A 104660-nucleotide genomic window follows, 5' to 3' on the forward strand; every position below is an offset into this window, starting at 1 on the left:
CAACTACTGAAAGAGCTGCTGCCCTCTTTCAGGAATCATTCCTTAGTCTGGCTCTCAACAGATACCTTTCCAAAATGGTTGCACCTTCGGTCCAGCTACTCTGTATCCCTGAGCACTCAAGCCCCCTCACCAATGGCAAGGTCTCATGATTCATAGAGGAGGGGGTCAACATTTAGTGTAATATATGATACTGAGTTGGAAAAATGTGTTGTCTTTAGTTTAAATATTATCGGTTTGCCAATTTTCATTGGATATATAAATGATTGAGTTAGTCAACATTCAGTGTAATCGTTGATACTGAGATGGAAATGTGTGTTGTCATTGAATTACAGTTATCAGTATACCCATTTTTATTGGATATAGAAATGAATGAAGTTGTCTGCATTCAGTGTAATCTTTGAAACTTAGATCGAATTGTAAATTGTCTTTAGTTTACATGTTGTTGGTTTTCCAACTTTCTAGTGGATATAAAAATGACTAAGGTGGTCAACATTCAGCGTAATCTTTGATACCAAAATGGATATGCGTGTTGTCTTCAGTTTACAAGTTATCGGTTTTCCAATTTTCACTGGACATATAATTGATTTAGGTCGTCAACATTTGTTGTTATCTTTGATACTGAGGTGGAAATGTATGTTATCATTGGTTTGTTTGTTATAAATTTTGATACTGTGATTTGATATAGAAATCTTTGAAGGTGGTCAACATTAGCTGTAATCTTTGATAGGGTTACAGAAATGTATGTTGTCATTGATTTGTTTGTTATCAGCTATCATATTGTGATTTGACATAGAAATCATTGAGGGTGGTCAACATTAGCTGTAATCTTTGATAGGGATTAAGAAATATATGTTGCTATTGGTTAAAATGTTATGTGCATTCGTATTGGTACTTGGTTTAGTAATCATTGAGGGTGGTCAACATTAAGTGCAATTTTTAATACTGATAAGGAAATGTAAATTTTTTTTGTTTTTTTTTTTATTAGCTTTCATATTGTGATTTGATATAGATATGATTGAGGTGTTCGACATTACGTGTAATCTTTGATACTGAAATGGAAATGTGGGCTGTCATTTGTTTTCATGTAATCGGTTTCCAATTTTCATTGGATATATTATTGATTGAGGTGGTCAATATTCAGTGTAATCTTTGATACTGAGATGGAATTGTGTATTGCCATTAGTTTACATGTTATCAGTATTCCAATTTTTTTGATATAGAAATGATTGAGGTGGTCAACATTAAGTGTGATCATTGATACTGAGATGGAAACGTGTGTTGTCATTGAATTACAGTTATCAGTATTTCCATTTTTAATGGATATAGAAATGCTTGAGGTGGTCAACTTTAAGTGTTGTCTTTGAAACTGAGATCGAAATATTTGTTGCCATTAGTTTACATGTTATGAGTATTCCCATTTTTATTTGATATAGTAATGATTGAGGTGGTCAACATTTAGTGTAATCTTTGATACTGAGATGGAAAAGTGTGTTGTCTTTAGTTTAAATATTATCGTTTTGCCAATTTTCATTGGATACATAAATTATTGAGTTGGTCAACATTCATTGTAATCTCTGATACTGAGATGGAAATTTGTGTTGTCTTTAGTTTACATGTTATCGGTTTTTCAATTTTCTTTTGATATATAAATGATCGCATGAAAATAAACAAGAACAAAACAAAAGTAATGAAATGTAGTAGAAATAACAAAGATGGACCACTGAATGTGAAAATAGGAGGAGAAAAGATTATGGAGGTAGAAGAATTTTGTTATTTGGTAAGTAAAATTACTAAAGATGGATGAAGCAGGAGCGATATAAAATGCTGAATAGCACAAGCTAAACGAGTCTTCAGTAAGAAATATAATTTGTTTACATCAAAAATTAATTTAAATGTCAGGAAAAGATTTTTGAAAGTGTATGTTTGGAGTGTCACTTTATATGGAAGTGAAACTTGGACGATCGGAGTATCTGAGAAGAAAAGATTAGAAGCTTTTGAAATGCGGTGCTATAGGAGAATGTTAAAAATCAGATGGGTGGATAAAGTGACAAATGAAGAGGTATTGCGGCAAATAGATGAAGAAAGAAGCATTTGGAAAAATATAGTTAAAAGAAGAGACAGACTTAGAGGCCACATACTAAGGCATCCTGGAATAGTCGCTTTAATATTGGAAGGACAGGTAGAAGGGAAAAATTGTGTAGGCAGGCCACGTTTGGAGTATGTAAAACAAATTGTTGGGGATGTAGGATGTAGAGGGTATGCTGAAATGAAACGACTAGCACTAGATAGGGAATCTTGGAGAGCTGCATCAAACCAGTCAAATGACTGAAGACAAAAAAAAAAATATAAATGATTAAGGTGGTCAACATTCAGTGTAATCTTTGATACTGACTTAAATATGTGTGTGCTTTCTTACTGTGGTTGAATTTAGCAATTATTTAGGGCAGCCAACGGTTCGTGTAATCTTTGAAACTGATTGCTGATTGTTTGTTCTCATTTGTTTACGTGATGTCCCATTGCGATTGGAATTAGCAATCATTTAGTATGGGCAATGTTAAGTTTAAACTCATATATTGATAGGTGACTTCGTCTTATCATTGGTTTATATATTACATATTATAATTGGATTTCGGAATTATTGAGGGCTGGCAACGTTATGCGTAATTTGGTACTGATACGTGAATGTATCACTGGTTTTTTGTTTGGCTTTACTATTTTGGTTGGATTTGGTAATCATTGTGGACGGGCAAAATAATCAAAGTGTAATTTTTTTTTTACCGACAGGTGGATGTTTGATGTTATTGGTTTAAATTTTATCGGCATTTCTATTTTGTGATCATGGAAAGAAAGCAACGTTAAGAATACTTAATGTGTTTTCTTTGGGTAAATTTTTGCAGCATAATTATTTTGATTGGATATAGTAAAGATTGGGTGTTAATAATATTAAGTTTTATCTTCGATTCTGAAAGGTGAATGAGTGTTGTCATTGGTTTAAATTTTACCGGCTTTCCTACAATTGTAAGAAAGTTACAGAGGTAAACATTGTTGTCATAGTTTACATTGTATCGGCGTTCCTATTGAGATTGGATTTAATATTCATGGAGGGCGGGCAAAGCTAAGTTCAATCTTTGATACGGATACCTGAATGTGTGTTCTTAATGGTTTTAAATTTTATTCGATTTTGTATTCCGATTGGAATTAATAATCATTGCGGTCGGGCAACTTTAGTGTAATCTTTGATACGGATTTGTGAATGTTTGTTATCATTTTTATCGGATTTCTTATTGAGATTGGATTAAGTAATCATTGAGAGCGGGCAACGTTAACTGTAATATTTGATATTGATAGGTCAATTTATGTTGTAATTGATTTACATTTTATCGGATTTCCTATACTGATTAAATTAAGTAATCGGTGAGGGTGGTTACTATTATTTGTAATATGTGATACTATTTACGAATATGTGTGTTCATTGTCTGTCATAACCCGATGTTTTTTTCTAGATTAACTAGTTAAAAGATAAGCTAAAAAAAATACCTGATATCCTGTTTTTGACATGATCACCATACTTTTCTCTTTAATAATAAAATGGAAACTTGACATGTAAGCCAAAATCAAAGTGGCTGTGACCTTGCATATCAGATGATATTTCAATAACAGCTGACTATTTAGTTGTTTATTTTGTTATACTAGCTTGCATGATGAAAGTAACAAGGTGTCGCACACCCAGCGTTGCTCAGTGGCAAAATCCTTTTCCCGCCATGATGTTTAAATTCGTTTATGCGGTTGGCGCACAAACATTAGCAAGACATCAATGTGATTAAAGGCAAAATTATCAAAAATAAACAAACTTTTGAAACATAAAAGAATAAAATTTATTGACGTATATGAAAATTGGCGTCGAAATGTGGATTTTTACTCTAATATTTATAAATAGGAAGTGCCGTACTCACGTGTGCGTGTACACGCACTTCCAAATAAATATGTAGTGTAGGTTGTTTTGTTTATTTTATATAAAATTTAATTGACATTATGTGAAGTCGAGAATTATGATCTGAATGATTAATTTCGTTTATTTCTTAACAATATAATAATTTTTCTTAATAAACAATTTACCTTGAATTAATTATTAATGTACTATTAGATACAGAGCGGTTCAGAAAATTATTCACTTTAATTATTTTAATTCAAAATGAAAATATAATGGAAACATTTTATATGAAATAGAAAATAAAATAGTTTTCATTAACATAAAAACCAAAACCTTTTGCAAATATAAATAAAAATAAAAAATGTTAACAAAGAGGACAAAACCGACTAGAGTTCGAAAGTATCCAAAATAATACAACTACATGTCTTATTGCCAATTTTTTTTTGCATTTAAATATCAATATTTTTTCCTTGACATAAAATTATTCATGAGGTATTATAAGAACATTAAATAGAAGTTGAAGTACGTTATTTAAAAAATTAGTCAATTAAATGAAATTCTATTTAACACTTCGTATATTTTCATATGTTGTAATACACATAACAGATAAAGTAAAAACTCTTGGAAAAAATTCTTAGGCAAACTTAAATAAATTAATACTTCGACTAAAATCAGTTCTGCTCAAACAATGGGGTAAATAACAAGACGGCATATTTACATTTGTATCAGAATAAATTTGTATAAAAAAAAGCACTGTTTAAAAGCGAGTAGTTATAAAATCGAGACAAACTATCCTTGTAAAAGCTTAAAACAGAATTGTGTCTTCAGAGAGAAAATTCTTTTCTGCTTTGTCCAGGGAAAAAAATGAGTCAGAGTTGTAAAACAAAACGGATTAAGATATCAAATCTGAATGCAGACAAACAACTTTTTATTTCAGTATTATAAAGTAATATTCATTTTGGTATCCGTAAAAAAATAAGTAATATCTCATTTTCCCGTATAAATTAGATTATTAAAAGCAATTTCTTTCAAAAATTGTTTCGTGATAATATTTTTAATTAAACTAAAAAATCATCAATTCCGAAGATTGACAAAAATAAATAATACCAGATCTTTAGTTATAACATTTTGAAATAAGTTTTCTCCCATTTTCCATTTTAACAGCATTAAATAGTTTCATATAATAAATGGAAAATAATATTAGTAAAAAAAATATTTTATGAGCATAAAAAAAAAATTATCGGCGATTCGATACCGAACCCCACGAATAGCAAAAGGAGTCGTTACCATAGGAGCCACACGAAGACTTTGGTCAGTTGCACTTCATAAGATGTGTCCCCTGTTTGTTTAGATTTTCATTCATTATTTTGAATTTTATCTTAATTAACAATCAATTTCAATACTCTTAAGAATCAATAGACTTGTATAAAATATTTATTTTTATTAAGGATTATTAAAAAAAAATTTTTTATTATTTTTAATAAATATTACAACTTTATCAGTACCAAATAATACTAATTCATATCGAAAGTGAATAATCATTCATAAATATTCGATTGTTAGCTCGTTTAATCATTATCATGTATTTAAGATTTTGTACAACTAAAAACTTTTGTTCCAAAATCCCTTACCTATATGTTCAAATAACCCGGTAGAAAATGAGATTTTGGGACAAGCGTACATGCATGCGCGCCGAATACTGTGCGCAATGCTACACCTTGTTACTTTTATCATGCTAACTTGCACTGATTTGTTAGGAGTTCTGATAGAATCCACAGCATCTGTCAATTTGTTTTTTATTTCAGAAGCCGAGATTTGTAGTTTTGAAGCCAACAGGTATCAACCTGTATTACAACTAAGAAAGGGACCATGATGCAGACAAAATAATCATATTTGAATTGATAATTTAAAAATATGTTTTCTCTCAGTGTGCTGTGTACAGCAGTCAACTATTACGGAAATATTATTGGGTATGTAAAGTCACAGCCACTTTGATTCCAGCTTGCAAGTTGGATTTGCCATCTTATTTTGCTCTAGTTCCTGTGACTCATCCTGTATAAAAAACCCTGAATATAATTGCTTTGTTTGGTGCTTTAGTATAATTGGCTTCATGAAAAAGATTAATAGAAAGGAGATTAACCATTACAATTCCTCCTTTTTTTAAATTAACCTACCTCAGGATATTAGTTATCTTAGGAAGGAGTGACTTGTGTCTCTTGTCAAGTCATTAAAATTTTTGTTTTTGTTTTGTCTTTCTTTCTTTTTCCTGTTTAGCTTCTGGTAATTACCTTTCAGATAATATGTCAGAGGATGAGTGAGGATGATATGTATGAGTGTAGTCTTGTACAGTCTCAGTTCGACCGTTCCTGAGATGTGTGGTTAATCGAAACTGAACCACCAAAGAACACCGGAGTCCACGATCTAGTATTCAAATCTGTGTAAAAATAACTGGCTTTACTAGGACTTGAACGCTGGAACTCTCGACTTCCAATCAGCTGATTTGGGAAGACGCGTTCACCACTAGACCAACCCGGTGGGTTGGCCACCAGGTTATACGTCACCTACTTATATATGCACACAAGGATAAATAATTAATACATCATATTGTAATGCCTTTAATTCTTTTGTTTTTATAAAAAGAAAAACTTATATAAAATTCATACATTTTTTTCTTTATACAATGTTACAGTTAATTTTAGAAAAATCTTACATGTTAATTTCAGTCTACATTAATAATACATTTCAGGCTTGATTATTTTTATATTTTAACAATTGTAAATATGATTAGGAATGATTATATAAACAATGTATATAAATTTGAAAAACTGCTACACAATTTTAGTGAAATAGTAAAACTGCAGAACATTAGTACAGATACTAGAAAAAAAATGGGCAATTTGTTTAGAAATGTATTTATTAAACAGTAAAAGGCGAGGAATTGTTGAAAAATCTTTAAAAGTGAAATCATATGCTAAGATAGTCTATACTATCTAAAGTTTGATAATTTTTATATATAAACAGTTTCTAGAACAATTATTTTGTGAAATATAGCATCTAACATTTGAAAGTGACTTACAAGAAACATAAAAAGTATAATAATAACATACAAACATCAAAGGACAAAAACTAAAACTGTAAAACTACACCTGGAATTATTCTTAACTGGAACAAGCTTATTTAATAGGGCTTTAAAAGTGACATTTTACCTTTCAACATTCAACAATCAGAAAATGCTTCTAGCTGTAGCAACCAGAAACACAATTTACAGACGCATACAGGCTCAATGCAGTAATAAATTACATGTCATGTTTCTGAAAAATATATTAAATGCCTTAAAACTTAGATATTATATGAATTTTTTTAGCGCATAAAACTTTGATATTTCCTTTTTGTAAATGTTTGAGGTATGTGAAAAATTAAACATGATAATTCATTTTACATATATCTCTCAATTTTAAATGTATGATAAACTTCCAAATCAACTGATTCACTCACAGTAATGCATAAAAAAAAAAGAGTTAAGTCAATAAATTTGGAAAATTTTGTCAAATGTCTTCTTCATACTTTTAAATACACAAGAACATGTTGACAAAAGACTATTTTGAGTTAGGGATAGAAGATAAAGGTGACTACGATAAATCAAGAAACTTCTTTTATCCACTTTCCATGCTGTGAGATCTTTCTGTAAGCATTGCCCACAATTAGAACTAATTTTGATTTACTTCAAAACTTTCATTTTACAAATTAATGAATAAAGATAAAAAACACACTGTTGAAATTAGATTACTTAGTCAAGAGATTATTTTAATGAAGGGAAAACAATTCTATAAATTTAATTTCACAAAATTTCAAGTTTGGGCTCTCTCTACTCCTGAAAATAATTGAATCATTATGCTCTCAATAGACAATGTACTGAGAACTACCTTCTACTATTTAATAAATGTATTCTAGAAAAAAATTATATATATATATATGCTCTATCATTTTTTTCTCTCCATAAAATGTCTGTACTAATTGAAAATGTTAAATGTTATTTTATATGAAAATTACTGGATATTACTGATAAAAATATTTAATAGCTACATTTTCATTTAATTATATAATTCAATTATTGCTATTATTTTATTATTAAATGGCTACAGCATAAAAATAATTCAATAGTGTAAAATATGAAATCATTATATTACAGTAATGTACTCAATGAGGGAATAGAATTTCTTTTTTATGAATGTGCGGGCATCGACTGCTGTTATCATTTAGCCCAAATGGAAATCTGTAGCATATGAAAAATGCCATACCTGACTGGGATTTGAACCCAGGATTTCTGGGTCAAAGACTTAATTTTTCTTTTTTGTTAGAGAAAAAAAATTACATTAAATGGTGCCTATTTTGGAACATTTTGAAAAGATAATAAGTAAAATTAAAAAGAACAAGTTTCTTATAGTTTTAAAATCGAACTGATAAAACAATTGAGAATAGACACACTACATTCATATAAATATATATATTGATTTTCTGATTTGGATCTTGCTCAACTTGAATAAAGTTTATAAATGAATTTTGCAGAACACTTGTATGCTTGAATATGAAACAACCAAAAATAACTAAAGTTAAATGTGGTGCATAAATTAAACGCAGTGGCATGATGTATCAGAATAAATTGTACAAATCAACACATTTATAAAATAATGGTTACACGACGTAACTGTAGATTAATACTATTTTGATTTTTCTCTAGCGAGTGCCAAATGTCGGTAAATAAGTGTAGTTTTTATAACGGTAGAGGATAAGTAACAGACAGTAAATTTTTTTAAAGAAATCGGCTTTTAAAACTGTCTTTATGCTTAAAGAAGCATTTAAATAAAATTCTTTTAAGTAAATGAAAGGTATTACAAATTTCAAACAAGGTGAAATTTATTTTAGTGAATCATTTTAAGACTCGCTAAAATCTGGCTGACTTTAATCTAGCAAAAATTATCAAAATCTTGAATACATTTACAGTGAAATAAATTAGGATTGTTGTCAGACAAATTATGAGATTTCTGAGATGAAAAATTTTTTTGTCGACAATAGTTTTAATGTTTTTTTCATTTTGAAAAGACATACTGGTAATAGTTTAGTAAAAATAATTCCCTTACATTTTTTCAATTTTATTTAAGATTATGTTCCTTCAACAAATTACCACAAGTCTTTTTTTGATGATTATTACTGATACGGTATCAATAATTGAATTTTAATGAATTGAGTACAGTCCAGTAACACATTACATTTGAGTAATGAACTAAAAATCACGTTTATGATATTAATAACAATAAAAATAACAATAATTTTAGTTTTTGTACATCAAAATCTTTATAAAACATTCTTCTATGGTTTAACTGAAAATTTAAAAAATAAAATAAATTTAATACATAAATTATATAACTTATATCAAATAAAAAAAAAATTGAATAAATGACACACCGCATTATTTTATATGTCGTACCATCATAACAGGAACAGATCCAGAAAATTCTATTTAAGGTACAAGGTCTAAGTACAGATGAAACTGATTTAGTAATTAGCTTTGAGAATTACTGAGGACTTGCATGCACTAATGAGAATTTTTTTATTTATTAATGAATCATAGATTATTATTTTTTTACATCTTTCACAATTATAAAAATTTTAAGGGGTTAGAAAAGAGTATTAGTTAAAAATATGTTTTGTGATAGCATTAAAATATAAGCTATACTAGGTTTGCATAAAAAGTTCCAAGAATGTGAAGAAGATATTATATTTGCCTTATCAGAAGCTAGTTAAGGGATATTCTAACTATATGAATCGCGTAAATTTCCATAAGACTTATATCAAAACATTGTGTACAATATATTCATATATGTTGAAGTCTAATTACTTTTCATGTCATGTCTAAATAACAGTTGTCTAAATATGTCTAACATGTCTAAATAACAGAATATGATAAAGGTGAAAAATATTCATTCTGACATTCCCAAACAATGAAACAACAACCAGATCTGTAAAAGTCATTGTAATATGAGGTTCAGATGTTTGAGAAACTAAGTAGACATTTATGCATTGAAATTCTTTGGAATTGTCAAGGATGAAAAAAAATAAACAGTTAAAATTTAACATTGTGTTAAGTTTTCTCTTCTGTAGCAAAGACAAAATTATGATAGAGCATCAAGGATCAATCACTTATTATTTTGAGTTCCCAGCAAAACATATGCGAAGAACAAGAAGAAAATGATTAAATTTGTTAAAAAATGAGAATTTCAATCAGTCTAGAAAATTAATCATGTCTGATTTATTCAACACATCTACAGTTGCTTTCAAATTATCTTGAAAGTATTGGTTATATGGGAGTTTAAGACAGATATATATGTTTAATTATAATGAAAAAGGAAAATATCATGTAACCAACAACGAATGGTTTTATTAACAAAATTTGAACACAAATTAAACAATAAGTGTCAAATATAAATGTGCAAAGAAGAGAATATAAAACTCAACCAATATTTTGCATTACATTAGATAGTTTATCTTGATTTTAGTATGTAAAAATCATGTAATTATTGTAATCACCAAAATTAATAATTGATTCGTCTACAGCAACATACTAAACACTCATTTCTCCATAAAGTTGTTTTGATTTCCTTTACATAATTACAATAACGTTGCCATTGTGAAGATATGAAGTTTTCAAATTTTTCTTTTAAAACTTTTTCAACAGTTTCAAGCATATTGTCACTATTGTTATTGCCTACATGGTGTTTAACTTCTGACCATACATCCTTTATCGGGTTCAGTTGTAGATGATAAGGCAATAATCGTCGTACAGTATGACGCTCTCTTTAAAAAATATCATCAATTTTATATTTAATTATCTAAGGTTTCACAATCTGTACAAGTTAATACAGCTCCAGTAAAGTACATTGTCATTGAAAATGGAATTCATTTTGCTTCAACCGATTTTGCATTTAAGCCTTACAGGTATTTGAATCAAGATGAGGGGTTGGCAATTTACATTGTGATATGGCGCATTGTCAAGAATGAAAACAGATTCATTTGGCAAGTCGGGGATTAACATTTCTTCAACCCACTTTTTACAATTAAAAAATTTATATCACTATAGTCTGTTGTCGTCAAGCCTTACTTAAATGTTAACAAATAATTTGTTACAAAACCAGCTTCTCCACCATTATCAACTATAATTAGACGATTTCCTTTAGAAATTTGTGCAAAATAACCTTCTTTACTCCCATCTGTCCAAGCTTTATCGATTGTATAATTACTGTGGAGATTAGTTTTTTCTCCATACACAATACTTTGATCGCCTTTCCAATACTATATCGCACTTTTTAAAAAATTAATTCATTTCAGTCTCATTTTTAAAAAAAAATACATCATCATTATGAGTTTTCCTCCATTTGAAACCAAAATTCTTAATGAGATGGAGAAATGACATACTTCCAATATAGCATTTTTAATATTTGCATGTTTTGCAAGGATTTTTAACAAATATTTCTGTGTAATACAACGTTTCTTTGCACATTTGCATGTAAATGTAAGATTGCATTGCATAATTGGGTGCACTGCCATGATTTTTCGCAAATGATTTCACATTAATTAAATAATATTTTATTACCTCTCTCAAATTTTCAAACAAAATTATGTCTTTAATGAACATATTATAAACAGAATCTGCAGGTTTTCTTTTTTCAGTTGTGTGAAAGTTATTAATTCATCTAATAGCATTTGCATCAAATTTGCCCACTACCGATTTGGTTTTTCTCCTTGTTCTATTAATATTTTGTGTGGAAAATAATGACCGTATAATGTTTTAGATTCATTATAACTTCTCCAAACAGTGCTTGTACTAACTCCGGTTCCAGTCGCTGTTTTTTCAATGACATTATTCAGAGAAGTATCTGCTCACAATTCTTAAAATAACTAAATGCATTGAATATTACCTCCTATTTGGTCCTTAATGATTTTACTTCTGCCTAAATTGCTTCTAAATTGTGACATTTTAAAATTGCATAAGTAACAGAGTAAATAAATAAGAATGGCAATATTCATAAGCAACAGAAAAAATAACTAAAAGGGAAATTTTATTTCCTCTATAAACTTTTAAATGAAAAATTTCCTATGTGTTTAGTACTTACTATTTAACTGAAAGCAGCTGTAGAACACTGTAAATTTTATTTATTCTTAGAAATTAAAAAAATTCTGAAGTCAAACTGTTTTGGATTGGAAAATACTAAAGCAGAAGAAATGACCAGGCTCCTTGGAAGACCTTTTTTTTAACTGAACAATTTCAAGTATTCTTTGAACAGTGGAAAATATACATAAGAAGTGTGTTGACTTAAATGGACAGTAAAGTGAAAGAAATAAATGCTGAAAGATCAGTTAAAGTTGAAAGAATGCTAAAGAGTTTAGTGAATAAGGACTCTGTATTTTGAAATCTTGGTTGGAAAAACACATCCTAACACTTAATGCTAAAAAAAGTACATATTTGATATTTTCTCCAAACAGCAAACAGCAAACAGTGGTCAAACAGCAAATTTAGAAAATATAAATATTCATCTATCTAACTGTGATAAATCTAATATAATTTGTCAATGTCCAAAATTAAAAGGAGAAATTATAAAGTTAAGAATTTAGGTATTGCGGACTCTCATTTACACTGGGGTGCTCATATCAATTATACATATCGCAGGCTCAAAAATATTTAATTCATAAATTTTATAACGTTATTAGTTTAACAATTCTAACTATATCTAAAATTGTTTATTTTCCATATGCACAATCTGTGCTTCAATGTGCAATAAGAGCGCATGGTGGAGTGGCAAATATATATATCTGAATAAAATTTTTGTAATCCAAAAATATTTACTAAATATGCTTTTGGGTAGACCTAGGCTTTATCATAGCAAGTTTTTATTTAACGAATTCAAGGTGCTAACAGTTAGACAAGGTGTATATTAAGAATATATTTTATACAAAAATAGAGACAACATTTTTTTACCATTTTGAAACATACGATCTATGACCTTCAAGCATTACTTTTGAAATACGTGATACTAATTTAAATGTTTGAAGACAATTCACCTAAAATTCTAATAAGTTAATAAAATAAATTTCATCCTAATCATTTTATATATGCTCGTCTTAATAAAAAAAAAATCACTAATGATATGATTAAATGGATTGTATCATGTAGTATCACTGAGAGGCTCTTTTAAAGTAAACTGATATGATATATATAATACAGATTGATATTGTTTACTCTGAATTACTATTAGTTATTGCTAGTATACTGTATCGATTTTCTGATGTACTGACTATTTTGTTTTTATGTGCTGTTGTATTTTTATGAGTATATCTTTTATATTTTATTTTTATAATTTTATTGTATTATAGTATATTCTTAATGTAAATTTTTTAACTCATACCTATAGTTATTATTTCCTGTATTCTATTATGTGTGTTTTCTATGTATTTAAAAAGAGGACTGAATTGAACTGAAAAAAGTTTACAAAAAAACTTTAAAACCGGATCTTAATAGGTGATTTAAATTAATGTAACATCTTCCTTTTCTTTTTTACAGAATGTAATTTAGTCATCAGTACTGCTACTATTAATAAGTACAAAAACACATTAATAAAAAAAAAACTTTCAGTCTTTATTAAGAATATGGACACCATTTCCAATAAATCCAGTTAAAAGAACAATTATTTGACTTAAAATCACTTTATATTGTCCAATAACCATTAATTATAAATAAATTTAATTAATCAGCCCTACCAAATAAATTTAATCAATCAAATAACCTTCAACATGTTTCCCAGAGATTTCTTGATCTAAATTTTATTTGTAAGTTAAATTTAATGATAACTATGATATTAGATATCAAAATAATTAAATGTTTTAAAGTAAAAATAAATTGTACTGCTCTGATGTGCAGTTTGCAGGGAGGATAAATGATTGCTACACTGCTAATATTTAACAGTGCATAATAATCTTTATTATTATAAAGATTATAAAATATGCCAAGCAATGAAATTAAAACAACACTTTACTTTCATTACTTCTAAGTAACACATTAATCAAGATTTACCAAATATAAAACAGCTGTTTTTTTAATCTGATATAAAAAAAATCTCTGATATTATTTAATTAAAAGTTATGGCATATTATTCAAATAAATTAATGCATTCAAATAGAAAAAATGGAATATAAAATTTGAAAAGGAGAGCGATAGCAGTCTTTACTTCACTAAAGTTATATAAAATGTAAATAGTAGTTAAAGATAAAATTAATGAACGTAAAAACCAAATGAATATTGCAAATGATTTTAAGTGGACCTGAAATGTAGCATCCAGTATAACATAGCCTAGACGGAACCTGAAAAATTATACAATTAAATATTTTGACAAAAATATTGAATAATTTATATATATATATATATTTTTTTTTATACCATATTTGAATAATTTTAACTTTCAATAATTGCCAGCTTTGTTTTAAGAATTATTTTCAACTATGATCTTATGTTTATAGTTTATAAATATGTTTCAAAAATCTAGCTTTCTCATGTTGCCATTTTATATTTATATAATTCAGTCACTATCAAAGCACTAGCAACTACATCCAGTACATTTGTCCAACCAGTTTTTCCATTTCTCAAAATAATTTTTAAATGTTTCGCTTTATGTCTTTCAAGGCATTGGCTGTTTTTTCTCTTCTGTTTGTTTCATCTCTTCTGCCTTGCAAAATTGCTTAAGTCTCTTTTCAACCTAAAAAAATCAGGTGAATATGGTGGATGAGGGAAAGAGGTCATTCCATTTCTTGTCAAAAACTGCTGCACAGTGAGTGCAGTGTGAATGGAGGTGTTGTGATGGAATAACCAGTTACATGTTTGCTACAATTCTGGTTGTATTTTCCAACAGAAACACACTTAATCTTTTAAGAACTTTCAAATGAAATTGTTGGTTTCTCAATAATCTTTGTAGATGGCATTACAAATCTTTTTGACATTTTTGTCAGTTCAAATGTTTATAGGATGCCCAAATCACAGTTCTTAAATTGACATTTCTTCTCGGTTGCGTTGTGAAATAATCACGTTTTTCTGATCACTGATTGTTTGTAGGCTTTCTGAATCACTCAAGCGTTTCTCCTGTTTTCTTTCCTAAACGAAAAAAACTTTATGGTTGCGACATCACTCATGATTTTCAGCCATCACATTTTTGTCTTCAATCAGAAAAAAAACTGTTTTAAAATTCACTGAGTTTCTGTACTGTCTCTGGATGGCATCGTCTCACATACTGACTTAGAAGGGTTCCTCTAGACAGCAGAAGCACAAAAAACTACAATCTTACTCCCCCACCTCAATACAATTTTGGTTATATTTGGATATCCCCTCTAAGCACCATTTGTAATGTGTAGATATAAGGGTAGTAAAATAGATAAGAAAAGTAATTTTTTTATAGTTGGAAACAATGCCACAATATCTTATATCATAAAGTCTATAAACCTTACTCTAAATAACATTAGATTTGCAATATGATTTATAATTGACATGGCATAACATGTTTAATCATTTGTTATTTAACATGAAGGAAGAAGTGAAAGTACTTTCACTGTTAAAATTAAATTATTAAGAAAAAAATTGTACTGATAGGGAGTTACGTCATCCTATGATGATCACTTGTTGACAAAGTTTGAGCATTAAGATGTCATGTTTAAGAAAGCAAATGGAAAAATTCTATGACATCAGAACTGAGAAACATTACCTCAGATTCATCACATATATTAATGTCAACAGAGACTATATCAATAATAATTAAGTTGAAAAAGCATTCTATAATTTCACAATAAAGTGATTATAGAATATTTCTTGACCTTCATTCTTCTATGTTATCTAAATATCTTTCACACATTCCAAGCCCATTTTCTAGAATTGCAACTAGCCCTAATGATTATTCAATCATTTCTAAATTAAAGATTCAGAATGCTAATTTTTTCTTCATTAAAAATGTGCATATACTACAATTGCCAGTGAACTTCTACTAGATCTATTCTTCAGTTACAGAAATATATTGACAAATAAAGTAGTTCAATATACCAAGAAGCTTTTTTCTTAGTTTGATAATTAAATAAATTAATAATTATTTTTGCAATATTAAGAGTCGAGTACAAAAACACAGAACTAGCTACTGACATTAGGTAACTTTATAATCTATTTTAAAATTAATACAAATATGACTAATTTCACATTATTCTAATTTAAAGAAAATGTTAATACTTTTTTTATAAGTTTTTCTATGTTTATCTTTGAAAAAAATATTTAATTATTTATTTTCTTTATAGATGGCTATTTTATCATGTAAGTTTAAAAAGCTTGTATAAGTGGGAATAAGGTATTACAATTTTATAGAATACAAAAAATGCCAGGATTTGAACCCAGATCTTTAAGATAAAATGCCGAAATTCTACAACTCAAAGAATGGTAATTTGTAATCTTACTTTTTCAATAAATTTTCACTGATAACATAAGCAAGCTTATGAATCTTTAAGATAAATAGTATTCAGTAAATGTCACCTGCCAGCTAATTAGTAATAATTGTAACTTAAATTGTTATGTATAAATACCTGCTGTAAAGAATAAATCAGCATACGATTTGTATTATTGCTGTCATTTTAGTTTCACATAAATATTTTTCATATTGTTAACTATTCAAGTGCTTAGAAATATTTATAAGAGCACAATTTAGAAATTATAATTTAAGGGTGCAATAAATAAGATATGATATCTCATAAATGATTAAATAAATTTGTAATATAAATGCAACTCAAATAATTATTATTCTAAACAAAGATAATGAGGTTAATCATTGCATTTTGAATTAATAAATCTGGACCTGCCATTTTTTTTTTATCTCCAGGACCACTGTTATGTATTGATTTAGAAGATGAGATGAATGATTTGTAGTGCGTGAAAATGCCACACCTGACCAAGATTTGAACCCAGGACGTCTAGATGAAAGGCCGAGACGCTACCAGTTGTGCCAATTATCCTGATATATGCAAACTGACAATAACACTAACAAATATCACATCGTTTTGTTAAACTGTAATAGATTATTTATAAGCATGATACGTGATATGTATTAGCTGGCAGACTGTATGTGATTCAAAAAATGTCTTAAAACAGAAAATTTTTAACTTTTTACAGATAATTTGGTAGAAAAGATCATATTGCTTGGTGTCATTATTTGCGTTTCAAACTAGCAATAAAGTAGTCTGCTGTCAATTTTCTACCCTTGATCTAATCAAGCTTCTTGATATATTTTACTAAATAACTTACAAATAAAAAACTAAATAAAATTTATATCACAATTAAAATTATAACAGTTAAATAATATTAATATAATTATTATATAATCAATAAAACAAGTAGCTTAACTTTAAATTAAAAATAAATTTAAATAAGTAATAACTAACATTAACTACTCTTTTTTATACAATTTTGTAGAACCATAAAATATTGCAAAATAATCACAAACACAAAAAAAAACTAGTTTTATAATAATAATGATTACTGTTATTTGTATTACCAAGAAGCTTGACCTTGAGAGGTAGAACAATGAATGGAAATTTGCGTGAACAAATATTCCAGTTTTCTGTTAGTATTTATTTACTAAACAATCTAATTTCTCCCACGGAAGCTTCTTAATAAAACAAACAATCTCCACATAACAATCCATTATTTACATGAATATAAAATGAATAATACTATACAATATCAAAACAAAATTGTGTTAAATTATATTAAAACACTTTTTAATAATGTTAACAAAACACCACAGGTATATACATGTTTTTAGGCACATACATATGTATATAAACTTTATATATACCAAACAAAATACATCGTATAAAGAGTAAAACTTTGATATTGAGAAAGTTGTTAAAATTTCAGAAACTATCTTTTAATAAATGATTTATTTCTTTAAATCTATTTTAAATAATATATAAATATAATTCTTATTAAATAATTCAATTTTATATTTTTAATTTAATTACTTTAGTTGTTCTTTAATTTATCCTGATATTAATTAAATGATAAAATATAAAAAAAAAAAGCCTAGAGAGCGCTGAAGAGCAATAAAAAGCTTTAAGCTTAGATTAATAATAAAACTGAAAACCATGGATAAAAATATAATATAATATATTGTAATTATTATAAAATATTGATAAATAATATATATATATATATATATTGATAAATGGTTAAAAAAAAAATCAGTAGAAAATGAAGCAGCAGATCTTTCCTTATAAGCAAATGGCACCAAAACGTAATTCAAGCTTTCCCTACTAATAAAAAGAACTGTTAAATATAAAATTATTTAATTAGAATAAACATTACTTACAAGTTATACAACAATTTTATTAACCTGTCATTTTTTTCTATATAGGGTCATTATCGTTTTTAACTCCATTCAGAGAGCTTATTCCAGGAGCCTCGGGTATCAGTTATGTTTTTGAAAAAAATAGAAAAATGAAAAAAGTTATGTTCAATGAAAAACTTTTTTCCTGGTTTCCTCTTTAGAGGTAAAGTTACTATATCCTAAATTACTATATTACATTACCCACGACTTAAATATGAAACACTTCCAAATAGTGGTTTCTTTGAATGTTTTGCTTCAAATGATTTCCAAGAGTAAGAATGTATTCTCAAAGTGGTGGTAAAACATTGTTAATACTCTTTACATTTAAAATTACGATTTAGTTTATAATTTATTTTAAAGAGATTAAAATATCTAAACTCGTGAGTAGAAGTAAGCAAACAATAAAAATTAATTTTTAGATTATCAAATGATATAAAAGTCTAATTGCTGTACTATATATGTTATCCTAAAAGGAACTAATCACATTTTTCAAACGTTAACCTTACCTTGGTACTTTTATAATGAAAACAAGGATAATAAGTTACAATTTCTTAATAAAGGTTATAGTTACCTTTCAAACCATTTTACCCAGTACAATCTAATAGTCCACCAAACCTTTTCCTTGAACTTGCACTGTAATTTCAGATGTAAATCGTTCTCAGTTAGGAACTGTTTTTCTTTTAAATATCATATCATTATGAATAATTTATTCTGTATGTTGATTACTAATTGGTGTAAAATTAATGAACGATCAAAGTATATTAACTAATCATTAGTTAACACAATACACCAATCTTTTACTAAACTACATGTTAAAATTAAAACCAGTAAATAAACTCACTGAAATAATAATTAATAATATTGTTGTCACTACTAATTTCTTTTGTAATCATATGTCACACCTTAAATTCTTGTGGGATGAGTCAAAATTTTACGAATTTGATTCAACTTCAAGATAACGGCTAAAAACAAAATCCTGAGACAAATGGAAAACAAGCAAGGAATAGGAAACTTTTACATGAAAGAGGGAGAGGAAATGGTGGCAATCAAGAGGAAATAAAGAGGGAGAAATTGCGGATGGACAGAAGATACTTGAGGCTTAGTCAACAATCAGGTCAAGTAAACTGGTATGGGAATCTGATATGATAATGATATGGTAAATTATCGATACTTATATATGATGATTTAGATTTAAATAATGGCTCTACAAAATAGCTTTAATCCTTTCACATCCTTTCTCATGATCCTTTCACTAATAATCTCTTGCCAAATAAATTTTTAATCATAAATTAGCAAGATGAAACAAACAGATAAGAAACATGTTTATATGCGATTACCTAATAATATATACATAAAATCTGTGTTGTGTTTCTTCAATATGCTGTTTTTACAAATTTAATGAATTTGTAAATTTCATACTTAAGAGATGGTAAGTATAAAAAATGTTTATTGAGTCTCATTTTTAACAGGTAAATTGTAAGAGTTGATTATGATATGTGCGTATGTGTACAGTTTGTGCAATACAGTATTTTTTTGACTGTATTTAAATTAATTGGCAATGCCTAGAACATAGTTAAATATTTACACTCCTGGGTTGTAGTATGTTTTGTTAGTGATTGTGTGCATTGTATTGGTAGTTCTACAAGCAACTACATTATGTTAATACATATCCTCATTCATGTTCTAAAGTAATACCACCTTAAGATGGTTCCCGAGGCTAAACAGAAAAAGAAAAAAGTTCTACAAGCAACACAATAATCTCTTTTTTTGAAAATTTAAGCAATTTGGTATAATTTTTTTTACACGTGTTAGGATTATACAATTTTTATTACAACAATTTGCGTGAAACGGGCAACTTTCTGAATAAATAACATTACCAATAAAATTAAAGAATTAATGTTATTTAATAAATTAAATAAGATTATTGGTAATTTTTACTTAACCAAATTCCAATAGCAAAGATTTATTCACAAATAATACATACTATACTGGTATAGCAAACAAAATTTTCAAAGGATTGCCAAAGAAACTGATTAAAAATTAAAATAAATTATTTATTTTAAAAAACAAGGAATTCAACTTGGATTCAAGGGAAAGAATTTTTTTTGCTTTTTACAACACTGCAGGCAAAGAATGTAGATACCATATTTAAAAATGACTAGAGAAATTTTTCGTCTCTCTTTTATAATGTACGAGTGAGTAAATGTAAAAAAATAATAATCCATTTACCATGTTTCATGTAATAAAAAAAATACTTTTCAATCTTCGGATACAGTCTTTTAAACAGTTTTGTAACAAAGATGAAATATACAGATGTAAATTCATAATTTCAATACTAATCTGTGAGCCAAGAACAAAACTGTTCTCCTGCTTCCTAAAACTTCATCATCATCACAGACAACCCACAGAAAGTTAATATTTACTTACTTATCTTCCAGGACAAAAAGAGTAAATTTGTAGAGTGTAAAAAGACAAACAAAAAAAAGAAAGAATTGTTTATACATTTTAAGCGTGTATTTACGGACTGCAATAGAATTTTTTTTGTAATTAACTGAAATTAAATATTACTGTATAAAAAACATACACATTTTTTGATAGAAAGGTATGGCTTTTTGTGTTTCATGTAACATCATACATGAGAAAACCATTTCTCTATTAATATTCTAAAAGGATTCCACACAAATAATTAATCCATTCGAGGTTGCCCGAGAATTCTTTTTGTAATATAAACGAGTATGTTAAATAAAAAGAAGAATCAAGCATTGCTCTCCAGTCCTAATATCTTTTCCTGCCAATTTAATATAGTTGTGATGTTAGATTCAAAGTTAATGTATTGCACAAGTTTAATGTGTTAGATGGTTTACTGAATTGGAAGAAGTATCATTTTTGGACTACTGAACATTTATTTCATTTCTTTACGATTTAATTTGAAGAACTTTTTTATCTTGAGTGAAATTTTATATACCTCTTTTATCTGATGTAAGATGAAATAAATCTAATTTGGTTATGTTCCCAAAATTACAACGGTTATAGGTGACCAGAGACAAATCACAAGTTACTGCCACAAAAAAATGGCATTCTAAAGGATAAAAAGCATTCCATACTAAGGAAACAAGGAGTGAAGCGTTTCCTGTTGTTTTCTTCACTGACTTAAATATTTTTTATTTAGATTTGTGTGCTCTATGAAACTGTTGAATTAATTTATATTTTATACATCTAAATGATTTTATGTCAATATTACATTAGTTCTTTATGAATTTTTTATAAGAACTGTAATTTCTCTTTAAGATAATTCCTAGATTATCTGTATTTTTTAATAAATAATAAATGAGAAACAAATTAAATTTGGAATGAAATGAATGAAAGAGAAAAAAGCTGTAAATCCATGATTAAATTGTATTACTAAGACCCATTTTTTTTCTCAACAAGAGGATCAATAACCAGCTGACAATATGGTTAACAGAGATGATCACAATACTAGAAAAAAAGAAATTTATCAAAAAAATAAACAAGAACTTAAAAAAAATTATAATAATTTAAAAACAATAATAAATGTTGCATTAAAAATAACCAAACAGATATGGAAATCCATGAGTGCAACCTCCTCTAATACCACAAACATCAATACAACTTGTGACAATTTAAAAGGTAATGCAAAAATTAAATGCAAATAAATGACAGATTAATAAGTGCACAGTATACATATGAAGTTCTTCTTTTAAATTATTTAGATCTATATTTGACTTGCTAAAATACAAATGTATATTACTAAAAATCTGAAATAAAATCAATTATATTTATAAAAATAAACAAATAAATAAATAATAAGACTAAAATTTATGATATTTACATATTTTAATACATAAATTTAAAGAATGTATATTTTTTTATAGGAAGACAATTTATTTTAAAAATCTCCCTTTTTTCTCTTTTTTTTTAAAGACAAACAAAAATCAAATATTTTTATATTATGTAGTTACGTATGAGTTTTTTTTATATAAAGAAAATACTGAGCACCAGGTTTTCATTCTTTTTCAATAGAAATACAAAAAAATATATATACTATTGCTACATAGATTATCATATTTATCTTTACGCTCATTACATATTTTATTAATAAATATAAATACAGCAAGTAATTTAATTTTTAAAACTTACCCGTACAATTTTAATGAAAAGAATTCTACGTATATTTATATATATATATATATTTTAAAGAAAGATATGTTATTAAAAAAAATATATATCATTAAAAGTTGTTAAAAAATAAATAAAAATTAATAAATGTTGCAAGAGTCATCAAATAAGGAATTAATTGTTACATATTTACTATTTAAAAGCACCCAAAACTCACAAAAATCCATTGGCATTGACAGTCCATACAAATTTTGAATAAGTGGCACATCAATTTTACCTTTTCATGAGGGTGAAAAAAAGACAACTGCATTATAATAATTTTTATAATAAAGATTTAAAAAATAAGTTCATTTTTAGTAAATGTTTGTTCAATTTTTAGATGTATTATTAATGTAGTACACTTCCTATCTTGGAAGAAAAGCAGAGAAAAACAGGCTGCATTTGAATACTATATCAAGATTGCAAATACACTTATTTTATATTAATGTTTACAAAATAATTATCAGCTTTGAAGAAAACAAATCATACATCAAATCAGTACGCACACTACACATATGTTAATAGAGTTGTATGTTATACAAACTCTATATAACTCTATTAACTCTATATATATATATATAATAGAGTTATATGTTAATATAGAGTTGTAATCTTAAAAATCTTTCCTGAAAAATTGATAAAATGTGATCAAACCTGTTTTTCTTCTAGACCAACAAGTTTTAAATTTGAAGTAAGAAAGATTATATCATTCAAGACTACTTAATTCCTCGGCTGATCCATTACTCTCCAGTTCTAATAGCATATACTATGGTGTTAATATGTCTTATATTTTCAACATATGTAGAATAATTTTTTACGTCTTTGTTACATTTATTATTTTTTAGGAATTGTTCTTTGATCAATAGAGTTCTTTTATTTAACAAACACACATATTTTTTCTTAGAATGCCGTTATATTTATTTATAATGTACCTTGCAGCTAGTTTTTGGTTTTTAAAAAAATAAATTATATAAAATTTAAAAAATAATTTAAAATATTTATTTGTAGTTTATTTACAAAATAATTTATTGTATCATAAAACATATCAAAAACCTCTCAGGATTAGGATGGAAGACTGCAAAAATCTATTATACATAATAACTATTCAGATCTTGATCAGTCTACTATTTTAACTATAGTTTGGTTAAAGTAAAATAAACAATGTTTGATGAGGTTGATATTAAGTAATCCAGCAAATGAACAACTGAATGAAGATTAATCTAACTACATAAGCACTGCATGCCAATGGATATTATTTTAAAGACAAACCTCTAATATAAATTGCATTTAATATTAAAAATAATTTCAGAGTATAAAAAATGTAATTAAGAAAAACTATGTTATTTTATACACTAAGTGTATCAAACTACTACTTTGTTCTACGTGTATCGTACTACTTTGTTCTAAACATTTAATAATAAATTTACACTTGTATATACATATATAAACCACCAATTACCAATCTTATAATAGAACTCCGTAAATGCATAGTTACACACAATGAATGAATAAATAAATAAATATGAATTATCCTGAAAATTGATTTCACTTCATATAATTTTTCTTCAGATATTATACAAAGTGCTTAATATTTTTTAGTTAACTATATGTGCCCAATTTATTGACCGAGTCACCTTATTCTAAGGAAAACATTTTAATACAAATAGAAAATAAATATAAAGAATCAACAAAAAGTTAATTTATCACTTTGGAGAAATGTTAAAACTAGGGCTAAAATTGTAGCACAAAATTATTAAAGTACTTTGGAATCCATAATCCAGTTGGATTTACATAATTATTTAACTCTATAAAGTAGCACATACCCCATAAATAAAATAAACCTTAGACTTATGATCCCAATTTAAAACTAACTGCTCTTTACAATGACTTACCGCAAAACAGCTTAATTTTCTTTTTTATAATTTATAAAAGAATAAAAAGAATATTAAGTGGTTTGTTTTTTTTTGTCACATCTTTACATAATTTACAAGTCAATCAAACTCTAATCAAAGATTCTAATCATAGATTCTGCTGTAAAAATAACAAAATGACTTAATTTATATCTTTCATGTTACTACAGAGATGTGCAAATTATTAGACTCACACCAGCTTTGTTACATTTTTTAGTTTTCATGAATTAGTTGCCATAAACTAGGTCTGTAAAACTATTTTGCAAAGCAATTAGGTATCTTAATATATTATTTATTGTTATTAATTGTTTCATTTAAATAATTTGGCAGGGAAATCTGTTTAGAAAAATTTCCTCAATGATGTTTGACTTGCTCCCATCACATTACATGTTTTGTTCAGTCTATTTTGTACATTGTTGTTGTTTCATTATAGGTTCTTTGGTGTTATTCAATTACATAACTGTAATCAATCAAGTGCTTTTTATGATGCTAGAACTTTTCTTTGTCAGTTTATTAAATAAATATTTGTGTGATTTTTGTTTTTGTTTGTTTATTTGATATCAGTGATTTGATTTTGAAATAAGAGGTTATATGGGAAAGACAGCTATCACCTAGGAAGAAGCCCTTTTGAAAGAAGAGAAGTATTTCTCAGTGTGATATCGCAAGAAAACTGGATATTTCACAAAAAATCTAGTCGACTGTGTTAATATTTCACTGAGATGTGGCGAGGGCCTCATTTCAAAACTGAAAAGTAACCAGTAAAGATGTTTACAATAACTTAAAACCGTATGGAATAGAATTATCGACATCAAACGTGCGGAGATGACTGCCGCTGGCCTCAAAGCACGCAGACCACGGAAGAAAGTAAACATTACATCTGGAGTGGCTAAGAAAAGGCTGATCTGGATAAAGGAAGTTCAAGATACTTTTGGAAATGACTGGAGTAAGGAAACTTATGACTATAATTTTCTTCAAAAATTTCCTAACTTTATCTAAGGCTAGCAGGTACAGACTATTCAATTTTTTGTTTATAAAAATGGTGTGAGAATAAAGTAGTGATAAGGGTAATCCTGATTTAGACTTATCTAAACAAAATACTATATATACTTTTTTCTCCTTTCCTTTTACATAGTCTTTTCTGATGAATCCATATTTTCAATAGGTAAAGAGAGAGTGGACAATATGCATGCCGAACAAAAGGTGAAGAGTTTAAACTATAATGTGTCATTCAGACAGTGAAACATCCAACATCTGTAATGATGTGGAGCTACATGTCAGTAGCTCTTTCTACACTGTAGAAAGGATTATGAGGCAGGACTAACACAGAAAATTTATAGAAACCAGACTCTTTCCGCAGTCAAATGACTGGTTCCCTGATGGAAACTTTTCATGCAGGATGGGGCACCTTGCCACAAAACCACATCTGCTATGAATTTTCTTAGAAAAAATAATGTGAAACTTCTTGCTTGGCCAAGTAACAGCCCAGATATAAATCCCATATAGAATCTTTGGACAATTGTGAAGAAAACATTTTAAAAAGACAACCACCATCAAGACTGTTCTCATAGCTGAACTCATCCGAATATGGCATAGGGATTAAGAAATCAATAGAAATTATGAATTGCTCATAAAAAGCATGCCAAATTATATAAAAATGGTTATTAAAAACAAAGGATATTTTACTAAGTATTAAAAGTTGTTAACATTGTTAATAAATGAGTTTTATGGAAAATATGTGACATTCTCTTTAATTCCTTCACCGAATCTAATAATTTGCACACCTCTGTAATCATTAAACAATGTAGAGAACATTTTAAATGAAGACCTTATCGCAAATTAAAAACAAAGAAAATTATGAGAAGCTGGTAGAAATACAAAAGAAACAGAATATACAGCTGATTTGTGTAAATTACAGATAAAAAGTTTTAAAAGTTTTGTCTTAATCAAGGATAACTTAAAATTTTTGAATCTGACAACCCAATTTCAGGCTAAGTTTGGCAGTAAAAAATGATGCGGCATGATACTGGATGCTCTAAGGAAACTGATGACAAAATGAATGACACTGAAGAAAAAAATTTCTTCTTGATAACTTTTATAAAAACTAAGCAGTATGGAAGGCAACTCACAACTCAAAACTGTTAAATAATTCATATACAGTACATAATTTACTTAAAAAATTTAGAAAAAAACTTAAATTTTACATTCATTAATATTAACAAATCTTAAGACTTTCTATTCAAATTTTTAATAATAAAAGATAGTGATATGAGTTCATAGGCTTACTGAAACATGCCTTTCTATGAAGAGATTTTGAAGGACAAGTTGAAATTCTTAAACATAAACTGGTTCAACAATTTGCAAATGCTCAATTTTAACTGACCTTCAGGAACCAATTAGATTGTTATAACTTTGGCCTACTATAAATAATTATGTATCTCCCAAATAGAATATGACCAAATTTTTACTGTTACGACTAAGGGTTTATCAGTTACAAGTTTGTTTAATAATTTATTTAATTCTGAAAAAGATTATATATTTTTTTATATATGAATGTTTTATTATAAATCTCTATATTTAAATAAAAAAAAAGATAAAACTTATCAATTTTTATTTTACATTAAATATTTTCTATGAATTATTTACATTTTAATAATTAATTAAATATTTCCTAATGAATAATCTACTTCCAAAAATAGAAAAAAAATCTATAGAATATTTTATGGATTTAATTTATTCAAAAATGAAAATATCTACATTAAGTAAACAACAATTAACAATTGGTTATCTTAAAATAAATCAAATTGAAAATAAACATATTACTTTCAGCCAAACATGTGTGATCTGTGCAACAACTTGTAGGATTAAAAGTAGCCCAAAATCAATAAGTATCACTTCTTCCATCTTCAGGTTCAGATCAATATAAAATATATGAATAACCAACACTGAACATAAAACAAATACGATAAGAAATATTTTAACAGACAAATCTACATATAGCTAAAGTATAGTTTGTAACGATCTGGCGCTGAAAATGAAATACTTATAACGTTAAATTTTGAAAAATTTCATTGCTTCTTAAAAATGTCAGGTTTTCTATAAATTATATATCACAATTAAATAATAATAACAAATTTATAAAATATTTTACATATAACTACTACAGTTCTCAGATACTAACATTTCTGCGGCTTAACTGTGAAATACTGAAATTTAAAAAAATCAACATTATACACTCAAATAATCTGAGGAAAAATAAACACAAATTACATCTTCTAATATTATTTGGGCAACCTGATTTTATATTACACAGGATAAAACAAGATTATGATATTTGGTGTTTTATACACGTACATACATTTAAACATCAGAAAAGTTATAAAACATAGTAAAGAAATAATTATTTTAAGTTTGCTCTAATTTTTTTTTTAATAACCATAAAAAATCTAATTTTAAGATAGTAATAGTAAAGAACTTATAAGTTACATAATATCTACTCTAAATTTTGTTTAAAAAGATTTATTTATGATTTTTATCATTGTTTTAAATTAATTTTATATACATATAATAAATATAAATATAGACTAATAATAATTATATAAGTTTAATAATAATTAAAAATATCAATGGTTTTTTAGAATTGTCAATTCCCAAAACATTGATTTTTATTTTTTCTAAAAAATTGATGACAGAATTCTAGCAACAAAAGGAAAATACCTGTAACAGAAAATTAATCATTAAAAAAAAATCACAGAAAACAATAAATAATAAGCAGGATGTAATAAAGTTTGAAAACAGCTATTTATATTACAAAATTATGTAACTGGACAATAAAACCAGATGTAAAAATATTATCTTATAAAAAGTTAAACAATTGCATTTGTGATTTGAATATAATTTTATCAAGATGATGATGTGATGTATGAACTATAAATGTGATGTATGAACTATAAATAAAGTTTTATGAGAAAAACAATGATCGATACCTTTTCTCAGTAATTACTCATAAGTAATTACAAGTATTCTTTTTTCAGTAATTGAAAAAAGAAACTGTTCAACAAATGATACATGGAAATGAATGTGTTGAAGAAATTTAATTTATCTTACAACATTTCATTTAAAGACTTTGTATTCTATGTGCTTACAGTTAATAGTCATGGTAAAACAAGTCACAACATCACTCAGCACACTTTATTTAATAATTCAGCAATGATATAAATAATTAAACATTTAATTTGCAACAATGTAAAATTAAATTATACATTACTGAGGATCAGTTCTTAATATTCTTTATTAGAAGCAGTACAAGAAAATACTTAATTTAAAAAATTATACCAAAGGTTTAAATTTATTAAAAGAAATATCTTTTATTTATCTAAAAAGAAATACATTTAGGAAACTCACTTTCTTACAATAAATGTTTAGTTTCCTTTCTTTAGTATGGCAACACTCTAATTTCAAGTAGAATTTGTTTAGAATGTGTTAAATTATATTGGACTGAGCAGCCTCATTAATTATGTTTTCTCAGCTCAGTAAGAATTTGTTAAAATTATATGTTTCAGGTACCCCTAAAACAAATAAATCACTAATTATCGTACTGAAGAGTTAGCAAGGCCATTCTACTACTGATAATATTTAAAGCAAATAAATATTTAATTAACAAATCGACTGTTGAATATTAATTCAGCCAACCTGCTAATTTGACTGTAATGTTAGAACACGATATGGAACTAATAAATTCTACAAATTAATTACATATCATTTAAATTATATAAATTCATGAAAATGCTTTTGTAAATTCTATAATTTTTGGTGCTACCGCAAAAATGTGAGTAGCAATAAAAAAACAGGTTTCAGTTGTGTTTTTCTTATAAGTTTTACAAGATTACCATATAACTATACTATACAAATGACCATTCGTAGTTGGAAATTTCAAACTTCTTATAAAATAGAATTTCTGTAATTGCACACATTTACAGTGGTGTGCAAATTAATCTGAACACATAAAAGTAATTAGTAAAAAGTAATTTTAGAAAAAAGATCATACTTGTAAAATTATCTTATAATTAATATGTCGGCCTTTATTTTCACTAACACAGACTATTTGGTATTGATTCAACAATTATACGATACATTTTTCTTGATTTCTTCATCATTAAACCATACTGATACTATTTTTTTAATGAAGTCAATTTTTGTGGTAGAATTCATTTTTTGACTATTGCTCAAAACTTTTCATTGGGTTTAACTCTGGAGAGTTGCATGGCCGCAGGAGCAATTACATGCTTCATTCTTTGAAAAGTTTTTCCACTTTTTTGGTAGTATGGCACCAAATCTTGTTGGAACATGCGATTCATTGCCTTGGAAGAATTTGTTTTGAAGTTGTCACAACCCTTTCTTTCAGAATCTTGATACATCCATCACTTTTCAATACATCTTCTACTGGAAGTAATGAACAACGCCTTCAAATGTGGAAAAACCCCCAAAACATTTTTTTCTGGGGATGTTTTTTGACTGATTATTGGATACGAGCTGGTGATATATTCTTATTTGATGCTTTGTTAATGTGTGGAACCCTTTGCCTTTGAACATACAAATGACTGATCGAAAAACATAACATTTTTCCAGTCTTCTTTGGTCGAGTTAGCATATGCTGGCCCACAACAGTCTTTTTTTTGCTCATTGCTGGGGTTAAAAAGCTGATTTTTAGCTGGCCGACTAGCTTTCCATCCAGCTGCAAGAAGTTGACATTGAAGTATAATATATGGCAATTTTCTATGAATTGATCAGAATTATAATTTTGTAGTGCATCTTCAATGATAGTACACTGTTTAACTGACAAACTAATTTCTCCAATGAAAAAAAGTACAATTTATTAATCTGTAAGCCAAACTCTCTGTAAATATCATTATAAAGGGCATTTTCCATAATATGATGTAAATTAAATCCATAAATATGACTAGACAGTGCGATGTCAGTAGTCTGGCCAGTATGGGATTGCGAGGTGAAACAATACAAAAGACTGCTGGTGTCATGAAATTCTTGAAACTGAAAGAAGTTCAAGAAAAAAATGTAGGCCTACTGATATTTAACATAAGATTTTATAAAGAAAATTGATTTATGAAGAGTTTTTACTTAAAACTGAAATTTTCCATAACAAAATTCATCTAAAAATTATTTTATATGCATTTAACAATTTTCTTTTTAGAAATAAAATGATAATAGTTTTATGAAAAAGGTTTCTAAGAATAACAAAAAATTTTAATATTTTGTAGACATAGTTTTCATTAAAAAGTCTATTTTCTCTTTGCTTCATTCTTAATCTTGTATACCTATATATTTTTTTTGAAATGTATACATATAAACAAATTTATGCAAGCACACACAAGAATAATAAAAACATATAATTAATATTACATGAAATATAAACCACCAAAACACACTAAATACATAAGTTAAACTTACCATATTAATTCCAAGAATCAATTTTCATGGGATCCTGCATCTTCAGTTGGTACTTAATTCTATAATTACATTAAAACAAATTTTTATAATTGGTAAATTTTCACTTAGTCAAAAGTGTTAATATTTTATCAATTTTGAAATTATTATTAATGAATACATAAATTCTACTGTCCAATAATAAGGTAAAAATAGAACACATTAAAAATTAATATAGTTTTCACCAAAAATACAATTACACAAATAAAAAAATATAGAAATAAAATTACTATGCATATGATACAAATAAATATAAAAAAGCATATAAACCAAATAACCATTACAAAATATTAAAAAAAAAAACAATATAAATAATAAACAGGATTTAGGATGAATATATAAATTAAAGCAATAAATATAAAAATATTTATCTTGGTAAAACCAACAGTCATTTAAAAAAAAAAAACAGAACATTACACAGCAAAAACCAAAAAAAGAAAAGAAAATAATATGAGGTGTGGCTAAAAAAAATGGATTAATGATATAAAAACCGTCATTTTTAATTCTTCACAATTTTAACACTATCCCTTTCAGTATACTCCCCTCCATCATTCCATGCAAATTTTCCATTGGTCAAAAGGCAGTGTTGGAAGTTATTTTCAGAAAGTTTTGATCTCTGTGGCGGAGTGGTAGCATCTCTGTCTTTCATCCCGAGGTTCCAGGTTTGAATCCTGGTCAGGCATGATATAAGCTAAAAATTTCCAATGTGCTAATGACAATAGCAGTTGATTCTCATAAAACTAAAAAAAAAAAAATTTCAGAAAGTATGTTTGTAGTCTCTGTCGCTTTGTCTTTCACAGCTTCAACTGTCTCAAATCTCATTCCTTTCCCTACTGATTTCCCCTTGGGGAACAGAAAAAAAGGTCACATGGGGCAAGGTCTGGTGAATAGGGTGGATGGATGTTCCAACACAGGGATCCAATGCTTGGCCGAAAACATACTGGCAGACAATGCAATATGGGCTGGGGCATTGTCCTGATGAAGAATCCACGATTTGTTTTTCCTCAATTCAGGTCGCTTTCTTCTTACTTGTTCACAGAGAGTAGTTAGGACCTCAACATAGTATTACTGAATCTGTTTGACCTTCAGGTACCGAATTTATGAACACAACCCCACCGATGTCGAAAAACATGGTCGTCCTGAACGTGGGTCATCTTCAATCTCTTTGAACTGTTTAAACCACTCAAAAACCTGAGTGCATAATAAAAATTCATCACTGTATACAACTTTTAACAAAGAATGAGTTTCTGTGGCAGATTTTCTTAGTTTCACAAGAAATTGTACATTAACATATTATTCTTTTAAAACACTTAACATTTTTCCTACAGGCTTCAGATGCAATACAAGATCCGATAAGAACAAAGGCCATGGATCAACTAAGGGGTCCGCGGTTGACTCTGGGGGCAGGAATGAAGAGAGGGGATATCATGTAACCAGCCCACATGCCGTTTGAACTTCATGCATGCACTGTTTATCTGTAGATCATCAGTCCAGTTTTTTCTTAGCTACACCACATATAATGTAGCTGACCATTTGTTAGAATGCAAACATAGTACCAAATGAACCACCAAATCATATTTGAAGATCATGATTTAATTAAAATACAATCTAATGGTTGGTAGTAATGACATTAGAACAAAAGAAAATATGACCTTTTAAGTATTACATCATTCCAATACTGCACAGTAGAATTTGCATATTTGTCCATAACTTCAAAATTCAAACTATAAATTATAAAAATTTATTTTAATGTAATTATAGAATTAAATACAAACTGAAGAAAAGGGATAAGTGAAACTGATTGTTGGAATTAATAGTATATCTGATAACTGTGTTTTGGTGGTTTAAACTTCATTTAATATTACATTTTATAGCGCAGTGGTCAATATATTAATGAATTATTTGGATTTAATAGATAATATATATATATATATATATATATATTCAAAAAATAAAACTTAACCATGAAAACACAGTAACAGAAAACCTAAAATAAACTAATACCAAAAGTTGACTTTCACAGGATCCTGCATCATCAATTAGTAGATATTATTAGTAGTTATTAGATTTAATAACTGATGACTGAATAGACTAAAGCCTTTTTAAAGTATCAAGAATTAATCTCACAAATCACTCACAGTTAACGAATGAAGATGAATGCATTCAGCTTAATTAACTTTACTAATAATATATAAATGTCCACTCGCTTGTAAATGTCACTCACAAGCCATACTGTGCAACATATATTTGTTCTTTTATATTTTACCTTTTCTTAAAATTGCTTAACTGAAAATGAACATATTAACTGCCTTCTTTGAACTTCTCTAAAAGATCAATGTCATCAATATAAGGCTATGTTTTTTCTTTTCAGGAATAACAATGACCAGGAAGAACAATAAAAGAATATAATTCAGTCACAGAAATGAAAAGTTAGCGTTTCATTTTCCAATAAAAATAAATCATAAATGCTAATTTACAAAAAATTTATTGTAACATTAGCATAATAAGATTCTTAACAAAATTGATATATTACAGTAACAAGTTATCCTGATTAACACTGTTTAATTACATACTGAATGAATTAATAATCACCTGAATGAATTAATATACTAAACCTGTTTTACTACTTTGAACAACTTCAGCAAACTACAAACTTCTAAATTACCACAGAATTATTATAATTCTTTCAAAACATGAAAAAAAGAAGCTAACAACATTATTATACTGAAAAGAAGTGTGAATTATAAATATTAATATTAAGTGTAATATTAAGCTGACATTATAATTGTTAATATTATAAATAAATATACAGAATAAATACTAACCAGTTACAATTTGTGCGTAGATCATAACAAGAAAAAAAAAAGTTAGAAGGGATGAGAAGGAAAAGAGAGATTAAGATAAACTTTAAGGCACTTCAGTGAAAACAATAAAAACAATGAGAACAGTAGGTCAATGACGTCCTCCTCGAGCATTCAGTTTTGGTAGACCACTTCTGAAATAGATACAAATATCATTATAAAATAAATTATACAGACAAAAAACAAAGTAACATGTAAAATGGAACCAGTAAATGTCACTTCTAATATGGAATAGCTGAAAATTAAGATAGTTACAATGAATCTATCTATAATAAGCATTACAAATAAAGAATTAGAAATGACTAAAATGTTGGGGGAAAATTAGATTTGTGAGTAAAATATCTTTTTAAAACTGCCTAAATGTTAACATCTATTTGTGTTTTATTGATTTAAAAAAGACATTAGATAAGGTACAAAGCACTTCTGCAATACTATAAAAAAAAATCATTTTTTCTAAAATATTTAAACATTACACTTTTTATATACAGAATGTATCACAAAGTTTTTTAAGACTTTCATAGCCTATTGTACTCCTGAAAATAAAAGAAAAAATTCATATAATCATATGACCTAAAATACTTCATTTGCGATTACGACTAGTTTACGTACCAGTTTATAATAATATTCAAAAATGAGACCGCCATTTTCAACACATTTCTTGGCATGCTCCTGTACTGCTTTTGTTGTTCTGTTTAGTTCTTCTTAAGCTGATCAGCCAAATCCATAATATGGACAATTAATTACTTATGAAAATGTATTTTTGTTTTGTATACAATATTTTTCATCCATTCCCAGATGCAAAAATGTGAAGGTGTTAGGATCAGGTGATCTTGGTGGCCAGGAATGTAGACCTTCACAACCAATCCATTTCTCATAAAAATGATTTAAGTGAGTGGAAACAGCACAAGAGAAGTGGGGAGGTGCGTCATTGTGCTGGAAGTACACTTTACATGTCGGCACTAGAGGAACATCTTCAAGTAGCTGCAGTAATTCTTCTTGAACAAAGTGCAAGTAGACCTCAGCATTTAAGTGGTCATGTAATATGAACGGTCCAAACAGCTGATTGTGAAGAAGGCTGTACCGCACATTGATGCTAAATCGGTGTCGAAAATTGTCTTGCTCTGTTTCATGAGGATCTACTTCTGCCCATGTTTGCTCGTTGAGTAAGTTATGCCATCTCAAGTGAAATTTGCCTCGACGGTAAACAAAACATACTTGTAAAATCATTGATTTGTATTCCACCAGTTGCAGAACTCCAAGCAAAGCGGATTGTCTCCTGAGTGTAGAGTTGAATTGGCTGTTTATGATAAGGAAAAACTTGTTTTGTTTAAGTGTCCTCCAAAACCATTGAATGCAAAATTCTAATCTGCTTAGCTGGTACAAATACTAGATAAACCATCTGTTTCCCAAAGATTGCAAAAAGCTATACTAATTCGTTTGGGGATTTGGAAAATGTATTTCATATTCTATTGCAGCAGTTATAGCATCACCATTACTCTCGCAGATAGGCGTATGAGAGCTACTCAGAGGTACCTGATGTAAGCAGAAAATGCATAGATATGCGTACAATGCAAGTGCCAGTTGACTGTCTGCCACCTCTATGTGGATTGGTACGTTGTGCGACCTTGCGTTGTAAATTTAAATTGCCCAGGAATTTTTGTCAAATCCTGGGCAATAAATAAAGAAGTTCCGGACTGGGTATTTTTATTTCAGAAGTATTAGTATTTACATACTTAGTAATTAGTATTTTACATACGTTTTAATAGTACTTAAATTTTTCTTTTTTGTATGGTAGTTGTATATTTTTATATTTAACATTTTAGTTTAAGTTTTTTATTTTGTGTTTGCTTTTAGTATTTTAGTTTGAGTTTTAATTTTGTTTTTGAATTTCTATTTTAAGTTTTTATTTTGTTGTTCTTATTAGATTTTATATTTCATATTTTTGTTTTCCAGGCGATGATAACACAAAAATGTTTCTCACCTAAAAAAAATTACCATTAAACTCACCCATGAATAATGTAAGTATATTATTCTGTTTGTAAATAATATGAGATATTTTCTTTGTAAATAAATAATATTTTATTGCCAACTTTGAAATAATAATTTTTCAAATAATTTATTGTATTTCTGTCATCCTAAAAATTTCAATGAGACCTCATTTCAACATGGTAAATGAAATCTGAGTGAAATTTTTCACTAGCCATAGGACATGTTTATATGAATTTTTTTCATTATTTTCATGAGTAGAATAAGTTATTAAGTCTTGGGACAATGTTGTGATACATTCTGCATTTGCATATAAATGTAAATTGTTATTCATGTGATAAGAAAAAAAAACAGCCATGAGAAATTAGGGTTCCAAATTAGAAAGATATTTTAAAAAGTTATTTTATTCCAAGCAAAATGACAAAAATCTGAATATGCAAAATGAAATATTTAAAAATAAAAATATTTAAATACATATTAATTTATAAAAAAAAGAAAAAGATTAAGAATACTTACTTGCTCATCTATATTGTAGGGGGGGGGGGGGCTTTTATATTTTAAGTAATATTGTTGTAATAGCTAAAATCTCTGAATCTGATGGCTAGTTGGATATGTATCTCTTATAGTACTCCTACAGCAACATCTAAGTACATACCTTATTGAGGCCAGTGCTTTACATTATTAACATTTATATTTTACTAAAGTTCAAAACACAATTTTACACATTATATCATTTAAAAGCAAATTAGATTTGATTATTTATAATTAAAAAATTACTATAAAAAGCAAAATTTTCTTCCTTTTGGAATGGTAAATCAGTGTTTTATTAGTATTTATACAAAATATAAATAAATAATCATGAATTTCTATTTAGAAAAGAAAAAACATAAGTAATGTTTGTTTTTAAATAACTATAACTATAAATAACACTTTCTTACTATGATAAAGCCAAACAAAAAAATAAAAAATTCAATAATTAGTTTATTTACATTTCTTTGTGATGAAAACTATTTAATCATTCATGAAAAATTATTTTTTACTTTTTCATAAATTTTTTCCATTTTTATCTTTAAAAATTAATAATATTACAAAAACATGCTGTAATTCTATTTAAAATACACCATCTGACAAAAATTGAATTATGTATTTATTATCAAATTTAATTTTTTCTATAACTTAGTCATCATTGAGCATAGGCCTATACGATCTATGCTAAATCAAAGCCAGAGCAAAGTATATTCACTATTTACACGTAATTTTGAATAATAACCGTGGCAAAATGCGTGCTGACTGAAAAAAAAACTATCCTTCAACAACAAACGGCTAATGCGACCACAATTTTATCTAAGATAACACACATCATGTTAAGCTTTAATTTCAGTTAATGTAAAAGTACCTCCTTTTACATCAACTTGGGAAAAAACAGCCTAAAATTCTTTAAAAAAATTGTAACTATCAACATCCACCTTATAAATAATGACCAGATTGATTGACATTACATTTTTAATTTGTAATTAATAATTTTTATTATACAGGCTTCAAAAATATTACCTAACTTTTGGTGCTGGCAAACGTGATACAGGACGAGGTATAACACTAGGTGGTCGAATACCAGAAGGCCGAGCAAGACCTGATTGAGCTGGAGCACATGCTGGTGTTTGTTGAACTGCGGTTCGATTAAACATTGTTGGAGGACGCAAACCTGACATCTAATAATGGATAAACAAAAATAAAATTGCATTATTTCTTCTAGATTTACATCAGTAGGACACGAATGAAAATGTTTAGAAGTGTACTAGTCTTATAACTTATTTTTATATAAAACTCATGTTATTAAGCAGAATGATAGCAAATACATTTAACTGTTAGTAAAGCTACATTAGTGCAGCTCTACATTTGTATAATCTATGCCACTAACCATTTGTTGCTGCAACAAAGCAGGATTTTTTTTGTTGGCAAAAAAAATCCTGCTTGTTTTGTTTTCCAAACAAAAAAAAATTTTTTTGTCCAAATGTGAAATTTCAGGGAGTTTTTTTAAATAAAAAATATACATACACAAATATATATATATATATATTTATATATACACAAATAAATATATATATATATATATATTTATACACCAAACGACATAAATAGACGAAAAGACTGTAGGAACAATCAAATTTTTGAACCCAGATGTAAAACCTTAAGAAATCACAAGACATTCAACAACATAGTCAAATTGTTCCCTAAAATATTTTTGAAGTTAGTCTCGAATTTACATCTCTGATGCAATGTTGCATAACAAACACAGTCCACTAGTATGTAATATATACTGTTGGTTGGCAATTGCAACGAACACAAGCAGGTGAATCAGTCTGAGTCATCAAATATCCATGAGTGAGCCTAGTGTGCACTATTCACAAACAGCAAATAATAACCTCCTAACAATGGTTATTCTTAGATAAAGAACTCCAGGGTTACATAGTGTCCTTAACTAATCAAAGTTTATTATTAGATTGTAGCAATCCATTCACTCAGTCACTCATCAAAAACCACTCTTCATAAAAAAGAAAGATCATTTGAAACAATGTAATTAGTGAAAGAAGGCTGCAAAGAAGCCTCTTTTGCTGCACACTCATTGCCTGAAATTCCAATACGGCTGGGAATCCAGCAGAAGCTCATAGTTGTATTCGATGAGTCATTTCAGATATGACAGACTGTATGTCACAAACAACAGGGTGTCTGGAGTATATATCACTCACTAATGGATGGAACCTGTACAGACAAGTATGTATCAGAATGTTGAGCTAAATATATTTAAGGCCTTGTTAACTGCAAACACCTCCGTAAAGAAAACACTGGTGATACTGGGAAGGCCAAACATGTATGTCAACCGTCAACCACAAAAGTACAACTAACAGAATTATTGTGGCTAGAGCCATCTGTATAAATTATAACATCTGAATTCGTGCTATCTGCAATATTCAAAAAGGTTTTTTGTAAGATAACCAGATTTGTGTCATTTTTTTCATAATGACCAAGACTAAAGCAATAATTTACAAGCAGACCGCCAAGGGAGGTGGTAATGTTGTGTAACAGGAGGAACTGGAGGTAACTGTATATTTAGAGCTAAGAGAAGGTGCTGAGCTCTGATGCCTAGCAGAGCAGTAGATCTCGCATATTCCCGATATCGATTAAGATGTGCATTGCAGAAAATCAAAAGTAGGATGATTTGGTTGCACATAATGCAAGCTACACAGAAGTAGATAATTTGGCTTATTTATTCCAAATTTTTATTTATTTTATTACAGTGGCTTACCACTGTCCACAACTAGACCTACCACAAGGCTTGAATAAAATGCACCTGAAGCCAGACAGATGAATGAGAGGTGGACTGCATCGAGCATCTTTAGAATGGTGGCCAATGCCAATGATTTAGCCAAGCAGCCGTAGTCTAACCAGGAATGGACCAGAACTCAGTAGAAGTGCAACATGCATACATGATCAGTTCCCCAACAAGTATTGAAAAGAACTCTCAGACTGTCCAGCATTTTAGACATTTTTACTTTAAATTTAACCTTGTAATTTTAAATGTTTAAACTCCTTCAAATGCAATACCTAAGTTACTCGTTGGTCAAACCACTTCCACGAAATTAATTTGCACGCATGTCTCAAATGGTACACCATTTAAAAACAGTTGAGGGTCAACTCGTTCCCTCAAATGTGAAAAACAAATGCATTTCATATTTTCAGGAGAAAACATGAGAGAATATTCTGTTATAGATATGCTAAAGATGTAATGCAGTATCCAGGAGTTGAGATACCATACTTAGCTTGATATTATCATTTCCAGGGTCACGGGAATTATTCAAGGCATACATTAACACATGAAAAAAAAAAAAATGTTTAATTCATTTTCAAAATCTCCAGCAACAAATGGGACCACTTTCTACCTGCAACTTAAATCTGACAAATCAAATATAAATATCTGATAAAATATGATGTAAGTGAAATTGCTATTACCATATTTCCAAATGGTGTTCACCACATCCATTGGCATTATTACAATGATGCCGTTGTTTTCAAGTCCAACTGGCTGTGGGGACTCTCCTAAGCTATACATGACCTGTATAGCAAAACCTATGATGGAGTTGTCTGAGAAATGGTATTGATATCATTCATCCATGATTTTGATTTAGTACACTGAAACACTTGACTACAAACAGTCCTCTCATTGCAGAAAGCACAGAGTAATTCACTCACGGGGTCTTCAACTGAAATTATGTAAAGCCCTGTGACGATCCCTTGTGCATTCCTGTAGTCTTTATCCCACCAAGGAACAGCAGACTGCCTTGGCTTTCCAAAGGGACAAATTCATATGTGCTACTGACTATCAGGTATGTAAACTTTGCTAATTTATGGATCGCGCTACCACTCTTGTTGTGCTGGCAAAAGGAATCCTTTCGCCAGTCTGCTTTCCAAACTACCATCTGTATGGCTGACTCTGAGGCAAATCATTACCATGGGCTGAGATAACAACCGATCTGTAAGAAATTTTTGGAAATGCGCCAGGTAAGGCGTGGGAGTAGGTTTGCTGAACATGAGAGATCGATGCAAGAAAATGTACCTGATGAAGATGATACAAATGTTTATGACAAATCATTCAATAAGCAGAAATCTAAGTTCTGTCTCAGTTGATCAATTATAGTACCTTGGAAAGAACATGACGATGAACCCCATGAATAGTGATGGGCATTGAAATTACCAATTTATAAGGCAGGGTAAAGAAATCAGAGAATACAGACTGGACAGATTATCGTCATGATATTGGTACTTGGTGGATGTCCCAACCCCGTAAGGGAAGACACCTAGCGTTGTCTTTTTACATCTTATAGTAATAAGCCTGGCCTCGTTGGGATGTCACCAATGTAAATGCCTCTGTAGACATTGACATCAGTGGTTTATAAACTCAGCTTTTGCCTTCGCTGTAGGCCTCGCCCGGACATTTCTTGATGGACATCTCGATTCCCCCCCGAGGAGAGAAGATCCCGCCAACATAGCGTGTCCGGTCACTACACCACCCCCTCTGTTCCTTGCCAGTAGCGGATTTCTTGGTGGACAATATAAGCTGCAGATATTCATTTTAAATGGCGTCAATATTTTGACAGAAACAGCAGGGATGTTTGCCACTAGCGAAATATGAGCAACCAATATGATTTCCTTCAGGAAAATAGCCATACCTTCAAGTTCTCTACCCTCAGTTTGATGCTTGCATCTTTTGCAAACATAACTGCAAAAAGATACATCATCCTGTGGATGAAGGCGAATATCCTGCAGACACATTATTAAAGGATTTTTTCCTTTATTAGGATTTTAATATTCTCACAGCAAGAAAGGAAACTACAAATATTTCACTGAATAATATTCATAGCCATAGGAAATTCTTTTTTCCTTATTATATATATGAACTCTGGATGCATAAATAATGGTGCAGATTTCTTATCAAATACTATCTGATTTTTCTTTTTGGATTTTATGGCCTTTAAGAAATGCTTTGCTTCTTTGGGCACTTCATCCGCCACCATATCCTCGTAGAAATCTCAAAATGGTGGAGGGGATTTGGAAGCCTGGGAGGATGGATGTTGTACCAGGGGTAATGTTTTAATAGATCCCATCACAGGGATCTCAGTTGTTTGCTGCATAATTGGTGCAGCAGGAACTTTATGTGATGGTATAAGAACTGAAGTAGATTTAGATAAACCACCATCGTTTTTCTAGTAGAAGTTACCTTCTTAATGCTGTAACAGCAGCCGTAAGGGACTTGTTCTAACACAGCTCCAACCAATTTGGTTTCACAATATGCATTACTTCTCTTTTTGTAAGTTGTTAGAGATAACCTGTACAAAATTAATACCAGGTTGTTAAGGTTCCTCATGCCGAGTGATTTCCTGTATTCTCAATGTACCAAAGGGAAGGACACTTTCTGCACAATACAAATTTTCAAAATGGTTTTATCTTCTTTATAAATTGGGCATTCTCGAGACCTTGCAAAGTGTGGAACTTTACAATTTATACATTTTTCTGCCTCGGTGCATGTGATGTCATTCAGTCTTGTACAACCACTATGTGCACAAACTTGTTCCTTTGTGCAACCAATTTTGGTGTGACCAAAACCCTGACACTGGAAGCAGCATCTGGGGTTTGGTATGTATGGTCACATATTGACAAAAAGCTAACCAACTTTTATAAGGTCAGGAACAGTTGGACTAGAAAATGTTAGAACTAGCAAGGATGTACCAACAACCTCGCTACGTCAGCCAAATCAGGGCAAAAGATGAAATTAAGCGTCTTATGGGGCTCTCCACTACTACTCCGTGTTTCCCTATATACTTATGGGCTAGCTGTTTTTAGTACTGTTCCTCATTACTCACATCAACAACCAGGGTGCCACTCCAAATTCTCTTGGGCTGATCAAATTGGTCCTACTGGCAACAAAATCAAACTGCACTGTTTTGCTTTGAAGCAATTTAATAAAATGCTAAGCTGTCACTTTATGAAATATTTATTATGCCTTCGCACAATCTCATCTAAGATATAATATCATATGATGGGCTTCCTCGTAAAGTCAGAATTAGTTTCCACAATACAAAAATGGGCTGTTGTCATTTATTTGGCACCCAACAAATACATACAGACATTTAGAAAAGCAAAAATGTTAACTTGTCAATTTGTTTATATTTATGAACATGACTCTTTGCTAAAAAGAATAGTCTCTTATACTTAAAAAACAACAATATCCATATTTACTGCCTAGAAAACAGAACTGTTTTTCAAGTATTTCAACACAATAATTCGGCTTATGAGAGCCTTTCAAAAAATCTTTCCACCAATTTATTAAAAATAAAATTAAAAAATAAATCCTGAATTTTCTGCGTCTCCGTTCAATATATATATATAAATTATGTGCTCAAATAATTTTTATCAATGCCTTCTGAACTGTGATTTATTTTAAGTTGTTTTATATATTTAGTGTCTTCATATATTTATGAAGGATATCACTAAAGTAAAGACCGCTGGGAAATTTCTCTTTTAAGGTTGGCGAATCTGTATCGTTCATGGCCACGCTAGTAATATACAAAATGCATTATTGTCTGTAAGTGTGAGTTATTACGTTTTAAAGCGAATAGTAAAAGTGATGTTGCTCCACATATTTCACTGATGGAGTGAAATATTCACACCGGTGGAGTCATACGTTTTTTACACCACCAAAACTTTAAGCAGGTTAAAATTCATAGGCATGGTTGCTGTTGTACGGTGATAATGTAATGAATGAAAGAAATGTCCAAAAATGGTGTGAAAGGTTTAGAAATAACAGAATTAATGTGCACAATGAAGAACGTTTGGGGAGGCCCCCGATAATCACAGAGGACTTGTTGAAATGCATCGATGATGAAATCAGAAAAGATTTTCGCACAACGATTTCCGACCTGGCCCTTCTTTTTCCTGATGTTTCAAAAACTGTTATTGGTCGCATTGTTCATGACTATTTAGGCTTCAGAAAGGTTTGTGTATGCCGGGTGCTGCATGTCTTAACGAAACATCACAAAAAAAATACGAATGGGATCTACTTTGGAATTTTTGATGCACTACACAGAGAAAGATGATGAGTTTCTTAATTCAATTGTTACCGGCAATGAAACATGGATTTCGTATTACATGCTAGAGAGAAAATGGCAGTCAAATGAATGGCGTCATCCTCAATCACTAACCAACCAACAAAGGTCAGGCCACAGCCATTTGAACGCAAACTGATGGCCAGTCTTTTGGGATCGGTTTGGCATACTGCTGATTGATTTCATGCCACGTGGAACGACTATAAATGTAGAAGTCTACTGCAAAACTCTTAAGTAAGTTATGGCACACCATTAAAAATTGGTGACATGGATGGCTGACCAACAGATTATTTAATTTTAAATAAATGTAACATTAAAAACATTGAAAATAATAAAAACTACTAACATAAAATATAATTATTAAAAAAAGTAAATACATAAAATTAAAAATAATTTTTAACTTTCAGAATAATAAACCTTAAACTGGGAGAACTGATTTAGTCTAACAGATAATACTTATATTTTAACCTGTTATGTAAGGTAAAAAGTTTTAAAATGTTACAATATTTATATACATCTACTTTTAAAATATTAAGATATATTTTATTTTTACATCCCAAAGATGTGAGTGAATTCCATGAGACATGAGAGCACTCTGTCCGCAGCGTTTTTATTTTTAACTCCAGCTTGATGGAATTATACAAATAATCTATTGCAGAGTGTACAATACAAATATATATATATATATAAATATATATATATATTTATATATATATATATATATATATATATATATATATATATTTTCATATCATAAATCTTAATAAGATATTACTTTTCTAAACATGCACACGTTCATACATGTGTGAGTATGTGTGTGTGTGTGTGTGTGTGTGTGTGCGCGCGCATGCACACGCATGTATTCATGTGAATGCAAGTATATAAGGGAAAATTCTTACCTTTGATGATCTTCTTGATGACTCATTACTTCCAACAGTACTAATACTAGTAGAGGAAACACTACTAGAACACACACTGGAGTTATTTGGGTACAACTCAGTAGAACCTCCAAAATGTTTCATACCAGGAACACGTGGATATCTTATCATTGTATCAACATTGCTGGATAATGCTGTAAAATTATATAAATAAATATTTAAAATACTGTTTTGTAATACCCAGCAATACAGAATATTAAAGCAGAAGTTTTATTCAATATCAATTTTCAGTTATTTCTTCTAACAGAATGAAATTTTCAATCTCCCAAACTTCAAAATGATAAAACTACAATGGTTCCTTAATTTACATGAGAAAAAAAGAAGAAAAAAGTAATTGTCTTTTACAGGAACTATAAAATGGAAAGAAAATCCACAAACATGTTATAAAAAATAGAGTATAAAATAAAGTAATGAAATAAATAGAATGAAATAAAATATCCGTTGCAATAAAAAAAAACTGCATGTCTGTTGGAAAAAACTATGGCCGTTAAAAAAAAAGAAGAATTTGTCTATGTTGAAACGACATTGCTGAAGAAAATAGCTGAAATAGATATTGGAGGTTTTTTTGTGATTTATAAGCAGAATAGAGAGAAAGAAAACTACTGATGAGTAGATGATGTTGAATTGAACAATGATGAAGTTTTACAAGTGACAGAAAGAGAATGTGAGAGTGAAAATTATGAAAATGCAAAATGATGCTATTCTTTTTTAAACAACTGTCTTATTAGAGATGAAAAATTTTCAAAATGGCTGAAATGAATTAATTACTTAATAAAAATAAATCACTGAAATAATTTCAAGTAAGATCCAAAAAGTGATTGCAATCAAAAATTCAGAATGAAATGAAATTATTGGTTTGATAATGTATTTAAAAAAAACTAAGCCAAACAAATTTCTATAACTGTTTTTTTCTTTTTTGTTAAAGTAAGAAATGAACCATTTTTAATTTGACTTTTATAAATACCTATTTTGAGTTACAGGACAACAAAAGAAATTACAATCAACACATTGCAAGGTCAATTTTTTTTTTTCAGCGGTTACATCCCAATACTATTGAAGCCACCTTTTAAGAATAACAAACATCCCTAGTCAGGCCTACAAGGAAAAGTAGTGAGCAAACTATTACCTTTTATTTTCAAGTCCTGGTTATAAATCAGCATGCCAAGCTTTCCAAAATATAAGTGATATTCAATCTTAGAAGTAACATCATCATAATTACCACAGGACTGACTGTGAACATCTGTATTCTCATTGAAAGTAACTCTGACTGAAGCCTTTAATATGCTACCAAGTTTAATTTGGTATTAACTGCTTTTTTTTGTTTTTTTTTTTTGTTTTATATATATATATATTCATTCAATTTGCATGCAGACAAACAAATTACGCATAGGAAATAATAATTACCACTTCTATCATTATTGTTAACAGTAGTTGGACTGTATCGATCAGATGATCTATCAGATTGATCTGAATGGTTCCCATCATCAGATGATAATTTAGTAATCGCTTTCCTTATATCTGCTGATGAATCTTGCAACCCTGAAACAATTAACACCTTATAAAAAAAAAATGATTGGTAATTATTTAGAATGGTGCGCATTCAAAAGTCAATAATCTTGGCATATGTTGTTATGGTTATCGTGTTAATCATAAAAAACAAGAAAAAATTGTCGCTCTAGCGTAGCTTTTTAATTTTGCTAACTTTTTTTTGTAAAAATAATGGATTTTTTACTTTTTCTTAACATATGAGAAGGGAATAAAAGTTAATTATAAGACACAATATTCAAGTATCTATATATTTTTATATACTCTATTCTAATGGAAATGATTCAGATAGAGCATCATAATAAGCATGAAGTTACATCCTTGTAAATTACACATACTGTCACCAAAATTTTGGAAATTTAATGCTGTACAAATGTAATACACATTATTTTCGGGCTAACTAATTGGTTATTGTATAAAATTATGACTCGTGTTGATTAAACATTTAAGGTTAATTAGATAAGTTTAGTGACTGAAGTGAAGGTTAGGTTATGTTTGCTGATATCGTACAAAGTTCAGAAACTTGTTTAATTTCATGTAATGTAATTTAATCATGTTAATGTTTCATTACAATTTCAATAATTGAAATTAGTTAACATAAATTTCAATGAAGTATATTTAAGAATGAATAATAAACATTAGATATGGATTATATGAAAAAGAAAATATGTAAACACAAGAGAATTAATACAAATTCAAAACATTACCCTTGTTGCTATGGGGATATGTAATTTTTTATTTTAAAATCATTATAAGTCGAAAACTATATAAAGCAACACCTTTTTTGTATCTTTACAATCAGCTCAGTGAAAACAATAACATATATCAAGACTATTAACTTTATTATTATCTAATAACTGACTATATATAAATGACATATAAGAACAAGTTTCATACTGATACATTACATATTTCCTGATAAGGTTAATTTGATAATAAAGAGAAAAAATAACTGTGGAAGGAAAAAACTAGAATATACAACATGGATAACTAAAGATGTAGGATTAAATACTTTGAGGTTAAAGGCTCTTGTAGAACAGAGATTAATAGAGCAACATCAAAATTACCTACTGTTCTTCATAGAATTAAAAAGTATATAAACCAAAAATTGAATATTATTTTATTTCAGTCTCCTTAGTTTGTTTAAAATACTTACTCCCCTAGGAATTATATGTGATTTTGACACAGGTGAGCAAGTTTTTGTACCTCTGAGAAGCATTACAGTAAAATTTTTGTGGAGTGTCCTTTTAATGGACCAGAAAATTACAAAGCAGAAAGAATTCTGGGCACTGATTATTTCACAATGTACAAAATTTCACATATTCTAAAATGATTCATAATTTAACAAGAAATACGTACATTCCAGCCTCAATCTGATACTTGAATGTTGATACAACAGCAAATATAACAGTGGAAATGGAACCCTTTACAAATAGATAAAATAAATTCAAAATTATCTTTTTCTGATAGCTGTTTACTAAAATTCACCTCATTTCCTGCTGTTAAGTACAACACACGGTTTTATATAAGATGTGCTGTTTTGAGTTACTTCAACATAATTAGGATGAATTTTGAATATAATATTTTACTGAAATAGATACTTAAATATTTCTTTACCTACAATTTACGTAAGATGTTTAGTGATTTACCAAATATAGAAATTGTAATTTTTTAAAATTCATTCACCCTTTCTTTCTAAATACTATTTTCTTTTGAATTTTGTTTATTGAACTCTTTGTCTTATGAATACTTGAAAAAAAAGTGTCATATGGAATTAAATTTATACTGAGGGCCATTAATGTAGACAAAATTGGGCAACAAACCACTACTTGGTTTCCATTTTAGTAGAATAACCTACTGTTGTTGATTGAAGATATAATATTGTGAGCATATACAATGGTGGTAAATTGAGTTATCTTCCACAACCCAGGAAAATCTTTAGAAGATAAATATACTAGATAGATTAATAGTATTTACAGTATGTGTTATTTTCTAATTCAGTATACTTTTTCTGAATACTCTATTTATATATTAATAGAAAATTTTTGGAGTGCAACTGTAATAGGTCTTTAAACATGAAAACTGAAAAAAGCAGAAATGTTTTGATAAGCAAGTGGTTTCTATTTTAGGAAGGTTTTACAGTAATTTAACCAAGGGTGCTATCATGATAAGCAAATATTTGCAGAGAGACCAGACAAATGAATTATTACTGAAAAAGTATAGCAAGCTTTTGTATCACTTATGAGACTGTATGCCTTATGCCTTTATTAATGACTGGTTAACATTAATAATTGATAGAGCCTTAACAACAGAAACTTAAACTTTTTAATGTAATAGGGCTTTGAGTCCTATGTTGGCCAAAAAAAGTGGAAAGATATAACTTTAATCTACTAGAAAATTATTCCTTTAATCCTTTTTATTCTACAAAAAAGATCATCGGAGTAAATCAGTCTCCCCCAACTATTACCACTGAAAAAATATGGAGTATCTACTTATAGCACCACTTATAGCTTACTTACAAACTTTAGTGGAATATTCACATCTGATAATCAGTGAAAGGAAATTTACCTTTCGAATTTTTGTTTGCTGCATTAAAAGATATTACATTAATTTACCAAATAATACAAAAAAAGTAAATGAATAAATAATATAAAAACAATAATTACCTTCAATACCACCCCAAGCCAGTTTCCTCTTAGGAATGTTCTGCTGCCGCAAACCTATAAACACATATATAGATTAGAATTATGAAGAATGAAATGTAATAGAACATTATGACAAAATATATCCTGCACTTTTATTGTAAGATATCTTTAAAAAATTTAAAACCTTGAGGCCATTTTTTAGGTGTTAAATATTACAGAAAATAATGTACTATTTCTATTTCTATTTCTAAAAAAATATATTAATTTTTACAGCATCTATGAACTTATAAAATCTTAATTTTGCTATAATTTCAAAACGTAAAGAAAGTTAAAATTATTACTTTTTTATTTTATAACAGCCTAGAAACTTCTACCTTTAAACCTTAAACTTACAATTAAGTGTAAGAAATCAATGCTCTTTAAACCTTAACTTGGCCTCAACTTCAAAAGGTAAAAATGATATGCACTTATCCCAATAGTTTTTCTCTGTTGGAAACATTTTTATATTCTTCTGAACTAATGCTGTTAAGGGCCTCCAGTGATTTTCTCTTAACTCTTCTACATCCTGAAACACTTTCCTTTTAGGTTTCTTCATTTTGGGAATATGAAGTTAGAGGGGGCTAGGCAGAGTGAGTAAGAGGAGTAAGAAACTGCTTTCAAGCTGTTTTTTGTCAAAAACTGCTCAATTTTCAATGCTATGCGGACAGGTGTGTTGTCATGATGAAGCAGCCAGTCCCTAGAATCACCACAATTCAGAACTTTTTTCCTCACGCAATCATCTCGGCACTTGCAGATAGTAATGGTGGTTCACTGTGGTGCATTGAGGAACAAATTCATCTTGAACAACTTCGAAAAAACAAATTTAACTTCACATTTAATTTCACTTGCTGCGCCTTTTTTTTGATTGGAGTAATAAAGCCATCTTCCACTAGCTGGACTGCTGCTTTGTTTCAGGGTCATAGCCATAAAACCAAGATTCATCCCCTGTTATGACTTTTGACAAAAAATCACTTGACCAAAAATGTCACCCTCAGTTTGTGCCTATTCTTTCAATTCTTGGCACACTTTCAGACAGTTCAGATAGCTCTAGTCATTGGAAAGTAGTTGTGGAACAAACTTTGTCACAATGCTTCTAATGTTCACATCTTCAGTTAGTATTCTTTGGCATGAACTTCAGAAAATTCCAGTTATTTCCTCCAATTTGTTGATTGCTCAGTGACAATCAAATATGACAGCATCAAAAACGTTTCGAACAATTTCATTTGTTCTGGACATTGAAGAGTGATCTGAATGGGGTTCATCTTCAAGTGACATTTAGCCAAGTAAATTCTTACTTGGCTTAGTGTTTCCTTCCCATATATGCTTCCTAAAACACTGAAATTGTTTCAGCCGCTCTTTTCTTTAACAGGAAACAGAATTTGATGTTGCCTTAAAGTTTGCCATCGCAAAATTGCCATGTGTTGTGAGGGGCTTAAGTAAACAATCACTCTGTCCACTGCGAGGTTTCTCATGAATGTACCTGGCCAACTGAGTAGTGTCTAGTAAACACATCTAGCAGGAGAAGGCAGCACTCCTGACCACTTGCCTACAGAAAATAATTATCTTTTTTTGGTTCCCAAAACATACATACATACATTAAACAAAATAAACTAGATGGGCTCTCTGGGGGAGTAAGCTGTAATAAATGTAAAAACAGCAGGAATTTAAAAAATATTAGAAAACCTCTCCTGATGAAACTTTTGTTAATTTTGCCAACTAGTCAAAATTTAAATTTTACCTCTTATCACACTGTATTATTTGTTTCTCTATTCCATCATCATAGAAATGACTACCATTCAGCCACCAGTGAATTTATCAGCAACTCTGATTCAGTTTTGAGCTCATTATAGCATCAAAAATGATTTGTCTCATTTTGCAGTTGATTTGCACCATTTATTGGTAAGTATTATCATGAATCAAAATAATGTCACCTGTTAAATCACATCGTTTGTTTTATTGGACAATGTAAGTTTTTCACAATGAATCTGTTATTTGGTTATTTTGTATGAAATCAATGTCAAAGAAGCTTTTTCAGCCAAGAAAACATACAATTACTTTCACTGTGCTCATAGTATCCTTAGATTTTTCCTCACACTTATTCTTTACACTTTGTGTCCATTGTTGAGTTCCCTGAATGATACACTCCATTGATTGGTGTTTACTTTCTATAGTTTAATGATAGGTCCATGCTTCATCATAATTTGGTTAAGAAAATCAACTGTTTTTTAAAGAAAACTCACTGTTTTTTCCTCAGAAACATACCTACCATTCAGTTCTTTATTAGTAAAAGAGACCATTGTCCAGACCACTGATGATGTGAACATTTGATCTTTTTTTTTATTGACCTAACAGTGAACTTTTCTTGCATGTTTGAACAGGATATCACACTGCATTTTTCACATGTTTTAAACATGCAGGAAAATGGTAATAACAAAGGTTTAGTTATGAAATTTGGCTCAGGCTGAGTTCATATGACAGGTGACTAACACTCACTCTCTCTCGCTCTCTCTTTCTCTCTCTATCCCTCTTAACAAAATTAACTGTGACCAAAAGGAGTTTGGTTAATTAAAAAAAACAGGTTAAACTCGTATAAACACTGTTTTACACAATGTAAAGAATATTAGAAAAACTAAAGAATTTTTTTTTAGATTAGTTAAGAACATCTTGTTACTATGAATATTAACATCAATAACAAATTACAGGCTTTAAATACATTTTACACGTTTTAGAGCATCAGATGTAGTTTTTACTATTAATATTTAAAAGCGTTTTGAAAAAGAATCAGCCATGGACAAATCTCTTTTAATTTTTTAATTAAATCTCTTCTTTTTTTTAATTTTTATATTTTTATATTTTTTTGACCAACTTATTAACCAACCATTAAAAAAAACTTCGCTAATAAAAAAACTCTAAAATCTCTTTACTAGATGAACAGTCAAACCTCATCAACCAAAGCACACCTCCAAATTAGGTTTCTAGTAAGTAATAGGAACGTAAAGATGCCTCAGAGAATTATTAAAGAGAACCTTCAATGGCTTGTCTATTTTTCCCAGTATTGTACTTCACCTACTCTTAAAATTCTTCAAAAATCTACTTTATTCAATCTTTCTAAAATCTTAAATTTCTTATCTAATAAAATCACAGCAAATATATTTCTCTTGCTTGTAATTACCAATAAAACTGAAGCAGTAAACTGTTACAGAAATACACAAATAAAGTAACAGCAAGACAGATTCTGGGTGAATATTAATATTATACTATATGGAAGTATAGCATATGAAATATGTTCAACTTATTCTCTAAATGGATATTTTCACTTCAAGAAAGATAACCATTCAACTGAAAATAAAAATAAAATAGAATTGTAAAAATATAAACAGAAAATTGAAATTGTACTATTAGTTATAATTTTCTGGGAGCTCCATTGTAGTATGTTTAATCACAATGTAAAGTAAAGCAGTGTATATGTTATCAGGATCAGCAAGTCAATGAAAACATAATGGACAGGAAATATAGTTATACACAAAATGAAGATACACATACATGATACATAGTGTTCATATTAACAACATATATATGTTCATATCAATAAAGTATATAAATTTATTTATGATTATTTTACCAAACAAGTTTGAAGCTTGTACCACAGGAATATGATGAAATAAAAATTTTGTAGTGCATGTAAAATGTCACACCTGACTGGGATTGAAACCCAGGACCTCCACATGAAAGTCCAACAGGCTAAAACTTTGCCATGAAGATTGGCATTATATTTATAAGCTGAAGTGTTTTTAATAAAGTAAGTGATTACAAAACATGAAACTATTAAATTTTTGAAATCGTACGTCTTAGTGTAAGGGTCAATTAAAACCAGGACAGTTAAAAGAAGTCATTTAAGAAGAAATAAACTACAGCATATCTCATAAATCTATCTATAGAGAATATTTTCCTGTTTAGTCACAAAAGAATGTATGCTCATACACATACACAATCTCATATAATATTCGTAACAAAATCTTAGGTGTATTCATTCATACAACAGGAAATTAAAGTTACTTAATTTATTGTTAGAATACTTACTTTCTTCCTGTAGACGAGCAATTGACTGTATTTCACCGACACTTCTCATATGTGTACTAGAAGATGAAAAACTGCTGTCAGATGCAGTACTCATACAATCATCCTCAGGACCGCTATCAGCATGCTCACTACCTCCACCACCGCCATTTAAAGCTTCAGTCGATTTACAAAATGTAGTATTCAATGGAGATTTACGGAACGATGGATTTAATATTGATGAACCAGAAGTAATACTACGTACTTTATTATTAATGGTTGTATTTAATATATTTGCTGAAGTTTTTGGTAATAGTTCATAAGTTCTATCTAAATTATGCGTTTTATTTATAGTTGAATCATTATGTATTGTATTATTAATTAAACGTGTACTGTTAGCATTGTAAATTTGATTTAAAACTGGACTTATTTGCTCTTCTCTTAAATCCTCCATCGATATACTAGGTATATCTGTATCTGTAGAACTATCCGACAATCTACCACAACTATTACTGATACCATTTTCATGTACTAACCGAGTATTATCATCTCTTTTATAACCAACATTAATTTTACTTTTTACATCCTGCTTATAATTGATAAAATTCTTTTTACTTTTATCAGTAGGTGTCGAAATTGATACTGGGTTATTAAATTCACTCAGCTGTTGTGGAGGTGTTTCGACTTGAGAACATTCATTAATTATCTCAGGTGGCGATACAAATTTACCGTTAGCAATATTAAACGTATCATTATTAATACCCACTTCATCATTATTTAAAAATTCATTATTACAATTATTTACATCAATTTCTTTATTTTCAGTATCAATATTATTTTCTGTTGTAACTAACAGTTCATCATTTTTACAGTCATCTTTATTACAAGTATTAGTCACATTAGAACAAGTAACCTCAGTTAAAGACTGACTATTTTCTGTATTTAAATAATCCCTCGGAAAGGATATTTGTAATAATTCACTAGCAGTCGCATTAAACAATTTTGATTTATCTCCTTTACAAATCATACCGCTTATGGAATTACATTTTGCACTCATCTCAATTGCAGTTGTACTGAACATAGTTAAGTCATCATTAGTTATCTTAGCTGTACTAGTAATAGAATTAGGATTACAACTGTTATTGCTCTTATTAGTAGTTAATATAGGCGTAGAAGTAATAAAAGATTCATCTAATTTATATTTCCAATCTGACGGTTGTTGATGTTGATGATTAGGAGTCTGATTAGAAACGATAGAAGGTGTCGAAATTTTTCTTTCTGTTTGTGGTTGTTGTAAATGACCCAACAATGATTTTGCTTCTTCCATATCCAGCACATTCTGAAAACAAAATAATTATATCTTATAATTTTTTTCAAGTTTCAACATATAAAATATATCCATCTCCCCAATTGATTTGTCAACTGCGGCCTAAATTTTTTTTAAATTCCAGAAAAAAAAACAGTATAAATTTCAAATGTTCATTCAATTGTGTTGATAATGTGATCAAGTAAAATCATTTTGCAGGTAATATTATTTTGTACAATAAAGTAAATAATGTAATTTCTATAACATTAAACACTGGAAAGAAATTTTTTGGCTGAGATGAAAAAATGTTTGTATTCCCTAATCTATGCATAGATTAAAGCTCCAAAATGGTTCATAAGCAGGCTGTTGATGATAGCAATAAGTAAAATTGAGGATGACCCAAAGTTACAAAGGTTACACATAATTAAGTGGGCAATGTCACAAATAAATCTGTATTGTATCCTGAAAGCTGTGACCGATTTTAAGTCAAAAATATAATAATAATATCTACTTCAACTTTCTACAACTGACATTCTTTACAACTGCCCTAAAACCTAGCGGTGTTCATAACTACTAAGAGCTAGATAATAATTTTTTTTTAATAATCTGGGGTTTTTACAGAAACTATTTTAAGAAGTTTATACTTGAATAATCATTTAACAGTGTGTGAATAAGATTGCATTGAGAATGTTTTTACAGTAGTATATAGTTTTGAAAAATTTTATAAAATATATTTTTCATTTTTCTATAAATACAGGGATTTTTCAATGTGGGACGGAAATAAATACACTAAAGAAGGAAATAGAGGTTTCTTAGAATTATTCAGTTCTGAGATCAGCTAACATATAAAATACAACTTGAAGATACATTGCCAAAGAAATTTGGCAATGGCAGATGACAAATAGGCATAAAATACATCAGTCAGACTATTACAATTTCAGTAAATTACAAGAAAAACCACCCATTTCTATGAAAAATAATTAAAATTTTTTATTTACTTATAAACCAGCAGTGGTTATACTTCAGTCAAGATGGAATTTCAGGAGGGCTAACAAATAATGGTTGATAGGGGTAATTACTTAATCACGAGTCATCTTGCTAAATTCAATCGATTCATACAATGCTTTGAGAAGCGGCATTGTAAGATTATGTTACATAGTTAGTGATTTTGTGTTTCTTTAATCTATATGCACAACTTTCTTTTACAAGAAGAGATAATGAATGATACTGGATCCATAATACCTTCTTCCTTTTTCTGTTCAGCTTCCAGAACCAACATAAAGTATTACTTCAAAGGATGATAGGCATGAATGTTAATGAAGTGTAATCTTGTACAATCTCATGTCGACCATTCCTGAGATGTGTGGTTGATTGAAATCCAACTACCAAAGAACACGATCTACTATTAAGATCTGTATAAAAGTAACTGCCTTTACTATGATTTGAACCTCAAAACTTTCGACTTCAGAATAAGCTGATTTGCTATGATGAGTTCACTACCAAAAAAAAACCCCAGTGGGATTGGATTCATAATATCTTTATGGATTGGATTCCATAAAAACTGTGGGTCATTTGGACACTATGTCAAAATCATTTGACGGATATTTTGTTGCCAAAGACCAGAAAAATGGTTTTAACTTCAAAAAATATCATAATGATGAAGAGCTAAAGAATAGTTATTTATTTATGAATAAATCAAGCTCCTGAAATGTGATTTAAGCTAAAACTTCTGAGTTCTGCTTTCATGAATGCCCCATTCAATCAGCAATAATATAATTGTCTGAATTGAATTTAATTTTATTTAATCACAAATAAGACAAAATGTTGAATAACGTGATTTCTTCAGCATAGCGCACAGAGTAAGTTAGAATTTTCCATGTTTGACAAAATCATGAGAGAGAAGCACAAACTGTGAAGTAATACTACTTTACATTTAAAATTGGGATTGATTTTATTGTTTACAAATTAAATAAATTAGATATCTTTTCTAATAAACTATCTAAATCATAAAGGAATGGACAACTTCATAAAACCAGTTCATTCAATTATTTACTTTTGTTTTTAAAACGCACACAAAAATATTACACCATAGTTCACTGTTACCAACATCCTAGAAAAAAAAATGTATCACATATAGTTGTTTAATGTTACATCATTACATACATGATAACTACATATGTTTGTGTATTTACACATGCACAAAATTGCAAATACAAACAAAATCATACATACAAATAAAAAATTACTGATTAAAAACGTGGATAGGTAATCATATATGTTCAAACCCTCACCAAATAAATAATAATCTACTTAATAATAATAAATTAATATATTTCAAGCAAACCACAATAAAACTACAAAAAAACCAGTTAATTTTTAATAAGTAAAATATGAATAAAAGAGGCAAGCGATGAATAATGATGTATGATACATAAAACAGAACTTAATTATACATAACATGTGAAGTGCTACCCTAAATATCCCAAAATTCAGTATTGTAATGTATTGAATTGTTGGCAAAATTAATTAAACAAGTTAGCAATGAATCTATTCTGTACAACCGGGGTGCCAAATCAAAAAACATGAATACAATCAGGTACTTTCTGTAATATTCACACTTAAGTTTTTGTTTTGTATTCTATAAAATAGCTGATGTACATGAACAATATTTGTGGATTTTGCTTTTAAGTAGAGAAAAACCATAAAACGATTTAGATGATGCTTTAAATAATGATCATGAATGACTTACTGCAGTAAATCAGGTTCAACATGAATTTAAATGAATAAATATATTTAATTGTGTAAAAACAACAATGAAGAACATCATTCTGTCCTGCAACCAAATTGCTGGAAAAATGACAACAGATGCTTTAGAAACTTCAAAAAACAATGCAAATATCCTTTACCTTTATCATGCTCGCTAGAGAATTATTTAATTCTATAGTGGGTACCACTAATCAGTACCTCACTACCCATTATCAAATTTGGCCCTTTGTTCATTCACCACTTTTCTTAAGGTAAAATAAAACTGAGCAAACAAAGATTTCAAACCACCAAGAAGGATAACACAAATAGCTGAAATCACTACACATACTAACAAAAAATATTTTCTAGATACATTCAGAAAGTAGAAGAGTCGTATTACTAATCTCAGAGGGAGGTGGCTCTAATTTGAAGCTGATTATGGCAATTATATCTTAGTTAGGACTTTTTTTAGGATAACTTTGGGAATGTTTTTAAGTAGCACTGTGCATAATACGTTCTATTTAAACATCACCAAATACAGACAGGAAAGACAAGAATGTATACCGATGTGATAAAATGAAATTTTAGTACCTATAAATAATGTATACTAAACAAACAACATGTAACAACTTTTGTGCTGGAAATTATAAGTGTTTAACATATAAGCTACTAATAAACTAATGAAATTAAAAAGCTTATTAATTTTTATTACACCTTTTGATTTATACGACATCAATAATAATCTTAATACTTTGCAATTAATCAACTTTTGTACCCATAAATTTGTAAATATTAAGTACTCAAAAACATTTATAAAAAAAAAGCAGCAAATAAAGAGGAATTAGTGTAAAAAAACCAACAATATACAAAAACATCACAGTACTGGTTTTAGGCATTCCAGTCGAAAGCATAAAATTAATTAAAATAATATTGCTGATTGAAGTCGCATTCTAGTACTTCTGTTTTTATAGATGGAAATTTTTATCTTATCCTAATCTAACATAAAGCTGTATGCTTTAGTCATCTGGCTTGTGAGTATGAGTTCCTAATTTAGCTTTCAACTTTTGACTAGCATAATCTAAAGCAATACTGTTTAGTTATTAGTGAAAAGTTATTCTCATTTTATAAACACAACATAAAAACTCTCATTTAGTTCTATTTTTAAGTAATGTATATTTAGTTATTTGAATTTTTTATTATCACTGTCAATTTTTCATTTTTTTTGCCAATGTTTTTCATTTTTATGTTAAGTGGTAGGTTTTTAATGCTAACTCCTCAGCATCTACCAAAGATTGATAATTGTTTAATAGTTGAAATGGCTATCTAAAGTTAAATTTTCATTAATTTCTTTTTAATACCATTTTCTATTTTTAAATATATATTTCCATTACTTTTTATCATGGCTTTTTATTTATATTTGAACAGTCAATGATTAAAACTAATGCATTTTTCAATGAATTACATTATTTTACTTCAAAGTTCATTTTAGTTTACAATCCAAAAGCAGAATGATATCAATTTAGATTATAATTTGGTTTTAAATAATCATAATTAGATTTTTAAGATTCATAATTTATTTATTTCCATTTGTCCCATTAACATTCTGAGGCTGATTTATGATTTTTCTAGTTAATTCAGAACACTTTAAAAAAAAAAAAACAGCACAAAAGAAAATAAATTAACAAACTAAAGAAATTTTAAAAGTTGTTCACTATACTGGTACCACATAAAACTATTTTCATACTTAAAACAAAGATTATCAATAGCATGTAAATAATCCTAGTAATATTTCTTATAAAGTTCTTAAAATTAAAATTGTATGTATTCAGTCAAATAGGACTGTAGTTATTTTAACAATGGTAACTCACAAATATCAGTTTAATAAATATGACTTCAGGCATTTCATTTACCAAGGTTTCATTCAGATTTTTTAAAATCCTACACCTTGAAATATATTAAAATTGTAGTTACCAGAACTATTATAATTTTAAAGCGAGTGATATTTAAGAGTGTACAGTATATAACAACTTTTGCCAAACAGGTCATCTGATTTATGGTTCTATCACTGTTTTCATTAAATTCTGTGCAAATATGTTTGACTATTTAAATCATGAAATTTATGCTTTTTATTGGATTCAGATGTTAATGAAAGTGAAAATATTTATGGGGCTGATTCTGATTAAGATAATGAAGCATTCTTTAAATGTACAGAAGGGGCAAATTAATGTGAACACAATGTTATTTTTTAAAAGTAACTTTATTTTTAAAAAATCATACCTGTATGATTAGTTTAGAATATTTATTAATTAATATGTCCACCTTCATTCTTAATTACTTCACGTACACGATTTGGTATCGATTCAACAAGTGTACTATACATATTTTTAATTTCAACATGAAACCATATTGCTTTAATCATTGCTTTAATGAGCTCAATTTTTGTGGTACAATTCATTTTTGAGTTGTTTTTTTATTTCCCAAGGATTTTCAATTGGGTTTAAGTCTGGGGAATTGCCTGACCACAAGAGCACTTAAATTTTGTTCTTTGAAAACATTTTCCACGTTTTTGGTAGTATAGCATGGGTCTAAATTTTGTTGGAATACTACATTGTCTTGTGGGAATTTGTTTTTTAAAGTTGTCAAAACCCTTTCCTTCAGTATCTTGACATATCCATCACTTTTCAAGATACTAGAAGTAATGAACAAGGGCCTTCAAATATGAAACAAGGGATGTATAACTGACTGTTTGATACTAGCCAGTGTTGTATTTTTATCGGATTCTTTTCTAATATGTGGAAACCTTGCCCCTGAATATAAAAATAACATTTTTCCAGTTAGCATGTGCTTTGACCCACAAGAGCCTTTTTTTGTTTCAAATTACTGGGATTAAAAGCAGCTTTTTAGCTGGCTGATGAGCTTCCCGTGCACTGCAAGAAGTTGTGTAAATCTACTTGCTGGCTGCTAATTCTCAATTTAATTCTGCAACAGATAATCTCGAATCAAGGTTACTTTTTCTCACTAATAGATCCTGTGTTGGAGTAGTTATCTTTTCACAGCAACATCTGCCTTTCCTTTGAAGTGAAAAGGAACCAGTTTCTTTAAATTGTTTAAAATAGCATTCACAGTCCCTCGTCCAACACTCCACTCAGAAGCTATCAGTTGTTATGTCATACTGGTAATCTCTGAAAGAGAAATTCTCGAACGCTTTCTTGCAGTTATGTTATTATTATATACTCAAGACACAGAACAAAAAGTACAAAATATGATTTTGTAATAAAGAATGAAATAAACTTTCACAAAACACTATTTATAATATGAAAATTGGCAATTGGCAATTATAACCCAAATTTTTATTTTCATATTGCTAAATAACCCAAAAACAATAATCTCATATTTCACAAAAATTTAAAGAATAAGTGTGGTCAAGCAGTGTAGTCACTACACAGAAATAACAATAAATTCTGTGTTCAGAATAATTTGCATGCTACCATATTGATAATACTTTCAAGACTCTACAAACAATGATATATAATCATTCATATTTCTATTTCAACATTCCACTTTTTTTACTTTCACTTTCATTTATGTAATAAATAATAATAAATTAGTATCTATAAAATACAATTTTTTTAGCCCATTCAAGAGTATGGAAATAGTATGTAATAAATACAAACTACAGAGTATAAATGGTACATATTACAGTTTATTATTTGTAAACACTGACTGTTTATTGCTAAATACTAACATACCGATATCATTTTTTTATAAAATAAATACAAGTTAATTTATCTATTAAATTTTTTCCTATTCTTTTTTATATCATTTGTTCAACAAACAAATCTTAATAAAACAAACACTTTTTTCTTACAAAAATAAAAATGCTTGCCAATTAAATAACAAAGTTTAAAAATAAAAAACCATTCATTTCAAATTCAAATATATTTTTGCACTTTTAAAGCAACTGCTATTTTTACAAAATAATTGTTTCACAGTCATCAAAACAGGAAAAATTAATGTTAAATGAATCTCCTTTTAATTTCAATTTTTTTTATTGGTTTACTAGAAGCTAGTTTTATTTTGAGAAAAAAGTTAATTTTTCAAAGTTGAATTTATATATTCAAAAATACACAAAAAATTTTATTATATCTTCTGAGGAATTCAAGATTTACTAGATGTGTGTATAAAACTTCTAAGAAAATCTTCTTACAAGGAAAATTTCCTACTCAAATACTGTCAAAATGGCAGTGATACCAAAATGACACATTTTAATCCTTATTGGTACATATCACCTCAAATCATGTCCAAGTACTTAGTTCCACCACAGCAAGATAGTTAATAACTAGAATCTTATGTCTAAATAAGAGGACCATTTCTGTTTCGTGGATTGACGAAAAAATACCAAACACAATTTATCATAAAGAGAGATCGGACTGTGCAACTCATGAAAAAATATCATTATGAATTTGGTGACTGTTGAGTCAGTGTTATGGATAACAATAAATCCAGAATCCTTTCATCTAAGGATATTTTTCTCCGCAACTATGCAGGATTTGTTGGTAATCATTATTTAACTATAAAAATTTTAGAAAGAAAATTTAATCTTTCTGGAACAATAAAGTAACACAAGACTGTACCATGAATTTGACTTTGTTGCATAAAAATACTGACCACGCACAATACTGTGAGATTTCTTTAGGAAATTGGAGGCTGGGGAATTTTTCAACAGCTGGCTGACCACCCTGACGTTGTAATCTTAAATTATGAAGAATTACATTTGTAATAAGCATTTTAGACAACCATGCCAAGTGTAAAGTATAGAAATAGAAATAAGGTACAACCATAAAATGAAAGCAGGGTTTTAATTAATGAATTTCCTACGTAAAGCATACAAACACACATACTGGTGATAAATTTTATATATAATGAAAAAGAATGTAAAACCATAACTTTTTTAAAGATACTTGTAAAGATTTCAGTAAAAATAGAATATTAACAACTACAGAAGTTAGGACAAGAGTCTCACAAGACTAAAAGAAATACAAGAGTTAGTTTATACATATATATATATATATATATGCTTTGAATACAAATTGAGAAACTATCTTTTTTTCTGTTGAAAAACCAATCTTAACATTGAAAACTGTAAGTCATTTTAGCAACTGTAATTAACATTATCTAAATGATTTTTTCCCCTTTTTACTCGATTGTTTTCTTTTTTTTAGTTTTACCTAATAAAATAATATCCATTCAACTAATTAAAAACCAATCTGTTGGCTTGTAGCATCGTTGCTGGTAAACAAACTAACAAATATGTACTTTGGCTACTATAACTTATTTATTTAAAAGGCACAATTTCAGAAGTAGCCTGCTTGAGAAAACATACGAAAGATTTCTAACTTTAATGAATAAATAATAATTTTATTAATAAAATCTGTTAGGTATTGTAAAAATCTCAAAGTAAGATACATAAAATGCATTTTTGTTAATTATCAATGATCTACTTTACAATGGTTGTTTTCTGGGTCAATAACTCAATGGTTTTAATATGCCAGTTCCTATATACAAATTAGTCATTTAACCCAAGCATGACTGATAAATGTTCATTTAAATCATCTTATGCCGTCAACAACAAACCCCATCGTAAAAAAAGGAGCTGTAAGGATGCAAGCATAAAAATTAAAAACTTGATTTAAAAAACATTAATTGGTAACTTTCTGGTGTTAACAGGAAAAAAAACATTATTCAACATTGAATGGGTTATATTAAAATCAAATTTAAGATACACTAATAAAGTATCATTATAAAGAATACAGAGTCACATATTTTAATTTTATACTTGATAACACATTTCAGCTTCATTTATGCCAGTCACACATATTTACAAAGATATATGAACTAGAATATTTCACTAGTATTAACATGGAATCTATCTTTTCTTTTGTAGTTATCCCATACTACTCTTTTAAACTACATTAATAAATACAATGGAGTGACTGCACTAATTTTAACATAAAATACACAAAAGTGTTGTTTACTATGAATCATTTTGATAAGCCAGAAATCTATAAAAAAAAAGATTTACAAGATAATTTATAAAGAATAATTATAGACTATAAAAATTTAAATGTAATAATTTGAAAAAAAAACATATGTATATTTTATACTCGAATTTGCTTAACAGACTTGAAAATTGTTCTTCAATTTGATGTTTGATTATCCAACAAATTAATGGTTAAATTTTGGTACTTATGTAATAGTTTTTAGTTTATTTTAACATCATTATAAATTACATACACAAATTTATATTTAACTTATCATTTATATTTTAAAACCATTATTAATCTGATAAGCAATTTTTGCTTCAGGCAAAATATGCAAGTAGCATTTAAAATTGGCTGAAATTTGTAATTCATCATAAATAACACAACATAAATTAAGTGTGAAAAAATAGAAGGTGGATTCTACTCAAACTATTATCAATAATAATAATAATAATAAAACATAATATTAGTCTTACGTTAAAACCCAGCTGTGAATTCGTCAACTGATCAATGTCGATAATACCAAGAGATGTCGTAAATGTATTATTAGTGGCACAAGTCTGATTTAATACTGGTGTACAATTATTACTATTTCTATTAGTAGCAGTAGTAGCATTGTTATTAGGATTACATGGTGAAGAGAAAGCATTTAAAGTAGTACTGCCCCCACTGCTAATATTACGAACACAACTACTTGTAGAAGTTGTTGCACAAGGTGTATCAGTAGTAATAGTAGTAGTAGTAGTAGTAGTAGTAGTAGTAGTAGCAGTAGAACTAGTGGTACTTGTTAATGGGCTGCTTAAGATTCCAGCATTTTCATTAATTGAACTACTACCATCAAAATTTCTTCCGACTATTGTCTGAAATGATCGTTTCTTAGGACGAGTGTAAGTACGACTGTCGACTACACTCCTCCGATAACCTATTATATGGAAAAAAAAAAGAATAATAAAAACATACATAAACATTAAATCTATATTATTATTACTATTATCATCACTTTTTACCATTGAATAACTAATAAGTAAGATAAGTACACATAAAAAGATGGACTAAGTTAATAAAAGGAACTGTAACATTAATTAAAAAAAGGACATGTTTAATTTAAAAAAAATAATTTGCACAATTAAATATTTTTTTAAAAAAATATTTATACGCTATAAAATTTTTATTTAGTTGCTTAATAACTGGATTTTTTCTAACAGATTACATTAAGAGGAGGATAATATGCTTCAGCAAAAGTTTTTTGATTGTGCCCAATAACTCTAGAACAGCAGCGCTGATTTTTATGAAATAAAGATTAAACAATTATGTCTCAAGAGTATGAATGGCAATGCATATAAAATGATTTATGGAAAATCAAAGAGTAAATTATAGATGCCATATTTCTAAGTTTCTCATTTAACGTTATTCATCTGACTGACAAAATTATTTGATACTTATTTCATGAAAATTGGGTCAGCTGTTCTGAAATTATAGTGTCACAAATATATAATATATGTATATATTCAACTAGATATACAGAATTATCTAGTTACCTTATTTCAATAGTCTACTAAAGATAAATAAAATTTTAATTTATATTTTACAAATACCACCCTCAAGCAAGAGAATGAAAAGAAATCACTATTTCTGACTGAGAGGGGCACAAATGACATATTTTTAACTCTAACAGATGTTTGAATTACAACCCAAAACCAAGATGATTTGAAAGTTCTATTTAAAATAGATTAAAACAAATAAAAGGGGATATCACATTCTATTTTACTGAACTTTAATTGCAATATCTTATTTTTTAATTGAAATATTCTTTTTAAACTACTTTTACTTAATATCCATCTTCGTATGGTTTTCATTTTCTGGTTTCAAATCATCATTCATTGAATGCCAAAACATTTCAAATGTAAAATTAAAATTTTATGGAAAATCAGTGCAGTTGCTCTGGTTTTAGTGAGGGTCAACTATTAAACCATTCTCAAAAGCATTACTTCTAAAACTGAATAAAAAGAACAGTTTTTGTTGTTCATTTACCAAAATCTAATCGATAGATTTTCACTAATCCATTCAAACAGGTATGGACTAATGAAAAAAATATTTAAAATTTTAGAAATCTAATGAAACACTCAATAATATAAAATAGCAATACAAAATACTGTTAAAGTCATGTTTTTCACAAGGTTTAATTTTATAACATAAAATTAAACTCCATTTAATTAGAAATAGCCCTTTAATAATATTTTAACTGGCTTAATGTTTAAGGTTGTAAAATAATGGCTATAAAAAGCAAAAGAGATTAAGAATTTGAAATGTAATGTTACCAGGTAGAAAATAATCACGTTGGTACAGGTTGCATGAGTAGTTTAAAACATCTTTTATTAAAATATTTAATGAGAAAAGTAAAAAAAAGAAAATGCATGTAGATTCAACTGTATCACTGATTCTGGATTATGCATATTATTATTTCACACTGTTCTAATTCAATACAATATTGATTTTCTTTTTTCTAAATAATCAGAATTTGTTTACTGTTAATGTTATATATTTGTGTTTAGTTATAAGTAGTTGGTGAAATCCAATTCTATCATAGAAGTTGTTTAACAATCATCAAATTGTTTTTGAGTATGGGGTTTTTTCAAGAGAAATTTTAATAAATTCATTAAAAACTCAAGAGATTTTTATTGTCAGTAATGGTCTATAAACAGATACTTCCCTCATATAAAAGATTAGTTTTTTCAAGAAAAAAACATTTTTTAAATTTATTACAGACACAAAAATGTCATTATGATTTTATTCAAAATGTAAATAAACCCTCCTCTATGAATCATGAGACCTTGCCGTTGGTGAGGGGGCTTGAGTGCTCAGGGATACAGAGTAGCTGGACCGAAGGTGCAACCATATCGGAGAGGTATCTGTTGAGAGCCAGACTAAGGAATGATTCCTGAAAGAGGGCAGCAGCTCTTTCAGTAGTTGTTAGGGGCGTGAGTCACAATGACTTAAACGGCCGTATCAACATCACTCAGTCCTCTGAGTACTGCGCAGCTGAAAGCAATGGAAAACTACAGCTGCTTTTTTTCCAAGAAAATGTGGCTCTCTGCATTTTCACATAGCAACAATGGAGGCGCCTTCCTTGGTAAAATATTCCGGAGGTAAAATAGTCCCCCGTTCGGATCTCCGGGTGGGGACTACTAAGGAAGGGGTCACCAGAAAATTAAAAAATAACATTCTACGAGTCGGAGCGTGGAATGTTAGAAGCTTAAAAAAGGTTGGTAGGCTAGAAAATTTAAAAAGGGAAATGGATAGGGTGAATGTGGATATAGTAGGAATTAGTGAGGTTCGGTGGGAAGAGGAAGGCGACTTTTGGTCAGGTGATTTTAGAGTAATTAACTCAGCGTCAAATAATGGGCAGGCAGGAGTAGGTTTCGTGATGAACAAGAAGATAGGGAGGAGAGTGGAGTATTTCAAAACGCATAGCGATAGAATCATTGTAATAAGGATAAAATCAAAACCTAAACCGACAACGATTGTTAACGTTTATATGCCTACAAGCGCCCATGATGATGATGAGGTAGAGTGTGTATACGAAGAGATTGATGAAGCAATTAAACACGTAAAGGGAGATGAAAATTTAATAATAGTTGGAGATTGGAATGCAAGCATTGGAAAAGGCAAGGAAGGAAATATAGTGGGTGAATACGGGCTGGGCAAAAGGAATGAAAGAGGGGACCGACTTATAGAGTTTTGCACGAAGTATAATTTAGTAATTGCCAACACCCAATTTAAAAATCATAATAGAAGAATATACACTTGGAAAAAGCCAGGCGATACTGGAAGGTATCAGATAGATTATATCATGGTTAAGCAAAGATTTAGAAATCAACTCGTTGACTGCAAAACTTACCCTGGAGCAGACATTGATAGCGACCATAATTTGGTGATAATGAAATGTAGATTGGGGTTTAAAAACCTGAAGAAAAGTTGTCAGATGAATCGGTGGAATTTAGAGAAGCTTGAGGAAGAGGAGGTAAAGAAGATTTTTGAGGAGGACATCGCAAGAGGTCTGAGTAAAAAAGATATGGTAGAAAATGTAGAAGAAGAATGGGAGAATGTTAAAAAGGAAATTCTTAAATCAGCAGAAGCAAACTTAGGCGGAATAAAGAGAACTGGTAGAAAACCTTGGGTTTCAGACGATATATTGCAGCTGATGGATGAACGTAGAAAATATAAGAATGCTAATGATGAAGAAAGTAAAAGGAACTATCGGCAATTAAGAAATGCTATAAATAGGAAATGCAAACTGGCGAAAGAAGAGTGGATTAAAGAAAAGTGTTCAGAAGTGGAAAGAGAAATGAACATTGGTAAAATTGACGGAGCATACAGGAAAGTTAAGGAAAATTTTGGGGTACATAAATTAAAATCTAATAATGTGTTAAACAAAGATGGTACACCAATATATAATACGAAAGGTAAAGTCGATAGATGGGTGGAATATATTGAAGAGTTATACGGAGGAAATGAATTAGAAAATGGTGTTATAGAGGAAGAAGAGGAAGTTGAGGAGGATGAAATGGGAGAAACAATACTGAGATCTGAATTTAAGAGAGCATTAAAAGATTTAAATGGCAGAAAGGCTCCTGGAATAGACGGAATACCTGTAGAATTACTGCGCAGTGCAGGTGAGGAAGCGATTGATAGATTATACAAACTGGTGTGTAATATTTATGAAAAAGGGGAATTTCCGTCAGACTTCAAAAAAAGTGTTATAGTTATGATACCAAAGAAAGCAGGGGCAGATAAATGTGAAGAATACAGAACAATTAGTTTAACTAGTCATGCATCAAAAATCTTAACTAGAATTTTATACAGAAGAATTGAGAGGAGAGTGGAAGAAGTGTTAGGAGAAGACCAATTTGGTTTCAGGAAAAGTATAGGGACAAGGGAAGCAATTTTAGGCCTCAGATTAATAGTAGAAGGAAGATTAAAGAAAAACAAACCAACATACTTGGCGTTTATAGACCTAGAAAAGGCTTTCGATAACGTAGATTGGAATAAAATGTTCAGCATTTTAAAAAAATTAGGGTTCAAATACAGAGATAGAAGAACAATTGCTAACATGTACAGGAACCAAACAGCAACAATAACAATTGAAGAACATAAGAAAGAAGCCCTAATAAGAAAGGGAGTCCGACAAGGATGTTCCCTATCTCCGTTACTTTTTAATCTTTACATGGAACTAGCAGTTAATGATGTTAAAGAACAATTTAGATTCGGAGTAACAGTACAAGGTGAAAAGATAAAGATGCTACGATTTGCTGATGATATAGTAATTCTAGCCGAGAGTAAAAAGGATTTAGAAGAAACAATGAACGGCATAGATGAAGTCCTACGCAAGAACTATCGCATGAAAATAAACAAGAACAAAACAAAAGTAATGAAATGTAGTAGAAATAACAAAGATGGACCACTGAATGTGAAAATAGGAGGAGAAAAGATTATGGAGGTAGAAGAATTTTGTTATTTGGGAAGTAAAATTACTAAAGATGGACGAAGCAGGAGCGATATAAAATGCCGAATAGCACAAGCTAAACGAGCCTTCAGTAAGAAATATAATTTGTTTACATCAAAAATTAATTTAAATCTCAGGAAAAGATTTTTGAAAGTGTATGTTTGGAGTGTCGCTTTATATGGAAGTGAAACTTGGACAATCGGAGTATCTGAGAAGAAAAGATTAGAAGCTTTTGAAATGTGGTGCTATAGGAGAATGTTAAAAATCAGATGGGTGGATAAAGTGACAAATGAAGAGGTATTGCGGCAAATAGATGAAGAAAGAAGCATTTGGAAGAATATAGTTAAAAGAAGAGACAGACTTATAGGCCACATACTAAGGCATCCTGGAATAGTCGCTTTAATATTGGAAGGACAGGTAGAAGGGAAAAATTGTGTAGGCAGGCCACGTTTGGAGTATGTAAAACAAATTGTTGGGGATGTAGGATGTAGAGGGTATACTGAAATGAAACGACTAGCACTAGATAGGGAATCTTGGAGAGCTGCATCAAACCAGTCAAATGACTGAAGACAAAAAAAAAAAAAAAAAAAAAAGTAAATAAACACTACAAAATTCCACTGAAAATGATAAATTTATATATTAGTGTACTTTTATATGGTTTTTGTAATATCTCCTGAACTCCTTTTCAGAATACATGATCAGATTAAACAAGCAGCTGACTGTATGATTTCAAATTTTGTACGGCAAGTATTTTATTTAAAATTATTGCTGGTATGAAATTATTTACTAGTTAAAGAAAGAAAAAAATAGAAAATTATAGACCTCAACCAATCCAAAGCAATAAAAATGATGGTTATTGCAAAAGCATACAATACTATCCTCCACCAGAAAAAAATGTGTACCAGTTACTCCTTCACATTTAATTGATTACCTTACAAACATTAAAATACAAAAGTAGTACATCTTTAAATACTAAAATTAGTATAAAATTAAGTTGTTCAATAATAATAATTGTGTATAGAGTATTTCATTTTAATCATCCCAAGTGATTTTTTTTTGTAAAATACACACAATACAAAAAAATTACCTAAACATAAGTTACTCACATTGGAGAGTGAAACCTCATAATGACCTTGACCTTATTTCAAGGTTAACGGGATTTTTTTCAAATGAAATAACCTTTTGACCCCACCAATGCAAAGAGCAGAAAATTTTACATTGGAATATGTGGTCACACATATGACCTTGGAACTTTTTTTTGAACATCATACTGCTAACCATCACAGGTAGTGTTATATGAGTGATGTTTTATAGAGGCACTGTTCATAATTTGCTGATTCAAGACAGTACCAGATGCAATTCTCTTCTCACAACTTAGAAACCAGTGATTGTAGATATCTGTGAAAAGAATTCAGCACCCGTATAACACTATCTTTGATTGTTACGCGTATGATCTTCAAAAACTTTCCAAAGTCACATGTTTGACTATATTCCAATGTAAAATTTTCTGCTCTTTTCATTGAAAGGGTCAAAAATTGGTCATTCCAAAAAAAAAAATTGTGTTAACCCTGAAATAACATAAAGGTCAAATCCAAGGCCACTATGAAGTGTCCCCTCCAATTTGAGTAACTTTTCTTTATGTCATTTGTTTGGAGTGTGTGTAGCTAACGAGAAAATCACCTGGGGCTATTAAAATGAAAAATCTGGTATTTTTTTTTCAAAAAATATATTCATTGCATATATATGAACGGCTTACATAATTAACAGGAAAAAATAAACTAACTTCACTAAATAAACAATAAAATTAAAATTGAAAATTATTTCTTTCATAAAAACAGAAGCTGAATTACCCATTTGTTTATTGATCTACAAAATGCTATTTATTTCTCAGAAGAGAACTTCCAATCAAAATTCTAAATATATTTTATACAAAAATTATTTCAAAAGTTTACTTGTTTTACATCTTATCACCAGAAACCTTTTAATAAAATTTATTCATATTGTATAAAGAAAAGGTCTGAGCAAGTATTAACAGATACCAGTTTTAAAATTTCAAAAAAGGTTTGCATGAAAATTGTATACTATTGCTTTAATTTTTAACACTTTAATATTGTGCTAAAATACATATTGAGTATTTTATATATATATATATATATTTCTCCAACAAGAGAAGATATATATATATTACATTTTTTTTTTCACGAGAAGATATCAGTTGTAAATATTTTGAGTAGAGAAATACCACAACAGCTAAAATTAACGGTGTGCATTTCATTCTCCTACTTAAAAGTAAAGTAGACAAACTGAGATAATAGCCATTAATTGAAATAAAACCACAGAAGCTGCCCTACTTGCTTTAAATTTGAATCTGCTGGACATATTTTATGACAATTTGCTGACATATTTTATTTAGCAATTTATTTACAGCTGGTACATTTGTACCACATACATCCAAAACAGCACTCACCAGAATAAAAAAAAATTTATCACTCCTCTACCAACAAAACTTATTTACAAAAGAATTTATTAATAATTTACCGATATCTCAAAAGAGTTTATATAATTTTAATAAATAATATATCAAAATAAAATGTTATAAATTTCTTTCATGTAAACCGTTCAAATATCTCAAAGAACATGTCTTAAACAGCAACTAAAATTATTAAATAAAGAATGACACTCTAAGATACAATACACTCAATTATTTAATGTTTATTAATAATGTTATACTTAACATAAATGTATACTTAAAACTGTGATCATTGAGTTTTTTGAACATTTTTACAAACATTCAAGGACATTCTGATTTATACAGGACAATAAAAACTTATCTTTTCTAACTTCACATAAAAAAAGAATAAGAGAATGCAAAGACAAAAAGTAATAAACAGTTAAAGAACTGTTAAATAGGTAATAATTATCATAAAAATTAAGCACTCTAAAAAAATCAAGTTAAAACTTTAAATACTAGAAAAATATTTCTCAATTAAGCTAAACCAAGGCTGTTACCACTTGAGAAGAAAGTATGTGGAGTTCTAAAAGATCTTCAGGTGATGTGGGTAGATCACAAATCTAAAATTATGAACATTATATGAAATTGGATGTCTTGAGGTATTAATAATGAATGTACCTTACACTGTTGGTTTTCTGCAAATGTTGAAAGAGTGCTTTTTTTGTTGATTGCTATACGATTGTGAGAAGAAAGTTTTTGGGAGCATGTTCTTGCCTATAAGTCTACATGCTGGAAGTAGAAGAGTCTCTTAGCACACTCACCACTCCATCAGGTTTCACATAATATTACTATCTTTATCTAATTTATAATTATTTATCAAATTTTTTAAAAGACCACAGTGAATTTGGACAAAAGGGAAAAACGATAAAAAATAAAGACTTCTGAAATAAAGAGTACATACTGATGATAAAAAATAAACACATGTGTGGTCATGGTCAAAATGCTCTACAGTGAGGATTTTACACACAGCATGTCAATTTCAACTCACATCTAGTATAACATCCTGTAAGAACAACAATGTGCTTGTTACCACATTTAGCAATGGTAATATTATCTTTATTTTGTGTTTAAAATAGCATTTCAGCAGTAAAACAGGACAAAATTTATCAGATACTCTAAACTTAGAAAGATTTATGTTTTGTTATGAACCACTACAGCCCAAGCACCTTTGAGGGGGTAAATCAAAGATTTACAAAATGGAAACGGTAGGACTGTGGCAGATGATTTATAAGGGCATTGAGAAATAAAAACTTACATAAAAAAACTTCAAGCTTAGCCAAACCTAATCCTAAACCTGATTAAAATGGTTATTTAATGTTTTTCATAGTTAGTTTCAAAAATGGTCTACAGTACTTCTTAAATAACTGCTAAACAGTAAATATAAAAAAATAAAAAAGCAAATGTTCCTACTACGAAATGGTTTATTTCTGGTATGGGACCATCCCATCCCCAAGCCACAATAAGGAGCAACTCAAAAAGTGTTGACAGGAAAACTTCATACTATAGCTCTAACCAAGATGGGGGCCATTTGATATTTCTCGCAGCTAATTTAAAAAATGGCCTACAGTAAATACAATAAAAAAGAGGTCAACTAAATTATGAAAAGGTTTTTGTAGAGGAAAAAAACTAGTATGATAAATAACAAGATAATCAAAGAAGGCTTTTTAACCACAATACTTGCCACAAACTACTGATAATTAATAAAAAAAAGTTCTCAAATATAAAATATATTATAAAGTAGCAGGTAAACAATTGCATTATTATCTACATAAATAAAAGACAATCTTCATCTTGTATGTGCCCAAATAACTCAAAAACTTCTTAACCGATTTTGGTGAAAATTTCACAATTTATTATTCTTTGTCCCAGGAGTGTTTACATGTTTATTAGTTCCATAATATTTAATCACATAATAACCGTCTCAGGAAATCTACATTGACTTAGACAACAATCGATACAGACAATATCTCAACATACTCATACGACATTGAATTTAATAAAAGAAGTTTTATACCTTTTTGTTTTTTTAATGATTTATATAGCAGTGAAATTGGTGAGGTTTGAACTTTGGTAAACATTCTGGCAATAGTGAAGCATTGATAGTTCCACCAGTTATAAGTATAATGGAAATGGATGAAAGGCACTAGCAAATAAAATAACAAGGTGTTAACAATAAAAAAAATAGTTGGTAATCTTCATTTCTTTACATCCTGTGGCTTGTCTGCAATGCATTATTAGCTTACAAGTTTTTTTAACATTTGTTTCACATGATGATGAATCAGATTATTTTTTACCAGTGACTGCTAGCAAGTGATACTAATAATTATTAAAGACTGTTGAGCACACTAAGTAGTAACTATAATAAAAATCTTAAGAAATTGACAATTTAAATATTTAACTACTTCACTCCTTTGGAAGTTATGATGTTTAGTCTATTAAAATTTTTCAATCGGTGCTGGACACAAAGATAAGATTTTTCAGGGAGGGCAAGGCAGACTGTTAATTTCTGTATTTAAAAAGGTAAAGTTTAATTACAATAGAGCAATCGCCCTTCTTAATAGCTAAAAGCATTATATGCAGTCTTTTATAAACTTCCCAACTGAACTGATAGTATGACTGTCATTCATATATAAACAGGAATTGGTTTATATAGCTTTATTGAAGTTAGAAAAAATTACAAAAGATATTACATTATTTTACTACACAGTTTGCTTCAAAAGAAATAAATTTTCTCCGCCAGATAGCTTCCTGATCCCTTAATCAAAAAACAATATGGTGACCCCACTAAACAACTGAGCACATAATGCTTGATTGCACCATAATCTTCAAATCTTTCCCCTCCTAAGCTTCTTTCAGCAAACCAAATATGTGAAGATCACAGGGTGGCAAGTATGGGCTATAAGGTGGGTTTCAAGAGATGTACAATGAATTTCAGTGAGTATTGTGAGTCTGAACTGCTGTACGAAGTTGTGCATTGATTGTAGAGAAGGAGGATATTGTGAATCGCTTGCCAACATCATAAGCAGCCCTGACATCATCCAATAACTAGGGCAGTAGTAGTATTCTGCATTTACAATTCTTCATTCATGTAGGAAATCAATCAGCAGTACAACTTTTGAGTTCAAAAGACAACTGCCAGAACCTTTCCAGCTGACAACCATTTTTTAGCCTTGATTAATGCCCCCTTCACACCATACTTGTTCTCTTCTTTCCGGGGAGTAGTGGTGAACCCACATTTTGCTGAGTTATAATAATGTGGTCCAAAAATGCTTCTCCTTCCTCAAAGCAATCACAGATGTCTTTCTGGAATTTCCCTGTTCCTTAGTGATAAAACATGGAACCCACCTCACCGATATTTTGCTGTATCCAAGTAGTGTCTGAAAATATGCACACTCCCAATATGCCCACCTCTGATGTGATTTCAGTGACAGCCACCTTCTACAAGGTCACAAATGGGATGATATTTGTGACTTTCATTCTCCACTGTAACAATCTGCTTCAAAATTTTTACAATTTTATTTAAAGCAGCACCTCTACTCCATTAATTAGTAAACAATGTCACTGCGCCACCAAACAAAACTATCATGGTATCTATAAAAGGAAAAAAAAAACAGTACAGCATGATAAAATGATCAAATCACAATAATGACTTCAAAGACTGAGATGACTGTCTTGCTCAGGATCAACTTTTGCAAAATGACCTGTTATTTACCTCTTCTTGAACTTTCAAAATTTGAAAACTTGTGTATATGAAATATCAAGAGATAACTGTAAAATTAAATTAACACTTAACATGTTTGTTAATCTATATAATTAATAGAAACTGTCAAGAAGTAGGAGAATAATATATACATACACACACCACACACACACACACACACAAACAACCTTACTTAAGTATTTAAGTGAACGCTAGAATACTCTTCATTCTAATTAAGATATTTGTCGATTAATGGTCAAGCTTTGTGGCACATCAAACAACTAATATTTTTAAAATTTTAAGTAAGTATATATAAAATTCTGTAATAACCTTGATCAGATGAATCCAGTAATGACTGTTCTTTTGATGACAGCAATGAAGGTGATGATGAAATATTTAAACTATCATTGTTGTTGGTGGATTTTTGTAATTTAGCTAACTGTACATCACATGCAGAAAATCTTAACCAATCCCAGATACTTTCACTATTTACCGAACTATTAATATCTTCCTTTAAATAATGGCCTGTAGCACTGTCTTTACTAACGTGAAGCCTGTTTAACAGTAAAAAAAAAATATAATAATTATAAACAAATAATAATAATAGCTTATCTAAACAACTATAACGATTGAAAACATGCATGAATATTATAAAATAACATGTAATAGCAATATTCCCAAAATAAAACTAAATTTGCCACATTTTGGTTTCAGCATGCTTGATTAATCCAAGGGTACCAATAGGAATTAGTATTCTCTTCATTTGTATGCTTTTACACGATCTCACATCAGATCATTCGGCAAAGTTTGTGATGGCTATTAATAGTTACCATCGTGTGTAAGTGTTCCAAAAAAGCTCTATCAATCACTTAGTAACTGAGATATATTTGAAATGCTTTTTTAACAAACACATACCTTAAGTTTTACAGAATGTTAAAAATGGTTTTTAGGGGGTAAATGAATATAACTGAGAATGACAATGATTAGGGGCCTGCAGATATAACACACCTCTGAGAAAAATATTCTTGTAATAATGAGGCAGACCATCTTCAGTTACAACTCCAAATTTGTATCCCACAGTATTAAATTACTCAGAACAATATGTATATCTCACCAAAATTAATCCTATAGAGAAGTTTTCCAAACACCTATCACAATTTTATAGTTAGCTGGCAACTTTTGAAATTCAAAATAAATTGCATTGTAGACAAATCTTTCTTGGAAAAAAGATCCACTGATGTACTACTGGTACACAAAGAGCTTCAAATCTATAAAAAGAAGAATCATCAAACCTTTTCCAAAGTAAGCTATCATACAGGGGTTGATGCAGATGTGATTTTATTCGACCAGTACATTTCAACACTAATTTATCCAACATTGTAAAAGAGATAAATTACAGACATATGCTAAAATGCTTGCTGCAAAACTAAAAAAAGGAAAAAGTATCTACTGCCAGTAAACAAACAAATTAAGCACAAAATCTTGGTGCTGCAAAGCCAGACAATCAGTGCTGTGGGCCAAGCTGAAGAATACGAAACGACACTTTAACCTTAAGATTGTAATAAGGCTTGCTCAGTAACACAGAAATATATCAGGTCATACAGATCAGTGTAAATACCATGAAGACATGGTTAAACAGCCTATGAAAATGAATGTTTTTTGCGCAAATGGCTGTATGTCTACGAACCAAATTAAGAAAGAAATATATAATAAATTTAAGTTTTGTAGCATTTTCAAGCAGACTGGAAATAGTACTTTAGATGCAGTTGAAATAAACATTTCACATGTTAATTTATATTATAGAAACTTTCAAGAAATAGTAGAGTAATACATATATATTACATTATTACAATACATATAAATCCTTATAAAAGTATTTACAGTGTAAGGTAGAATACTCTTCATTCTTAATAAAATGATTTGTCGATTAAGGGTCAGGTTTCAAGGCACATCAAACAACTTATAATTTTTAACAGAACGAAACAAACATATGCACTCACTTGAGTGTGCACATGCATGTCTTTCTGAAAGCAGTAGAAGCCAGTCAGTCTCCTGACTTGCAACTTCTCTTTCTATTTTGTTAATGTTTTTAGATTTTATATACATTTAATTTTTTTTTTCCAGGATTTTTACTCGTTTTTATTTTTTTTTGTGTATTTTATTTTTTATATTTTCAATTTTTGGTCGATTGAGGACCAAATTCCAACCTCTATTATTTATTTTTTCAAGTACCTTTTCACTCTCTCTGTGCGTTCTTTGCATTCTTCTGACAATTTCAATTTGAAATTTTCTTTCCTGGATTTTTATTTATTTAATTATACAAAATATAATAAAAATAATATTTATTTCAAGGAAAATATTTAGCCTGCATATAATTATTTACAGCCTCAGTTATATACAGTAAGAAATAAACATGTAAAACAGTTTAAAAGTTAAATGTAGAAATATTTATTACATGTTTCAACCCCATCCATTTTAATTGTTTCCTCCATCAGTTTACTATCAGAACCCTTCATCACTACTTCAACCATCAATTGAAACTATCATCCTTTCAAACTACATGTCCATAGTCCTGTCTACCTTGTCTATTTTCTATATTCAAAGTGTGTTTTGAAAAAGCACTACTTCTAAAATTCAGAATCCATTTCTCTAGATTTCAACACAATTATTTCTCTTGGTTTATAATTTCATTAGAAACATTGTTGTGTTTACCTATGTAATTTTTTTAATTTTTTCCCAAATTAATTCCATCAGGTCAGTAGGGAGCCAGCACCAATGATTTTTGAACTTTTTCCAGTATCTGATCGAAATAATATTCCTCATAACACCATTTCATAAGGTTCAGATTTGAACATAGTTTCAGAATAAGGATATTTCCTTTCTCTTAGCCATACTAAATTTGGAGTACCGCATTATTTTTCTATGATACAGAACATTATCTATTACCAAAATTGAATTTCTAGTAGGATTTCTTATCAACAGACTTTTAATAGATTTCTGTAATTTTCCACATTCACTTCATTCTGAAATTCCTCAGTATTCTGGGCGATGTAAAAAGCAAAACGTACTCTCTGCAACTCCTTCCTTAGTATTTGCATGGACTATTAAAAAAAAAATAATAATCAGTGTGGCATTAATTCTTTCAAAATCTTCTTGTAAACGTTGATAGATCTATCAGTTCACTCCTACTTCACATATATTGAATGAATGTAGGATTCATCAGATAATATGACAAACCTTCCATTCTGTATTTTTGAACTCTGTTCAAATTTGTGATTCATTTAAAGCATTCAATATGCTTTTTTTGTTTTTTTTTTTTTTAACTTTTTCTGTTTTCTTCAGTTTTCCTCCATTTATATCTCATGTTCCCTAAACTTGACTTTCTGTACTTGAACTAAAGTTAAGTACTAAACTTTGCCAAATTTTTTCAACATGTGTCTGCTTGAATAATAGGAATCTGAACATGATAAAATATTTTATTATTGTAATGATTAGATAGGCATAAGAATTGGAAGTTATACTGTTAACAACCAATGTTATCAATCTCTATCACTATCTGGGAAAAAAAGGAATATTTTAATGTATGGAAACGAAAGAAAGAAGAGAAGCATAAATTTATTTTAAATAACTGTGAGATAGATACTCACACTTGTTGTGGATAAGATGTATCCTCATCATTTGATACATCCTCAAGATAACTGGGAAGGAGTTTCTTAAGGGAGTTAAAGTGCTAGATGTCAGATATGTTTTTGCCTTAATGTGTGTGATTTGGTTTCTGATTGTTATTAGCAACTGTTGATGTCTACCTGTTAGTATAGAATTAGTATCCTGTTAATGGGGATGTATATGCTGATATACAAAAAAACTTTTTGATGAAAATTTTTTTTGTTGTATTTTTTCTCTGAAATTTCCTGAAAATGTTGATACGTTTATTTTTTTTTTCTAATTTATCTCTAAGTAAGTGAAGAATTTTTAAATTACGTGGAACGTCATTATGAAAATTTTCTCTGTTTTTATAAAAAACAAAAAAAAAAACATGTTTACAAATGTCAATAACTTGAATTCAAGCTAGAGAGGTAAATTTTTTATTTTGTAGGAATTTTTTGTTCTTTTGGTTTACTTTTTTTTCTTTGCAGTGGTAGCGCTGTTACCTGTGTGTGTTTACAAGTTTGTTTAGCAAAAAGTGGTCAAAATCTGTAAGCCATAAGGCATAACAGAAAACAGTATGGTGCCCTCACAGACACCACAAATAAAAAGCTAAGTCTATGGAAATGCTATTTTGGCTTACACAAATTGCAACTGAAATGCAGCAGTCAATTTCAGCTACACTTTGACACTGCAGATAAAACTGATGATAAACCTACACGCATCATAAATACCCAACAGAAGAGGAATCTTGGTGATTTTATAAAAGAGCACAAGCACATGGTAAAACTCCTGGGAAACATAAAGAAATATGAAAACACCAATCGGTTTTTTTGTTTTGCAGCATATTGCCCCTATATATGAAAGACTAACAGACAGCCAGATGCTTTCAAGGTACACTACAAGAATAACCCAAAACGCTAATGAAAGTTTGAATAATTGCATATGGTGAAGATGTAATAAAACCTGGAGTATTTCTTGAAAATTTATTGAGATGGCTGTAGCAGGAGGTGAGTACAACTTTGGAAATACATCAATTTTATCAGCAATGGACTGAGCTTGGTTTCTCCAGGGCATTCATTCAGTAATCTTGGATGATAAATATAGAGAAGAAAACTGAGAATCACTAAAATACAGTCACACATACCAAGAAAGAAAGAAAAGGCTATGCTTAAAGATGAAGAAAAACAAGTGAGGAAGAAGGTGTAATATATAGAGCACGGCAGTTCTGATTCAGAGCGAGTTTTATTGTTTAATTACTGTTTATTTAGTTAATTTTATTTTGTTGTTTTTCCACAAATTTATTTTTTCCATATTTTTTCATTTGGTAGATCAATCATATCTTTGGTTCTATATAAGTGTTGAGAATTCCTTGATCTACATTCTGATAGAGCCATAAATAGTGTTTTTGGTATAAGGTATTTTTTAAAAAGTAGTTACATCAATAACTTGACATTTCATAAAAAAAATTAGTTTCTTAGAAAAGGTATATTTTTAATCTGTTCTTAGAGTCCATAAAACCAAGTTAGGCCTTTTAAATGACAGTAGTTTTGGTGTTATAGGTTCGATATTAATAAAATTATTATCTCTCTAGCAAATAAATGTTTTTCCACTTCAACCCCTACATCAGGGGTTGTAACTATTGGGGTAGAAAATTATACTGCACATTACTTATAACTGTTGTAAACTTATGATAAAAATTTGTATCCGTAAGTCTTATATTTAAAAAAATTGCTTTTAATGTACACTCCCCCCTTATTATCTGCTGATGTCTACCTGATTAGTGTCTGTTGATGTACCTGTCAGTACAGTCTACAACAGATTGTTCTGATTCCTGTAAGAACTGAATATGCACACAGAGGATGTGAGTATTGCCTGTTCTGCCTCCTAAGTTTTGTATCTAAGACTAATAAATACAAAGCATAAAGGAATCTCACAAAAATCAAATGATGCATTGTAAAATCAAAATGCTACAAAGAAAAGAAATTTAAAAGAATAAAGTAAAAGTTAAAGACAAATTTACAAACGATAAGATAAAGTTCACAGATGACACTTATGCTCACCTGTATTTCATTTTGATATACACTAATCTCAAGCCTTTAATCATTCCTAATCACAATGCAGTAGTCACATGACAGCTGTTTTTCATAAACCATCTAAATACCCACATCACCAAAGAAAATGGGAAGGTTTAATGAACAAATAGTATAAATTGAAAGTTTTTGTTCAATTTGAATAATTTAATGCAAAAACTGAAATTAATATAGTTAACTACATAGTATAGTTAACAGAAAAGTCTATAAACATGAGTTTGAAAAGAGAAGAGATTTAATGAGGAATTTGCATTACATGCAGACAACATTCAACTGGAAAATGTGCACATTATTCTTACACAAAGCGAGTATTTCTCAGTAGTATGCACAAGGACTGGGTCAAGTGTAAAAGTGTTCACATATACTGCTCATGTCTCAATCTGTAAGGCGTCATTTGCTCATAGAGTCTTGGCTTTGAGGGTCTGAATGACAAGGGTAAACAAATGTCTACCCTTGTATTTACGTCAACTTCTACTTAGAAATAGCTTTTGTAAATAAAAACAGCAAGAGATTTATTCAATAACATAAAAGAAGAAGGAAACAGAAAAATTACTTTCCACAGCCATATTGTTAAACTACAAAGTTTATAATCAGAACCAAAAATTCTTACTGCAACATGAGCTTAAGAAAATTCACAGGCGGAGAGTCCAATTCAAAACATCCCTGCATGATAGAAACCACGGACACCTTCACAAAATGATTTAAAATGAAAGATGAACTTTAAAATAAAATTTATAAACTGTGTACAACAAAAATTACACCAGTCAACAAATCAAATTGTACTACAAATCCAACAAAAATGATACCATTACAATGCTCAAAAATATGGTAAAGTTAAACAAAGTGATTCAGTTCAGACATGAACATTACTGAATTCAGCAATAATAACAATATTCATTCATTGCAGTAATTCAATACTGTAATCTTATGAAAGAAAACGTATAATTGATAATGACAGACAGATATCTTACATAAGTGGATTACATCAAAAGCTGAATAATTTGAACAAAGAAAAAAATTTGTTTAAGGGGAAGATTTTCGATAAATTGTAAATTGTGTTCTATCATAGCAAAGTTAATATCAGTAAATTATAAGATAAGATGCAAGGTATATTGATTTATGAGTGTCTGAAGTTATGGGTGAAAATTTATGATTAAAACCAAACTATATAGACACAAAAATGCTACTAAAGCAGTAAAGAACATTCTAAGTCTACAAATTATGTCAATGAAAACAAAACTAACAGATGGGAATAAAAAGTATTAGACATTCAAATGTATAAAACCTGTCTCTTTGAAAAGCAGGTTTCATATCAGGTGTCAGTGCCTGCTTACAAAACTATGGCCACCAAATATAAAATATCGTGGGTAAAAAAGTTCTATTTTCGCATGATGACAACTATAGTACTGAAGAACAGTGATGAAAATTTGTAGCAAGGACATTACAAGATAAAAGAAATAATCATTAAGGGAAAGTTAAAGAAGACTAAAGAGGTTGTACAATGTCATAGAGGTTCACTGCTGTAACATCTCCAGGATAAAATGTGATGAGAGTTGCTGTACTATTTATCAGTAAATTAGGACTGAGCAAATCAGTTATTTAATTGTTTAATATTTTTCTTGTATAAAATTGAGGTCACAGCAATGTGAAATATCCACAGAGCAGAGCTGCAAGAACTAAATGGATCTGCTGGAGATACCATACTATGTCTGTTCAGAAAATAACTGAACTTTACTTTTATTAATTTTACAAATTATTCGTCCTTGTCCTTTTCAAAGTACTCCCCTGCCCTATTCACACACTTTTCCCAGGGAGTTTCCACTTCGCAAAGCAGTCTTGGATAACTTCATTTGAAATGGCCTTTAAGGTCCGTGATAAATTTGCTTTATTGGCATCAATAGTCTTAAAATGGGGTCCTTCCATCACTGATTTTAATTTTAGAAATAAAAAAAAAAATAGCAAGGGGCCAGATCTGGTAAGTAGGAAGGCTGATGGAGGACAGTCATCTGATCTTTGGCACAAAACTGATGACTTGACAAAGCTGAATATGCGGGTGCACTGTTGTGGTGAAGGAACCATGAGTTGTCTCGCCACAACTCTGGTCTCTTTTTGCAGATTTTTCACGTAACCATTGTAAAATGCCTTGGTAGTATGCACAGTTCACTGTTTCACCTTGTGGCAATAATTCAAAATGCACAATTCCATTAAAATTGAAAAAACATAGAGCATCACTTGACACTGGCTCGAGAGTGACATGCTTTCTTGGGATGTGGAGATCCTTTGCCGATCCATAGTGATGACTGAACTTTTGTCTTGATGTCGTGGCCGTAAAACCAGCTTTCATCTCCTGTTATGATCCTTTGCATGAATTTTTCATTTTCATGTCAAGAAGTTGCCGACAAACGTCCACTTGATGTCCTTTCTGCTGTTTGTCATCAAACGAGGACAAACTTTGCTGCAACTCAATGCATGTTCAATTTTTCAGTCAAAATGTCATGGTATGATCCAATCGAGATTCTTACCTCTTCTGCAAGTTATCTGACAGTCACTCAGCAATTCCACACACTAGATCATTGATTTTTTGAATGTGGGTGTCATCAGTAGAAGGCCTTCGTGGTCATGGATCATCTTCAATCGACTGATGACCACTTCTAAACAACATATTAACTATCCAACAACATGTGGTCTGTAACCACAAGTTACACAGGAGGTTATGCAGAACACAATGATGCCACCAACTGCACATCCTAAATATCTCCGTTGGCACGTAATTAAGAATGTTTGGTTATTTACTGAACAGATCTCATACGCTGTAATGCAATGAATAAAACCTACAAGTAGATCATGACCATGATAGATTGCAGTTCTAAATTTAAAAAAAAAGTTAGACTTCCAATGATGTGATAGCAGCATTGACTCCAATAAAGTGAAAAAGCATAAGATAAAGCACTTGCAGAAAGAGGCTGGAAAAGTAGTACAATTCCAATGACCTAGTCATTATGCTAATGTATGTATGTATAAAGGTATGCTAATGTACCTTTAGCAAGGTATGCTAAAGGTACATGGACTCTTGCCACTTTTCCACTAATTCTAACATGAAGGTTTCTATAGTAGAAAGGTTTAACTGTAACTCTTAATATCAAAATGTAGACCAAATTCACACGACAAGAATCATATGTGGGAATTGACAATGTCTGGATGAATTTTTCTCATGAATACAGCTTAATTCTATTACTAGGTTTCAAAGCGAGATTGTTGCCACCTAATATCCTACATATATCTGAAAATCTTGTAAATATAACACCTGTCAGATTAAAATATACTTCAAACAACATGGCTAAGACACAATACAGGTGATTTATCCCTAGTTTTCAGATTTCATTTTGCCAAAAAATGGAACTAAAGTAGCAATTCTGCCAAATTCCACCATCAAAATACATAAAAAATGGTAAGTTTAGGATAAGAATGAAAAATAGCAAACTTTATTCCTGCTTACTATTCCAACATGTGAAAAAAATATTACTGTTTTAATCTAATTAATACATAACATTATTCTTTGATTTTTGGTGCATTTACTAACCAGTTTTGATTTAACTGGGTGTAACTTTTTTCAAAATTGTGAAAAACAAATCAAACTGGCCTACACAGGGTTAATTTTGAGCTGGTCGAGTCCAAAATATACCTTGACAGTATAGAGGTTCAAAGATGTTTAAATACTCTTCAAATATTGGTTGCAACTAAAATTAATTGGATTCAACATAAATAGGAAGGGTCAAAATTTTGCAATGAGATGGTCTAGAAGTTCAGCAACTTTTCTAATAGAGGGGTGTGTTGAGGATCCCTCAACACATAACTTGGTGTTTTACCAATTATATATTCTCATCTGATAGTAGGAAAGAAGGTACAAAATCCTGTAAAAAATGTGCCTATGAATGTCATTTCAATTGATGTTAAAAATATTTGTTGGCTGGGTAATAATTCTTTACCAAAACAATATTGAAATTTATAAAACAGACATCTTAAAACATAATTTGTAATTATTTTGGGGTAAAAAATACCCTACTGCAACACAAACATAAACAATACAACAAAACCAGTTCAACAAACAGTATTTCAGTTCAATTACAGAAGTCAGAATTTTTTACAATGATATATTACAGTCTCGCTACTATATATTCACCGTTTATCTACAAAATATTAAAAATAATATTATCTAAAATGTGATTTAATTAAGTATCCATTTCTGCATCTCTGAAGAATTTTCAAAGATATTAATCATGTTCTGAAAGTTTTGTGAACCACTATTTCTGGTTTTATAAATAAGGATAAAAAAATTCATGTAATAACACGCTTCACAATTTTTTTATCAAAATATCAGGTGAAATAAACTGTAAAACATTCTTATTAAATTGTAAATGAAATGGAAAATTATTAAAATGAAATGGAAAATATCTAATTACATTAGGAAGGAAAAACGGATATTCAATAATGTAATATAAAAACCCAATCAGCCTCCTTTCTGATGAATTCTAAATGTGTTACTCATATAAAATATGGTTTTCATGGTTTTTAACTATTGAATAATGGTTAATGACATAACAAACAACTTTTTCAACAAATAAAAACCTTTAGAATAATGGAAATGATTACAAAACACAAATACCTACCACATAACATAACCCAACAACTTTGTGTTAGAAAAAACAGATTTCTGACATCAATGGCAAATATGAATAAATTTCTGTAATTTTACTTTCAACATTAGTTTAATGTTTTTCAATATCTAATAATAAAAAATAAATTCTTTAACATAGAATACACATGAATACTACCAAATGCATTACCCTTTAAATTAGATCTTTGGTTCACCAGTTAAAACAGAAAGTGATTCATACCCCCGCTATTATGAAAATCTAGAGGTAGACACCCGCTTATGATGGTCCTAGTTGCCACACCACCCCTCCATTCCTAGCCCTGACGGGCTTTACTGGAAGTCGTCTTTTACACCCTCTAAACCTGATAACACATCACAGTCATCATCAGTTTGGCCTCTGTCAGGATGCCACAGATGAAAATGCATCGACAAACATTTCCATCAGCGTATTTACACAACTTACTCTTCCAATCATAACCACCTAGCCTAACTTACAGCCCTCAACTATCAAATTATCTGATTTGCAGAAGCACGATTGCTGTGATTTCCTCTAACATCAAAGGTTTCACACTAAAACACTTCCCACATTTAATTCAATTAGGCTGTGAGTGGTCATAGAAAAGAAATACAAAAATGGTAGTAAACAGGCTCATAAAAGAACACTTATTAAAATCAGGCATGATTAGTATTATGGCTAATAACCAATAACCATCGTGATTTCAATCATGTACTGCAACAGCATCATCAGGACAACCGAACAATAAAAAAAATATTGTCCAAAACCTTTGAATTGGCATGTTACCCAAAAACAAAAAATTAAAAAGTGGTCATTTTTTAACTTTAAGCAAAAGGGGGTATTTTTATTAAATTAAATAAAGATAAAAAAAGATTACAGAAAATTTTACTCTTTCATCGGTTCTTAAATGATGCTTTAATTAGCAAGCAAGAAACCACCTTCCATTCAGAGCAATTGTTGCTTAATGTATCAAAATATATGATCAAATAAGTTTTAGGGCTATCATGAAGAATTTTAGAAACTTGCAAGAAAATAAGAGAAGAAATGGTTAATAAAACAACTGATATCTGTTTATGAAAATTAGCAATTGTAGAAAGTAAATATGGCAAAATAAATAGTAAAATTAAATATAATTTATCAAATTACTTGAACCTAAATAGTACTGAATTACAAAAATATTAAATTCAGAAATAAATAAATGGATAATGCTGAATTACAGTAAGAAATGTCAATACAAAAATAATCTAAATAATAATTTTAAATGTAAGCATACAGATGAATATAAATTCATTTTTTCACAACAAAGATATGAATTTACTCTTATTCTTGTTGGCAATATCTAATAACTTGTAAATTACAATATTATTAATAATCTGTTAATATGTATATGGTTATAAAATATATTATGGTAATAATATGTATATGTATGTATTAGTAAAAACAACCTATAAAAAAGAAAACAATGGAAATTTTTTACAAATTTATTACAAGCAAGAAAAAAACTCGCTGTTACAATTAAATATGTTTGTAAAATATATATATATATATACACACACACAGTGCAAACAGCAAAAACCTTGATCAGAAAAAAATTAAAAAGTACAAAATTAATAAATAAAAAGAAAAGGTGGTTGTATAATTCATATGTGAACTACACAAATACATAATATAAAATAGAGATGCATACATATTATGAAAATAAAACAATTTAGAAGGCAATAATAACTAAATATATGGATAAAATATTTGATTATACAAAAGATTCAGGTTTAATTGATTAGTATTTAATAAAACTTCATTTAACAGAATAACACTGTTCCTGTTGAAAGATGTCTATTTTAATTCTAAACAAACAATCAGATCTTTCACAGTAAAGGATAACTAATTAAAATCAGAAAGCATAATGTTATTTCACATACGCTGAGATGTTAATTTCTTGTAGGCTGAGGAATACAAATATATTTAGATATCTGGCTTAAATATTTATAACGTTTTTACAGATAAATGACCATTTTTTGATCTATCATCCCATTTTATTACAGTTGAAAACCTGCTTTTTCATGGTAAAATAATGTATAATGATTTGTTAAGTTTTGACTTTTTGAAATAGTCCTAACTTCAGGGTTCCCACCAAATTTTCAGTTTCGTTCATTTTTCCTGACTTTACTGACCAATTTAGTATAAAAATGTCCTGACTCTCATAATGTTATGCTATTACAGTTTACTCCACAAAATATAAAGATAATTTATTGTTCTGCAGCCTCTGTCATCCCCATAGCTGCGAACTCACACCTTTTTTTTATTATTACATTCATTTTTAAAGTTAATTTTTTAATTCCTTTTTTACAATATACGTTTAAAAGCAGGCTATTTTTTTGATAAATGGTTTCAGTAAATTACATTGCAATATACAAAAAAACAATATTTAATAATTTCCTGCATAAAACTAAATATCATGGTAACTAGAAGTAACAAATAAATAAAACTAACTAAAGCAACTTTTTTAAATAATTTGCTCACAACTAAGATTGCTAAAATTTTTTCACAAAAACTAGCCTACATTATTTTGCAAAGTAAACAAAAAACAATATTAAATAACTTGGTTTAAATAAAAATGCTAACAAATACAGATTTCAATTTAACAAAAAATATAAATGTATGATTACATATTAAAGGAAGCTAAAATCATTTAGAAAAGTAACACAAAAAGAAAACTGTAACAGACCACCTTATTTTTATATAGAAAACAAACGTTATTAACATTTACTTGAAAAATATTTTATATTTATTATTGTAACGTATTTGCAGAATGCCAGCAAAAGATGGTGCAAGGCCAAAATTAATGACATAAGAGCATGTAGTAACTCCAACCTGGAATCTTGACGCTATTCAACTATCAAAAACATAATTTAAAAAGTTGCACCAATATCTTCCAATGAACTTAAGCATAACTTATTCTGTACAACAATGAGAACCTACATAATATCTGCCTTATGTATCATTTGCTGCTGAAATGCTATTACTCTGACCAGAATATCCAAGCAAAGAACACAAGAGAAGTATCACAACTAATGTCTCATGGTGAACAAAGTTGATCAAAGTTTTAATCTACAGAGTTCAAGTACCACTGGGAGATGAGATAAACAATTTTTCAGTGAAAGCTCTTAGTTCCTTATCTTAATCATTTCATTATGCTGCTTCCTTTATTGTGTGAAATCACTCCCTTTCGACCCATATTGCCTGGTCAAAAATGTTTTTTACATACATCACAAAAGCATGATACATACATGTCTACCTTTTCTCAACTGACTTAATTCTGGGTGAAAGTTTATATCTAACCACTGATCATTAAACATTTTTTTTTTAGATGCCATTTAAAGGAAATTAATTACCTAAAATAAAATAAAATGATTCATGGTGGTTTGAAAGAAATTCCAAGAAAACAATTAACAACCTTTAAATTTTTTAATTGTAACTTTTGGTTATAATTTTACCGATGACAAAATTACTGCAATTTGAAATATTCCTCCTTTAATGTAAGAGAATAATTTGGGAATGTAAGTAAGAACAAGACATGTTAATGGCTGCTGATGCACACAGTTGCAATATGCTGAGCGATGGAGTCACCACTTCCCAATGCCAGTAAAGTATATCAAATATATTTTGTCATTACTTAATAACATAATTTTAAATCGGTAACAAAAATGCAATTCTCTGAAATTTTTTGCACCTGTCCCCGACTTTTCCTAAGTTAATATTTCCTGGCTTTTATTGAATCTTCCTGCCTGTGGAAACCATGGATCTTGATTACATTTGAGAAGGTAGTATAAGTAGTTGTAATAAATATTTTAATAATGATACAAAGTTTAGAAATTGGTTAAGTCACTTAAAAGCAAAACAATATGGTTCAATCTTTTGCAACTAATATCAATTAAGTCATACAGTGGAAATTTACTACCTTATAAGGCAGTAAAACTTTTACACCATAGGGAAAAAAGAAAAAAAAAAGTCACTGACAAGAATTCAAAAAATTTAGCAGCTATCTACCTAGAAAGCACAATGAAACAATTTAATTGATTGGATAATTGAATGATTAACACAACTTGTGAATGATTTTTTTAACTACTAATGCACATGTTTAGTTTATATAAAAGAACTTGAATCTATTAAAAAAATAATACGCAAATACACAAAAATGAATGAATTATAATAAAATTACAATGGGTGATCTGTTAAATAGATTAACAGTGCTTTGTTTTAACAATACAGCAACCACCAGAACATAAAACTACTACTCACACTTACAGGTATTACAGTGACTTAAAAGCTTACTGTTGCCATGGTAACTTCTAATAATGCAGTGTCAGAATGATCATTTGTCCTCCATAACATATTCATAAAATTACAAAATTTGATATCATCTTGCCTGTAATACTTTGGCAATCGTTATCATTTAACCTACATTAGTTTTACCTGATAATAAATATTGAAAAATGATTTATAGACACGAAAATACATTATTTTAGGGAGATTTTATAATCATCTAGGGGGTTGGTTGTTGTAAATAAGTAGATTGTTGTCAATTTTTTCTTAAATTTGCATTTTGGCAGGATCATTCTGATAATATTTTGTGGTTTCAGCTAAAAACCAGCATAAAAAGTAAAAAGAATAAAAAAATCAACCTAAGATTTCCTTTCATTTTCCATCCCAAAAAAAAATTAAATTAAAAATACTAAGCTATTAATGTAATAGGGAATAAAGTAGTTTCCCCTTAAGTATTAATGGGGAAATCTTAATATTTACGATTTTACAGAACCACAATCTTCTCAAAAAATGGAATGTAAAAAGGTTGAGAAATTGCTGCTGTTTTAATTAAATAATAAAATAAACTTTATCTCAAGTTGCCATTATCAAATTAACTATGGATTTGTCAATTTTATTTGTATTGGCCCCAACTATAATATAAATACATGAATCGTATATGAAAAAAAAAACAGAATTATTTAAAATCAAAGTGGGCAGTTATTACATGCCCCCAAAAAAATAATAGGCAGGACTAAAAAACAAAACTTCTTATTAGTTTACTAAATGATAATTATATACTGTTGTGGATTTGCCCCTGATTATGATGAAATTTGGAATATATCTCATTTAGGGTCTAAGTTATTCGTTACAATTAAAATTATTCATTGAAAACTCCTTTGAACCAGTTACATCCCTTCTTAAGTTACTCAGTACACTCGCCAAAAATTTCATAATTAAGCACTGTACAAGTAAAATGTACGTTATTTTTTTAAATAAATAATTTTGTTTCAGTGAAATTAAGAATGAGATTAGATTCACTTAAGGCTAAATTAAGTTAAGGCTTTTGGTAAATATAAAATATATATTATTAATGGAGGTTTAAGTGTAATTTAATAGAGTTCAGTTAGCTTTAGGTCGAGGTTAAGGTTAGGTTGATTATAAATTTGACAAAAACTTACAAACATTTATCTGATGAAAGTCACAATTAAAAAATACTGCTAAAATTAACCTAAGGATAAATCCATTTGAAGTGACCCAAGGGTGGATGCTTGACCAATTCAAAAAAAAAATTGAAACTTATCCACTTGTTTCCTACATGTCTCAGAACGTTAAAACTATTTATTATTTTAATTTTTTTTTTTATTTAAGCAGTTTATCTGTAGCAGCCATTTTTGTTACAGTGCACACACCTAATTTTGTAATTGTAGGGGTTTGTGGAAAAAAATAACTAAGGATGAAACAAAAAACAATTTAATCATATTCTCAAAAGATAAAATATTAGTCCAGTGGTTTATTTACCTATCTCTCCTCTCTCTATGGGAAAATTCCCAATAAAGTTAAACATGAAAAACTGTGAAATTTCACTTTTGGTAATTTTTTTCTAGAGGCAGGAATGGCATAAACAATTTAATTATTTTTGTACATGTATGTTATATGTTAGTAGTTTTACCATAAATAATATTAATGGAGATATAATTACCCCTTAATGTTTAGGAATTTTTGAAAACTAATTTTTTTTTTCAAATTCTAATTTTAGCTTTTCAAATAAGTCTGATGGGGCTGGTGATAAAAATTTCAAATTTGCACAACTTGCAGTGTTTTTGTAGATGTTTATGGCAAATAAAAAGGTTTCTTGTGTATTGTTCTAATAAAAATGTTATAATCTCTCAAAAATCATGAAAACCTATTAAAAGCGACACTATTTTGACTCACTGAATAAGTACTCCAAGGGAGTTTCTTGTCTTCTTGGCACTTTAATAATTTTATACTTATTACTGTAGTTGAAATAGACTTGTTTGAACCATTCAACTGCAATGCTCATGTTATAATAGGCACTTGAAGTCATTTCCAGTCATCAGAAAAATTCATGTTGTAACATGCTCATTTATGCTTGTTGCATCATTTAGCTTTGGAGTTACAGACTGGTCAGTCTGACATTAGTCAGTAACCTGTTCACATCTTTACTGAGTGTCAAAATTTCATCCTGTGTTTGGAAGTGTTTATTAAATAAATAAGTTTTACTTATTATTATATTTGCAAATTTTAAAACTGGTTAAATTTTTACATTATTTTCAAATAATTTTACATAAAACAATGGAAGAACAATGTTCCATAGGAATCTATGAGAATGAAGAGTATCATAAAACAGTGTATGGTACAGTGCCAAAAGAACTCAATAAAATTTGTAAATTTAGTAATGAAGACCAACAACTTATTTTTTTATGTGTTAATTCAGATGTCACTAGTGTAATATGAAAAAAGTTTTTGTCAAAATTCAGTCACCTGTATGGACAGTTCTGTTGTGACCCTTTGAGAACTAATAAAAAAAACAGTGAAGAAAAACTTAGGACAAATAACATTAAAGCAAGCTCTTAAAGAACACATTTTTCCAAATTTAAATTTAGTTTCTGGAAAGTCTCTTTATGTTAGCTGTTTCAAGTATTTTTTCTCCGCAGAACAAAGAACTATATAAATGCAAAGACCATGAGTAATACATTGCCCAATATTGAAAAATTGGATACTGCTAGCAGCAATTTGGGTGTATTACCTACATCAAAATTTAAAATAATAAGCATGGATCAAAGGCCATCAACATTAAAATTTAAAATAAATAAGGTATCTGAAAAATTAAAAAGAATCTTGAATTGTGTTTTGACTCAAAAGTTTCTGAAAATGAAAATCAAGCTCAATCTTCTTAGTATGATAAGTGAGGGTACCAATCTGTAAAGTCCTGAGAAAGTTGACATCACTTGGATTAACTACAGTGATGGGTTGTTCTCACACAATTTTAAGAGAATTATCAGATGAGATATCACAGCTCACTAAATAAACATTCATTTACCACACTAAATAAACATTCATTGCTACAAAAACAGGGTATTTCATTGAAGAATAATTTAAATCTTTCAACAATTTATTTTTTCTTCAAGTGTTTACAAAAATAAATCAATACAAAAACAAAAATGAATTCTTGAAAAAAGATGTATGCTATTCAATGAAATCTCAGTTTGGATAAATTGTACAAGCATTTCTGAATTAAAATTGTATTAGGTTACTGGTACTGGTTAGGTTATCGTTAAATTAAGACCTATCATTACTAATTTAAAAAAAAATTATTTTATAAATATTGAAAACGACAACTTCAAAACAAAATAGCAGCTAAATATAAAAAAATTTAAAGTGCAAAGAAGATAAGAAACCCCCTTGGAACATTTATTTAGTGAGTAAACTGATATTGGTTTTAACAGGTTTTTCCATGATTTCTTAGAGAACTTTTTTATTAGTAAAATACACAAACTTTTTTATTTGCCATAAACATCTAGAAAAATCACTGCAAGTTGTGCAAATTTGAAATTTTTATCACCAGCCCCATCAGACTTATTTGAAAAGCTAAAATTAGAATTTGAAAAAAAAATTAGTTTTCAAAAATTCCTAAACATTGAGGGGTAAGTATATCACCATTAATATTATTTATGGTAAAACTACTAACATATAACCTACATGTACAAAAATAATTCAAATTGTTTATGCCATCCTACCTCTAGAAAAAATTACCAAAAGTGAAATTTCACAGTTTTTCATGTTTAACTTTATTGGGAATTTTCCCATAGAGAGAGGAGAGATAGGTAAATAAACCACTGGACTAATATTTTATCTTTTGAGAATATGATTAAATTTGTTTTTTGTTTCATACTTCCAGGACCAATAGTTTTTTAGTTATTTTTTTCCACAAACCCTTACAATTACAAAAGTAGGTGTGTGCACTGTAACAAAAATGGCTGCTACTGATAAACTGCTTAAATAAAAAAAATAAAATAGTTTTAAGATCCCGAAACATGTAGGAAACAAGTGAGTAAGTTTCATTTTTTTGAATTGGTCAAGCAACCAGCTTATGTTTTTTGGGACACTTCAAATGGATTGACCCCAAAACCATATTTAAATTTAACTTAAATCAAACTATTTAGTAAGAAAATAATCTATATTACAAAAGTATAATGCAAAACAACCAAATTTTGGATGCGGGTACTGTGCAAATTACAATAGGCATAACTTAGGTTAAAGGCATTTCTGACGACTTTCAATTGTAATGAATAACTTAGGTCCTAAATAAGGTATATTCCAAATTTTATAAAAATCAGGGATGAGTCCATAGGTATACATAATGACCCACTAAATTTCTTGTTAAAAATGACATGAAATACTTACTACAATTAGAAACTAAGCAGATGATCACTAATATGCATTGAAAGGCATGTGATAAATACTTTAGCATTTTAGTTGTTTATTTACATACCAGTTGGGTCTGACAGCACTAATATTTTCATAAAAATAATTATTTTCTGTTTCTAAAACTTTTAGTTTTAATGTAGACCACTAGTTTTCAAAGAAATCATGTATATAACAGATATATACAATTAAACTGACAATCTCATTTTCTTTTTAAGGCTATTAATATGAAGTTCAACACAGATTAATCACAAAATGAAGTGAAGAAAATTATTCCAGTGCAATTTAAACATTTTTTTTTAATAATGTTACCTAAATAAATACAACTACCTACATTTTGTTTTCAGCACAATCAGAATACACTTCTGAGGTACTACAATCGAACCTAGTTAAATGTTAGTAATCAATTAATCAAATTTATTTCCTCAAGATGATTCTAACATCAAAATAAAACTGCTAAAACTACTATTAAAATGTTAAATGTAAATCTGTAAACATGTCTGTAAACTTTACCCTTAGCCTACATACTTCCTTAAGCAAATCAACTTTAATTTACTCACCAAGTTTCTTCATCATCTGACAAAACACACTTCACTGGGTCTAAAATTTCATCGTCTTCTACAGTAAATTCAAAATGACACTTATTTTTACCTAACTTACTAAAATTTGATTTTGTTACTTTTGCATTTAAAAGTTTTAAAGCTTTTAATCTATTCTGAATATCATATTCTTGTGTATATTTTAGCATTCCACTTTCCATATTAATATCGTAATGAAAAAATATATAAATTTTATTTTAATACCGAATTATTACAGTTCATAACGTTCCTCCCACACCTGTTGCAGTAGAAGCTTCACGAACTCGTTCATACAAAATAAAGATAGGCACCTAACAAGACTAAACAAGAAAATACGTTAATTGTAAAATAAATAATCCCCACCTCAATTTACATGTTATGATAATTTAAATTAATTTACGGACACATCACGTAATAAATTCACCTAGTATCTGCCAACAAAAAAACTTTACAAATATTTATTAAGAAATTACTAAAATACAAATGATTATAACTGATTTATTATTGGCAACAAGATTCAATATATGATGTATAATATAATTATAATAATGAGCTCATCGAATTTTAAATTAACTGTTATATCACAAATTAATCACGGTACTAAATATAAAAATACAATTTAACCTATCACCATATTGCAAACTTCAATAACATTCTTTGTTGATTGTTCATTAACTAGATTTCTACACCACCATCTTTGAAGCACATCAGATTTTGACAGTTAAAAGTATTTAATTTTATGAACCCATTTCATCTTTACCAAGTAAGCAAATTTTAATTTCAGATGAAGAATACTTCTTTAAATTCCCGATAATGAGTTTTCCTCCAAAGTATCATCTAATTTTGTATATTTGATGCAGTAAATATAAAAACAAAATTTATTTTTAAGATATTTGGTGTTAGGTAACTATTTTTATAATATATCCTTTTAAAAGCTACAAAAAAAAGATTTTTTTTTTTATTGTTGGAATAATAAGTAATTTAAATTTATCATTAACAACAGTTTCTTTTACGGAAAAAAACTTTAGTTCGGCATATTTTTATAAATATATTCCCTTATTTTCACGCTAAAATTTGAATTTGAATTATTTTACTGTTTTATTACGTGTCATTGCACTGATATTTAAAAATATGATTATAAAAACACACGTTAGGTAGCGTAAGTATCTTAACTTTCTATTGACCTATATTGGTTTAGTTATAGTAGTACAATGTTTTTTTTTTTTTAAATTTGAATCACTTAATAGAATAAACGTTATTAATAAAGATAATCTATATTTCACTCCAACGCTAAATGCTTTGCATTCCTACACTTTTATCAGTTCGTCGGATAAGTAATAATCATTTCATAACGGTTAATTTTATCCCACACATATTTTTAAATAAACAAAGGTTTTATTTCTTAAATTAAAAAATTGAAATTAGTTGAACTAGGTTACTGGCATATTTAAAAAAATGAGTAATATATAAAACAATGAGTATATATATATATATATATATATATATATATATATCGGTTTATTTATTAGAAAAATCTCTTATTGAAAGTAAAATCAAAGTTCAGTTGAATTAATAGATTATGATGATTCACTGTTATGTTAATTAATTGTTTAGAGAAGCTGTCATTTCTATCTGTTATATAAATAAAAAAGTATGTAATAGATGCAAGTTTTACATAAGTGAATAAAAAGAGATTAATTTTTAAAGTTTAAAGAATTCTTTGGAATTTAAATTTTAAAGAAATCTAAACTATACTTCAGAATTTTTTTTAGAACAATTGCCATTTGGAAATGGTTCCCAGTTTGCTTATGTTGTAACTATACCTCAGGTAATGAAAACAGGCACACATTACTTTACTAAACTATATCTAATCTTTATTTACAGTAGTAAAATTAATGCTTAAGATTTGAAACTTTATTCTAATTTATCGTTATTAATAATTTTCACAGCCCTGTTTAGTTTCATATGAAAAATATTGTATGTATTATTTATTACCCTTAATGAATAATAATTTATAGTTCATGTTGTTATTTTTATATCTCATTACATATATAAAGATTTTTAAAAGTTAGCTGAAAAAATATTTAAAAATAATAGATTAGATTGATTTTGCTTATACAAAACTGTATAAGCAAATTGTCCTGAATGTTCTATTTCCAATTAATGATTAAAAATGTTATGTTTATAATTTATTTGTAATAAAACTGAAAACAATGACCTAACTAACACAATGGTGCGGGGTGCTCTGGAATATATAAATTAAACTGTTTCAACTGTGTAATATTTTACATTGCCAAATTAGACACAACTTTGAACACAAGTCCTAGACAGAATGATAAGGTTGACATTTGCTAACCAACATGTAGACATAAATCTACCACAAATCCACCAATACTAACCACAACCTTGATATTTCATATATACATAAAAAATGACCTCTTGAACATTGTAAAATATGTACACGAAAAAGATAAACTAAATCAATGAATACATTTAATATCCACTGCACTTTTGAACCAGATTCTAAATACAAATCTGTTTAGTTACAAAAAAAATAAAAGCTGCTAGCAATAATGTCAGATGGCGCCAATGTGAAAACAGCAGTACTCACCACTTAAGATAGTCTCAAAAATAATGAAAACATTTTGTTGTACGTTTTTAAAAAAAAACTTTTATTGTAAAATTGATTATGTACTTAAATTTTTGCAGAAATTTATATTTTTAAATCAGCATCATCATTGATTATTGTGTAAAATACAAGAATAAAGCACAAGATTCTAACTTGAAATACACCAAGTACATTGGATATGGTTTTGTTTCACACCTTTTTAGGGGAGGACCAATAATTTTAATAATGGGAATGTATTAAGTTCGAGATAAATAGACAAAAATATCGCATTTAAATTGAAATTTAACATAACACTTTGTTGTTAAATACCATGTTGTTAATCCATGATTTATATTTTCTATTCACCGAATTTCATATTTTTTAAAAAATTAATAAAACAGTGGTCATATGATTTTTAAACATTTCATTCATATTTTTTTGTAATATTAATAAATATAATAAAACAAATTTATATCTCAAATGTTATTAAAAGTTTATTTTTTAGCATAAGAGATCAAATTTTTAGATAACATTTAATTACATTAATAATATATATTTTTTGTTATTTTTATTTGATTGTATATTGATTTTTGTGACATCATTTCTATTTTTTACCTGAAATTTTCTGGACATTCATTACTACATATATGAGTATATATATGAATTTGTACTTTATATATTTATGTTTGCAGATATCAAGTGTTATGCTATTTTTTTTCTAAGATTTTTTTTGTTGGTATCCACATATTTGAAAAAACATTTTATTTATAATAGATATTTTATGTACAACACTATTTCATGTTACACATGATGTTGTTGTTACACATTTTGTGTAACAGAAGATATTACGAACAATCTATTAGAAGAAGAGCTATTGAATCAATGTGTTAGAAGAGAGATTGTATTATCTGATAAGCACTGCAGACCTCAGGTCAATCTTTTTGTAGAGGAAACAGGATCATTGAATAAATATTTAGATATAGCCATACCCTCCAGCAAACTACATAATTCAGATAGACTAAGCCTAAAGGTATACATATCTTTAGCCTGGTTTCAGTGAATGTTAAATAAAATTCAGGATACTGTTTGCTGTTAATTCAGGATGTACTGTTGTTTGACTGATGCATTAGTTACTGCATCATGTACTAATAAATGATTCGCGTTAGAAAAAAAAAGATTGAATTAATTATTTACATATTCTAGAATTTTGAATAACAAATATTGTCTTGTGTAATGCAGCTACTAGTTACTTTTTTTTAACTTTTTAAGAATTTTTTTATCATTTGGAAAGTATACCTAGCATGCTGAAAACGTAAGCGGTAAAAACGTGCGCGTTGAAAACTCTTGCGTTAACAAAACGCGCACGGTGAAAACGCGAGAGGTTAAAAACTCGCCTATCGTTCCGTTCGATGGAAGTGTTCCGATCGTTTATGGAACTCTACTGCTCTGCGGAAACGGTATACGAACGTTTGGTTTTGGGGCAGCATGTCAAGATAAGTTTTAAGATACACTCGAAGTCTGCGTAACAGGAACTAGAAACACATGATGGTAGTTTTCGAATTCCAATATGGGTTTAGAACAGTCACCTGCAGTTCAGGGAGAACTACTTTTGCGGGAGAGTTACTGTTGCACGTTTTTAGGTGATTTGCCATCTTTCTCGCACAGTCGTTGTCATTTTTATAGTAGCTGGAACACCTTTTACAGATTTTTATTCTGCTCTCATTTTCCGTCGTCTGAGAATGAATCAAAATGAATAATAAATTGCTGATATTTGCGTCGGACAGGAGTAGGAGATCGAAATGATCGTCTTTTCTGCAGAACAGATCTTGATCGGAACAATTTTTCCATTTTCATCTGTCGAAAGACGTTCAAGGAACTTGTCGTTGATCTTTTTGAATCTGTAGATGTCTCTCAAAGGTGTCGGAAATTGATGGGAAGCGAAACTTTATTTGTTCAGCAAAGTGATTTATCGGCCATCTATACGATCACGATTTCGACCTTACACAAAATCGCTCGTATAAAATAAATCGTCGTTGTCCCTCATGTTGACGACAACTCGTATGATGGATGGTTTTGGGTGTTTTAGAAACTTATGAACTCTCACTCGGTTGATTACACAGCCTTTATACTTAATGTAGAGGTTTCGACTGTATGATAACTTGTCTGCACCCTTGAGAAACATAATCTAGCGCTCATGGTGCAAACTTATCTCCATGGCAGAGAAGTAGTGCTTAATTTCTGCCTCGGTAATGGAAGATGGACTTTTTCAAGTCTAGCTGTTAAGGCAGGGGATCATTGTGCTTTCCATTCTATGCGGCTTGGCTTACATTCTCCTGACGTCTGGTGACGCAGCGGAGCGGTATGTTCCGAGTGATGCCGAAAGGTTGGTAGCGGACAAGTCGCTGACAGGGGGAATTTTAGTCGATTCTGTCTTGATCGACTCCAGTCGGTTTAGCTGGAACTCGACATAAACATTTACGGGCGCGTTGTGCTATCTGCGAGCAGATTTTTTACCTCCTTCTACGTAAAACTCCCCAAAAAACTCATCCAACTGTGATTTTTCAAACGAAAGCTCGGTTAGGGTGTTGAATTTTATCGCACCGTAGCGACAAATTGCTTCTAACAGCAATGAACTGATTTTCCACTTAAACGATTCTAGAAGCGACCAGATAACTTTGTTCGCTTTGTCATCATTCTTGTAGCAGTTTGTGGTCAGGTTACACAATTGAACGCCATCTTCGCGTCGGATCTCATACTCTTGTAGCGAGTTTCCCCTGTTACACTTAAAAAAAATCCAGACGAACACTCGTGTGACGAAATCTAAACCCGTAAGAACAAAGAGGAACGGAACGCAAGGATAGCGGGAGATTTTGTATCTCTCTACTAATCGCAGAACTTGGACGAAAGTCCCTTGCTGATGTATCATTCTTTTCTTGGATGGGTGATTATTTATTTAATGGCGGTTATATTTATTCTATTTTATTTATGGACGGGATTATTTGCTGCGTTCCGATCCTTTGGACCGGGCTGACGTTGGGAGACTCGACACGTGTGAGCTTCGTTCTCCCGGCGTGATTCCACTTCAGTTCGTCCTGAAGTTCTTCCGGTTCTAGAGCCTTCCGGCCTAGTAGGAATGCGCCTTTTGGTGGTCCTAGTGTTTGGAGGATGCAATGTGCTCCCCTTTCCGAAGTGAATCACATCTGCTAACGGTGACATATTTGTAAGAATTAGAGAAGGATAACGGATGGTTGGTGAGAAAGTCAGGAAACTTTCTTCACTTGGGTTGTCTTTATTACTGCATCTTGGCTAGATTCGGTCTGTTCGGATTCCAGTCCACGGTAGCGGGCGATCTTCATTCTTCTTTCCGACAAAATGAATCAAAGTTGATTGCTTATATTGCTTGCTATATGAATATGTAAGGTATATTAGGTCTATACTTCTAGTTACACATATTTTTTTGTAGCTATCAGATCCTTACACTCCTAACATTAAGTAATTTATCTAGGTTTGTTGAGCCTACACTTCTGATGAACTGATTTGTCTTTTCTACAAGTCCCACACTATTATTTATGAAGATATTTTTGATATTTCATCATAAATTGAAGGGTATGTTTAACACATTTCTTTTAAATTATATACGAGTGTATTGCCTCTGGATTTTATTTAACAGTAATTTTACTAATAATTAGGCTACAATATTCTTGTTTAAAGATCCAGTTTAATACTTCTGATCAAAATGAAAACCGTGAAGAATATTTTTTGGCTTGTTTTACTTCCGGGTCCGCAGTCAAGCAATTCATTCAGTAGAGGATGAGATGAATGTTTTGTAGTGTGTGTGAAAAATGCCATGCCTGTCTGGGATTCAAATCCAGACCTCCGGGTGAAAGGCTGGGATGCTACCTATATTAAATAGAGATACTGAATCAAACATTGGTGAAGAAATTCAAAAATATTTATAGCGTTCTGAAGCTGAATTAGATTCAGGTAGGAATGATTATGAAACAGTTGAAGTGAAGTCAAGGATTAAGACTTAAATCCTCCTTAGTATTAAATTGTGAACAACCTGCAATTTATATGGGATACCTCAAATGAAAGTAACAACCTCTGAATTTAGTTTAATCTGACTCTTGTTACTCCAACATACAATAAACAAGTCCAAGATTTTGGCAATGATTCACATATACCATAACTTTTGCTGCTATTAGAACACCAAAACTTATAGTTATTAGAAGTTTATCTGGATTGATGGCGTTTGCAAAAGTAATTTGGACATTGGTGCTAAAAGCACTGCTGTTTGTCAATTGCTACTGTTTACATTAAAGTACTTTTTATAAAAATCATATTATCTTTTATTGAATAAATTTTAATATACTTTAGTTTGAAAACATTAAGTAATAAAAACTATTACATTAAAATAAATTTCAACTTTCTTGCATATATATATATATATATATATATATATGTAAAATAAATAATTTATTTTTTGTTATTATATATATGTTTCTTGTGTGTGTATATATATAAAAAAAAAAAATATATATATATATATATTTTGTTTTGTTTTTAAATTTATACATTGTTTTACTGTTATTTTCTTTTGATATTTTTCATACATTCATTTTATCTATTTTATATATATATAAACATAGAGAGTTTTATTTTAATCGCCCCAGGCAATTTTCTCGTAAACTATGCACAATATAAAAAAATTGCTTAAACAAAATTTACTCAGATTGAAGGGAGACCTTCAAAGGAGATTGGGTGGTGACCTTAGATTTGACCATGAACTTGTTTCAAGGTTAACATGATTTTTTTTCACACCTATTTTTGACTCCACCAATGAAAAGAACAAGAACATTTACACTGGAAAATGTGGTCACATATATGACCTTGGAACTTTTCTGAAAGTCATGCTAACCATAAGAAATGAAGTCAGATGAATTGACTTCATAAAAAATTTGCGAGATAGAACGGCATGGCAATGCTTTATGGCAGGCCAGATGAGATGAGGCAGAGGGTGATCTCTTCCCAGACGTTGTTGGTTTGGGGGACCCCCCTTGGGTTCATCCTAACAAGTATGTGACGCAATTTATTTCTGGTCATGGCGCCTTCCATGGCAGACTAGAGCGATTTGGCCTGATGGATTCAGGAGTGTGTCCAGATTGTGGACAACTAGATGACGCATACCACATAATTTACGAATGTGCAAAATACGAACCTTATGCGTACGGAAACTGTTTGTCGGCTCAACATTTGATCTCCGTGAGAATTGGAAAATCCGGACCGAATGAGTAATCTTTGAAAATTTCATCGAGTACCTGGCAAGAGTACGGATTGCCGAGGGAATTTAGGGTTCCGCCTGATCTTTCTCGTGTTTTGGTTTTGTTGTACTTGTATTATAAGGTCTGATGTTTTTGTAGTGCTTTGTTTATTTAGTTTTAGTTTTATTTTTATTTCTTGTTTTGTGATATGTTATGGTTACATGTTGAACTCAACTTCTAACCTATCGGGTAGTTTGTTGCCTTTTTAATTTCAGTTTCTTCATGTCACTCAGTCTTGTTACAGATGCGACATAGATGGGTTTTAAAGAATGTTGAAAGAACGCTGATGGGAATATCACATGTGGTATTCGCATCGGTGGCATCCTGACTGGGGTAAGAACAAGGCTGAGAGATGCTTTTTTCCAAGGTTCTAAAGATGACTTCCGATAAAGCCCAGAAGGGCTAGGTATGGATGGAGTGGCGCTGTGACCGAAACTGCCGCATGGAGGGTATCTTCCCCTATGGGGTCAGGATGTACAATGGCATGGTATTTGACACTCAATGTTTGTGCTGATGTTTGTGTCGCATGTAGATGTGTTCCTAGAGACATATAATGCCTGTTTGGAACAGGAGCTCTTCCCTGAAGTTTGGAAGAGACAACGTCTTGTCCTAGTACTGAAGCCTGGGCGTGATCATGCCCTCCGGTCTTCCTTTCGCCCCCTCGCGATGATTGATGAAAGGTTTATGGAGCAATTGATGCGAATAATTAAGGACTCAGGCGGCTTCTCGACGAGGCAATTTGGCTTCTGAGTTGGAATGTTAGTATTGGATGCGGTGGCGAAGGTGACTGACATGGGTCGTACTATCGTTGCTGAAAGGAAGATGTGCGCGATGGTGGCCTTAGATGTGAGGAACGCGTTTAACTGCGTTTCTCACGCTGCCATCGCCAGCGTTGGTGAATCTCTAGGTACCAAACTATTTAATGAGGATGATATTGTCATTCTTGAGGGATAGTTGGCTTATATACTCGTCTGAGAATAATACTTAGAGAGAAGTGTCGATCGAGATGTCCGCAGGACATACCGATCTCCTATAACTAAATTATATACTACAGAGGAGTCTTGTAAGGGAAGGAGACGTCGAAGGGTATCGGGTCGGACAGGCTCGTGCCTGGGGAGGCGGCCGCCTTCGCCGCACCAAGGTGGTCGCCTTGGTGTGGCGAAGCCGTGGGCACTCCGTCCCGGGTGTCAGATGGTGTTCTTGCTGTTACGGAAGAAAGTTGCCGCTTGGTAAATACTGTATTTTTGAGTTTTGTTTGTGTGATTTGGTTACTCCTTGGGTGTTGGCGTTTGGTGATTGCGTGCGTGTGTTTCCATGGATGTTTCTAGTATTACAAAAAAAAAAACTGTGCTTCATGAGTTTTGTTTGTAGCATTGGTGATTGCGTGAATTGTGTCGCATGAGTGTGTGTTTGTTTTGACGTTCCAGTGTGATTGCGATGGCCGATTGTGTGTGTGGGCACTTCCCTCTTCCTAAAGTAATGTTGCAAAATTGGTTTCTAGGAAGGGTGGACGTTTACTAGATAGTGCGCAGGAACACATACACAGTTAATAAAATCTTGTGGAACCTGCTGGTGAGCCCACCACTGCCTAGGTGCCTGTAAATGGGGTTCCTCCACCTCTATAACAAAAAAAGAAATAAAGGATACTTAGGTTCACAGAATACAGTAATGAAAGTATATTAAAATATAAAAGAAACATTTTAAGTATTGATTTTTTTTTTAAAGAATATTTATTCATAATTTATTTTCTAACTTAAACTATAAATAGTAATAAACTAATTAAAAATATTACAAATTATTTGTTTATTGCATGATCTATATAATTTTAATACATATATAATATTAAAAGTAAATAAATTTTGGACTTTTTATAGTAAGGCATACATTCACAACTACGTTTTGAATGTATGCCTTAACAGTTTTAAATACAATAATAAGCAAGAGAAAAAACACTTAAACCTTGAAAATACTCGTGTAACATCCTACAATACATAAGATTGTGTTTTATTACATCAGCTAAAAATTCCCAATTAGTGTGTGTTTAAAAACAATTTGTGAAATATAATTATTTTAATTAAATCTATCTTAAAATTATTTACTACTAAAATTATTAAATATAATATTATTAAATTGATTGTAGAATAATTTTTTACAGGATTTCCTTATAATTTGCATAATAATATAAAATCATAAATACTAAGATGTTTTTACAAATCTTTAATTAAATTACACACGAATAATAATTTCTTAAATGGTGTACGATACCATAAATAATTACATATTTTTTATAACATAAATGTGGTTAATAACATGACTGGTTATGCTGTGAAGCTTGAAATTATATTAAGCTATATTTATACTCTACTCACCTTACCTAAAATGATGCGTCTATTCACTATGAATGCTAAGCAATAAACTATAAAAAAAAGTACACATTAAAAACAATCATAACTTTACTTCAATTTGAAAGCACTATATTTCTGAATAC

At 29.4% G+C, this 104660-nt stretch overlaps 1 protein-coding gene across 1 annotated transcript; it reads right to left on the reverse strand.

Annotated features, from left to right (window-relative positions):
• Window positions 1-28951: 28951 nt before the first annotated feature.
• LOC142332160 (uncharacterized) lies at window positions 28952-94861 on the reverse strand. The gene is made up of 10 exons (XM_075378433.1): window positions 94226-94861; window positions 74837-75060; window positions 63268-63713; window positions 52724-54038; window positions 48626-48679; window positions 45819-45953; window positions 44376-44548; window positions 37370-37527; window positions 33797-33966; window positions 28952-29038 (listed from the first exon to the last, which is right to left on the reverse strand). Exons 1-9 carry the CDS (start codon window positions 94423-94425, stop codon window positions 33924-33926), a joined length of 2748 nt encoding a protein of 915 aa, XP_075234548.1. The 5' UTR covers window positions 94426-94861; the 3' UTR covers window positions 28952-29038; window positions 33797-33923.
• Between the last annotated feature and the right edge of the window lie 9799 nt (window positions 94862-104660).

This window comes from Lycorma delicatula, chromosome 11, assembly GCF_047948215.1.
Source record: "Lycorma delicatula isolate Av1 chromosome 11, ASM4794821v1, whole genome shotgun sequence".
Taxonomy (NCBI): Eukaryota; Metazoa; Arthropoda; class Insecta; order Hemiptera; family Fulgoridae; genus Lycorma; species Lycorma delicatula.

What these genes read in the sequence shown, in the direction of transcription:
- LOC142332160 (XM_075378433.1), bottom strand. Translation starts at nt 94,425, where the DNA reads ATGGAAAGTGGAATGCTAAAATATACACAAGAATATGATATTCAGAAT. An exon ending in ACTGGATTCATCTGATCAAG is followed by an intron (nt 63,714 to 74,836) that starts GTTATTACAGAA and finishes TCCATATAATAG; the next exon opens with GTTATCGGAGGAGTGTAGTC. An exon ending in TGCTCGTCTACAGGAAGAAA is followed by an intron (nt 48,680 to 52,723) that starts GTAAGTATTCTA and finishes ATGTGTTTATAG; the next exon opens with GTTTGCGGCAGCAGAACATT.